This window comes from Delphinus delphis, chromosome 7, assembly GCF_949987515.2.
Source record: "Delphinus delphis chromosome 7, mDelDel1.2, whole genome shotgun sequence".
Classification (NCBI taxonomy): domain Eukaryota; kingdom Metazoa; phylum Chordata; class Mammalia; order Artiodactyla; family Delphinidae; genus Delphinus; species Delphinus delphis.
In genome coordinates, this window is record NC_082689.1 from 93,103,257 (window position 1) to 93,229,087 (window position 125,831).

Consider the following 125,831-nt stretch of genomic DNA (forward strand, 5'->3'; position numbering starts at 1 on the left):
AGGGAAACTTGGGGGTGAGTGGCAACAGCAGAAGTGGTGACTGGCAGCACACGATGTGGTGAGGGGTGATGCCTTGACTGTCACACCCCACCATGTCAGGCACCTTCTTTGCCACACCTTTATCTGGGATCTATCAAAGGGATAGGCAGATTTGGTTTACTGGTTTTAAAATGATTACAGGCCTGACATAAAATAAGATTGGTTATTTGGACCTGTGAGCAGATTTCTCCAAGTACAATCCTTGTGCTGCCCACACTGAAATCATTGGGAGGCACTTGCTGAAGTTGTAGCTTCCTGGACCCCACCCCGAACCTACTGAATCAGCATTTCTGAGGGTAGGAGGTCCAGGAACCTTCACATTAAACAAGTCTCTCAGGTGGCTCTGATACAGGAGGGCCTCAAGAGCTGAATTTCACAGAGCTGCCCAAACATAATTTTGTTGATTTGAAATTTGAAGTTACTTAACATTCAATGATGACTCTATGCGAGGAACTGCAGAAGATACAGAAATGTCTTAAGGTACAGTCCCTTACAAAGAGGAATTAACCACAAGAGTAGTAGTGGTAATAGTGGTAGCAGTAGCAGTGGCAGTAGTAGTGATAGATAAACAAATACACATTAAATTGTAACAGGGTAGAATGAGGTAGGGAAAGTGCCAAGGAAGGCCTGTGAGCATTCAAATTAGAAAGATTAAAACTCAGAGTTCAGGAAAGGCTTTGGGAAGGAGGTGGCATTTCAGATTTGAATAACTTTTTTTCCTAAAATAGGAATACATGTCCAACGGTAGGCTGTGTTAACTTGTAGACGTCTGAGATCATTCTCGGGAAAATGGGGAGGATTTCAACAGGAAGGGGAAAGATAGGGATTCCAGGTAAAGGGAACAGCATAAGCAGTGCTGTGCATTGACCAATATTTTTGCCTTCTCTGAATTTGCTCCTAATAAGAATCCTCAAGGGCCTTGGAGTTAAGAAGCTGGGTTCCCTTTCAGGCTAGCTGATGCTAATTTACATTTATTGTGTCCAGTGATTTTTTTGGTAAATTTTTCTGGTTCCATAATGTGTATAAAATTGGGGTATCAAATAGTTAAACAAATAATGATAAAGCATAATGCTAATTTAAGGGAAGAGTATAGCTGTCTGCAGTTGACTTTAAAATGCATCCAAAAAATAAGGTAGAATGATAGAGGGATGGATAGATGAAGAGATACATGATAAACAAGCTTAATAAAATGGTAAAGGTAGAATCTAGGTAACGGGTATATGGGTATTCCCTGTAAAAATTCTTCCAACTTTGCTGTGTGTTTGAAATTTTTCATAACAAAACTTGGGGCGGAGGGGTTGGGGTGGGGATGTTCTGCTTCCACAGGTCGTGTGACCTTGAGCTAGTTTCTACTTCACTGTCTTGGCTTCACTTTGCTCAGCTATCAAGGGGGTAGAACTACTTAATCTCCAAGTTCCCTTCTGGTTCCCAAATTCTCTCATTCCCTCTGCCCTTCTGGCAGGGAATAGAAGAGTTACTACCACAGAGAGGCAGTCATCTAACCTACCATGACTCAGCTCAACTAACAAAGGTAGTTAATCTTCCTCCTAGCATGGCAGGGCTGACTAACTCAGACCCAGACAGAGTTACACCGCCGTCTGTGGTTCTAGAGCAGGTGCCGAGAGAGTCGGACCTTGAAATGTGTTTTGAAACCGACCACCTGTTACTGTGATTGTGTGGCTGTTTTCCTGGCTTATGGGATTTTACTTCAGCTGTTGTTCTCAGGCGAGAGTTTATTTCCTCTAGGAATCACCTCGTTCACTGGCCCTAAACTTAGCATTTGTGCGCAGGGATCTTCCGGAGACTGATTCAACTCTGCAACACTGAGTATTCTGCCAAAGGTCCCGAAGTTACTTGCAGACTTGAGTAACAGATTTCTCAGCTTGGGGTGGTGGTGGTGGGGGGGTGTTGAAAGAATTCACTTTCAAGTCTTTTGTCACAGATAATCATATTTTTGAATTTTGCTTCGGGGAGAAGCATTGAAAGGAGATTTATAGTAGCTCCTGACTTTTTTTCTTCCTGCTAACAGACGGCATTGTGCTGAGTCAGTACTTCCCTGGCCTTCATTGCTTTGCTGAAAATTCTTATGCCTATAAAATTTTACAGCAAGTTAAAAACTTGTCAGATGAAGATTCGATTGTTCTCTGACAGACTGAAGGGAATGATACAGTTTTGGAACTAGAATGGACTTTAGTGATTAACTAGTCCAACCCTTCATTTTAGAACTGAGGCACGTGAAGCTCTGTGACATTACTATAAAGAGACTTGCTCAAGGTCAAAAACCTTGTTAAGAACTGACCTAGAAATCTACTTATATTACAGAGTGTAGTCTATAAAGGAAAAATAACAACAACAAAAAAAGCTTAAAAAGCTGTGCTTATAAATATTAAGTTATTTTCTTTAAAAAAAAAAAAGGTCATGGTGCTCTAGTTTCCTATCGCTGCCTAACAAACCACCACAAAACTGAGTGGCTTCAAAGAACAATGTACTATTATCTGTCATGGTTCCGTGAGAGAGAACAACGCTTGGCTCCTCTAGGCAGTTCCCACTTGGGGTGTTTGGTGCTGTTGCCATCAGATGGTGACCGGGGCCGGACACCTAAGAAGGCTTCCTTACTCACACGTCTGGTACCTGAACTGAGATGGCAGGGAAAGCTGGGGCTGGTCAAACATCTCTTTCTCTCCATGAGGACAGGCTGGGCTTCTCACAACCTGGTGGTTCCAGGGAGTCAGATCTCTTACATGGCAGCTGGCTACCCCCCGGAACAAATATTTCAGGTGGACATTGTGAGGCTTCTTATGAACCAACTTCTGCTACATGTTACTGGCTACATAGGACCAGCCTAGATACATGGGAGGTGGATTATAAAAGGGCATGAATACCAGGAGGCAGGGCTCATTGGGGACCATCTTTGGAGACTACCTACCACACATGATATCACCACTACTCTTCAGAGATAAATGTTTTAATATTTTGCAAACAAAGAGTGAGAAGTCATTCTAAAACCTATGGCTTATGCTAGTGTAACTCTAGGGACCACATGGGATAGGTAGAAGAACATAGAGTTTGGAGTTAGAAAAGCCTGAATTCAACTCCAAGCACTATCATTTACTGAGACCTCAAGCAAGTAATTTAATTTCTTAGAGACTTGAGTTTCAACATGTACATAATTAGAATAACATTTACTTCAAAGTATTATCTTTAAAAACTAGATAAATAATGGGTGTTAAAAGCTCTTTACACATACTAGTTGCTCAATACATTTCAGTTCCTCTTACCCTCAGCCATGTTTGGAATCCAGAAATCTAGCCAGGTATTCATTGAACGTATTGTTTGTTTGTCTGACTGACCAGGTTCTGTGCCACAAGGTGGTGATTCAAATGTTAATAAGACATGTTCCCTTCCTTCAAGGAGGATCCAGAGGCAATGCTTAGATTTTTGGCTGGGACATAGACTGTGTCCAGGAGGAAGAATGGGTGACGTGGTAATGAATTTGGTTTTGGACACTCCAAGTCTGAGGAGTCTGCAGGACATTCAGAACAGAATTATTCCACAGGCAGTTGAATTTAGGAGTCTGGAGTTTGTGGAGTTGGTTGGGCAGGAGAGAAAGATTTGGGAGTTACCTGACAATTTGGAGAAGTTCATCTTTTCTAGGCTAGCCAGGTAAATAAATGATGTCTGAGGTTGAAAAAGATTGCTTAAACAGCTGTAGCTTTGGGCTTGAAAATTGTTCTTTTTCTAAAATTTTCTTCTTAATTAGAAGATGTAAGGAAAGGAAAGGAAGCAGAGCAGTTGGTAAAGGACTGCAGGAGTACACCAAATAGGTCATATACCTTACAACACCCTCAGCAGAAAAGAATTATTTTTTAATTCCTGAATCTCAAAGTAAAAAAACCCACCAAACCTTAATTGATGGTCCATTTAGCTAATTCCATAATAATCACAACTAAATCATATACCAAAAACAGCCCATTGTCATTGGATTTGATTCTCCCTAGCTTATAAGGGTAGCAAATAGAGTTAGGGTCTAATAAAAGTGACATAATTATTGAGACTTTGGTTTAACTATTTTCACTAAAGACTAACCATTTGCAATTACTCTTCTCAAGACTCTATAACAGCAGCACATTAGAAATGAGGGGCTATGTATTCTAACTCCCATTCCTCTATTCTCTAGCATAATCGGTTATCAAACTATTCGGAGTTTCAGATTCTCCTAGGAAGTTTTTTTCTTTTTTTAATTCGGGATTTCAGAGCTTCAGCCCCAGTGATTCTCATTCAGTAGGTCTGGGGTAGAGCCCAGGTATCTGCAATTTTAACAAGTTCCCCAGATGATTCTGATAAAACCACAGGCAAACAGAATCATTTCTTAGGGCTCAGTTTCCTCACCTATAAAATCTATAAAATGGCAATGACACCTGCCTTGTCTACTTCTCAGGGCTTTATTGAAGTCCAGAAATATGGTGATATATGTGAAAGGGCTTTGAACATTGCAGGTTCTCTATACAGGTAAGATGTTGGTATTTTCTGGGGCGGTGCATCAGAATCACCTGGAGGCCTTGTTAAGACAGATTGCTGGATTTAACAATTTAATTATAAGTTGCTGAATCAGGGTTTCTGATTCAGTATGTCTGGGGTGGGGCCTTAGAATCTGTCTTTCTATCAAGTTCCCAGGGGGATGCTGATACTGCTGGTACGGGGACCAGATTTGAGAACCAGTGATCTGGAACTCAAAAACATAGCTGTTGAGTTGGTTCGGAGGCTTCCTCCTATTACCTTAGAATTGTCTGGGCATAGGTGCTCACTGTTCATGATCCCCAAAACTTTATTCATTAATAAATATTTAGGGGAATTCCCTGGCAGTCCAGTGGTTAGGACTAGGCACTTCCACTGCCAGGGCCCAGGTTTGATCCCTGGTCGGGAAAGTAAGATCCTGCAAGCCATGTGGCACAGCCAAAAAATAAGATTTTAAAAAAATAAATTAAAACAAAATAAGTAAATATTTACTGAACACCTTTGATGTGCCAGGCGTTGTTTTGGCGCTGAAAATACAACCCTCAACAAAACAGACCCAAACATGAATTAATAAAATGATTCCAGATAACAATAAGTGCCAATAAAAATGTAAAACAGGGTAATGGGATAGAGAGTGGCTGGGTTGAGGGTGGTACTTCATATAGAGTAGCTGGGGAAGCCTCCTCTAAGGAAGTAACATTTAAGCTGACACAGCAATGAAATAAAGGAGTTAACCACATACTAAGAGGGGGCAAGAGCACTCCAGGCAGAGGGGACAGTGGGTGCCAAAGCTCAGAGGCCAGATCTAGTGAATGATCAGTAAAGTGGGAGGAGACTGGAGGAGCAGGCGGGCTAGAGAATGTAGGATCCTTCAGGCCTTGGTGGCATGAATTAAGTCAGGTCTGTAGTGTGATACAGACCAGCCCTTCCCAAATTTTAATTTGCATGCAAATCACTGAAGATCCCCTTAAATGCAGACTCTGACTCAGTAGTCATAGGGTAGGGCCTAAGAGTCTGCATTTCTACCAAGCTAGCTGCTGCTGTTACTGCTGCTGGAATCCAGACCGCACCTTGCATAGCAAGAGCACAGAAGAAAATGTTATGAAGTAAATAGGTTCTGTCACCCTTCATTGAGGGAGAAGTGGTATTTTCCCTGGGAGTATGGATGAAAGTTAAAGGGAATGGTAGGAGATGGGGAACTGAGGAAAAATCATGATGTTGGGGAATTCCAGACACTAAAAATTATTCAGAAGGATCTACTGTGTACAGATAAAAAGTGTAAAAGACTGTCACCAAAATAAAGAATCTAGATAAAATACGAATTCTCTTGGTAGTTTATTTAGAAGCAGCTAGAATAGATTTCCAGAATGAGTTTGCCCAAGCTGCGTGCTGCTGCTCCATCCTAGGCCCCCAACAGCCCTGCTATCCCCCTGCTTGCAAAAGTAGTGACGGTTTCCACTGCCTCTGCAATGTTCTGCGGCTCCCCGTGACTACCGCCCACAGCCAGAGCTCACAGCTGCCTGCCACATTCTCTCCAACCCTGCTAACCAGTGTTGCCAGCCCTTCTTCCTCCATCCGCTTGGAAAGGACCCAGGACTTGGCTGGGGTGAGAGGGGAAGCAGAGGACTAAGGACAGCAGGGAGAAGAGGGTACTGAAGATGCCTGTTGCCTCTACAGGACTGCCTGCTGTGTAGCCTTGGAAATAACAGTCAGAATCTGCTTCCCCTCTTCCCCACCGCTCCCGCTCTCCCGCAGGGGCGGGAACTGAGTAGTTTTATGTTATAAGCCATATGGCTTTTTCTTTTAAGGAATAATCTTCCTCGAATGCATACAGAAGTACAGCACAGTAAAAAAAAAAAAAAAAAAAACTTAAATAAAATCGGATGCCTCTTTGCGTAAACTTCTATACCATACGATAGATCTCTTGTTATCATAAGCACGTGTTTCCCCCAAATTTCCTGTTTTTTAGATGATTTGTGAATTGAAAATGTTGTCCATGGAAGGAAAGCCACATTATTGAAGCTGTAAACAATAGAATGACTATGGCTTTAATCCTTTGAATAAGGCTTTGTTTCCCATTGACCGAAAACTTCCTAAAGGAAGGAAAGCTAGGAACATTCAGGAAGGATTTGTATTTTATTCTACAACAGCTTTGTGAAAGGGGAAAATCATTTGGAAACCTTAGATTCCCTTTCCTGGTTGATGGGCATCAGAACACACAGCCGTACTGGGCTCTGGTTGCAGACGGTAGCTCCCTGCCCACCAAAGACTTCCTGACCCCAGTGCCAGCTTTGTTTTGTTATTGTCACACTGACACCAACAGACATTCATCCTGTGCCAGAGTTTCATATATTCCCCGGACACACTAGGAACAGGTGCACCCACTATTTATCTCAACTTATTTACACAGATCAAAAAATGCTTCCCTAACATAGTCTGTTGCATACTCCATAATTCATGGATTATCTGTTAATTAAAGAGATGTAATAATAACAGTTGCAAAATTAGTCATCATCCATTGAACTCTTAAATTACTTTAAATCCCCTCCCCCAGGACTGTATTTTCATTTACTTTATACACCAACACTCATTTTCTTTAAAAACTAAAGTAGAATCAGGGAACTATACTCAATATCTTGTAATAACCTCTAGTAGAAAAGAATCTGAAAAAGAATATATATATTCAGCCATATATATATACATATATATATATATAACTGAATCATTTTGCTGTACACCTGAAACTAACACAACATTGTAAGTCAACTCCAATAAAATTTTTTTTGAAAATTAGGACATATTACAAGAAACGAGCAAACATTAAACTTAATAGTAAAATGTTGACGCTTTCTGTATTAAAAAAATAGTGTTATCAATGAGCAGAATCCTCCTTACAGTTTAGGGGGGAGGGTCTGCAGATAAGAGAAGCTGGCCTTAAATCCCCAAATGCTGATGTGGCCATCTCTGCATTGTGTGGATTCTGTGCCGGAGGCATAAATTACAGAGCCCAGCGCACGAGCTGTCAGGCCTCATTGCAGAAGCCAAAAGGGCCTCTTGGACACCTGCCCCTTCTGAGATTCTGAGTGATATCGGGGATTTATTAATCCCCACTGAGTGAAGAATGCCACACACACCCCTTGTGGGCATCAGCCCTTAGGGCTTTGCGTCAGGTATGTGTCTGGGGACGTAATTTAGATATTCGTCATCTTGAGAATTACATTGCAGGTAGCAAATCCTCATTATAGGTCTACTCCATAAGTGACTTCCCAGGGACAGAAGGTGCAGCTGAGGTTAGCCTTTGGTCTTTGTCAGCTCTAATTAGAGAAGGCAACACCTCTTCATCCACATGGTCCTGTCTTTACGGCATTACCTGTGGCAGCGGGAGCAGCCAGCCTCCCACTCTGTTAGGGACACACTGGGGAAAAGAGACTGGCTGAAAGACGGGATCCATTTCCAGTGCTTTCCAGAGCTGTGCCTGCTTTGTCTTAAGTCAGGGAAGGCCTCCAAGTTACTTTCAGTAGAAGAAAAGATTTAAAAGCCTGTTTCTATATTAGAGTTTTTTAGTCTTTTGTCTAAGCATGGACCCTTCTGAGAGTCTGTTGATAATTATGAATCATTTCCCCCCCAGAAGTGCACATACGTGTAGACACACAAAATGTTGCATACCATTTCAAGGGGGTCATGGACTCTTGGAGACCAGGAAACCTTAGATTAAGAACATGTGATCGAGACTGAGATACTTTTTAAACTTATAGAAGTTAGTTTCATAACCATACATTTCATAACCACTTTTCTAAAATAAATTGTGGCAGTTGTCTTTTTCCTGAGTGAACACTGTATAGCAGAGCATGAAACACCAGCTCCAATCTTTGCAGCTTATACTCCATTCTAAGGTCGCATGGTAGTTCATGGTTATCCAGATGTCTGTATATACGGTGTATGGAAATAATAGGTACCCTGATGGTTGCTTGGTATACATGAAGCCAAGAACTTTGCCTACGGGACTTATTTATTCCTCACAACAACCACACAAGGTGAATATCACTAATCCATTCTACAGCTAAGGACATTGATGCTCAGAGAAGAAAGCAAACTTTCCCAAAGCCACACAGCAATTAAGCAGCAGAGACGAGGCTCTGGCTCCAGAAACTGTGTCTCCAAAGGCCTTCCTCTGAATATGGCATGAGATCACAGGCCTACCCAATTTTATAATTAGCTTTTTTATTTCCCTCAGAGTTCTTGAGGCAGTTATCAGGCAGACAGGGAGGAGAAGGACTTTAAGGCTACTTGAAGCAAAACCACACCCCTTCCTTGCAGTGCCATCTCTAGAATGGCTGCCTAGGAAGAACCTGAAGGCGGTCGTCCAGTTGGAAAGTGGCACTGGGACCTCATCCTAAGGCTGCAGTCACATAAGAAACTCAGAAGCTTCTTCCCACTTTAAGTCTGGCTGGCACGGCTTTGGCTGCCCCTGGCCTCTGTTATAAGAAGAAGTAGCTGTTCCCTCCTTCACTCTGAAGGGTGCTGAAGGACTCTGTGCTGCACTCCCATGCGGCTCTCCCCATCCGACTGTAAAGAGCTCCGCCCCACGCCGGCACCGCCTAGGTCCTCCCTGCCAGCTCTGCTTCTCTGCCATCTCCTCAGGGTCGCTGCTGCCTGCCTGTCACTCTGCTGCCCTCTCTGGTGGCCACATGGGGATGAGGAACCTGTGAAAACTGAGCAAATAGGCTATCCTACCCTGAATTGCGAATGTAGAAATAGTCAAGCATTTAGACTTTTCTAACACTACACTTTTCCAAGTGTAAGTGGCAGCATGGGGCACAGCCCAGAGTCTATTATAAGTGAGTGAGGCAATCAAAGCCTGAATGGATTTTCTTAATTAAAGTACAAGGATCAAGTAACATAAGTGAAAGAAACTTCACTCACCTAAGTCACTTTAGGGATAACCTGATGAGCTTGAGGCATCATTTGTGGGAGGCAGTATATCACAGTGGCTAAGTATGTGGCTCTGGAATCTGATGCTTGGGTTCTGCTGGTGATTCCATCACTTGCTGTTGGACTTTGTACAACTTACTTCACCTCTCTGTGTCTTGCTTTTCCTATCTGTAAAATGGAGATAATAATAGCACCCGGATCAAAAAGTTTTCTGGAGGTTAAATATATTAATAAATATATTATACTTAAGACAGTTCCTGGTACATGATAAGTATTCAAAAAGTGCTATGACTATTATGATTATCATTTGGCCATTTTCGTAATCAATGAGGGTGAACTATTTTGTCCATAGAGCCAAAAGGAGATTGTGAAGACCCAGAAAGTAAGTTATACTTCTTGCAAAGGTCTGAAGGTGGTGAGGTAAGCAAATGAACTTGGTGCAAGGCCTTAAAACAAGGTGGTTAGAGCCCCAGTGGTCCAGTTAGGTACTGCTGCATTACAAACCACCCAAAAATACAGTGGTTTAAAAAAGGAACAATTTATTATTTCTCATGTTTCTATGGGTTGATCAGGCAGTTCTAGTTCAGAGTGTTGGCTAGGGTCCTGAGATGTCTGGAATGTCCAAAATGGCCTCATTCACATCCCAACTGGTAACTCAGCAAGGGTTTTTGGTCAATGTCTTTGGTTTTCCTCCAGGAAGCCTCTTCTCATGGCTTCTTGGGCTTCCTCACAGCATGGCAGCTGGTTCCAAGAATGAACATTCCAAGCCATGAAGGTAGAACCTGCAGATTTCTTAAGGCCCAGCCTTGGAGGTTGCACAGCATCATTTCTGCTGTATCCTATTGGTCAGAATAAATCACTGGCCAGTCTAGATTCACAGGGAGTGAAAATAACCTCTACTCCTTCATAAGGGAGTAAGTAGCACAGTCATACTGCAAAAGAACATATGGGATGAGAGATATTGTTGCTGCTATCTTCAGAAACAGGACCTACCACAGCTCAGGGAATAGCAACTAGATTTTCTTAACAACGTTTGGACTGAGTGACTCAATTAGGAAGACCAGTCTGAGTTTGGATCAGAGTTACCCATTGAAAGGAGAAGTAAATGGAATTAAGTGTTTTAATTTAGTGTAACTTGTTTATAAGCTACTTAAAGTTCCTTTGGGTCTAAAGTCATATTCAGAAACATTAATGAGAATAGATAAAGGACATTAGGCTAGAAAACATAATTATCAGTGAAGAACATTTTTAAAAGAAAAAATATTTTACTTAAAGAAGAGGTAGATGATAAAACCACATGCTCCCTGAATAGTGACAATAGTGAACTTATAGTGAAAAACTGTATTATGTTAAAGTGAACAAAGCAGAAAGCAAGGGCACCTGAATAATGAACAGGAACAAAGAGCAAGAGGCCCACGAGAATTCTATAATTGCTATTACTGAGAATTTGATTGTTTCTCTACCTCCTACCTCATGTACAGTTCTTTTAAAAGTGTAGTATACTTTATATTTGCTTTGTATTTTACATTTCACTTTATTGCAGGGAGGGAGTTTAAGGCCTTTATAGAATTTCTGGATATTGCTACAGTCAAACATGGAATTACAAAATAGATTGGAGATAATCTAGCCAAATGAATTATTATTTACCCTGAACTCTCCAGTTCCCCACAATTGTACAAAGTCTGGTCTTTGAGATAATTTGATAATGGATAATGTGGAAAAGGCAACAGCAGAAAGATTTTGGTAGATTTTTCAGTGTTGGGGAGAAGAGAAAACAATAAGGAATGGCACCAAGATTTGGGGCCCAGACAATAAATGAATGGCTATGTTTCCTAGAGTGATTAAAAAGGAAAATAGAAGGGAAAGTGGATTGTGTATTGCAGGGGAAGATTACAAAAATAAGTTTGCGGGGCTTCCCTGGTGGCGCAGTGGTTGAGAGAACGCCTGCCGATGCAGGGGACACGGTTTGTGCCCCGGTCTGGGAAGATCCCACATGCCGCGGAGCGGCTGGACCCGTGAGCCGTGGCCGCTAAGCCTGCATGTCCAGAGCCTGTGCTCCGCAATGGGAGAGGCCACAACAGTGAGAGGCCCGCATACAGAAAAAAAAAAAAAAAGTTTGCGACTGAAAGAATATTTTAAGGCAAAGTAGCAGCTAGGCAGCATTTTCAGAACATACTGATATCCCTGGCTTACTTCTATTTGGGAAAGGGCTCCCACTCATTCTCTTTATATGGGACTATAACTTTTTATTATTCATTTTACTGTTTGTCATTTATTGAGTTGTTTCTATGCAATGTATTTACAACTCACATAAAATATAGAAGACAATGAAATATACAGAAACAAGGTGGGGAAATGCAATTCACCCAGTGAAAATATCATTAGTATCTAGTGACAGCTGCACACTGTAAAACAATTGGAATCATCTCAGAAGACAAATGAAAAACAAGGGAAATGTGTATCTAGATGCCTCAATGGAAAAAAAAAATTGTTTTTAATAGAAGGTAGTTTTAAATGGGCCGTCAGGGAAAAGGGATAAGTTGTCTAAGTGAGAAACTAGACAATCCATCAAGAACAGAATGCAAAGAAGAGAAAAAGGTAAAGTTCTCATGGGAACAGGATATAAAATTGATGACAGTGGGCCTTCATAGAGAATGAAGAGAAACATAACAATGTGTGCTATGTATTATTTGCATAAACTCCAAAGAACTTGGCACCATCTATGTTTTTCACATCATAATCATAAACCAGTAAGTAAGAAAAAAAGGGTTTCAAGCAGCCAAACTGGGGGTGGGAGTATTCAACTTTACTCAAGGGAGTCCTCAGGTCCTCACTATACAAATAATTCCAATAAGCTTGGCTAGCATCTTTTTCCAAACCCAACCATTTAAAATGAGATTCAGGGCTTCCCTGGTGGCGCAGTGGTTGAGAATCTGCCTGCTAATGCAGGGGACACGGGTTCGAGCCCTGGCCTGGGAAGATCCCACATGCCGCGGAGCAACTAGGCCCGTGAGCCACAACTACTGAGCCTGCGCGTCTGGAGCCTGTGCTCCGCAACAAGAGAGGCTGCGATAGTGAGAGGCCCATGCACTGTGATGCAGAGTGGCCCCTGCTTGCCACAACTAGAGAAAGCCCTTGCACAGAAACAAAGACCCAACACAGCAAAAATTAATTAATTAATTAATAAACTCCTACCCCCAACATCTAAAAAAAAAAAAAACACAGAGTGCTGACCTCCACCCTCAGAGTTTCTGATGTTAGAAGGTCTGAGACAGGGCCAGAGACTACATATCTAACAAGTTCCCAGGTATATTAGTTAGCTTGGGCTGACAAAACAAAGTACCACAAACTGGGTGGCTTAAAAAACAAAACTTTAGAAGACAGCGGACTAGGAGGACATGGAACTCGTGTCTCCGCACAACTAGGGCACCTACCAGGCACCAGGCACCGGTAGGGGACCACAGACACCTAAGAGGACGGGAGGAATCCCCAGCGACTGGCTTGCAGGATCTTGGTTCCCAGGCCAGAGGTTGGGCCTGAGCTCCTGTGGTGGGAGCTCTAAGTCCCAACCACTGGACTAGCAGAGAACCTCAGACACCAGGGAATATTAATCGGACTGAGGCCTCCCAGAGGTCCTAATTTCAGCACTAAGACCTGGCTCTAACCAACTGCCTGCAAACTCCAGTGCTGGACGCCTCAAGCCAAACAACCAGTAAGACAGGAATACAGCCCCACCCATCCAAAAAAAAAAGAACAATGAAACGAAAAAAAAATATGTTACAGAGGAAGGAGCAAGGTAAAAACCTTCAAGACCAAAATAAATGAAGATGAAATAGGCAAACTACCTGAAAAAGAATTCAGAGTAATCATAGTAAAGATGATCCAAAATCTCAGAAACAGAATGGAGAAAATACAAGAAACATTTAACAAGGATCTAACAGAACTAAAGAGCAAACAAACAGTGATGAACAACACAATACCTGAAATTAAAATACTCTAGAAGGAATCAATAGCAGAATAACTGAGGCAGAAGAAAGGATAAGTGAGCTGGAAGATAAAATGGTTGAAATAACTGCCAGGGAGCAGAATGAAGAAAAAAGAATGAAAAGAACTGAGGACAGAGTCAGAGACCTCTGGGACAACATTAAACACACCAACATTCAAATTATAGGGGTCCCAGAAGAAGAAGAGTAAAAGAAAGGGCCTGAGAAAATATGTGAAGAGATTATAGTCAAAAACTTCCCTAACATGCGAATGGAAATAGTCAATCAAGTCCAGGAAGCACAGAGAGTCCCATACAGGATAAACTCAAAGAGAAACACGCCGAGACACATATTAATCAAACTATCAAAAATTAAATACAAAGAAAAAATACTAAAAGCAGCAAGGGAAAAGCAACAAATAACATAAAGGGAATCCTCATAAGGTTAACAGCTGATCTTTCAGCAGAAACTATGCAAGCCAGAAGGGAGTGGCAGGACGTATTTAAAGTGATAAAAGGGAAAAACCTAGAACCAGGATTACTCTACCCAGCAAGGATCTCATTCAGATTTGACAGAGAAATTAAAATTTTTACAGACAAGCAAAAGTTAAGAGAATTCAGCACCACCAAACCAGCTTTACAACAAACGCTAAAGGAACTTCTCTAGGCAGGAAACACGAGAGAAGGAAAAGACCTACAAAAACACACCCAAAACAATTAAGAAAATGGTAACAGGAACACACATATCAATAATTACCTTAATGTAAATGGATTAAATGCTCCAACCAAAAGACACAGACTGGCTGAATAGACACAAAAACAAGACCTGTATATATGCTGTCTACAAGAGACCCACTTCAGACCTAGGGACACATACAGACTGAAAGTGAGGGGATGGAAAAAGATATTCCATGCAAATGGAAATCAAAAGAAAGCTGGAGTAGCAATTCTCATATCAGACAAAATAGACTTCAAAATAAAGACTATTACAAGAGACAAAGAAGAACACTACATAATGATCAAGGGATCAATCCAAGAAGAAGATATAACAACTGTAAATATTTATGCACCCAGCATAGGAGCACCTCAATGCATAAGGCAAATGCTAACAGCCATAGAAGGGGAAATCGACAGCAACACAATAATAGTAGGGAACTTTAACACTCCACTTTCACTAATGGACAGATCATCCAAAATGAAAATAAATAAGGAAACACAAGCTTTAAATGACACATTAAACAAGATGTACTTAATTGACATTTATAGGACATTCCGTCCAAAAACAACAGAATACACTTTCTTCTCAAGTGCTAATGGAACATTCTCCAGGATAGACCATATCTTGGGTCACAAATCAAGCCTTGGTAAATTTAAGAAAATTGAAATCATATTAAGTATCTTTTCTAACTACAATGCTATGAGACTAGATATCAATTACAGGAAAAAAACTGTAAAAAATACAAACACACGAAGGCTAAATAATACATTACTAAATAACCAAGAGATCACTGAATAAATCAAAGAGGAAATCAAAAAATACCTAAAAACAAATGACAATGAAAACATTGTCAAAACCAATGGGATGAAGCAAAAGCAGTTCTAAGAGGGAAGTTTATAGCAATACAATCCTACCTCAAGAAACAAGAAACATCTCAAATAAACGACTTAACCTTAAACCTAAAGCAAATAAGAAGGAAGAACAAAAATACCCAAAGTCAGTAAAAGGAAAGAAATCATAAAAAGCAGATCAGAATTAAATGAAAAAGAAATGAAGGAAACAATAGCAAAGATCAATAAAACTAAAAGCTGGTTCTTTAAGAAGATAAACAAAATTGATAAACCATTAGCCAGACTCATCAAGAAAAAAAGGGGGGCTTCTCTGGTGGCACAGCGGTTGAGAGTCCGCCTGCCGATGCAGGGGACGTGGGTTTGAGCCCCAGTCCAGGAAGATCCCACATGCCACGGAGCGGCTGGGCCTGTGAGCCATGGCCACTGGGCCTGCGTGTCTGGAGCCTGTGCTCCGCAACGGGAGAGGCCACAACAGTGAGAAGCCCACGTACCGCAAAAAAAAAAAAAAAAAAAAAGAAAAAAAGAAAAAAGGGAGAAGACTCAAATCAATAGAATTAGAAATGAAAAAGAAGTAACAACTGACTGACACTTCAGAAATACAAAGGATCATGAGAGATTACTACAAGCAAATATATGCCAATAAAATGGACAACCTGGAAGAAATGGACAAATTCTTAGAAAAGCACAACCTTCCAGGACTGAACCAGGAAGAAATAGAAAATATGAACAGACCAATCACAAGCACTGAAATTGAAACTGTGATTAAAAATCTTCCAACAAACGAAAGCCCAGGACCAGATGGCTTCACAGGCAAATTCTATCAAACATTTACAGAAGAGCTAACACCTATCCTTTTCAAACTCTTCCAAAATATAGCAGAGGGAGGAACACTCCCAAACTCATTCTATAAGGCCACCATCACCCTGATACCAAAACCAGACAAAGATGTCACAAAGAAAGAAAACTACAGGCCAATATCACTGATGAACATAGATGCAAAAATCCTCAACAAAATACTAGCAAATAGAATCCAACAGCACATTAAAAGGATCATACACCATGATCAAGTGGGGTTTACCCCAGGAATGCAAGGATTCTTCAATATATGCAAATCAATCAATGTGATACACCATATTAACAAATTGAAGGGTAAAAACCATATGATAATCTCAATAGATGCAGAAAAAGCTTTTGACAAAATTCAACACCCATTTATGATAAAAGCTCTCCAGAAAGTAGGCATAGAGGGAACCTACCTCAACATAATAAAAGCCATATATGACAAACCCACAGCCAACATCGTTCTCAATGGTGAAAAACTGAAACCATTTCCTCTCAGATCAGGAACAAGACAAGGATGTCCATTCTCGCCACTATTATTCAACATAGCTTTGGAAGTCCTAGCCACGGCAATCAGAGAACAAAAAGAAATAAAAGGAATACAAATTGGAAAAGAAGAAGTAAAACCTCATGTGAGAGAAACACCATTATCCTCATTTTCTGGAGAAAACTGAGAATTAGAGATGTTAAATGACTTTCCTCAAATCACACAGCTGGTGTAGTGGACACTATTGCCTGTACTATTACTACTATGATCTGTTCCTACTCACAACACTTCTGACACCAAATGTAGAGGTTTGCCATACCAAGCAACTTCCTGAAGACATCAGTTGGGTGTCCTGCAATTCAATTCAATTCTGACACTATCTGGAGTTAGCACAAGTTAAGGGCTCAGTTCCACAAGGCTGCCCCCTACTTCAGATACCAGTTGTAAGTAGTGGGTTCCCAGGTTACCCACACTTCTGTCTCACGGCTACAAATCAGTGGTTCCTATGACCCCCCTCTTCAGTTTTTGTTTTTGAAATTACCCTTCACATTTTATATATTTTTAAGTTTATTATTATTTTGGCTGCATTGGTCTTCGTTGCTGCATGCAGGCTTTTTTTTTTTTTTACCTCTAGTTGCGGTGAGCAGGGGCTACTCTTCGTTGCGGTGCGTGGGCTTCTCACTGCGGTGGCTTCTCTTGTTGTGGAGCACGGGCTCTAGGCATGTGGGCTTCAGTAGTTGTGGCACGTGAACTCAGTAGTTGTGCCTCTCGGGCTCTAGAGCGCAGGCTCAGTACCTGTGGTGCACAGGCTTAGCTGCTCTGCAGCATGTGGGATCTTCCCAGACCAGGGCTTGAACCCATGTCCCCTGCACTGGCAGGCGAATTCCTAACCACTGCGCCACCAGGGAAGCCCACCTCCTCCCCAGTTCTGATAATTTGCTGTAATGGCTCACAGAACTCAGGGAAGCATTTTACTTACTATTACTGTTTTATTGCAGAGGATATTATAAAGGATCCAATTGAACAGAACCGGATGAAGCAGTCCAGAGGGCAAGGTCCAGAAGGATCCTGAGCACAGGTGCTTCTGTCCCCATGGAGTTCCACCCTCCTGGCACATGGATGTGTTCACCAACCCTGAAGCTATCCAGACCCCTTCATTTAGGATTTTTATGGAGGTTCCATTAGTAGGCATGATTGATTAAATCACTGGCAGTTTGTGATTAACTCAATCCCCAGACCCTCTCCCCTCCCCAGAGGTCCGGGATGGGGGGTGAAAGTGAGGCTGGAAGTTCCAACCCTCTAATCATCTTGTTGGTTCCCCTGGCAACCAGCCCCCATCCTGGAACTACCTAGGGGCTTTCAGCCACCAATCACCTCATTAACATACACTCAGGTGTGGTTGAAAGGGGCTTGCTATGAATAACAAAAGACACTCCTATCACCTCTATCACTGAGGAAATTCCAAGGATATTAGTAGTTCTGTGCCAGGAACCAAAGATGAAGATCAAATACATATTTCTTACTCTGTCACAATATGACAGCTGTCTACTCAGCATGCATTCTCCATTTCCTCCTTTCTAACAGAATCTGATTTTGTTTAGTATCCATCTCTCTCCCATCTATCCATGTGCTTCCACGGAGGCAACACTCCCAATCCAACCCAGTAACTGTTTCAGGCATGTAATCTAATTTTGGCCAATTAGATGTGAAGGAAAGTTTCATGCAGGGATTTTGAGGAAAGGTTTCCGTGTTTAAGAGAGTACGAAATCTGATGCTGTCATGACTGGATGTGATGCCTGAATTAGCTGCAGCCATCCTGCCACCAGGCTAAGGATGAGACCTGCAGAACTGAGAAAAAGAAAGAACTGCTCAGTCCTTGATGACATTGCTGAGTGGCTGGATCAACCAAACCTGAGCTCTCCCTTCCTCTAAACTCTGTACTATATGAGCAATATGTTCCTTACCGTTGGAAACAGCCTGAGTCAGGTTTCTCTTCCTTGCAGCTAAAGGCATCTTATCTGATTCAGGTGGGAAAGAGGGGTGCTAAGATTTGAATTACATGTAGTCATGAGAGAAGTAATAGCAGAAAGAAGGACAGCAAGGCTGGAGCCAGAATAAATTTGCAATACAAGAACTCAAAAAGCTTGGCAATTCACAAAAGGACAAATATTGCATGATTCCACTTATATGAAACACCTAAAATATTAATAGTTAAAATCATGAAAACAGAGACTAGCAAGATGGTTTCCAGGGAATTGGGGAAGGGGAAATGGTGAGTTGTTTGCTGATGAGCATAGAGTTTCAGTTTTACAAGATGAAAAAGTTCTACAGATCCATTATGCAACAATGTGAATATAGTTAACACTACTGAACAGTACACTTTCAAAAGGTTTAGAGGGTAAATTTTACATTATGTGGTTTTTTAATCACAATTTTTAAAAACAGCTTAGCAAACTGGAGTCATTTAGGCCACACTTCAGAGGCCCTGAAGACATTACTCTGTTGTATAGAACACTGGCATTGTTCCTCTTTCCTTAAATCCCACTGGCTGTTTCCATGCCTAGAATGCTCTTTCCCCAGATAATGTTCATGGCCACATCTCTCATTGCCTTCAAATCTTTAAATGTCACTTTCTCAATGAAGCCTACCATGACCACCATATTTAATATTGCAACCCACCGCATCCTCCCACCCCTCAGCACTCCCATTTCCCTTACCTTCTCTACTTTTTCTTTCTTTTTTTAAAAAAATTTATTATTTATTTATTTATTTTTGGCTGTGTTAGGTCTTCATTGCTGCACACAGGCTTTCTCTAGTTGCGGCGAGCGGGGGCTACTCTTCGTTGTGGTGCGTGGGCTTCTCATTGCAGTGGCTTCTCATTGTGGAGTATGGGTTCTAGGTGCACGGGTTTCAGTAGTTGTGGCATGCAGGCTCAGTAGTTGTGGCTCGTGGGCTCTAGGCTCAGTAGTTGTGGCACACAGGCTTAGTTGCTCTGCAGCATGTGGTATCTTCCTGGGTCAGGGCTCAAACCCATGTTCACTGCATAGGCAGGGAGATTCTTAACCACTGTGCCACCAGGGAAGCTCCTCCTTCTTTCTTATTATCACTTTCTAACATGTTATAGAACTTACTTTTTATAATTATTTTTTATTGTCTGCCTCTCTCCTCTAAAAGGTAAGATCTACAAAACCTGGGATCTTTATATTACTTTGTTCCCTGATGTATCCCAAATGCCTAGACTAATGCCTAGCACATAGTTGGCACTCAACAACTATTTGTTGAGAGAACGAATGAACACTAGTCATCGGCTAAAAGTGTTATATGCATTGAGTTTATAAAATAAAATGTGAAAAATGACTTCTGTGCTAAGATGGCAGATCCAGTTCTGCTCCTGCCCCTAGTCCTACAGAAACTAGAATCAAAAGGATGGGAAGACAGAAGGGGAAACCATGCCCCCAGAATTCAGGAAGCTGGAGAGCAGACAGAGCAGTGGTAACCAACTTTGCAGATGTGAAAAGCTGAATCCTAAGGTAGTAGTCAGGATAGCTGAGAATCAACCTAATTTATATCAAAGAAACCTCAGAAGACTCAGGACAAGCAGCACCAACTACCTCTGCAAATGTAGGTGGGGAGGAGAAGTTACAATAAGGAAAACTACATGAGAAGTATGATTCCTATATCCCTCCTAACTCCACTCTTTTGGCAACAGTTCTCTTCCACTCTGACATGATGTATTCTCTAGAGAGGGTGAAAGAGTAGGTCCTTGGACTTTAGGAACTGGGTGCTGCATCAAAACTAGGGGGATTCAGTGACCACATGCATGTCGAATGCTGAATATTCCCAGAACATTGGCAGACCTTTACTCTTCAGGCAGGAGATTAGAAGAGTTTTATCCTGAACAATCTGACCAGAGAGGGGGAAAGATCTAAAGATACTGACACCTAGGGTCACCGATTAAATGGCCCAACCAGATCATTACACAGTAAAACCTGAAAATGGCAAACCCCAGTCAAATGCTCAGAGCTTCTAATTAGCTTTTTAGTCCCCACTTTTAACATGAACTGACAATCAAAGATTCACCCATAAACAAATGAGTGAATGAATGGACGGATGTTACAACATCACAATATACAGGACATACAAATTAAAATAAATAAGGATTCACCAGACAGCTAACGTGGGTCTCTAACATGGAAGATAGAGACCAAAAACAAACAAAAAGCAATTTGTAAGACATGGGCTATGCAGAGAGAATACTTTAAAACTTACCCCCCAAAATCACCTTATTAATATGCTCAGAAAGATGAGATATTGCATTCAGGTAAAAAGATCAGGATTCTATTCTTTTAAAACAATTTCAGAGAACAAAATGGTACTTGGGGAAATTATATACATGATGGCAGAAACGAGAAAATCTCAACTGAAAGATTAGAAGATAAAGCTGAAGAAAGCTCCCCAAAAGCAGTTCAAAAAGGCAAGGAGATGGAAAATGGAGAAAAATGATAAGAAAATAAGATGACCAGCTCAAAAAGGTCAATATTTGAATAATAAGAAGTCAAGAAAGAGAGCAGAGAGGAAATGAAAGGGAGAGAATCATCAAAGAAAATTTTCAAGAAAATGCCCCAGAACTAAGTAAGTGACTGTTCAGATTGAAAAGCCTGCTGAGTGTCCAGCACAATGTTGAACTTAGACCCACAGGATGGTACACATTGTGAAATTCCAGAGAATTAGGAACAAAGCAAAGGACCAGTGGTAATTTACATAGCAGATATCCTGCAAACTTCTTTTTCCCAGGGGAAAAAGCATCACATACAAAGGATTAGGAATCACAGTGGTGCTTGAAACCTTTTAACAGCAACACCTAGAATGGGTCCATGGGTCCCATGGTCATTTTCCTGGTCCCTAAGTGCATAGTTTGGAATGGACACATTTGGTAGCTGGCAGAAGCCCACACTGGTTCCTGACAACACAGGAACACACAAGACAAGCAAGGCCAAGTTCAAACCCTGACGGATTTGCTCAGTAAAGGTATGACAACCACTTTTATATTTAAACAGTTTGCTACTTACTTACAGTAAAAAGAATAGCCAAAGGTGCCACCCCAGCTTGGTCCTTGTCCTACACACCAAAAAAGGATAACACTGAAACAAAAGGGACCAGATGATTGCAACGTGACTCATGGGACACCCTGTTGCTGAGGAGGCTGGACTTCAGCTATGGAGTTTTACACTGTGTAGCTCCACTGGTGAGAGGCGGGTGGCTGAAAGTCCCATACTTGATCAGACAGCCTCCCAGAGGAGACAGGGAAGCCGGTGGGAGACGGCTTCTCATCCCCTTGTTATAGGAGGATCACAAGGTGTTTTTCCAAGACAGATTAGCTGCACTTCAAGTCAGCCCTTGCCTATGTGGCTTATTTGGATACCTGCAAGGAGGTCAGGTGACAAGGCAGAACTGTTCCCTTACACCTCCTTGGCCTGTGGGTTAAGGGTATCATATTGCAGAAAGCTAATAGGAAAACTCTTCAGTCTGCTTCCCCTGTCCCCAGCCAGGACAGTAAATCATAGAGTATCACATCCCCAGGGGGAATGGCAGTCTCTGAGTGCAACCCTTGAAGACCTGATAGCTGATAGTCCCCATCATATTCCTGTTTTCACCAGTCTGGCTCTGGCAAAAAGCAGACCAATCCAGGAGGTTGACAGTTGACTACTGCAAATTCAACCAAGTCGCAGCTTTAGTTGCAGTTGTATCTTCACTAGAGCAGATTCACAAGACCTTATGATATGTGGCCACTGATCTGGCAAATTTTTTGCTCCCATCACTATCAGGAAGGAGAGCGAGAAGCAAGAGTATTGCCCCAGGGCTATGTCCTAAATAAGAATAATCTATCAAGGTAAGGGGATCAAGGTAAGGAAGAAATTCACATAGAGGCTTCACGGGCAATGGAAAGATGGAAAGTTAAGATTCCTACCCTAGCTAAGGGACACTATATGGGAGTTTTACTCAAATTTCTGACCATCAGTTCATATATTAGGACTATACCTAATGGAGGGAATAAAAGCTTTAAAAAAAATCCTAAAATGGAACAGTTTCATAGACCTCCTTCTATGTTGGAATCTCATGAGTATGATAGAATGTTTCCTTGATCACAAAGGTTCAGTGCTGCTCCCTGAGGAGTGAGTAAATTATCCTGCCCTGTTGAACTCAAGAATGGCCATGTGACTTGTGTGGCCAATGAAATAGAAGTAGAATGTGAAATATGTCACCTTCAGGCAGCCACTTTAAGAGCTAGGTTCTCTTTCACCTGTCTCTGTGATCACGGAAGCATGTGTCAAGACGGAGCATCTATCAACCTAGATCCCTAAGTGACTACAGGAGCACAGCCCCTTTGCTAACCTACTACAGACATAACATGAGCAATAAATAGGTTTTGTTTTAAGTTGCTGAGATTTGGGCGTCAGTCTGTTAGTAACTAACACAGCATGTCTAAGCAATCCTGACCAGATAAGAGGAGGCTCTCCCTTAGAGTCTGCTTATCTGCCCAAAGCCCAGATCTTCTTGGCCTTTGCAGTGGACATTTGTAGTTGCCTTTCCAGGAATCCATTTCCCTGTCCCATAGCTTCTGACAGTGGTTTCCACATGATTCCAGTAAAGCTAACTCTGTCCCAAGCTCCAGGGGAAATTCTACCTAGGCTAAACCAATCAGAACATTCCATTTCCCTGACCATAAGGATTAGGTCAGTAGTGGACACGTGCCCTTAACTGGCCCATTCAAAGTGAGTCTTAGGGCTCTTTCTGGGAATGCACATACTTACCAATATTACAACGATTTTCACATTTCTTTATCATTAGTTACACACTGTCTAAGTGGAATATGTATTATTGAGAACCAGGATCCTAATTTATCTTTTTATTGCCAGAACCTGGCATAATGGTTGGCACAAAGTAGATGCTTATAAATAATCATTGATCAATTAAAAGGGGAATAAAATTTACTCCTTTTCTTTAAACTTCACTCCTCAAATTTCAGGGCCACCTATCTATCTGCATAGCCACATTCAACTATTTGCATCTCTGTCCTTTCCTCCATCCTGATTTAAGAATAAATGATATGCCCAATGTTGGCCTTTCAAAAACCTACTGGTAAAAATTTCCTTCTCATTTGCCTGGGATATGTATGGCATTTGTATGGCAGATCTCTTCTGGGCTCCCTTCTGCTGAGCAGTGTGAGCACCAAAATCCCCACACTGACTGAAGTAACTGTCTGCCTCTTTGTGACTGTACCATACAGGCCACGTGCTACTGCAGAAGTCTCAGTTCCATTACCAGTTCATGGGTTCTTCCTAAATGGGTCCTTAAAATGCCCAGAAATAATACCAAATACCAAACAACCTCCAGGACAATTCTAACCTTTCCCGCTCTCCTCAAATCACCGATCTTCCTTTTCTCCCTCCCCTCGAACCCCTAACCCCAACATTCATAACTTAGCCTCCTCCAGGGAAAACAGAAGTCATCACATGGGAGTTCTCTCATATTCCTAAAAACAAGTATCTACAATATCCTATCCTCACCTCCAGTTGTGATAGAGGAAGCGTCCCTCCTCCCCTTGTCCCACCTCCTGTTTTGAATCCTAACTCTCCCTTATAAAAAAAAACTTACACCATCTCTCAATCCTTCTCTCTCGCATATTCATCTACTTTTTCATGAATCCTTCCCATTAGTTTTTTTTTTAAGATTTTTTTGATGTGGACCATTTTTAAAGTCTTTATTGAATTTGTTACGATATTGCTTCTGTTTTACGTTTTGTTTTTTGTTTTTGTTTTTGTTTTTTTGGCCCCGAGGCATGTGGGATCCTAGCTCCCTGACCAGGGATTGAACCCACACCCCCTGCATTGGAAGGCGAGGTCTTAACCACTGCACCTCCAGGGAAGTTCCCCCATTAGTTGTTTTGTTTTGTTTTGTTTTGTGCGGTACGCAGGCCTCTCACTGTTGTGGCCTCTCCCGTTGCGGAGCACAGGCTCCGGACGCGCAGGCTCAGTGGCCATGGCTCACGGGCCCAGCCGCTCCGCGGCATGTGGGATCTTCCCGGACCGGGACACGAAGCTGTGTCCCCTGCTTTGGGAGGCGGACTCTCAACCACTGCGCCACCAGGGAAGCCCCGCCCCCCCCATTAATTTTAAATGCACTCAAGTCTTCTCTTACAAAAAGCTTCACTTGACTTATTCCCCATTAGCTACAACCTATATTATTCCTTCCCCTCTCATCCAATCTTCTCATTATCTCCTGAAGAGAGGAAAAGCATTGAGGTATAGTGGTTAAGAACATGGATCCTGGCACCACACTACTTGATCTGAAACACATTGTTTAATGGCTCTGCGACCATGGGCAAGTTACTTCACCTCCCTCTGCCTCAATTTCCCCATATGCAAAAAGATTATAATATCATCTCTCTGGTGTAAGCATTAAATGAATTAGTATTGATATATGTGAAACACCGACAACAGTGCTTGGCACAGTAAGCACTATATAAAGGTTTGCTATATTCCTTTTACTTTTATTTCTTCACTTTCACTCACTTTTCAGCCCATTCTGATCCCATCACTTCACCATGAAGTGTTTACTAAGAACACCAATGACGTCTATGTTGCTAAATCCAACTATTTTTCAGTCATCATCTTACTTAAGGTCTAGGCAGCAGTTGACAATGTTAACACTCTCTTCTTAGAACATTCTCTTTCCTAGTCCAGGGCTTCAACTACCACCTACCCGCCAGTGTCTTGCCCATCTTTATCTGGAACCCAGACCTCTCTTCTATGCTCCAGATCCCACAAAGCCAGAGGTCACCTGGATATTCTCCCCTTGAAGGTCTCAAGGGCATCTCATATGCACTACATCCAAAACTGAGCCATGGCCTTTCTCTCCCTAACTCCCTCTGGCTTAAATATTCTTTAGGCCCCTCTTCATTTGGCTGACCCCTACTCCTACTTTAGAGTTTAGATGAAGCATCACTTCCTCAGAGAAGCCTGAGGTGAATGCCCTAAAAGAAACTTTCATAGCACTTGGTACCTCTACTTCATACCTGCAATTAGATGATAAGCTACACAAGTACAGGGACCATGCCTGTCTTCTCACTATTCTATCCCAGGACCTGAATGCAGTAGCCTCCAGAGCCCTTTCATTTGCACTAGGCTCTATCTGCACTCCTGAACAAGTATAAAGTGTGCCACTTTGTGCCAGGCTAAGACTACTAGTATAGTTAAAACTTGACAAAGTGCAAAGAAGCATAGCAGAGGAAATAGTATTTAACCAAGCCCCCAAATTACTTTTAGTTGCAATAAGAGGCTCATGGATGGCAATTTTTTTTTAAGCCTAACTTGGGGAGATTCATCCATTGGACAACCAACATTTTGCATCGCCTCTAACTGTGCAACAGGTCCAGGCAATCAGAGCAATTATGTGTGGGTTTCCGCCATTGTGTTTACACCTATCACTTGGGTACCAGTACCCAAACCTACCTTAGCAAGCCAACTGCCTATAACTCAGCACTCCTGTGTCCCAGTACATAGCAGCTTTTTGCGACGAGGTCTGCCATGAGTCCAGGCAGCTACACTGTCACTGGGGAGTCTTGAAGGCGGAGAAGTTCAAGGGAGGAAAAGTCAAGTTCTGAGCATGGGTGGATGTTTTAGTGAACAAGCCGCTCTTAAAGCACGGAAAAGTAAATAATAGGGCTGAAAGACAACACAGTAGACTTCGCAGGTATGACAGGGCTGAAAAGTGAAGGCTTACAAGGGCGCGCCTCCTGGTACCGTGGGACCCGTTGCCTCAGAGTCAATCCCGCGAGAATATAATTCCCGGGGATTCCCTCTTAACTCCAGGCAATCACCCGTAGGGGCGGGGAAAGAAGAGAGACGTCGGCGCGCAGCCGTCCGCTTTACAGCACTCCGGGATCTCGAGAGAACTGCGGTTCTCGCGATCTTTCCGGAGCCGACCCTCCACAAGGATTCCGAGTGCGTGTGCCGAAACGGGAGGGCAGGGAGGGTTCTGACTCTGCGGGAGGGAGAATCCCCTTTGGCCTGCTCTACGGAAGCCTGCGAGGGAGGGCGGCGTTCGCTGCGTAGTCCAGTTGCCCAGATGCCCAGCGCCAGCGCCTGCCGCAAGAGTCAGGAGAAGCCGCGGGAGATCATGGACGCGGCGGAAGTGGGTTTCCTCCTTCCTTGGGCCTGGGAGGACAGACCCCTGGGCCAGACCGCGCTGAGGGAGGGAGTATGGTGAGCGGGGCCCTAGCCTCTGGATCCCTGTCAGCACTTTGCGTGCAGGCCGCGAGCCTGGGATCCGGGCGCCCAGAGCCCTCACCGGGCCTCCAGGGCCCTTGTCCGAGCAGCGTGGCCAGACCCACTCCGGATCGCATTTCTCACTGGGGCCCCTGGGAGACCTGGCCTGCAGGAAGCGTGTCCCGGGACTGGGGGATGGCGGCGGGGGGGCGCCGTAAAGTACCAACTGCCCCGGAAGTAGGAGCGGCGGGGTGACATTTAACCTCCCTGAGTTAGGCACGTCCTTCGAGTAATCCATCTGTTCCCCGGAAATTTTTAATGTCCACTAGTAATCGATTTTTGCTCTGCCCTCGTGTTGCTAATGTTTTTCAAGTAATGACAGTACTTCGTAAAACGATCTGCCAGCATGTTTTAATGACCATTTTCCATGTGACAGCTTTAAAGAACACTTGTCATTTTTATTTTCTTTCTTCCCCTAAGTAACCCAAGTAAGGTAGGTGGGAAGTTTGCAGAGAATGCGTTTGAAGTCTTTGAGATGATGTGACCCAAAATCATCTATGTAATTCATAATACCCTGCGGTCCTTCAGTGCTTTTCGGAAGTGAAAGTTTGAAACCATTCTACAAGTTATGTGTGCTCTTAGTGAAATTGGGATCCCTACCTGGCTCCTTATTTTTCTTTTGAGGAAATATGAATTTGTGATAAACTGCGTAAGGCCATTTTAAGAACATTAGATGGAATAAGGGATGCTGAAATATGAACAGTACTAATAAGCGACCCCCTTTTTTCTGTTCACCTGCTGTAACCTATTTATGCTGCCCTCCTGCTACATTGTGTGACTGTATTTTTCTGTTAGGGCTGGAGTTATCTTCGTCTTTAAGGTGTATTTTTTTTATTTCGCAAAAAAATGAAAAAACTTCATTAAACACCTTAACATGTTGTCTGGTTTGTTTTGGTATAAACACAAAATCTAATATCTTCCAAATCTAAAGGAGAGGATTCCAACAAATAGCTGTAGTGACAGAAACTAATTGTTTCATCCACATCCTAAGTTACCTTGTAAATTTTAAGGAAACCATTTTTGTGTATTCTTGATCTGATTAGTTATATAAACCACCTTTGCAGATAGTGTAGGTCTATGTATAAGGTAGACATTGTGGCAGAGTTATATAACTTTATAGCTAGAAGGATCTTAAGAGATCATTTTCTAGATAAAGTAAGATTAAAATAAAAGGCCACTTACCAATTTAATAAGTATAGTTTGTTAATAACAATCTGGACTCTAGGTCTCCTTTCTCCTGTTCCTGACTTAAAATCTGTAACAAGAATTTTGGTGTCATACTGTCAGTGTTGAACCACTTAAACCTGAAATCATGAAGATGGTTTTTAGAAACAGGAAGCTGGTGAATTTTTTTGATGATGTTTTACAAAAGGAAAGTTGTAGTTAGCTTATATCCAGCATCTCTGATTTCTAAAAACTGGACATCTGGTACTCAGAAAGCCTACCCCTAAATGTTTGTTCTCTTTGAACATCTCTTCCTGTAATAGGAAGTTAATAAAACTGTGGTACCTCATCCTTCTCCCTTCACAGAGGAAATTTATAACTCTGCTTTGAAGTAGTTTATAATCTCCTTTTTGAAGAAAGTAGTTAAGATGTGTTGTACATGTGTGTAAATTTTATTTGAGAGTGCTATTTTGTATGGTATATCGATCCAGGAGTGGTGATCTCCAAAACAAATTAACCAGAAGCTGGGTCTGTGGAGTGCATATGTAAATGATATGACAGATTTCCACACTTTAAAACTACTACTCTGAATTGATAAAATGGTCCTGAAAGTTTAAATGAATTCATCTATTTCTGTTATTTGTATTTCTGTGTTTACTATGCTATTAGTGTTTAAATAAAAAGTCATAATGTAAAAATGTTTTTTGTAGGATTATGCAAAAGAAAGATATGGAGTATCTTCAATGATACAATCACAAGAAAAACCAGGTTAGTAGTTACGTGATAAAAAAAGTTTTTTTTTCTTTTTAATTCCAGGAAAGTTCTTTATGAAGTTTTAAGTAAGGTTGACATAACTGAAGGCATAGTTCTGAAAAGCTTAAATGCCAAGCATATGCCATAACCCTGCACAGACATTGTCAATTTAGGGTCCCTAATCTCGATAAGGAAGAAAATATGTTAAATCAGTATATTTTATTTTATTTTATTTATTTATTTTTAGTATATTTTAAATGGTAAATTATATTACAAAGGTATTCCTAGGTAGTCATGTAAAAGATTTGACTCTGGCCTAGGAGATAAAAGATAGATAGTAGCTGCCTTCATCATATGCAACCTTTTTTGCACGCTTTGTGAAGCTACCTCCTTTACTTTCCTCCTTGACTTTATTATATTTCTTTGAAATTGACTTGTTAATTGTTTCTCTCAGACCTGTAGGTTTTCTATTTGTAAACATTTGTCTTCCTTTTGTTTCTATTTTATATATGCGATTTCAACAAAGTTATCCTACTCAACTATTTAACGATCATTTTTCTTTTGTTAGACACCCCAAATTATGTCTTTCAAACTTTGGTACAACTGCAGACCTTTAAGCTCTGGCCCATTGGAAGCACTAAGTACTTCTAATTTAGATGCCTGCCTGTGAATTTGATGCTTTGAAAATAATATACCCCAAGTCAAATTTAATTGTTATTTTTGGATTTAATTTATTGCGTGATCACAAAACCACTTTTCCTTCCCAACTTTGTTGGAAAAGTGTGCAGTGAAAGGGCAAAATAGGTTGCTAAGAATAAACCATTTCGAAAGATAAAGATAGTGAAGTAAAGTAATTGAGTATAAAATGGGATACAAGCAATATAGTATAGGAGAGGACTACCCCTGCCAGAACAAGCAGGAGGGGTCATATGAGACTCTTTTTCGGCTTAACTGTCTTCCTGAACTGGACTTCCTTGATCTCTAATGCAAAAAAATCTTATTGGAATTTGTCTCTTACATAAGCCCCAGTCACCCTTTGCCATGATTACTATTCCTATTTAGCTAGCAAATCCAGACTACTTAGAGTCTTCCAGTTACAAGCTCTCCCCACCAAAAGGAGGATAAACTACCTACGTAATCTGATTACATTAACTAACAGTAAAATTCTGTGCTTAGTTTTACCTCTGTTAAAATCATAATACATTGTTCAACATAAAGTTTTCTTTCCTGTCTGCTTCCATTTCTCCACATTCTTTCATTCTAATACCAGTGACTTAACCATGGAGGAGGTAGTAGTTTTTCAAACTGAAACCCTACTGTCACTGATCTTTGCCTCGGCCAGTCATACTGGTGGGAGTGTGACATGCGCCTCAGGTATGTGTGGATATGTTAAAGATTGAGAACCCCTATGCTAATTAATTGGAATGACACATGAAAGAAGGGCCATTACTCTTTCTTTTCCAAAGTACTATTAAAATTACCATAATCATGCCACTTATTTATAAGTCTATTCTTTTAGACTTATGTTTTTCTGTTTTGTTTGGTTTTGAGTTTTGATTGCCTAGTAAGTCGTTTGCTTTTTCAATCTTGGCATTTTCAGATCTGTCTTTTAAAATTGCTTTGTCTGTCTTTTCTCTTTCACACTTGGTTTTGTCTGAGTTTACACAGCAGACATGGAAGTTGGCTTAACTCATAAGGTCCATGGACAGAGTTTTGCAGAAATCCTCTTGTGATGCCTAATGCTTCAAAATTTCTCATTCACTCTCTTTGCTTTTGGTGATGAAATCTATGGTATTCTCCTGTAAATCAGGGTCTCTCTAAGCTACATCTTTACTTCAAGAGACAAATTATAAATACATTTAGACAAAGTAGGTAAAATATATTTATAATTTGATTTCATTATAATATCCCCCACAAAGGTATTTTTAGTATTATAGTAACTAGGATTTACTACATGTCATACTGACAAATTTGGTTACAATTAGGCACCATAACCCTTGAGAATAGTGGTCTTTTATCATTCATGATGTTGTAGTATCATTTCTATTAAAATATTTAAAATTAATACTTATATCTTTTTCTTTAATATTCAAATTATTGCATATTTAGAACAATAATAGAATAATTTCTGGATCATTTTGGGATCATGATTGCCTTGTATCACTATCTTCACATCGTAGTTTTTCACAGTTTTCCTGTTTGGGGGATGCTAGATAGATGTAGTACTTTGTTATTAGCATTGGGGGGCATAATTGTTGGGGTTCACCGATAGCCAGAAGGGGAATTTATTGGTTCACATACCTGTAGGAAACAAAGTGTGAGATGGCATAAGGCATGATAGGATTTAGAGGTTTGAGCATTATCTGTGGGGCTTTCTGTCTACTTCTTGGCTTTGCATCCATTAGGCTGTTGACCTCATTCTCTCATCCTGCAAATTCAGGTAGTAGGAAAGATGGTGGCTGCAGCCCTGGGCTTACACCATCTCAGCTCAGCGACCCCAGGGAAGACAGGTTCATTCCCATTATCTGTATATTAAGTACCAGAGAAGGACTTTGATTAGCTCAGTTTGAGTAACATGCCCTTCTCTGGATGAGTCAGTGTGTCCTGGGGAACGAGGTACTGTGACTGTCCAGGCCTGGCAGAGAATTCCCCCATGTGGCTAGCTGACTTACATACTATGGCAGGCAAGCAAAAATACCATGTCCACTTAGGCACAGGCAGTTCAACACAGGCTGTATTTGGCTTTATAAGTCATTGAAGTGTTCAGGAGATTTGCATTTTGAAATTATCTCTTTGACTCCAATGTAGACTGAATTAGGGGGTCAGGGGATTGCCAGTTAGAAGGCTTTTGCTAATTTGAAAATATATGTGCACCCTTATGTTCACTGCAGCATGATTTACAATAGCCAAAATATGAAAACAACCTAGGTGCCTATCAACAGATTAATAGATATAGAAGATGTGGTCTATATATTTAATGGGTACTACTCAGCCATAAAAAAAAAGATGAAATCTTGCCATTCGCAACAACATGGATGGACCTTAAGGGTATAATGCTAAGTGAAATAAGTCAGACAGAGAAAGACAAATACTGTATGATTTCACTCATATTTGGAATGTAAAAGTAAGTAAATAAATAAATGAACAAACTAAACCAAACAACAAACACATAGATAAAGAGAAGAGTAGTGGTTACCAGAGGGGAAGGAGCATGGGGGGAGGGTGAAATGGGTAACAGGGTCAACTGTATTGTAATGGATGGAAAGTAAACTTTTGGTGGTGAGCATGCTGTCATGTGTATAGATGTTGAAATACAATGTTATAAACATGAAACTTACGTGATGTTATAAACCAATGTTATAAACCAATTAAAAAGAAAAGCAAAAGAAAGAAGTGTTGCTAGATATTGAGAATCATTTAAGATAATACCAAGTACTATGCTAGCTATCAAATCAAAATAATTTTGATCTTGATCTCTTTGTAAATTCTGAATTACAAGATTGTTTCATTTATTTGCTGCAGATCGAGTTTTGGTTCGAATTAGTGACTTGACAGTACAAAAAGCTGATGAAGTTGTTTGGGTGCGTGCAAGGGTTCATACAAGCAGAGCTAAAGGTAAGATTGATTAAATGATTACAGCTTTTTTGGTAATCATTGAATTTTTTGTTTTGCAGATTTCTCACAGATCAAAGTAAATCTTTAAAAACAAAACAAAAACAACTGTTTTCCTTCTTAAATCACTATAAACTATTAGTCCATGGTTAGTTAATTTTAGGTTCTTATAAGACATCCTTAAAAACAATTTAGCCTTAAAACTCAGATGAAATCTAAGACTCTAAGGTACTTTTCTAGCACCTCTCAAAAGTTTAATTTTTTGAAGTAAAGAGTGTTTTTTCAGAAGTTTTTCATTTGTTAATATTCTTACATTTGTAATATTTAGATAGGGAGAGAGTTAGGAGAAAGATAAGGCTAAGACTGGGTTGTCTAGTACTCACTGGCTACATTTAGCTATTTAAATTAAAATTAAAATTCTATATCTCAGTCACCAGCTGTATTTTGAGTGCTGGTGGCTCCTGTATTGGACAGAAAGGACAAATACAACATTTTTTTTTTTTTTTTTTTTTTTGGCGGTATGCGGGCCTCTCACTGCTGTGGCCTCTCCCATTGCGGAGGCTCCGGACGCGCAGGCCCAGCGGCCATGGCTTACAGGCCCAGCCGCTCCGCAGCATGTGGGATCCTCCCGGACCAGGGCACGAACCCATGTCCCCTGCACCAGCAGGCGGACCCTCAACCACTGCGCCACCAGGGAAGCCCACAAAATATTTTTATCATTGTAGAAAGTTCTCTTGGACAGTACTAAGAATTTAGCATTAACAACAAAGGAGAAATATTAGGGGAGTTTAGACAAACCTCAGTTCCTTATGGAAAATTGTCCTAGCCTAGTGTTCCAAATTGTCTGAAAGTATTAGTGACACTTATATTGGTTTATAACTTTATACTTTTCACACAGTTTTTCACACTCGATCATCCCCACAAATTTGTGAAGTAGGCAGAATAGGCACTGTTATTCCACTTTATAAATGAGGAGACTAAGGCTCAGAATGATAAAGCTCCTTGCCCAAACTCCTATAGTAATTGGTGGAATATGAAAAGAATTCAGAAGCTTTTTAGGACACCTTCTGTCTCCCAGCAGAGTTAATTACTTCTGTACTATTTACTGCATTCTGTGGTACAGCATTTCTTACTCTGTGTTTTAAAATATTTATTATAGAATTAATACAGGCCCATTATTTTTTAAATTCCAACATTTTATACATATATATCTTACTCTCTCAGGATCACTACTATTAAGAGTTTATCGGGAATTCCCTGGCAGTCCAGTGGTTAGGACTCTGCACGTTCCTTTTTCTTCTTTCTTTTTCTTTTTCTTTTTCTTTTTCTTCTTCTTCCCTTCCTTCCTTCCTTCCTCCCTCCCTCCCTCCCTCCCTCCCTCCCTCCCTTCCTTCCTTTCTTTTCTTTCTTTCTTTCACGCATGCTATGCCAGTTCTTAGTTGCAGCACGTGGGATCTTTGTTGCCGTGCGGGATCTTTTAGTTGCAGCATGTGGGATCTAGTTCCCTGACCAGGGATTGAACCTGGGCCCTCTGCATTGGGAGTGCAGAGTCTTAACCACTGGACCACTGGGGAAGTCCCAGGACTCTGCACTTTCACTGCCAAGGGCCCAGGTTCAATCCCTGGTCAGGGAACTAAAATCCCACAAGCCACATGGCGTGGCAAAAAAAAAAAAAAGAGTTTATCTATTCTTCCAGTATCCTCCCCCAAATAGATGAATACTGTTGGACTTTGAGAAGAATGCTAGTTGATTTGCCTTCCTGAAAGGTTGGGCCATTTATTTGACCAATAGATAATCACATTGTACTGTAATCCTTCATTTACTTGTCTTTCTCCCATTGGATTAGGAACCTTTGTTCTCCAAACTGGCACCTTGTTTCCTAAACATAGTTATTTAGCAAATTAAAAGATAGAATGCTCTCCAAACTGGCACCTTGTTTCCTAAACATAATTATTTAGCAAATTAAAAGATAGAATGCACGCTACATGTAAGCCTGAACCAAAAATACTTCCCTTCATACTCATCCAAAAAATGGAACAGTTTGAATATGAGTAAGGACAACTGCAGTGAGTTGAGACACATCAGATATGTTTAAATCCCTAAGTTTATAATAATGCTAAGGCAAACAAACAGAAAACCTAGTTGGTCATCAATGGAACAAGCTCATTATTTTCAAATCTGGTAAATACTAAAGTGGAAGTATCATTTCTGTATGAATTGTATATCACTGGCTAACCAAATGGTAGATACGGGGAAGTGTCTCTTTAGAGAAGTGTCCAGCTAATAAAATGAAGAATATTGGAACATCATCATTTTGCCCCCAGTGAATTATCTAGACATTGATCATCAGTGATTGCTAACGACATAATAGAGAGACAACCAGAAATATTTTATGTCTATTTATGAAAGAACACAATACCACCCAATGAAGTAGTCTTGCCCAAAGAATTGTTCCTGAATCTCATTAAGACTTTAGCAATAACCAGCAATTTACAAGACAAAGGAACATGTTAAATGACAATGGAGGTGCAATCAGCACAGTCTAGTAGTAAACTACTAGGCAAAAACGACCTGGTCTCTTCAAGAAATAAATTGAAAGGGAAGGGGGTACCTATGGATTAAAACAGATTTAAGATGTCTCTCAACCAATCACTTATTTGGATCCTAATTTAAATCTACAGTAAAAAAAAAAGACACTGAGACTTGGATATTTGAACATTGACTGGATATTTGGTGTTAAAAAATTTTTTTTTCAGTTGAAATAATAGTACTGTTGTAACATTATTTTTAAAAAGATCTTCTCTCTTAGGGATCCTTACTGAATTATGTATGGATGAAATAATAGAGGGTTTGCAGGGGTTTGCTTCAAAATAGTACAGGAATTGAGGGATAAGTGGATTGGGGCAGAAGTTGAGGAATGAGTGGATTGGAGCAAAGCTGAAACAAGAATGGCCATGAATTGATAACTGTTGAGGTACGTGAGGATTGTAGGTAGGTGTTGATATCATTTACAAATAACGATCATTTTGTCCTTTTCTTTCAAATGTTTATCTTATTTCTTGTTTCTCTGCAATAATCAGTGGATTCTCCAGTATTGCAGGGATTCTCACAATGAGGAATTTTTTAAACAGTGGAGATATAAATTCCTGCTGAGTTATTTCATGACTTTAGGTGTTCTGCATAAAATGTCATTACAAAACAATGCCAAAGTTTAAAAAGTAGGTCAAAAGAAGTTTTCTTCTAGTCCAAGTTTTCTGTTATCAGAAGCAGGTATTAAATTTTATCAGACCTTTTCCAGAAATTATTTCCCTCAAAATATCATGCTGGAAAAAAAAAATCATGCTGAATATATTTATACAGAGATTCATTATACGATTCTCTTTGCTTTTGTGTTTGTTTGAAATTTTCCACATAATAAAAAATTTAAAATACAGTTGATCTTCATTATTCACGGATTGTATATTTGCAAATTCACCTACTTGCTAACATGTATTTGTAACCCCAAAATCAGTACTTGCAGTGATTTCACTGTCATTCACAGACATGCCAGACATTCGCATGAGCAGAGTGGTAAGAAATTTGAGTCTCCCAGTGCACACATTTTCAGCTGAGATTAAAAACAGTGAAGCTCTGCCTTGTATCAGCTCTCATAAACAAGTGTCCTTTTCACAGTCTATTTAATGCCACGTTCTTCACAGCCTTGTGCTTTTTGTTGGTGATTTGACTGTTTAAAATGGCCCCCAAGCATAGTGCTGAAGTGTTTTCTAGTGTTTCTAGATGCAAGAGAGTCATAATATGCATTATGGAGAAAATACTAGTTGTTAGCTAAGTTTTGTCCAAGCATGAGTTATAGTGCTGTTGGCTGTGAGTTCTATGTTAATGAATCAACTATATATATTTTAAATAAGGTGTCTTTAAACAGAAATACATACAGAACAAATTTGTGTATTGATGGACTGATGAAAATATTATAACCAGACATTCACAGAAACCTCACCCTATATTTCCCCTAGGAGCAATGGCTCAATATTTGCTAATTTATTGTTCTGGTGACTTTATAAAACATAACTACCACAAATAGCAAGAATCAACTGTATGTAATTCTAGTGATTTACAATAATGGATTTCTTAACATTGAACCATTTTTGGATTCTTGGAATAAACTGAATTTGGTAAAGGTGTGGGTAGTATTCTTTTAGCTAAGTTTCAATAATATGTTTTTTTTTGGAATTTTGCATTAATCTGGTTTTCATAATTTTTACTTGGAAAATTCTACTTTGTTTTTAAGTTTGTATGTATGTGTATGTGTGTTTAAGTTGTAAGTTACCCAAGTAATACAAAGTATTTTCACATGAATTTTTCAGAGTACAGAAATTATATTCCTTTTTCTTCTCTACTGCCTATCTTTGTCCCAGCCTTTTCTATTAATTCTTAATAATTTGTTCGTTGTCCTTCCAAAAATCTTTCTTTTTAATGCACATATGTGCACGCGCGCACACACACACACACACACACACAAATACATAAAGGTTCTTTGTTTTGTGTGTGTTTTGTCTTATTTTATGTAGATGATACCGTATTTTTACATGTTACTCTGCAACTTTTTTTATTTTCAATTAACAGTGTTTCTTGGAGATACTTCCATGATATTAGTTATAGATCTACGTAAGGCAGTGTTTCTGTAGGATAGATATCTAGAAGTGAAATTGCTGGGTTGAAGGGTGGGCATATGCATATTAAAATTTTCCAATACCAGATTACCCTCCAAAAAAGCTATACTCAATGATACTCCCACAAGTATGTGACAGTACCACTTTCTCCACATTCTTGCCAGTAATGATTGTCAATGTTTTTTATTTCTGCCAAAGAAGATTATCTGAAAAAATGAATAAAATCTTTGAGTTTGCAGAACACTGATTGCTGCTACTCCCTTCTTCCTTACATGGGAAAAATTATACCAATAAATATGACTTATTTGGAATCATTCATGTGTTCTAACTCCAGAAGTAGTATCACATTAAAATTGGACTTGGACAGACAACCTATGCTGGCAATTTCAAGTAAAGCAAAGTTCTGAAAAAACCATGAATAAGGAAATGAAAGTGTCAAAATCATAGTGTCAAAAGTATGACAACTAGAATCCTGTTAAGCAAAAAAAACAAAACCTAGTCTGTTTATATAACAAATATCTGTATATTTCTCCTCAAATTAAGGGCAGTGTTTTACACATTTTTAAAGATTAAAAATCAGATTTCTTACAATAGGTTTATGCTTCACACCCATAAAATCAAGAGTTTTATATAGGAGCAAGGAGAAATTTTTAACTCTTAATGATACCTTAACATTAGTTTCTTTCGATTGTGAAAGCTTATGAGCATATTGAAAAAGTAATTGAAATATCTACGGTTCCTTTCAAATTTTATACATACTACATGGAAGTCATTGGCACAAGATAATTCTATTTCAATACTATTCTTCCTAAAAACTTAACATATACTTCCAAAATAGCTACTTTATTTAGGTAGTCAGATAGTTTAGGATTTTTAATACCAAAGGTCAGAACATCAACTTATAGCCATACAAGAATATTTCAGGGAAAATAACAAATGGAAACTACTTTAAAACATTTAGGTCTTTGCTGTTTATTCCATAACTGATTAACATAAGCGATGAAGGAAAATGTTAATCTTGGTTATTAGGAAGTGAAGGTACATTATCTAAATAATAAATTCAGGAGCTTGGCAAGCTAAAAGACAGTAGGAAGAGATGAAAACATAAGATTGCCTCACATCTTTGATAACTAGTTCTCCCACCAAGGCTTACTTCCTTACTGAGCCATCACCAAAATGGAGATGAGAGTAAACTTTTTTGTTCTGGCAACCTACCATGTTTGTTCTTCAGCTTAGAAATAAAGATTGCACCTGGTGCTGTAAAGGAAGGTTTCCAACTTTACATTTTTCTAAAACAGACCTCTTGCGTAAATTTAAGAAATAAACTGCCTCTTTAAAAACGACTCAAAATGCAACACAAATTTTTAACTGCTAAGGATTTAAATTTAAGATACCTAAAAGCAGTGAATTCATTCAGCTGTTTTGAACATTGAGTTTCATTTCTTTTCTATAAACTCTCTCCTGATTGGGGAGTTCCATGAAGAAAGATGAATAATACGTAGCAGATGATTAACATGTCTTATAAAGTTCCTTTACTAACTTAAGCAGTGAGAACTCTTTGCTAAACTGAGAAATTACATAATTGCTTCTTAGAATAAAAAACAATATATGGCTATAGTAAAAATTAACTTCCTATATATAGAAAGATATAAAATGAAAAATAGAGCTACATTATGATCCAGCAATCCCACTCCTGGACATATATCCAGAAAAGATGAAAACTAATTCGCAAAGATACATGCACCCCGATGTTCATAGCAGTACTGTTTACAGTAGCCAAGACATGGAAGCAACGTAAGTGTCCATTAGCAGATGAATGGATAAAGAAGATGTGCCAATACATATATATATATCAATACACACACACACACACACACACACACACACACACACACACACACACACAATGAAATAGTACTCAGCCATAAAAAAAGAATAAAGTATTGCCATTTGCAGCAACATGGATGGGCCTAGAGGTTATCATACTAAGTGAAGTCAGACAGAGAAAGGCAAATATTATATCACTTATATGTGGAATCTAAAAAAAATACAAATGAATTTATTTACAAAACAGAAACAGACTCACAGACATAGAAGACAAACTTAACAGTTACTAAAGGGGAAATGAGAGGAGGGATAAATTAGGAGCATGGGATTAACAGATACACACTACTATATATAAAATAAACAACAACAATTTACTGTATAGCACAGGAAACAATAGTCAATATCTTATATATAACCTATAATGGAAAATAATCTGAAAATACATACATATAACTGAATCAGTTTGCTGTACACCTGAAATTAATACAGTGTTGTAAATCAACTATGCTTCAATTTAAAAAAAAAGAGGACAAATGGAAGTCTCACAAATCTAGCTCCTCTGTCAGATCACAATCTGTTTCCCCCCAAAATAGCCACTGTTGTTTCTTGTGTATTCTTTTAGGAAAAAGTGCATTTACAAATATGAGCATATCCTTTGTTTTTTAAATTTACATAAAAGGGATCTCTCTCTCTCTCTCTCTCTCTCTCTCTCACTCTCACACACACACACACACACACACACACACACATTGCCCCTTGTTATCACTCACCAATGTCTGTAAGAAAATGCCTTGCAAGACATTGAATTGCAGTGTATCACTGACCAGAGACAAAGAACAATTTTGTTTACTAACACCTTTCAAGAACTTGGTGTCAAAAATACTTGATAAGAGGTAGTCTGAGTGGACAGCTCTGTTTACCAGGAAACCAGTACTAATTTTTTAAGTCTTTTAAAAGTCTTTCTGAGTGTACCATCGAGGTTCTAGTATTTATTTATTTATTTATTCTTAATAAATTTATTTATTTTTGGCTGCGTTGGATCTTCATTGCTGCGCACAGGCTTTCTCTAGTTGTGGTGAGTGGGGGCTACTCACTGCGGTGGCTTCTCTTGTTACGGAGCACCGGCTCTAGGTGCACGGGCTCTAGAGCACAGGTTCAGTAGTTGTGGCATACGGGCTTAGTTGCTCCACGGTATTTTCCCGGACCAGGGCTCGAACCCATGTCCCCTGCATTGGCAGGCGGATTCTTAATCACTGTGCCACCAGGGAAATCTCAAGGTTCTAGTATTTAGAAGTGCTTTGAACACGGAAAACTTGGGACCATAGCACTAGAGTTCACATCTGTTGCAGTACTGAAGACTACATAAATAGAGAGTAATAATAGAACCTCAGTTCTTTTATTTAAATAGTTCTTTTATGAACATCTTTGTCACTAAGACTTTCCATACTTAATTTCCTTAACATATATTCTAAGAAATGTATTTCTTGAATCAGAGAACATTTTAAGCCCATTTTTAATGCCCACTGCCAAATTGATCTCTGAAAGCATTGTACAAGTTTACCTTGTTATCAACAAGTTATGAAGGAACGGTTTTCACTTAATTCTTCCAAGCATTGTATGATATTGTATATTTTTAAATCTTTACTAGTATGAGCGGTATAATGTGTCATCATCATTGTTTGCTTCAACTTGCATTACTTTGGTTTCCAGTAATATTTTTCTCCTTATGTTTACTTACTAGGTTTTTTTCTTTTAGAGTATTTGTTCTAGTCCATTACGCATTTATCTATTGGGATCTCAGTGTTCTTTACTCATACATCTTTAAGATCTTTATGTATTAAAGATATTAACTCATATAGGTTATGTGTCATTCAGCAATTATATATATTTTTCCCAGAGTGGTTTTTTTGCTCTACTTAGAAAGTCCTCCCCTTTTCTATTGTACAGTTTGATATTCAGTTCCAGTTTTTACTCAGTTTTTTAGTTTATCTCCTGAATGCCATCTAGAATTAGAATCTCTTTGCTCTAATAGGGTCTGTTCTCACTTCTTATGCTGCATTAATCTGGCTGTTTCTGTACATTTTTACTTACTGTAGGTTTATAATATAATATGCTGAGGTCTCACCTCTCCACCCTTTTCCTCCCATCTATTGGCTTTTTTAAAAAATAAGGTTTAATTTTTAGAATTACATACAATAAACATATTAAACATTAAAAGAGAACAGTGAACATTCTTTACTTTACCCATAACCATTGATTTCATGATTTCTTTTCCCTAGCAGGCATGTCAGGTCTTAGGAGTGCATTTGCTTCTATGTTTAGCCTCTTGAACTTCCCAGGTTCTACTCACTGCTTGTGTTGAATCTGGAACATGGCCACGATTTTCCTTCAACCCTTACGTTTCTTTTGTACCTACCTCTTTATATTGTTCTCTTAAAAAATAGTTTTTCTGATTTGGAAAGTAGTACATGGTTATTGTAGAATGTTCAGAAAATATGAAGAACAGAATAATTCCCTGTGATTTCCCCATCCATTAGTAGCCACATTTTGGTGTTTTTCTTCCTATACCATCAACTTCACATTTTGATGGTTTTTTCTTACACAGTCAATTTTAATATCTTTCTTATAAAAAGTTATGATTGTACTCTTTGTATGGCTTTATCACTATTTTCACATAATAGTCTATCATGAGTGTCACAAATATTTACTTTGTGTTCCCAGGACCCACCATAGTTTTTGGACATAGTAATTCAGCTGTGAAACAGAAATGGTCATCAGTCTTCAGATAAGTAGGTGGCAGTGGCAGTGGTCCTATTAGTAATAGTAATAACGATTAATATTAATTAATAACATTAATTCACAGTTAACATTAATTGGGTATCTGTCACAACTCTAAACTTATTACTTATATAATCTTCAAGATTATAAATGAAAACTCAAGAAAACTCCATGAGTAATATACTGTTATTTTCTCCCATTTTGCAGATGAAGAACTGAGACATAATTAGTTTAATATTTTCCAGTAGGCCCCTTCATAGGAAATGATAGGATATGATCCTATGTCTTTTGATTAAAAAGATTTTACTCTTTACCAAACCCTTACACTAAATGTCACCCCTTAGTGCTGACCTAAAGATATTTTCCTGTGATCACCCTTTATAAGTACTATAGAGCCCTCCATTCTCTCTCAAGTTCTTTGTGTAGCACTGGAGTTCATCACAAGATTGCTTTGTAGTGCAGCCAGGTCAGTGCTTCCTCTGTCTGCACTATTAGAGCAGCTAAAGTACTTACTAAATCATGCACGTTACCTTCCATTTCATGCTAACATTCTGTTCTAAGTGGGCTAATATCTGGCTGTGGTTTCAGTAGTTCTTGGGATAATGTCATTTGATTCATTTGCAGATTTCTCTATCCATTCAGCATCTTAAAATCCCTTTGAACTTGTTCAGTTCATGTAACTTTCTTTTTTAAGATTTTACTTAGCGACTGGATCATACTCCAAAGGAAAGGGAAAATAAAATCTATTTAGTGGTAAAAATATGTCAATCATATATGACTTGGAAGTCCATAGATTGTGTCTGTCTTGGCACTCTGTTTGCAACCTTTTTTTAACCTCACAGTTGCTCTCAGATTTGCATTTCAAAACTGTATGTTGAAAGTATTAACTATAAGTTTGCTTACGTTTTTGCTTTTTTTTGGTGGGACCAGGGGAGGCAAAGCTAATTCTCAGTGTAAAAATAATTCTCAGTTTAAACAACAAAACCTTTTGACGTTTTGAAAGACAATCTGATGAAAAAAGTGGTCTGGAAAAGATTTAACGTGTTTTATGAGGAAGTAGTTTCCTAAAACTTGATCAGAGACTTTTAAAAAGGATATACTTTGGAGAAAAGACCTGTCACAAAGATGGTGAGTGACTGGATCTGTTATGAATATTATTTTTCAAAAGGTTAAGAATAAGGAATGACAGTTGCTTATGAAAGGGGGGGAGTCAAGAGGCCCAGTATTATGTAGAAATTAAACTAGTTATAGGGCATAAAGAGAATGATCTTTTATAGACAAAGTAAACTACTTGGAGTAGGGCTTCCCTGGTGGTGCAGTGGTTAAGAATCCGCCTGCCAGTGTAGGGGACACGGGTTCGAGCCCTGATCTGGGAAGATCCCACATGCTGCGGAGCAGCTAAGCCTGTGTGCCACAACTACTGAGCCTGCACTCTAGAGCCCACAAGCCACAACTACTGAGCCCGTGTGCCACAACTACTGAAGTCCGCGTGCCTAGAGCCCATGCTGCACAACAAGAGAAGCCACTAAAATGAGAAGGCCGTGCACCGCAACAAAGAGTAGTCCCCGCTTGCTGCAACTAGAGAAAGCCCCTGCGCAGCAACGAAGACCCAACATAGCCAAAAACATAAAAATTTTTTTTAAATTAAAAAAAAAAACCTACTTGGAGTAAAAAAAAAAAAGTGGAACTATTATAAAGGATGAAGAATTAGGAAGACGATAAAGGAAAAATGAGAAAAATAGAACAGGAAATAAGCTAGCCTGTTATTCTAAATGCTCTTTGAAATGTACTTTGGTAGGAAATAAAATGAACCACCCCCGTAGAATGTTTATGTTCTTGTGACTAAGCACTTTATTACTACTTTTATGGTTGCATCATTGAGGCTCTTATGATGGTTAGCATAGTACCTTTGCCTGTAGAGTATACTAGCTATTGAATGAATGTTGAAAGTGATCTGAAGTTACTTGAAATTTGTTTAATAAGTCCCTACAATGACAAAATAATTTTCTTGGTTGATAATATTTTTTGAAATTGGTGCTTTGCCTACACCCTCATAACAAGCATTTTAAAAGCGTAGGAGAAACTTGGGTTTCTTTAAAGCTTGTTAACTGAGTATGGGAATTTTGGCTGTCAAAGCCAGATACCTATGTGTATGTCCCTGTTGGGGATGTAGATTTGGGCCCAATTATAAAGTAGAGAAGCATTTTTCTTCTTTGTAAAACCTGAAGTAGCATGTCCTTAATACCCTTATGTACTTTCTGTCTTCTTCAGGGAAGCAGTGCTTCTTAGTCCTACGTCAGCAGCAGTTTAATGTCCAGGCTCTTGCAGCCGTGGGAGACCACGCAAGCAAGCAGATGGTTAAATTTGCTGCCAAGTAAGTAAGCAATTATATCCTGTTGTCAGAATAAACAGTGGTGGGAACCGGGGCTCCCAGGGCTTTGGACCATTTTCATGCATTAACATCAACGCTTCCTTTGTTTAAAAATGTAGTTATTTAAATTGTCAGTTCAGTGTTGCTGAATACATTAAAGTTATAAAAGAGAAAATATGGAGCACAGACTTGAAATTCATTTGGAACTGCTGAAGCAGCACTCTATACAGACAAGTCACATTTACTTTCAAGTAGAGTTACAAAAAGCCTGGCAGCGTCAACACTGCAAAGCAACTTTATTTTGTTGTGTGTGTTGAGCTTCATTTCCTCCCTCCCTCCCCTAGTTTGAGATTTGCATGTTAAGCAACAAGTTTTCTAACTAAATAATAGAAGTGTTTAAAATAAAAGAATGTGATTTTGCAAATGATTCCATCCTGAAGAAGTAAAACAAATGCGCTAACATGTTACAGCTTTTAACTTTGACACCAAAAAGGTTTAAAAAAAAAAAAAAGTAAAGTTTGCTTTTTTCCCCCCATAAAAGTATTATTGTCTGGCTCAGGGTTCCTATAGAAGCTTATTGTTTTGTTCAATTTACAAGAGGCAGGATACAGAGATAGTGTAGTGGTTGTGCCTGCTGGAGCTCTAAAGTTATAAGAGTTGGTGATGTGGCTAGTTTTATTTGCATGTTTTTCTCAATTTAATTGAAATTTTATTTCCATGATGATCAAAGAAGACTCAGAAAAATGGAAAATTTTAAGTAGTAGAGTACTTCATAGGCATAAATATTTTTTAAAAGAAATTCAGTTGAGTAAATGTTACATTTTTTCTATTGATTTTTTTTAACATCTTTATTGGAGTATAATTGCTTTACAATGATGTGTTAGTTTCATGCTGTATCACAAAGTGAATCAGCTATACATATACATATATCCCTGTATCTCCTCCCTCTTGCATCTCCCTCCCACCCTCCCTATTTTCTATTGATTTTTATCTCTGTTATTTATATATATATATGCTTTCAAAGATGAGTTAATATAGATAGAATTATCAATTTTAGAACTAGAAGGAGAGTAAAAACTCATCTAATTTAATATCTTAATTTATGGTTGGGCCTTCCCTGACTCCCTCAGCACAGTGGTTTACATATAATGGATGCTTAGCAACTGGTTTTGGTTAACAGATTTATTTATCCAATTTAGTTTTATTGTATCATAGCAATACCTGCCCTCTGGTTTAAAGACTCCAGTGCCATGAATTACATCAATTTACTGATGTGCTCAGAGGTCTCGGTACCATTAGCCCTACCTCTCCCTATCTCCCAGTCCTGCTGCCCAGAGACGGTCACTTTCATTTCTTCTACCTGTATCATTTGGTGATTAGGTTTGCTGTTTTAATACCTAGTCCTTAAGGGTATATGCTTGTGGGGTGCATTTGTCACCTAGCCTTTTCAGGTCAATCTGTATCCTATGAAGTGGGACATAGTAAATGTGGTCCCTAGAAATAAACTTTGTCTACACAGAGAGCCCCTGAAAACCACAGACATATATGCTAAATTATATTCAATATACTGGAAAATACTGAGGAAAAGTCAACTTCGAGTCAACAAACTTTATGGCTTCTGTCTTTTATATATTAAATTGGTTCTGAAAACTAATATATGAAGCTGATAGTTCATATAGAATATATTTTTTTGTTCAACTGCATTATAACCTCCGTATTACATTCTTAAAGGATTATCGTCTGAAAGTCTTTTGGAAATCCCATTTACCCTTAATCACTAAGAGGCATTCTACTATCAAGAGAACAGTCAATTCATTTGATATCTCTAGAGGCAGACACGTTAAAGTAGTCCACAAATAGTTATTTCTTATTTTGGATCTTCTCAGAAACTCCTGGGACTTGACTGACAGCAGTTGACCATATCAGATGTCAACCAAAGGTTACCAGCTGGAAAAGATACTTGCGCACAGAACTTAGTTCACTAATGCCCTTATAATATATGTTAAAGAATGGCTTTTATCTAAAAGGGATAGTGTATGCATGATCTTTTTTTTAGAATAAGGGAAGAATTTAGATAATTTAACCTGGATTTCATAATCTTGAAGTGGATGGAACTCAATCAAGATCTAGATCTGATTTTAATCTCTTTGTTTTGTTTTTGTTTTTGGCTGCGTCACTTGGCGTGTGGGATCTTAGCTCCCCAACGAGGGATTGAACCCAGGCCCCGGCAGTGAAAGAGCCAATTCCTAACCACTGGACTGCCAGGGGATTCCTGAGATCTGATTTTAATCTTAATTCAGGTTTAACAATTAAGTTGTGACTTTGATTTCTTTTTTAAAGCAAAGAACAATGTAGCTATTTTCAGTTCATTTAAAAAACTGGACTTTATATAATTAGTAATGTGTGGGAAAAGATGGTTTCATAATAGAGCTGTTGCATATTATAAAGCCTTTGACTGGTTATATACAGGCGAATGGACCCAGTGTGTGTGTGTGGCGGGTGGGGGGGGGGTACGCGGGCCTCTCACTGTTGTGGCCTCTCCCGTTGCAGAGCACAGGCTCCGGACGCGCAGGCTCAGCGGCCATGGCTCACGGGCCCAGCTGCTCCGCGGCATGTGGGATCCTCCCGGACCGGGGCACAAACCCGTGTCCCCTGCATCGGCAGGCGGACTCTGAACCACTGCGCCACCAAGGAAGCCCCCAAAATGGACCCAATTTTATACAATAGGTTTAACATGTAGAACTTAAGTTACAATTATTTAACTTTTGGCACTACTCATATGTTAAGGTATCTGTCCTGAGTTATTAACAATAAATGTATAATAGTTTTTGCTACCTTGTGAAAAAGGAAAATTCTCATGACTCCCTATGGTGAAAAATGATGAGTTTTTAATTTTTGTGGCTGGTTGATAAGATAATTTTCTTAGGAACATGATTTGTTGCTCCTGGTATGTCAGTCAGCTTGTCTTTATGTGATTTTGCTCTACTTCTGTGTAGTTCAGAAATCCTGATCTTCCTTGGTAACAAGTCTAAAGCACATGTCCTTTCTGTTAGAAAGGCAGTAGTATGATCTTATATTCAAAGTACCAATTTTTAAAGAAGAAAATCAAGAGCAGAAAAATTTTACTTTGAAAATTACCTGCTCTATTTATAAATAATAATAAATCAAGTGAAATTGTAGTATAAATTCTAAAGAACTTTCAGAACTTTTAGGAAAAAGATGTGTTGGTTTTTTTCTTCATCCTTCAAAATCCTTTTCTTAAAAAGTCCATACTTGGGCTTCCCTGGTGGCGCAGTGGTTGAGAGTCCACCTGCTGATGCAGGGGACACAGGTTCGGGACACGGGTTCATACCCCGGTCTGGGAAGATCCCACATGCCGTGGAGCGGCTGGGCCCGTGAGCCATGGCCGCTGAGCCTGTGCGTCCAGAGCCTGTGCTCTGCAATGGGAGAGGCCACGACAGTGAGAGGCCCGCGTACCGCAAAAAAAAAAAAAAAAAAAGTCCATACTTGCCAGAAGTTTCTTTCTAAGTGCTATTTTTATCTAAAATCTTTAATGGCTTCCTATTTCCAACCATGTTCAATATTAATTCTACCTGCTGGTTCCCCCTGTTATTTCCCACTATTTCTCAATATACATGCTTCAGAGTGGACAATCTCTCCATGTCTACAATGACCTCTTTTCTAATTTTACTTCTTATTTTAAAGGCTTTAGTTTTACTCATTAAATCCTCATTCTTTGTCACTTAGCTTATTATTAAGCCCATGTTCTTCATGATCCTCACTGATTGGTTTCTCTTTTCATTTCTCTGGGGTCCACAAATGTGTTCTTGGGAGATTGGAAGTTTTCTATATTTTTTTAAATTTTAGTGTACATTTTGGTGATTATCTTAAAGTTCCATAAGGATACTATGCCATATCATTTTATAGGCTAACTTACAGCAGAGAACTGCTGTGTAAATTGTGTTCATGCCAACTGAAGCCGATGATATCCATGTTCTGTACAAATGAAGATTTCACTGTAGTTTGAATAGTGACATGCTGACAAGTTGGGTTACTAGGTGGTACTTGGTAGTTAAGAAGTATTATGAACTTTAAAAGCCTGTGCCGCTCAAGCACATTTATTGAATCCTATTTTCATCTATATAGGGGCAGCATATAACTAATAGTACAATAGTTTCCATATAAGGAAAAATGTTTCTATTTCCAGTTCTAGTATTTATCAGATTAGATACCCATTTGATTCAAATTTCAATTAACAATACTACATTATTAACTTTCACTGGAATAAGATAGTTTTATAAAATTATCAGCTGATATTTTATTTAAATTGTCATTCTTGGTTGCTCTTTGCAGAACTTTGGTTAATTATGAGGCCAAATTATCCTGAGTCAACTTCAAAGTTAATGTTTTATGGAATTATGAGCAAGCATTCTTCATATTACTAGTATTAAAATAAAAATACAGAAAATTAAATCTAGAACTGGATATGAGGCTACAGCTTTATACAGTAAACCAAATGTCAGCAATTTAGTTTTAACAAACCTTAAATTAATATTGTTGATTTGAATTTTGTTGTTTTTAATATTTGTTTCAATTTTCTTTAAAAATTCGCTTTGAGGAGAGTTCCCTGGCTGTCCATAGGTTAGGACTCCACACTTTTACTGCCGTGAGCCCGGGTTCTATCCCTGGTCTGGGAACTAAGATCCCACAAGGTGAGCAGCATGGCCCAGGAAAAAAAAAAAGACTGTAAAAATTCGCTTTGATTTCAAGTTAAGGGCTATAACCATAAGGCATTTATTTCTACTAGTTTTACACTTGTAGGTATTTAAGTAACATGATAAAACTAATTTAAGTGTTTACTGAGGGTCCCTGATATTGCCAAGAGAGGCCACTGATCTATGCCATATTTAGTTGTGCTTAATTCTTACCAAGCTTATTTTGAACTTAAAATTCTTGGGGTTTTGGTGAAGAAAACCGGGTTCACAAAATAAGCCATCATAGAACTACTAGGATGATTTAAACCTTTAACTTCTACAACGTGCCAATGGGCAATGGAATGTAAGAGTGGCCCAGAGACTCAGCTCCTCACTGACTAGGCACATGACTTCATAAATTGTTTACTGTATGTTAGTCTTTCTTCATTCTTTACAGCTAAGACCCTTCTTTGAACATTTTTATTTCTACTCGCCTGGGAAATATTAAAGCCTGAGATTAGGTGTGGCACTAATTCACTGTAATTGAAAGAAGTTACTTGACATATAAACCAAGTTTGTGCCTGTCTCGGAATTGGAATACAGATTTTTATTGTGAAAAGGTGGTTTATTATTTCAAAAAATATTTACACAATTGATGTTTTACGGGTGCTGTTTTGATTTAACTGGCAAATATATGGTTTCTCATGTTTGGGCATTTTGAGTTCTTTGCCTCAATGAATTGTTAGTTTATATCATCAAAGCATTTTATGTTGGTACGTTACTTGAAAAACTAGTATGTAGCAACTTTATAGCCTGTCCTCTTTTCAACTAATCTTTTATTATACCTTGCCCAGGATTTTAAAATTATTAATTTGAATATGGGTAGCTATGTAGATCTGTGGAGCTCATTTCTCATTGAGTACAGTAATATTCAACAGATTATTTCTGACAACCAGAAACCTAATAAATTTGTTGCCAGTTTTGCTGAAAACTTTTAATACTCAAGTTTCTGTGTTTAAATTTTAATAGTTTTTGTTGCTATTAGAATATGTAAATATGAGAAAGAAAAGCTTAGAATATGTCTTTTTCACCATTATTCATTTTTGAGGGGGAGAGGAGAAGGGGGTAAATAAGAATCAAATGGAAATCATTTTGAAATATATGAGCTATTGACTGCCTAAAATTATAATTTTGGTCATCACCTAGCTTTCACCAACTCTCAAGTTTATCTGTACTATTAATAATAACAGTCAGCATATATCAATATAGAATAGGATTTCTTACATATTTTAGGCCTTTATTGTGACAATCTAGTATAAAAAAGCACTTTGAGGGGCTTAAAACTGTGGTGCCTAAAACAATGTAAAATAAAAGGTAAAAACACTATTCATACAAAGCGTATGCTGCTAACCTCCCATCATTATCTTGTGTATATTGAGTAGATTATATAAATTATGATGGGGTACTCTTCAGTGACCTTATATTTTTTAAATGAAAGGCCATGGAAAAAAGCTCCCCCATACACACCTACACTTGGACTTTTATTGCATGTGAAATAATTATTTTTAATATTTAAGAAACTTAATCTACAATTAAAATTTAGTATGATGATTGCCCTTACTTTATCTTGCCAAGCTTTCCAGTATCTACCATGAATTTTTATATTTATGGGGTGCACCCCAGTAAAGGTTCAGTGCAGTGGTCACCAGTAGCTTCCCTATCTCATGTACAGGGGAAATAACAGATTTGATTGTAACAGTAGCAGCAATAATAGCTAACTATTACTGTATACTAAGTATGGAGCTGCAGAGTGCCATACTTGCATTTTCCCCCTTGGTCCTCATAGCAGTACTGTGAGGTGTGGATACCATTTTGTCTTTTTTTTTTCTTGTCTATTCATTTTTTACAGATAAGAACGTTGATACTTAAAATACTAAGGTCTCTTTGACTCTAGGCTCATGCTTCTGTGTCATCCTGCCTCTCTAAGATTACATAAGGATATTAGTTCAAAGCCCTCCACATTATATGTAGCTCACTTAGAATACAACCTTAATGTCATTGAAATACGTTGGTGACTGGAAAAGGGAAACCCTGTTGCTTTTTGCCTCAAAAATATCTTTTCTAGAGTGTGCAGTTTATTCTGGTATATATACTCAAGGAGTAGATAGCTATTTTTTTTCTTGAGGGTGATAATGACTTTTAAATACTGTCCCCAAGTTTTTGAGAACGAAAACTGGTGAAAAATAATAATTCTGGTTTTAAAAAGTATAGCTGATAATAAAGTAATAAAAAAAGATTTTTGTGTTGTCATAAATTGATGCTAAAAACAGTTCCAAAGAAGGAATGAAATGTTTTTCTAACCATGAGTAATGCTAATGAGCTTGTCTCCTCTAGCATAAAGCAGTAGTTGCCTTCCTAAGGAATCACCCCATTGTTAAAAAGCATGCAATAAAAACAGTGGGGTGGGGGGAAGGTAGTTAGAAAGTAGAGTTTCATGTTTGCAAAGACAGTTATTTTTCTTGAATAATTTTAATATAAAAATATTTGATAGCTATAATTATAAATATGAAACCTAAAGCTCACTAGGCAAGTTTACATCTTCTTTTGCTTAATCTGTTGCCTTTTCCTTATCATCATCAGCACTGCCACACAGTGCATCTTATACATATTCTTATCGCTCTTGCTGTGAGAAGTAAAACACAAAGTCACTCAACAAAGCAGCTGTGTGGTGTATGCAAGTGATGTGGAAATAAGACCACACTCAGAATTTAAAATAGGAATTTATCCTTTACCAAGATTCTGGACTCAGGAAGGAAATGAAAGAGCTTGGCTGTATGGATAACTGATACTGTTCCTTAACATATCACGCTCTTTGTAACACACTTGTACAAACTAAACTTCTGTCTGCTAGAATTGCTCTGTTGTCAGCAAAGGAGGAGATCTTAGACATTGAGGTATGGGTGCCCTTTTGGGTTAACTTTTTGTAGAGGTGCTAATATTCAGTCAGTTCTGTTATTGTAATAAATGCATTCCTAAAAAAATACTGTGCTATGCAAAAGTATGAAATAAAAACCTTAAGGTTAGTGCAGAAAATAGGTAAATAGCACAACAGTCAAAAAGTTCAGGGACTTACCTGGCGGTCCAGTGGTTAAGACTCTGCACTCCCAATTCAGGTGACATGGGTTTGATCCCTGGTCGGGGAACTAAGACCCCACGTGCCACACTGTGCAGCCAAAAACAAAAACAACCTTCATCAGTGACATAGTTTTATAAAAAGAACCTAATTTTATTAAAAACATAGAATAGTTTTATACATATTGAATGGTGGAGAAATACATGAATACAATAAATCTCTCACTATCTTTACAAAGACATACTGTTTCTGAGTGGAAGTGGGTATCAGAAGAGTTGCAGCTTGGAAATTATTATCAAGTGCTACAAGGAAGGCTGTCTGAAATTGGAAGGAAAGTTGGACCACCAGATGGGGATGGGTGTGGCTTGTAACGCAGGTAGATGTTTGAGGGGTGTGTGTTTTATGTATTCCTGTGTGGCTAAGTTCACCTGAGTACAGTTGTCTGCATTGACCTAGTGTTTCTCACAGGTGAAATCTGGTATAGGCAAACACAAAATTCTCATTATGCTCAGATTGATACCTAATATATCAATTGTGTTGGGATTAATTCACATTTTCAAAACAAGTGTTAAAGCAAAACTATACTCTTAAAAGAGATAATGATGCTTGTGCAGTGAGTGGGTCCAAATATAAGAGTCTTATCTGTTTGCTGACTGCTTATGTGTGGAGGTGAGGAAAAGAAAGAGGTGGAAAATGACTTCAGAGTTTCTAGTTCGAGAAACTCTGTGGAAAAGATACCATCAATCTGGAGTAAATTCCCAGGATGGGCTGGGACTAAACACAATTCACTCTCTGGAGCTGGATGGGCTCAGCTTCCCTTAGAGCACTTGGCCAGGGAAAGTGTGGATACTGAACAGGGGTGGGGTTCTGTTAGCAATGAAGAAGGGGAGAGGGATTTGGATAGACAGCTGTAGTATCTCCTAAACTTGCTTACTATTTTGAGTAAATTGGAGAGAAGTTCCAACCTTTTGAGTTCATGAAAAGCCCAAAGATTGAAATAGGTTGTTTTACTGAAACCATTTTATTTTTCTGGCTGATAGGATTCTGCTCCTCCTCTTCCGAGTCATCCTCTCATTCTAAATGTTCTCAAGTGACTATATGGAACAAGTTGGCCTTAAAATTCCTTACTTTTCCTCCCCTGTCTTCACCATTGCTTCACTTTGACAGCTCACTCCTGTGGCCACAGCTTGGATTTTGCCCCTTAGAATTTCATTTTAAACTCCAGTAGCCATTCTCTCTAACCATAATTTCCACCTTTCTACCTCTAATGCCTCCTAATCTTCTGTTGGACCTCATCAAGGCTTGTATTTTTTTTATCAACCTCCCCATTTTCTCCTAGTTTTGTCTGTCCCCTTTTGACCTCACACAACACCAGTTCCATTCCTACAACTACTCTCACTGCATCCTTATCCACTGTTCTCTGTCTCTTTGTTTCTTTTGCCCTGCAAATGCCCTACTAACTCCCTGCCCCATATACTCTTGATCCCATAATCTAACACCAAGCTTAAAGAGTGTATTGTGTATTTGTGGCAGAACAGTTGATTTTTATTCCTCAGCTGGGACCAGTAGAATATATTCCACTTTTGTAATGAAAATAGAGGTTTATAGGCCACCTCTTTTCATTGTTTCACTGAACTCTTCAGGATCTCATTCCTCTTTATCCCTTAGTTTCTGAGTATAATTATAATAAGAAAATAAAAATTTGGAAAATTCTGTGAGTTTCATTGCTTAATATATTATCAGCCTTCTATTATGATTAAAAGCAGCATATGGGGGCTTCCCTGGTGGCGCAGTGGTTGAGAGTCCGCCTGCCGTTGCAGGGGACACGGGTTCGTGCCCCGGTCCGGGAGGATCCCACATGCCGCGGAGCAGCTGGGCCTGTGAGCCATGGCCCCTGAGCCTGCGCGTCTGGAGCCTGTGCTCCGCAATGGGAGAGGCCACAACAGTGAGAGGCCCACGTACAGCAAAAACAAAACAAAAAAAACCCAGCATATGAACAGCAACATATAAATGCTAGTGGCTTCTATTACTTATTAAATAAAGCAAAAATTCTTACTTATAGATGTTTTTAGCTTACTTTAGAAATTTGAGGATCAGTGAAACATGAGATAATTCAAATGAATATTTAGTAACACATTCACTTTGGGAGGCTAGCAGTTTAGTTAGTAAGCCAACTAACCATTCTGCTAGAATCTTTGGTTTAGGAAACAGCATAGCTAGAAATACGTTCATGAGGAAAAGGCCATTTCTAAATCCTCATTTAATTTTCATACTGTCTTAGATCTTTTTTTATATTAAATGCTTGTCATTATCTTTAGTGCTAGGGGAGTGCCTAAGGACTGTTTATTTATTCTCAAGGTATTTCCGTCTTGAAGGGCAACCCAAAAAGGCTGGACATTTAAAACATGTGAACTCCTACACAAAAAAGTGGGAGAAATAATGGTATTTATATGTTAATTCCACGAGGCCCTACATTTAACTCTATTCCCTCTGGCCATATACCAGGTGGAAAAAAGCAAGGACTCCACTATTAAAAATATCAAATCAGATAGTTCCAGCTGGGGTTTCCTAATCATTTAAGAGGCAAACTATGAGGTCACTTTTAATATCTTAAATAGATAACTATCTTAGCATTTACTTTAGATATTAAATCTGAGGTGTTTATCTTTCCCTTACTGACTAGATTGTACCACTAGCAGTTTCTAGCTTTTTAGTATTTTCCTTAAGAGCTACATTAAAGGTTAATATGGGGTCAGTTTTCCCAAAATTATCTTTCCTAGGAAAAACCAATTCATCAAAATACTAATCCGAAAAGTTGACTCACTAATTGGATTTAAGTGCCACAGAACTCTTCAACACATTATTTTAATCAGTTTGTTGGAAAGATCAATTTTCTTACGGTTAAATGCATACAGAAATGAAACAACTAAATGAGTTACATGGGAAGGTTGGCACATCTCATTCCCTAGAGATCTTTAAGACCGGATTCTTAATTGTATTCTCTGAAATGGTTTGAGGTCTTTAAATGAAATTTGTCTGGAAGCAGGAAGATGGGATACCTATCCAGGCCAGTGTTTGTGGATCCCCATCTTTTGTTGACATTAATGTTCTAATGTTTAGTAGCTGGTGTTTGAGCTGAGGCAAGAAGTCATCCCTTTTTTCCTTTTAAAATTATTGTTTATTTAGTGCCATTTAAAAATAATGAGCAGAGTAGTTTGTGTTAGTTATGGTTGAGCCTTGAAAAGACAAGTGTTTTTTTTTTTTTGCAGTACACGGGCCTCTAACTGTTGTGGCCTCTCCCATTATGGAGCACAGGCTCCGGACGCACAAGCTCAGCATCCATGGCTCACGGGCCTACTCGCTCCACGGCATGTGGGATCTTCCCGGACCCGGGCACGAACCCGTGTCCCCTGCCTCGGCAGGCGGACTCTCAACCACTGCGCCACCAGGGAAGCCCAAGACAAGTTTTTTTAAAGGTGGCCCTGTAGGCCTTTTTGTATTGACTGCTATTAAGGACTATAGTGAATGTAAACTGTATTCACTATAGTGAATGTAAACGCAGGTTTTTAAGTTTAAAATTAAAGTGTTGTAAAAGGCTACAGTTCGTTTGAAGTGCAGGTGTTAAAAACTGAATTTTGCTATTCGTGCTTATGTAACATCTCCCACCCCTAGCATAGCGATGTTCGGATTCTGAATTAAAGGCTTACTCAGGCTGTAATATTTGTATATGTATGTATTTTATTTTCTTTTTCTTCATATTAGTCATTGTGGTTAGGTTATTTATTGGTCCTTGTGAGTCACAAGTATGTTTCTCATTCTCTAATGAGTCACCTAGCTACATACAAGTTTATTTTCTTTCCTTTCTAGATCTTTCACCTGAAAATAACTATTTTACTTACTTGGTAGGTTAAATTTTCAGTTTATACGTTAATTTTTAGAACTGTAAATATCAAAATAATACTCAGAAGAAGGTTCATTGATTTAGAAAACTTTTATTAGCACCTGCTCCAGTCTAGACACTCTGCTAGGCTCGGGTATTCAGTGACTCTGTATATCACATAAGGAACTTAATTTGGGGACAGGACAAAAATAAACAACTGCATGCAGAGGCATGTTACAGGTCCTATGATGGAAGTATATGTATATATCATCCACAATTGAGGCCCAGAGGGTGGTGGGCATTTGGGTACCCCTTGAGCATCATGTGGATAAGTTGGTGAACATAGGCGAGGTTATTATATTGTTCTGGATTGCAGCTCTTTGAACAACTGTACCTAGATAGTTTATACCTCTTTGTTGGAATGAGGTACTTATCTATTGGATCAGAAACAGAACTATATTGGCCCTGTCCAGTTCAACATTTGTATTGAAAACTTTGATAAATATGTGCTTTAAAAGTAGGTCTTGGGGGCTTCTCTGGTGGCACAGTGGTTGAGAGTCCGCCTGCCGATGCAGGGGACACGGGTTCGTGCCCCGGTCCGGGAAGATCCCACATGCCGCGGAGCGGCTGGGCCCGTGAGCCATGGCCGCTGAGCCTGCGCGTCCGGAGCCTGTGCTCTGCAACGGGAGAGGCCACAAGAGTGAGAGGCCCGTGTACCGCAAAAAAAAAGTAGGTCTAAAATCTGGTGTCAAAAGTTCCTAGTTTATGGGATTAATTCTTCTAAGCTAAATATAACTTTAAGTAATAACTTTATTCTCTTTTATGCAAAGATTCTGATGTATATATGTTGAGGCTGGCAACAACAGAACATCAAGATACATCAGCGTTACCAGAGAAGGCAGTATGATTCTTGGGCATTTTGAAAACTATTTGTGAAGGGCCTGTTATTTTCAGTTTCTTTCACATAAGCTATAAAGGAATCTGGCAGCTCATGAGCTTCTAAAAATGAGAATGCATTATTTCAAAGTGAGCTGATGTTGCATTCTGGAGTATTTAAAATTTGGTGCTAATTTGTGAGTCTGTAACAGAACTGTCGAGTGCAGTAATCAGTACATGATCTTACTAGCTGTGTGATCTTGGGCTAATTACTTGACCTTTCAGAGTCTCAGTTTTTTCAACTATAAATTGTTAGTAGCACCTACCTTCACACAGGAACTGGAACATAAAAGGAAATTGCCAAAGTGACATGGGAATAATAATACTTTAGGTATTTGTATCTATTAAGATCAATTTCGTTTGAGCTGTAAAAATAAAACTGCTTCTTCAACCTTAAATACGGAGAACATGAACAAAACTAATGTAGAAGAATGACACAAAATTTATGATGCATTCCATATTTTTTGCAAATGAGAAAAAATGTGGAGGAGTATGGTAAACAGTGATTATAGGAAGAGGGGGTTGGGTATATGATGGGGAACTTAAAATTTTAAATTTACACGTTATTTAACATTGGAATTGTTAACAATAAAAAAGTATATTCTTTTACAATAAAAAATAAGTTTTTGAAATAAAGTTTAGAAAACACTGTTTAAAAAATAACTTAAAAATATAAGAACAAACCTTGCCATTTTCCATCCCTCACTGGTGAGGGGTAGTGTGAATTGGGGATGATTATTCTTTGTTCTCCAAGAGGACTTGTCAGAGTCAGAACCTCCCACTGGGACCCAGTGACAAAAAAATAGATGAAGTACTTCTTTCCCAGATCTGTTTCTCCACCATTTGTATGCAAGATGGTGACCGCTTTGACTAGAGTCCCATACTGTTAAATTCCTTTTCACCTATAAATCAGCTACCCGCACCAACGGCCTTTTCTCAGTCATTGTGATTCTTATGCCCTATCCCAGTGTTCTCCAAAGTGTGATTTGCTCAAGATTACCCACTGAAGGAAAGAAAATAATTAAACTTGTTTCTTTCCTTCCTTTCTTTTTGATCTAAAAGTGTAAGCAAAAATTTGAGTTTTTCTAATAGTTAATTTATAGATAAACACTGGGCCTATCACTTGGATTGCATCTCAGAAGGTCACATGTCACCTATAGCATGTGAGGCCTCTGAAGGAAGACTGCAGGATTCCAGTAACACAAAGGAGCTAACACTGGTACCCCAACTCTCTGGTTCACTTTCAGCATATTGTAGCCAATTGAAGTTTACCGTGCCTGGCTAACTGGTTTGGGGGGATTATATTTATTAAAATAACAGACTGACCCTCAGAAAATGGACAAAGGATTTCTATCAGGAGACTATAGAATGAAGATAAAACTTAAGACATACGCACAACAAGAAAATGTTAACACTGACACTTACAGTGTGGGATCTTTGTATCAGCCATATTATGAAGTGGTGGTGGTGGTGGTGTTTTAATGATAATCCAATCAGATCTGACAAGATTTCAGTACTCCCCTAGCTAGATAGAAATTATCAGGAAAACTGTATGAAGTATGGATTTGCTATTGCTAATTATGGATCATTATTGCTAATTATGAATCTCTCCCCAAGTTTATATTTGCCTAAAGCTAATATTTACATGTATATAATTTTAAAATAAATAAAATATATACATATTGAGGTGCATACTCCCCATTTTTTTTTACTGGTAAAGTAAATCAAATTATCAAAAATGTTTATATGGCTTCCCTGGTGGTGCAGTGGTTGAGAGTCCGCCTGCCGATGCAGGGGACATGGGTTCGTGCCCCGGTCCGGGAAGATCCCACATGCCACGGAGCGGCTGGGCCCGTGAGCCATGGCCACTGAGCCTGTGCGTCCGGAGCCTGTGCTCCGCAACGGGAGAGGCCATAACACTGAGAGGCCCGCGTACCGCAAAAAAAAAAAAAAAAAAAAAAAAAAATGTTTGTGGATAGCTGCTCAACCCTATAGTTGATATATTAACTATCTATAGCTGTCATTATTAAGTGTATATATGAGGTTAATGTCTGTCTATTAACCCTATAGTTTATATATTTAAGTATTCTCTCCTTTTTGAAACATGTTACTTCCTTGAACCTCTAATGCCATTCATTTAGTTTTTTGGTTTTTTTTTTTAAGTCTCTTCTTCTCTCCCACCTAGAGTTCTGTCATGATCTTCAGCATTTCTGAAGGATAGTAAACAATAGGTATAAGTGAGATTTGCCCCCCAAAAACTGATTTGTGTGACAAAACCAAGAAGTAATTCCAGATAAGTTGTTTTAAGATTGTTTTAGGCAGTGCTGATTTTGAAATGTGTTTATAACCCCTGTGTCCTTACCTTGAGTAGTCAATTTGAAGAGGCCAGTATTGGATAAATTCTGCTGTATTTGATAAGAAATGGATAAATTCTGCTGTATTTGATAAGAAATCAACCCTAATGTTTCATAGTCAAATTTTGTGTATCTGTTTTTTTTAAATCTCTTTACAATGCATAATACCCACTGTAGGTTTGCAGTGTGTATGTGATGATATACCACATTAAAGAATAAGGCAGTATGCAGTAGTGCATTATTTTAGACTGTGAAGCTTACTTCCTTCAAGTACTGAAACTATTTTGACAACTTTAACAGAATCTTTGAAGCCTGTTTTTTTACATTCTTCCTTTTTCTTAATGGCACAAGGCCACTATTGTGAACGTCTATTACTGTGCTAGATTATAATGTGTTGTTTGCCACTTTCATGTTTTTGTTTGTTTTGCTTTGTTTTTTAATATATATTCTTCAGCCGTCAGCTGTTACTTAATATAACAGTTGTGCCTACTTCTAATAGTTCCAACAAACTTTTGTTTAGTTTGTCGCTTCTTATGTAATATAGACATGAAAACTTACAATCAAGATTGATAGAACTACAGATAACAGAAGTATCCCTGTGGTTATTAGGGAGCCCCTAAATAGTAAACCGTATGGCACTCATGTTGGAAAGATGGTATTTTATTCCTTCAGATAACTGAGTACTGTTTGTTTTTTTCCCCAAGTGGCGTGGGGTTTTTTGTTGTTTTTTTAAAATTTATTTTATTTATTTTGGGCTGTGTTGGGTCTTCATTTCTGTGCGAGGGCTTTCTCTAGTTGCGGCGAGCGGGGGCCACTCTTCATTGCCATGCGCGGGCCTCTCACTGTCGCGACCTCTCTTGTTACGGAGCACAGGCTCCAGACGCGCAGGCTCAGTAGTTGTGGCTCACGGGCCTAGTTGCTCCGTGGCATGTGGGATCTTCCCAGACCAGGGCTCGAACCCATGTTCCCTGCATTTGCAGGCATATTCTCAACCACTGCGCCACCAGGGAAGCCCCAAGTTGTGTGTTTTATAATTGCTTCAGTAATTCATACATTATATCATTTGTTTAAAAATTGAAAAAGCCCACAAACTTGATAGCCCACTCAAAATATTTTTATAATATACTTTATATAAAGAATGGTGATTTTTACATTTTTTTTCCTAAAGGCAGTTTACGTTCAAAGTAAACAAATGAAATTGAACGGTTGACAGTTCCTAATAGATGACATAAAATCTTTTGTGCTTATTAAGGCATTTTTTATATCAAGGCTCTACTAATTTTATTTGTAGAGTGGTTCCTTATATGCAGGGGGTAAAAGGGTGTTTGGAAAATGAAAGAGGTATAAAAAAACGCTGTGACAGTGTGTTTTGGGAGGTGTTGGTAATAATAAAAATAGCTGACTCAGCTCTTGAAAAGATATGTTTAATTTACTTCATCCATTTCTCCTACTATAAAGTAGTTCCCAGGAAGCTCCCAGGAGCTTCCACCATGGATTTTTTTTTTTCCTGCCATATGGTCTATAAAAACCGAAGGCTTTTAGTTGCCTGTTATACATAACAAGACATAGTGACATATTTGTTTCAAAATGTAAAACAGACTTTAATAGGATCTTTTTATGGCAGCAGTCAAGCTGTAGTCTATACACAATATAGTATTAAGCCATCTTAACACACAGTGTCAGTTAAAATCATGTTAGACTTTTTCTACAACGTGGAATTTTATCCTTCTATTGGCAGTTAGCTTATTCAAGTATTCCAGTACCTCTTGTATTGAATCTAATTATACACACACGTATACACATAAAAACCGCATAATCTTTTACTAGTTTTAACTAACAAGTTCTAGTCTGACCCTTTTTCATAAATTTGACTCTTTTTAATTTTGTCTTAACGTTTTTTCCTCTGAATTCATTCATATCAATAGGGATAGATAGATATAGATGAGGATATAGAGATAGAGATATTAGAACTAAATGATTTTACCAAGATCTAAGTCTGCTATTCTATTAATAGTATATAGCTGCTAGAAATAATATGGAAAAATACTGAGATTGGAAGGGCAAAAAAATTAATTATAGGAATCTTCTATATCTAGTTAAAGCCTACCTTCTTTCTGATTTATGCAGTAGAGCAATTTGTGATAGCAGAAGTTTAGCTTTGGCCCTAGCTTAGAAATATGTCAGGTTTTCAGAAGTTCTTTTGTCAGTTGTTTAGTACTGGAAACAATGTTTAAACTAGTGGTAGTTTTCTAGTCTAGCTGATGAAGTATTTTAGCACATAATATTGAATTAATGAACTAAAGGTAGTCTTAGTTTCAAGTTTCAGGTTCTGGATAAAAGGCGTCATCTGGTTACTTTTGAGAGAGGAAGAAAAGAAAATTTTGTTTTCTTTGATTGGACTGTTAGCTAGCCTTGGGCAATGTATTTGACCACATTCCAGCTTCTTTTTGGAAGGACACTCGCTTAGTGCTCAATCCTTAAGAGTAGATGTGTTTAACATGAAGTTGACTTGAAGAAAACTTCCTGATAATGGAAGGCCTCTTACTAGCGAGTCCAAGGGGGTGAGATAAGAGAACCAAGTGAGTCAGGGACATAGCTGGACTGTCTCAGGGTGGGGCTCTAGTAGGGGCAGGTCAGATTACTCCATGAAGCAATACACTGATCAGTAAGGAAGAGAAAACCTTCCTCATAGAAACATGTGAGATAAGTAGCAGAATTCTCACAAGATCTGAATTATATACTCAGGTATTAAGCTTACCCATGCAAACAGATGAAGCAATGGTAGGTGGCAGGCATACTGAAGAAAGATTCCCAGTATTAGAAGGCCCTTTTATCAATAAACTGAAGCAATGGTAGGTGGCAGTCATACTGAAGAAAGATTCAGCGACCCCAGATTCCCAGTATTAGAAGGCCCTTTTATCAATAAACTGAAGCCTCTTGATCCCCTCATGTCTCAGAGGAGTCTTATTTTAGTTCACCAACCACCTCTTTTACCATAATAAATTTTGAGTTTCTTCAGTACACAAGATTTTTAGCTAGATATTAGGTGATAGGTTTACTGCAGAAGATTTATGAGAGTGCAAGAGGTATGTGTACTGTTGTTTTTTTTTTTAAGGTAGTTGGTAACAGACATTATAGAACTCCAGGCAGTGTAGCAAAGTGAAAATTTTTCTGTCTTAGTTTACCATTTTTCACCTATTATCTTCATTATGATCCTTTTCCAACCCAAAGGTTTGTTGAAATGGATTGTAGTGTTCTCCTGTGTAAAATAAGTATTGTTAGATTTCTGGAATCTTGTCAAATCGCACCACAACTACTAAGGACCCAGTTCCTTTTCAGAATGAATAGACTTTTTCTTAGGAAAGTTATATCTTGTTGTTGCTTTGCTTTGTTTAGATTCTGGTCATCCATCTTGCAGGATTTTAAGTAGGGACTTGAGCCATGAGACCATAACACAAAAGTTAACTGGGCCTTATGACAGCAGGTAAACAGGGAGTCCAGGACAGATTTTCCTAATCCATTTTTGCCCTTTCTGTTACGTCAGCTGCCGCAGGAAGTCCACTCTCTCCCAGTTGTCACTTTAGCATTTTTCTTCCTTCCTTCTCTTTTCAACTCACTTCTACAGCTCCAGTTACCACCTGAGAGGTTTTTTTTTTTTTTAGTAAATTTATTTATTTATTTGTTTATTTATGGCTGCGTTGGGTCTTCGTTGTGGTGTGCGGGCTTCTCATTGCGGTGGCTTCTCTTGTTGCAGAGCCCAGGCTCTAGGCGCATGAGCTTCATTAGTCGTGGCACGCAGGCTCAGTATTTGTGGCACATGGGCTTAGTTGCTCTGTGGCATGTGGGACTTCCCAGACCCGGGCTCCAACCCGTGTCCCCTGCATTGGCAGGCGGATTCTTAACCACTGTGCCACCAGGGAAGCCCCTGCGAGTTTTAATTAATAGTTTTACATGGGGAATTGCCTTTGGCCTATTGAGCTGCCATCATACCGACATCACTCTCCAAGATCTGAAAGTTAAATCTTATCCTTTTCCACAAATGTACTATGACACAAATAATAAATTATCTCAGAATTTGAGTGTCTGGTGTTCAAAATTCAAGTTTGTTATAGAATTAAACTGGTCAGGAGATGCATTTATTTTATTCTTAGTATATATTAAGCTTCATATAGATATTCTTAACTAGAATTACACAATCCAATAGGCTATCTGTCACAAATCCAATGACGGTGTGTACTCAGAAACTACAGGCAATGAGGATTTAATCGCAGCACCCTAATGTCCTCTTATTACCTTGAAATCTTTTCAGTTGACCTTCTTATTATTTAATTCCATTACATACCAGTAATTGCATTTACTGAAGCCAGTGTTTCTCCTTATAGGAAATGCTGATCTTAGTAAATTTCAACTATAGGCAGGGAAATGTTCTTTAATAAATAATTGAGGACTTCCCTGGTTGTCCAGCAGTTAAGACTCCAACCTCCCAATGCAGGGGGCCTGGGCTCGTTCCCTGGTCAGGGAACTAGATCCCGCATGCATGCCGCCACTAAGAGTCTACATGCCACAACTAAGATCCCACACATGGCAACGAAGGTCCTGCGTGCTGCAACTAAGACCCGGTGCAGCCAAATAAAATAAATAAATATTAAAATTAAAATAAAATAAAATAAATAATTGAAAGACTTTTTCACAGTTCAGTGCTGGTCCTGTTACCTCTGATGTCTAGAGTATTTTATACATGGTAACTAAATTATGGAATCTGGAAAATCATCTCCTCAAGAAATCTCACAAGGTGTGCTACATAGTAGCTTATTGTAAATAGGTTAAAGAGACTGGCTTTATCTCAGGTGGCTTACTATGTTAAAGAAGAGTTTAATATATTCAGCTTCACTGTTGCAACACCAAATGAATTCTGACACCTCTGATGAGATGATTAAAGTTGGACATTTTTTTCTTTCGACAGCATTAACAAAGAGAGCATCATAGATGTGGAAGGTGTTGTGAGAAAAGTGAATCAGAAAATTGGAAGCTGTACGCAGCAAGATGTAGAGTTACATGTTCAAAAGGTAATTTTTTTCAAAATATAAAATTGTGTACAGAAATAGATGAACTAGTTCTTATCACTAGTCACATCAAGTCTATATGTTCTTTTTTTTAAATTAATTTTTGGCTGCATTGGGTCTTTGTTGCTGTGCGCAGGCTTTCTCTAGTTGCGGTGAGCAGGGGCTATTCTTCGTTGTGGTACACGGGCTTCTCATTGCGGGGGCTTCTCTTGTTGTGGAACATGGGCTCTAGTCTAGGTGTGCAGGCTTCAGTAGTTGTGGCACGTGGGCTCAGTAGTTGTGGTTTGCGGGCTCTAGAGCGCAGGCTCAGTAGTTGTGGCACATGGGCTTAGTTGCTCCGCGGCATGTGGGATCTTCTGGGATCAGGGCTCGAACCCGTGTCCCCTGCATTGGCAGGAGGATTCTTAATCACTGTACCACCAGGGAAATCCCTATATGTTCTTAATAATTAGAGTTGATGTAAAATATTGAGATTTATAAATTGCTTACTGACTCAGTTAGCTTTTGTTATATAACAAACCACCTCAATACTTAACGACTTAAAACAACAAAAACATTTATTTACTCATGATTCTGTGCAATTTGGGAATGAGGGTCAGCCTATCTGGGATGGCTCATCTGCACCACATGACATTGCCTGGGGTCACTGATATTTCTGGGACATCTCCCCGTGGCCTCTCCTCATCCAGAAGGCTTGCCCAGGCTTGTTGACATGGTACATCTACCATAGTCACATACGGAAAAGTATAAAACACATCTAAAAAGCTTTATTCACTATTATGAACCTATTTTGCTGTGAACTTTCTTTTAATGATGTACTTCTGAAGGTTGATTAGTTATACTAACTCTTAATCATTATATTTCCTTATAATCATTGTATTTCTAATATTTTATAGTATAAAGAAGTCAAGAGACAATACTATATTGGACTTACATTCCAGCAATAACTTTTTCATACAAGATTTATCCCACATCATTTTCTTAGACATAGAAACTAAAAATGCTCACCATCATTGACCTTTAAAATCTTATAAGTGAACTCACATGTATTTAATACTGTTGAAATAATCCTGCAATTTTGAACCTGCAGTCTCAGATCCAGGTCTAGTTTATATCTACAATATTCATCATTGAATTTCTCTTACAGAGTAGTCCTTTCCCACCCTTACCCCTGTGTGTGTGTGTGTGTGTGTGTGTGTGTTTAGGCACACGCGTGAGCGAGCACACATATATGGGATAGAACAGACAGACAGATGCAGAAAGACAGATTCATCCATACACAGTAATTTGGGAGTAAGGTTGTATTTAATTGAAATTGACTGTCTTGGAACTCTTCAAGACTTAGAAAATCTTGTATTTTTTACCGACCTAACTTGCCAAATTACTTTGTTCTCTTTGTGTAAGTCTTATTTCAAACTAACCCCACCATGAAGTCTGCAACGTAGTAAAGGCAAACTGACCTAAAGGTGTGCTGACCAAAAAAACAAACCCTATCTTCGAATAACATGTTTTTCAACACTTGAATAAATAAGATTTTAGTGAGTAGAGCAAGTAAATGTTTTTTTTTTTTAGATGTTAGGGGTAGGAGTTTATTAATTAATTAATTTATTTTTGCTGTGTTGGGTCTTCATTTCTGTGCAAGGGCTTTCTCTAGTTGTGGCAAGCGGGGGCCACTCTTCATCGCGGTGCGCGGGCCTCTCACTATCGCGGCCTCTCTTGTTATGGAGCACAGGCTCCAGACGCAAAGGCTCAGTAGTTGTGGCTCACGGGCCTAGTTGCTCCGCGGCATGTGGGATCTTCCCAGACCAGGGCTCGAACCCGTGTCCCCTGCATTAGCAGGCAGATTCTCAACCACTGCGCCACCAGGGAAGCCCAAGTAAATGTATTTTTAAAATATTCTAATTATCTAGTGTTTGGTTCAACCTTAATAAATGTTAAATATAAAGCCTAAAGAGCTTACCCACAAATTTTGCCTGAATAAAAATAATTATAAAGTATCTCACAAAGCATAAAATATTATATACTAAATAGAATTTTATAATAAGCAGTGACTCTCTTTTATCATTTATTCAGCCAGCAGTTACTGAGTGTATACTTTGTGCCAAGCACTATGTGAAGTTCTGGGGATGAAAGCGCTCACGACCTAATGAAGGAGATGATGAATTTCCAGTAGTTAGAAAAATGAAAGAGGTAGCTGTCCAGTTCTCCAGCTTTGCATTGGAGATCAAGTTTCTGTTAACTCGTCAAAGGGAAGCATGACAACTTAGGTATAGGGGGTGGTGACAAATAATTCTATTTTAATGCTATGAAGAGGACTGGAGTATCCTTCTGACACCTTTTCTTCAAGTGTCTGAGCTGAATGCTAAATGTGATTTACCAACTGGAAGAATATAATTTCCTTTCTGGAATTAACTAAATAAGGTCTCTTTCCCTCTTGTGCTTTAGCAGGTTTTCCAGGCATAGTTGGGAATAACTAATAGGGTAACATGTTTTTTTAAGAGTGGCTAAAAAAAACCCAAGCTCATTCTTTATGACCTAACTGATTTTTTTTTTTTTTTTTTTTGCGGTACGCGGGCCTCTCACTGTTGTGGCCTCTCCCGTTGCGGAGCACAGGCTCCGGACACGCAGGCTCAGCGGCCATGGCTCACGGGCCCAGCCGCTTCGCGGCATGTGGGATCCTCCCGAACCGGGGCACGAACCCGTGTCCCCTGCATCGGCAGGCGGACTCTCAACCACTGCGCCACCAGGGAAGCCCCCTAACTGCTTTTTAGCACTAAAACGTGCAGTTAGTGTGAGTTAGGGATTTTAACACCATAAAGGAACACTTTCTACAGCAGCTCCCAGCCAGGAGAGCAGCAGGAAATGAGCTATAACATACTTGATGAAAGAAAGCATTGAGGGATATTTAGAAAACGAATGAGGAAAGGAAAGAGAGGTACAGCAGAATTGAGCTGACTTTGGTCCTAGTGGTAGAAATGGCCAGATGCTGTTAACAATTATAATAACTTATTTGTTAATGGCTCTTTCAAACGAGCAAAGTGTTTTTTTATTCATTATTCCATTTGATTCTTACCGCAGACCTTATTTTACAGAAGACTGTTGAAGCGCTAGGTAAAGTGATTTGCCTAACAGCAGCTTTTATGTGACAAAGAGAGGCCTTAAGCCAGAGCCCTCGACTCCAGTTATTACTTATTTAAGACATTGGTGTGCACCTTAGAGTTTACAAAGTATTTGTACCTATGTTATCTCATTTGACTATTCCAGCAACCCAGGGATGTACACAGAAATATTATCCCCATTTTATAGGTGAAAAAACACGTACCATCTTTGATTTCAGCAAGTAGTTTCAGTTAAAGATGTATGCAAACATTGTTTCTCATGTTAAGTCAACTGTAGATTTTTTTTAAACACAAGATAACAGGTTTTGTGTGTTTTTTGATATTTTTGGTAATCTCTCACTTTCAGATTTATGTGATCAGTTCAGCTGAACCCCGCCTGCCCCTGCAGCTGGACGATGCCGTTCGTCCTGAGGTGGAAGGAGAAGAGGTGAAAATTACACTTTTGAAATAATGTGTTTCCTCTGTATGTTTAGTTTGCAAAACATTGAAAACTTGATGTGCTACTTTTGTAGGAAGTGTACCTATGAATTGATTTGAGCTTCATTTTTATTTAAACGTACTCTTACATTAACAATTCTCAAACTTTTTGGTCTCAGGATTCCTTTACATTCGTAAAAATAATTGACCCCACAAGCTTTTGTTTTTATAGGTATACCTATCAATATTTACAGTATTAGAAGTTAAAACAAAATTTTTAATATTTATGACATTATTAAAAATAATATAATTAGATTATGTGTCTGTGTATTCCTATATAAATAATAAAAACAGCAGTAACATTTTATGAAAAGTATTTTCAAAAACAAAAAATAATTTAGTGTCAAGAGTGACATTGTGTCACATGTCTACATTGTTGGTAATATCTGGCTCAATACACAACAATTAGATTTTCATATCTGCCTCTACATTCATTCTGTTGTGATGGCCACATCATGAAGCCTTTGGAAAATTTCTCAGTATAGTCAGGAAAAAATGAGAGTGAAAAGGTATTATTATGAAAAATAAGTGTGACTTAACAGACTCCCTGAAAGTGCATGGGGTACCTTCACTGGTGCCCTGAACATACTATGTCAGCTTTTATCTGTTCCTTCACTCTTCAACTAGCAGGTAAAATCCAGGGATCAATGAAGGTGCCGGTTGTTAATTATTCTGATATCCCAATAATGAGTCAAGGGGTTTGGGGGCAGGAGGTGGAAAAAAAGCATTAACCTCAATTCATTCTCATTTCTCTTCTTTCCAGCTCTTCCTTTTAAAAATAACTTCTCTCTAGCTCTACTTCTTGTATCTTGGATCTTTGATTTGGGGGTATAACATGAACACACGTGAACACACCTATTCTTACTTAAAAATTAACATGGCTTCTGCAAGTGTTGTTTGTGTCCTTAAAAAAATTAGTAAAATCTGTTTTTTCATCTTTTTTTTAGGAAGGAAGAGCTACTGTTAACCAAGATACAAGATTAGACAACAGAGTCATTGATCTTAGGGTATGCCTCATTTGTTTATTTAGTGACATGATTGTGCTGACATCAAGGTGGGCAAGGATACCATACCTGACTCAGGTTTATAGAAAAAATCGGCATTTGCCTGTATGTAATATGATAATACAAGAAGTAATTTACCTTTCTGACTGACTCTTCCCCTAAAAAGAATTGTAGGCAACAAGGAGAGTTGAGTAATAGTTCACAAGATACTGACTTGCTTCATGTTAAAATGACAAAGGAACATGAAGCTAATAAATGGTCTTGCTTCCAGGTAGTACCTGTTTCAAACAAGGTAGTCAGCAAGTGAAAACATAACCATTAATACCACTACAAAATTGTGAAGTTATGTGTACATTTTAGAACGACCAGGTGGAGATTAGTAGTTAATGCCTCAACTCTTTGAATTTGATCTGAGCACAGAGTTAATAATAATAACAAAGAAGTAGTTGGCCCTGGTGGTTTATATAGTAATCTCATAGGTCTTCTGTTTCCCTTTCTGGTTTGGTAACAAGTGAAAGAGTTCAGTGGTTTCATCATTGTAGTAAAACCAATATCATCTCTCTTTCTTAATGTTTGACCATATCATCTCCTTTACTTAAATAATCTACCTAAAACTTAAATGCTTTGTCACATTGAGTTCTTTCCAACCTTTCTGCCCTTATTGTACGCTCAATGTTTCACCTGATTATTTGCTTTTTGTCTGCTTTTACCTTTTCCATTTTAATTTATAGTATATAGAAAAGGCTAGCAATAATCAAGTCCTTTTGGTACTGCCTAGAAACCTCAGGTTTTTCATAATTTTGGCCACAGTACTTAGACGTCCTACTGTATTTGCTATTTGCTCACACAAGTTATTGGTTGTGCCTCTAGAATTTGGCCTGAAGAGTATTTTTCTTTGACCCACATTTTTTTTTAAATTTAAATTCATTGTCATCATTGAAAAACGGAGGGTTTTCGCATTAAATCTAGATGGCTTTTCTCAAAAAGTTGGAGGTGAACCCATCAATACTGGACCCATGTAGCAAAATTAGCTAGTACTCTATATTGAGCATTCTGTTCTCTACTGTGCTCTGCACCACCCAGGAAGTACCATTCATTCATTCCATTTGTTATTTGTCTGGCCCTTGTAAGCATTCACCTTTTTAACCCCTACTTTGACTTTACATTTTGGGAAGCCTTCTATACATAAGTAGCTTGAAATCTTTTACACACCTTAGATTATGTCTAAACTACTATCTAATTTAACTCCAAACCAGTTTTTTTTAATAGACTCTCAGTTTAGCAAAGTCAAGAGTTGGAGAGGTTGGAAATAAAGGGCAAAATTTACATTCTCCTTCTATAATACGAAAAATTCCAAGATATATCCTTATATTGATTGTCATGTAACCTAACTTTTCTCTCATATAGTGAATTGTTTTCTCTCTGAACTTTCCAGGCAGGTGACCTGATTAGAAAATGCTCCATCTCAGTTAATGTGTCAAATTGATTTAATTAGGTTTTTTTATTGTCTTATAGACATCAACTAGTCAGGCAGTCTTCCGTTTCCAGTCTGGCATCTGCCATCTTTTCCGAGAAACTTTAATTAACAAGGGTTTTGTGGAGATCCAAACTCCTAAAATCATCTCAGGTATGCTTTAAGATATTTCTCTTAGTTTTTTAAAATAAATTGCTTTCCCCCAAGTTGATTCATATTAGGTTTTGGTTTTGGTTTTTTAATTTGAGACTCCCAAGTGTCCCTTGAGGTTTATCGCCATGAGACTATTTTGAAGACTATGCTATATAGCAGCAATCACACATCACTAACACCAGTAATACTAAATCCCCTTATTTCAGGAGTCATTATGTGATAATGATTATAAAATGAGGCAATAACACATGAAGCAGTATTTTTATTAATGTAAGGTACACCAGAAACTACTTCCCTTATGTAGGTTTCTTTCTAATTGGTATTGCAGTTGTTTTTTGTATAAACTACATTGTAAAATTACTAAATACTACAGATGGGAAAATCTCATTAATTCTCATTCTTACATGAGAAACTTATATTAATCATTCTTAATCATTTAACCTTTTTAGAGTTACTTAAATAACAAGAAAAAGTATGTTATAATTTAATTATAAATTAAAAACTGAACATTGCATTATTGATAATTAGAAAATTATTAAGAATATCATATCTTTTTTTGTTTAAAAAAATTTTTTTACAACTCCAGATTAGCTTTAATAGATTTGAAATTGATGCAGAAAGAGAGCATATATATCCAAAGAAGTAAAATGGAGATATAGCCAAAGAAGTAAGTCTGTCCTAAATATAAACTGTTTAGAATCAGGTATAAGACATATATAGATTATGGTTTCTCTGCAATTCTTGATTTTCCAGTTTTTTTGTTTTGTTTTGTTTTAGTGAAGTACTTGAATCAGAAGTATAAACTTTTTACTGGAAGTTTGCGTTGATAAGCTTACGGTTAATTATAACGTGTTTGCATTTCAGCTGCCAGTGAAGGAGGAGCCAATGTATTTACTGTGTCATATTTTAAAAATAATGCATACCTGGCTCAGTCTCCACAGCTGTACAAGCAAATGTGTATTTGTGCTGATTTTGAGAAGGTTTTCTGTATTGGACCAGGTAAGGTTTTTGGCAGTTACGGTTTTCTCAAAATTCATTAATTGTACCATAGTAATGGTTTTAGAAACACATTTTACATAAAAACATTTTGAAAGCTTAAATCCTTTTATATGCTGACTACATAAACACTAGACTTTGAGGTAAAAATGACAAGGTACTTAGGTAGACATTCTAAATAATATATTTTGTTGTCCTTGATAGCTCCTTTACTACTGTTGTAAGTTTACAAATGTGCCACTGTTTATTTCACTACCAATTTTATTGCAAAGCTGTTCTGTTTTACTATTACCGTTTATACTGTTCTTAGTATTGATAATATGCTAAAGTCCATTAGAAATTACTACAAATGTCTGATATTTAATAGATTATATTAACATGTTTTTTAAGATATAGTTGTTACAAGTCAAACATGGACACATAATCATGTGGCAGATTCTTTTTTTTAATTAATTAATTTATTTATTGGCTGCATTGGGTCTTTGTTGCTACGTGCGGGCTTTCTCTAGTTGCGGCAAAGGGGGGCTACTCTTCATTGAAGTGCGTGGGCTTCTCATTGCAGTGGCTTCTTTTGTTGTAGAGCACAGGCTGTAGGTGTGTGGGCTTCAGTAGTTGTGGCTCGTGGGCTCTAGAACGCAGGCTCAGTAGTTGTGGCACATGGGCTTAGCTGCTCCGCGGCATGTGGGACTTTCCCAGACTAGGGCTTGAACTCGTGTCCCTTGTATTGGCAGGCAGATTCGTAACCACTGTGCCACCAGGGAAGTCCGGCAAACTCTTTTATGAAGCTAATTATAAGCAAAAACTAGCTTTACCTCATTCTTTAAAACTTACCAAATTACTTTATATATGTAAGTTTTTTGATAGCTTAATAAAAATTAAATACCTGCTAATAGAGAAACTGAGATCATTAAGTTTCTTAATTTTCTGAATTCATTAAACAATTATATGTTGAACACCTGCTGCATATACAGCCTTGCTCTAGGTTCCATGTACATAAGAGAAGAATCAACCAGCACTTCTCAAATGTTAATGTGCACATGAATCACCTGGGGACCTTGTTAAAATGCAGATTCTGACCAGTAGGTCTGTGGTGAGGTTTGAGATTCTGCATTTCTCACAAGCTTCCAGGTACTGCTGATGCTGCTGATTTGCAGAGAGACCATGCTTTGAGTGACAAGGGAATAAACATTGTCCCTGCTTCCAAGACAGAATGAGACATGCATACATAGAGCACTCACAGGGAGTAATCAAGTGATTTTCACAGCAAAAAATCAGATTGTGCTGTACAATCAGCAGATTGGCGTTAATTATATAGTGTAGATAGTGTAAAAAAAGGGAGAAGATGGAATTTGCTAGAGTCACCATAAAAGAGAATTCATACTGAAGTAGGTTCTAAGGACTGAGTGGGAGATATAGACAATGGAGATGACATTCTAGTCAGAGGAAGCAGGATGAGTAAAGTGCATGGGAGAAAATAAAAATAAGACTAGTTAATATTAAGAAATGGGAAATACAGGGTAGGACTAAATTATGAAAGCATAAAGGTTTTAGACATTTTGTCATTTTATGTCTTATTACAGTAGTCATTTGGGAACCATTTGTTAAGTTACTGAGGAAGGATGTGTTATAGGAATATCAGTCTTGCAGTGGTAAGAAAAATGGAGCAGAGCTAGAGTCAGGAAGACTGGAAAGGAGGAAAGTGCAGTGAGGATAATAAGAACTGGACTGAGGTAATGGCTAGAGTGTGTATAATGTTACTTCATTTGCACAGATTTCATTTAGCTTGAGTCCAGTTTTAATAACATTGAGAACTCACTATATTGAATCTATTTTAATTATTGAGAAGGCACTTCAGGACCTTGCATTCCCTTGGGATTTTCACTAGCCTCATTTATTAATTTACATTTGTTACAGCTTTTACGTGACTGTAGGAATTTGTAATGATCTTGCCGTCCATGAGAATGCTGAAACAGATGTCTTATCAAAGATTTTTCCAACCCTATAATGATAATGAAAATAGTGCCATTGGAGTACTAGTAAATAGGATTTGATATTTGAATCCCAATTTCTCCAAAATTTTAAACAACATGTACTATGCATTTCTTTTATTAATGTTACAGTATTCAGAGCTGAAGACTCTAATACCCACAGACATCTAACTGAATTTGTTGGCTTGGATATTGAAATGGCTTTTAATTACCATTACCATGAAGTTGTGGAAGAAATTGCTGACACTTTAGTACAAATATTCAAAGGACTTCAAGAAAGGTAAAAAATATATATTTTATAACCTTAGATGGGTATAATTTTCAAATTAGTTTAAGTTCTTCAAAATAAAGCAATTCTGAAATATGTAAACTAAGTTTTTATTGGGAACAGGAAAAAAAAGACTTGCCAGTTGGTTGATCAGTTGATTAGTGGAAAAATCCACACTCGAAATAGTAACTTCTGAATCCTAGCCAATTGGGACTACAGCTAGTTAACCTAATCTTCGTGGAGAAGTTTACCAGATCGTGAATTGCCTAACTATATTTGTTTTTTCCTCTATATTGACATCCTGAATTTCTCAGAAATAGAGCATATGTTACTTTTATAGCAGTTTATTATTTGGGAGGTAGTGTGGGGTTCAGAGCTTGGATTCAGCTAGATCCAGGTTGTGGGATCAAATCCCAACTCTGCTATTATCTGTGTGGGCATTGTGCAAGTTAACTCTGTGCCTCAGTTTCCTCTGCTGTTTTAAGTGACGATAATATTACTACTTAACTCAGAGGCCAAGAGTCCCTTTAGTCTTTCAGTTTCTGATCTTTACTGAATCTGTGTAAATTAAGCCTGTGTCAGGAATGTTAATTCTTAGATCAATTAATATTTACAATGAGTGCTCAGTAGAGATTAGAAACTAGTATACTGAAGGGACTTTCAGCTTATTTGGGCCTGGTGAATTGACATATTTATAGAAAATTATTAGGCATGTTCTGGGTGTTCAGAAAATTGAATTGTGTAAAATGTTCACTTCAGGTACACCCTCTAAACTGGCAGAATAGTTTCTCGCTCAAAAGGACATTGAAAGTTGTTTACTTGTGATGTTTACAATAGAGAAAATAAGAAGATGGAAAGCAAGTTAACTGGGATCAAGAGAGTCTTTTCTTTTTTTTTTTTCTTTTTGCCATACTTGTGACAGTACTGCCAGTATTAAGTTGGATATAACAGATTTATCTAGCACTTTGATAGCTGACAAAGGACTATATTTGAAATTTCTATTTGAAGGCCATTGATTTAACTATTAGTTGATGTATTTGGATATGCTTCATTAATACTTAAAGAGTTCAAAAATATTTTGAAACTTTTTTACACCATTGCAAGTCTAATGAGTAATTTCAAGAACATAGAAATTAATCATTGATCTTATAAAAATACTGTAGCATAGCACCAGTATTTTCCAGGCATTCTATTCATTGCGTTGTACCTTTGATGAATAGTTAATTGTAGACAGCCTTTTTTTTTCCCTAATGACATTTATTGTTTTCTTCCTGATTTTATTAATACAAGCAATACATATTTATTGCAGACAGCTAGAAATAAAGGCATAAAGTAAAGATTAACAGTCACCCATAATCCCACCCCCCAGAGATAACCAGCATTAACATTTTGATGCATTTTTAAAAATTGAGGTGTAATTGACCTACATCACTGTGTTAGTTCCAGTGCACAACACAGTGATTCTATATTTCTGTACATTACAAAATGATCACCATGATATGTCTAGTTACTATCTGTCACCATACAAAGCTTTTACAATATAATTGACTATATTCCTCATGCTGTAGATTTTATCCCCATGACTTTTTTTTTGGAACTGGAAGTTTATTCTTCTTAATCCCCCTTACCTATTCCAGTCATCCCCCAAACCCCCTTCTTCCACTGTGGTCTGCTAGTTCTCTGTGGTGTCTGTTTCTATTTTGTTATGTTTCTTAATTTCTTTTGTTTTTTAGATTCCCCTTATAAATGAAATCATTTGGTATTTGTCTTTGTCTGACTTACTTCGTTTAGCATAATACCGTCTAGATTCATCCATGTTGTCACAGATGACAAGATTTCCTTCCTTTTATGGCTAAGTAATATCCCACTGTGTATATATACACTACATCTTCTTTATTCATCTGTCAGTGGACACTTAGGTTGCTTCCATATCTTGGCTATTGTAATCATAATGCTGGAGTAAACATAGGGGTGTATATATATTTTTGAATTGGTGTTTTTATTTCTTCAGAAAAATATCCAGAATTGGAACTGCTGGATCGTACCTATTTCTGATTTTTTGAGTAACCTCTGTACTGTTCTCTATAATGGCTGTATCAATTTACATTCCTACCAACAGTACACAAGGGTTCCCTTTCTTCGACATTCTCACCAAAACTTATTATTTGTTGTCTTTTTGATAATAGTCATTCTGACAGGTGTGAGGTGATATCTCGTTGCGGTTTCGATTTGTATTTCCCTGATGATTAGCAACATTGAGCATCTTTCCATGTGTCTGTTGCCCATCTGTGTGTCTTCTTTGGAAAAATGTCTACTCAGATACTCTGCCCATGTTTAAATTGGGTTTTTTGGTTTTTGATGTTGAGTTGTATGAGTAATTTGTATATTTTGGATATCAACCCCTTATCAGATATATCATTTGCAAATATCTTCTCCCATTCAGTGGGCAGCATTTCCATTTTGTTAATAGTTTCCTTCACTGTGCAAAAGCTTTTTAGTTTTATGTAGTCCCATTTGTTTATTTTTGCTTTTGTTTCCCTTGCCTGAGGAGACAGATCCAAAAAAATATTGCTAAGGCCAATGTCATTGAACGTACTGCCTATGTTTTCTTCTAGGACTTTTATGGCTTCAGGTCTTACATTTAGGTCTTCAATGCATTTTGAGTTTATTTTTGTATATGGTGTGAGAAAGTCCAGTTTAATTCTTTGACAAGTAGGTATCCAGTTTTCCCACCACAATTTATTGAAGAGGCTGTCTTTTCCCCATTGTATATGCTTGCCTCCTTTGTTGTAGATTAATTGACCATATAAGTGTGGGTTAATTTCTGAGCTCTCTGTTGTCTTCCATTGGTCTGTCTGTTTTTGTACCAGTACCATACTGTTTTGATGATGGTAGCTTTGTAGTATAGTTTGAGTCAGGAAGCATGATACCTCCAGCTTTGTTCTTCATTCAAGGTTGTTTTGGCTGTTCAGGTCTTTTCAGTTTCCATGCAACTTTTAGAGTTATTTGTTCTAGTTCTGTGGAAAAAATGCCACTTTTATTTTGCTACGGATTGCATTGAATCTGTAGATTGCCTAGAGTAGTATGGTCATTTTAACAATATCAATTCCTCCAATCCATGAACATGGTATATATTTCCATTTGTTTGTATCATCTTCACTTTCTCTCATCAGCGTCTTATAATGTTCTGAGTACAGGTCTTTTACCTCCTTGGTTAGATTTATTCCTAGATATTTTAATCTTTGTAATGTAATTGTAAATGGGATTGTTTTCTTAATTCCTCTTTCTGATAGTTAAATATTATTGTATAGAAACACAACAGATTTCTGTATATTAATTTTGTACCCTGCAACTTTACTGAATTCATTGGTGAGTTCTAATAGTTTTCTGGAGGCGTCTTTAGGATTTTCTATGTACAGTATCATGTCATCTGAACCGGTGACAGTTTTACTTCTGTCTTTCCAATTTGGATTCCTTTCATACCTTTTTCTTGTCTGATTGCTGTGGCTAGGACTTCCAATTCTGTGTTGAATTAAAGTGGCGAGAGTGGGCACCTTTATCTTGTTCCTGATCTTGGAGAAAATACTTTTAGCTTTTCACCATTGAATATGATATTAGCTTTGGGCTTGTCATTATGGCCTTATGTTGAGGTATGTTCCCTCTGTACACACTTTGTTGAGAGTTTTTATCATAAATGGATATTGAATTTTGTCAGAAGGTTTTCTGTATCTGTTGAGATGATAATATGATTTTTATTCCTGAATTTGTTGGTGTGGTGTATCACATTGATTGATTTGTGGATGTTGAACCATCTTTGCATTCCTGGGATAAATCCCACTTGATCGTGATGTATGATCCTTTTCATGTATTGTTGGCTTCAGTTTGCTAGTTTTTAAGGATTTTTGCATCTATGTTTATCAGGGATATGGGCGTATGATTTTCTTTTTTTGTCTGGTTTTGGTGTCAGTGTGATGCTTGTCTTATATAATGAGTTCGGAAGTGTTTCTTCCTCTGGAATTTTTTATGAATAGGTTGAGAAATATATGTGTTAATTCTTCTTTAAATGTTTGATAGAATTCACCTGTGAAGCCATCTGGTCTTGGACTTTTGTTTGTTGGGAGTTTTTTTTATTACTGATTCAATATCATCATAGTCAGTTGGTCCATTCATGTTTTATGTTTCTTCCTGATTCAGTCTTGGGAGATTTTATAGGAGATTTTATAGGATCTCTAGGAGTTTGTCCATTTCTTCTAGGTTGTTCATTTTATTGGCATATAGCTATTCATAGTAATCTCTTACGATCCTTTGTATTTCTGTGGTGTCGATTGTAACTTCTTTTTCATTTCTGATGATATTGATTTGGGTTCTCTTTTTTTCTTGATGAGTCTGGCTAAAGTTTTAGCAATTTTATCTTTTCAAAGAACCGTCTCTTAATTTCATTGATCTTTCCTTTTTTTTTTAAGTCTCTAATTCATTTATTTTTCACTCTGATCATTATTACTTTTTTCCATATAGTAACCTTGGGTTTTGCTTGTTTCTAATTTCTTCATGTGTAAGTTTAGCTTGTTTGAGATTTTTCTTATTTCCTGAGGTAGGCTTGTATCGCTATAAACTTCCCTCTTAGAACTACTTTGGCTGCATTCTGTAGATTTTGGATTGATGTGTTTTCATTTTCATTTGTCTCCAGGTATTTTTTTATTTCCTCTTTCATATCTTCTGTAACCCATTGGTTGTTGAGAACCATATTGTTTAGCCTCTATGTATTAGTGGGTTTTGCAGGTTTTTTTCTTGTAGTTGATTTCTAGTCTCATTGCATGTGATCGGAAAAAATGCTTGATAGGAATTTAATCTTAAATTTACTGAGACTTGTTTTGTGGCCTACCATGTGATCTATCCTGGAGAATGTTCCATGTGTACTTGAAAATAATGTGCATTCTGCTACTTTTGGATGGAATGTTCTATATATATATACATCTGTTATCAAGTCCATTTGGTCTAATGTGTCATTTTAAAGCCAGTGTTTCCTTACTGATTTTCTGTCTGGGTGATCTGTCTAGTGATGTAAGTGGGGTGTTAAAGTCCCCTACTGTTTTGTGTTATTGTCAATTTCTCCCTCATGTTTGTTAATACTTGCTTTATGTATTTAGGTGCTCCTATGTTGGATGCATATATATTTATAATTGTTAGATCTTCTTGTTGGATTGATCCCTTTATCATTATGTAATATCCTTCTCATTTCCATTTGCATGGAATACTTTTTTCCATCCCCTCACTTTCAGTCTGAGTGTATCTTTAGATGTGAAGTGAGTCTTGGAAGCAGCATATTTGTGGGTCTTGTTTTTTTATCCACTCAGCCACTCTGTGTCTTTCGATTGGAGCATTTAGTCCATTTACATTCAAAGTAATTATTGATAGGTATGTTCTTACTGCCTTTTTGTGACTTGCTTTCGGGTTGTTTTTGTATTTCTATTTTGTTCTTTCTTCTTTTTGCTTTCTTCTTCCCTGTGATTTGATGACTATCTTTAGTGTTAATATGAATTCCTTTCTCTTTTGTGTGTGTGTATCTGTTATAGATTTTTGGCTTATCGTTACCATGAGGTTTATATATAGCAACCTATGTACATACATTATTATTTTAAGTTGATGATCTCTCAAGTTCAAATGCATTTCAACAACCCTGTGTTTTTACTCTCCTCCCCCACATTTAATGTTTTTGACATATTTTATGTCTTTTTATTTTGTGTATTTCATAACTACTTATTGTGGATATAGATGATTTTACTACTTTTGTCTTTTAACCTTCCTGCTAGCCTTATATGTGGTTGATCTACTACCTCTACCATATATTTGCCTTTACCAATGAGAATTTTTCTTTGTAATTTTCCTATTTCTAGTTGTGGCCTTTTGATTGTTTGTTTTTGGCTGCTCTGCGCAGCTTGCAGTACCTTACTTCCGTGACCAGGGATTGAACCCGGGCTCCCACAGTGGAAGTGTGGAGTCTTAACCATTGGACCGCCAGAGAATTCCCTAGTTGTGGCCTTTCTTTCCCCATTTGAGAAGTCCCTTTAACATTTCTTACAAAGCCAGTTTCGTGGTGCTGAACTCTTAGCTTTTGCTTGTCTGTAAAACACTTTATCTTTCCTTTAAATTTGAATGATAGCCTCCCTTGCCAGATAGAGTATTCTTGATTGTAGGTTTATTAACTTCAATTACTTTAAATATATGGTTCCATTCCCTTCTGGCCTACAAAGTTTCTGCTAAAAAGTCAGCTGACAGTTTTATAGGAGTTCCTTTGTATGTATCTAGTTACTTTTCCCTTGATGCTTTTAATATTCTCTATCTTTAATTTTTGCCTAATTACACTGTGACTTGGTGTGGACCTCTTTGGGTTGATCTTATTTGGGACTCTCTGTACTTCGTGGACCTGGATATCTGTTTCCTTTCCAAGGTTACGGAAGTTTTCTGCTATTGTGTCTTCAAATGCATTCTCTGCCACTTTTTTCTCCTTCTGGGACCCCTATAATGTGAATGTTAGTCTGCTTGATGTTGTCCCAGAGGTCACTTAAACTGTCCTCATTTTTTTTTAATTCTTTCTTTTTTTCTGTTCAACTTGAGTGGTTTAGACTACTTTGTGTCCCAGTTCACTAAATTGTTCCTCTGTATCAACTAATCTACTGTTGATTCCTTCTAGTGTATTTATTTGTTACTATATTCTTCATCTCTGTTTGGTTCTTCTTTATATTTAATAACTGTTAAACTTCTCATTGTGTTTATCCATTCTTCTCTCAAGTGAATTGAGCATCTTTATGACCATTACCTTGATTTTTTTTTTTTTTTTTTGTCACGCTGCATGGCTTATGAGATCTTAGCTCCCCAACCAGGGATTGAACCCAGGCCCCTGCAGTCAAAGCACCAAGTCCTAACCATTGGACCACCACCAGGGAATTCCCTACCTTGAACTCTTTATTGGGTAAATTGCTTATCTCCACTTCACTTAGCTCTTCTTCTGGGGTTTTATCTTGTTCCTTTGTTTTGAAAATATTCCAGTGTCACCTTATTTTGCTTGATTCTCTGTTTTTATTTCTATGTATTAGGTAGGTGGATTATGTTTCCTGATCTTGGAGAAGTGGCCCTATGTAGGAGACATCGTATAGGGCCCAGCAACACACTCACCTCTGTTCACCAGAGCAATACGCTCTAGGGGGTGCCTGCGGTATGAGCTGTGTAGGCCCTTCTGTTATGGCAGGGCTGACTTCTGTGGGCATGCTGGTAGGCTTGGCTGGCCCCCAGCCCAGTTGGTTGCCAAGCGCTACCTAGTGCAGAGCCTGCTGGTTACTGGTGGGCAGCACAGGTCCCAGGACTGGTGCTGGCCCACTATTTGGCAGGGCCCAATCCTGGGCCCTCTTGTGGGCAGGGCCAGATCCTAGGGTGGCTGGGGGCTTGGGAGGAAAGGGGTCTACAGCTACTACTGGCCTGCTGGTAGATGGGGCTTTATCCTTGTGTGGTTGGCTGCTTGGCCTGGGGCTTCCCAGGACTAGTGCTGACTGGCTGGTGGCCGGGCCTGGTCCATGTGCTAACAGGCTAGAGGGAGGATTCCAAAATGGCGCTTGCCAGCACCAGTGTCCTCACGATAGAATGAGCTCCCAAAAAAGGCTGCTGCTAACATCTGTGTCCCCAGGGTGAGTCCCAGTTGCCTTCTGCTTGTTTAGGAGGCTCTCCAAGATCAGCAAGTGGGTCTGACCCTGTCTCCTTTCAGATTACCACTTCTGCCCCAGGTCTCAGAGCATGTGAGATTTTACATGCACCCTTTAAGTGGATTTTCTGTTTCCCGTGGGGGCTTCAGTTCTCCCAAATGCAAGCCCCACTGGCCTTCAAAGCCAGACATTCTAGCGGGCTTGTCTTCCTGGTGCAGGATCCCCAGCCTGGGGAACCCGATATAGGACTCAGACCTCTCACTCCTTGGGGGGAATTTCTGCAGTTGTGATTATCCTCCTATTTGTTGGTTGCCTACGTTGGGGGTATGGTTGTGGACTATGCCACATCTCTGCCCTTCCTACCCGTCTCTTTGTGGTTCCTTCTTTATATCTTTGGTTGTAGAAGATCTCTTCTGCTAGTCTTCTGGTTGTTCTCATCAGTAGTCGCTCTGTAAATAGTTATTTTGGTGTGCCCATGGGAGGAGGTGAATTCAAGGTCTTCCTACTCTACGATCTTGGCCAGTCCTCCCAGCCTTTTCTTTTAACCTTTGTTCTCTGAAACATTTCAATAGAGTTTATTTTAAGCAACTTTTCATTCAGATAGTCAACAGAACGACAGATGTTTCCCTATAAAACAAAGTATCTTTTGAAACTATAATGAAGGAATAGAGCTTTTCTCATTTTCTTTTTACATTTATAATTCAAGGAGGTTTGTGAAACTCATTTATTTTAGGTATTGACATCTTCGCTACTTAATATTGGAATATGAAATTTCCACTTTGGTTTTTGTAACAACAGACCAAGCATGAATTGGGCCCTTGGGATTAAAATCAAATCTCTACTTACAAATTAGAGATTCAGACACCATTATCACTGGGCTTTCTCAGTAGACTTAACATGGCAACTTGGAAATAAAAGTCTTCTTTCTGTCTTCTATATAGCATTTAGGAATTTTAAGTTTCTATGTCAGTTGTAAACTGGGTTATCTGGCTTTTGTCCTATCCCTCTCCTGTTTATCATTAGTACTTATCTCTCACAGAAGAATATACAAATGTATTTTAACACATCGTTGACTCGGGGATTGTTGCAGAAACCAGCGCCTGTGGCCAGCGATTTGTTATGTAAGTGAATATTGAAACACCCACGTTTGAGTAAATATCAACTTTTTTTGCACTTAATGTATTTTTTTAATAAATTTATTTATTTATTTGTTTATTTTTGGCTGAGTTGGGTCTTTGTTGCTGCACGCGGGCTTCCTCTAGTTGCAGCAAGCGGGGGCTACTCCTCGTTGTGGTGCACAGGCTTCTCACTGCAGTGGCTTCTCTTGTTGCGGAACGTAGGCTCTAGGCGTGCGGGCTTCAGTAGCTGTGGCTTGCAGGCTCAGTAGTTGTGGCACACGGGCTTAGTTGCTCCACAGCGTGTGGGATCTTCCCGGACCAGGGTTCAAACCCGTGTCCCCTGCATTGGCAGGCAGATTGTTAACCACTCTACCACCAGGGAAGCCCTGCACTTAGTGTATTTATTTGAAACTTTGTACATGTCTTACTAAAGCATTCTAATATTTCATTAGAGTGTGATAGGCAGTATAGCAGTCAACTCTGTGCAGGGGAACAGAACATCTATTACAAATATACTGTGTTTCACTGCGCTTTCCCCTGGAAGAGCAGTCTCTACACTTTCTGGCGGCATTTTTTTTTTTTAGTCCTGTGGGTATTATTTCCTCTAGAATATGTGCTTTTACCTGATAGTCAACAAGGTGGATCTTTGTGGGGGGCTCTTTTAGAAATGCCACAGAAAGACCAGGTACAGGACTACCACTATATTCACCAGAATGGTCACTTACCCATTCTCTAGCTACTGCTAACAAAAATTGCTTGTAAGTCATTTTATTCTGTGCATTAATGCTACAGTTAATTTTAAATGCATTGAATAAACCACAATTACTCAAATAGAAACCCACTTTCTTATACCATTTTTGAGTTTTCCAGAGGATATTGAAGTTTGCCAGATACTGACCAGATTGATCAACTCCTTTAATATATTTATTATGCTCTAATATTCAGGTGGGCTTAGTTATCTAATGGCCAGTCCTCCTGTCTTCCTTTCCTGTAGATGCTGTGTAGGCATCATGAATAGTTGTCACTGTGTGGACTAGCCTCTTGTCTTTCCGTAAGAAGAATCACTTCTCCCGTCCGTAAGAATGTCATTTCTCCCCCTGTAGATTTTTAGATTTCTCCTTTAATTGGTGTGGTAGACCACGATTCTCTCTTATAATCCCACAAACTCTGGTTTTATTTTTCAACAATATTTCAGATGTGGACACACTGTTTTAATAATTGTCTTGGTAAACATGGTGCCATGAACCAAGGTGATTGTAGGACCGATAATAGTTTCTTGCAGTTTCTTTCCTTCACCCATGTAAATCCAAGGTTGCATATATATCCAGTTTCACTTTTGCTAACCATCCTGACCAAAGTTCCATATTTTGTTAAGTTTTCCGTGATGATAGGTTTTGAATCTGAGTCGTCCTATCCACTTTATCATTGCCTCCTCAAGTGATAGCTCTTGTTTGGGTATATAGATCAATTGAAATTTTGGTAGAAAATAATCCAAAAAAGTTTTAACTTTTGAAATTCTGTCTGCAGGAAGTAGAGTTTCTGAGTTATTGTTAAAGTGAAGAAATGTCATTATTTGTTCGAACCTTCTTCTTGTCATAATCTTTGGAAAGATAGGTGTTTCAAGTAAGGGATCAGTCGACCAATATTCTTTCCAGTGTGACTTTCTTATTTGTCCCATCAAAATTATTAATCCAAGAAACTTCATCATGTCACTATTGGTTACATCTGTCCATTTTAAAGCCTTATCATACTTTTTATATGATTTTTCATTCTGTGTACGATACAAGTTTGTTTGAGAAGCAACCAGCTTGAAAAAGTTGTTACCAAAAATTAATTCTGTTATTTCACTAACACTTTGTATGTTGTTACATTAATAGTTACATCTAACACATCTGTAAAATGTTATAATTTTCGTGAAATGTTGTCTTCAATCCACTCTTCTGTAGAAGCAAAGGAGCATTCTCTAGCACCTTGAGTTTCATTTTCACTTTCCTTATTAGGATCAATCACTAAGGTTTTTTGTCTTTTTGTTGGTCTGATATTCACGTCGTCTAAATCAGAACTACATTCTGAAGAACTGTCGTCTTCTGAGACACTAGTATATATGTCGCTCGGACAGTCAGAAAAAGTATCTGTATAAAATTCACTGAAAAATTCTTCTTCACTCAAAATTTTGTGATGTATCATTTTTGAAAATTTTATGGTAATAAACTTGCATTTATAATATACACAAGGTTGGAACAAAAACCTAATGGAGCAAAATGTGAATGATAATGACAATCATAAGCTGTCCTTGATCAATTTTAAGCTCTAACAACTTCGCACGGTGATGTTAATTGTATCACTCTCTAAAAACATATTGATACGTCTCTGGTCAATGACATATGGGTAACAAAAGATGTATTAATACATCTCCGGTCAATAATGTGTTAAAATATTGATATTCATATTTTTGTATTACCATTGATTAACATGAATAGGGGTTAATATCCAAAGCAAAGCAATTTAAAAATTAATTATTGGGGTCATCTTAACCCTACTTACATCAAGATTTGAATAAATCAATGGCTAAAGTTTATTACTTCCATTAAAATTTTAAGACTAATCAGGAAGTAGCAGTGTTTTTATTTCTACTGTTTTCATAGAATGTAAACATACTTTTTTCAATTCTGTTAATCATGGAAAATTCTAGATCTCTTACAAAAGTAGATAGACTAGCCTAATGAAACCCCATATACTCATCACCCAATTCAACCATTGTCAGTCCATGGCCAATTTTGTTTTACCCATTTCCCCCCTGCCCTCTTATTTTGAAGCAAACCTCAGCTATCATTTCATCCATAAATACTTTAGTAAAAATATACCTTTTCAATCTTAGCATCTTCCACAGCAGCAGTTTAGTGCAGTAAACATTTGTCTTGTGCCTCTTGTTTAGAAGGTAGACAATAAACATACTATAGTGATTATTAAAATGAGAAAGAAATAGGCACTCTCCTAAACAAACTTATGGTATAGTGGGAATGGGGGAAGATAAGTGTTCATTAATTTGGTCTTCCTTGATGATAACAAGTGTTATTAAAGTATTAAAAAGTCAGATTTTTTAATGCCTCATAAAATGGGTATTTTATGTTTCTAACAATGTGAGCTGATATGAATTATAAAAGTTTTTTATCCTTTAATGCCACTGTGATGACAAATGAGATTGAGAAATGGTGCTAAATATTTTTTAAGTATTTAAATTTCCTTATTTAACTTAATTTCTTGATAACAGTTTTTTTCTGGTACATACACTGTTTCAAAGCATGATTTTATGTGACATGAACAGATATTCAATACCTATCAGATATTTTTTCTTAGCTGCTGTTTCTACTACTGAAGAGCCTAAAAGTCCCTGAGGCAATTTCTATACTGAGGCTGATTTTACATGAAAGAGCTTTGCTCTAAAAGCATTTCCTTGTGAGCTGTCTCTGAATTCAAAATTGTTATCAGTGGAACCGTGGAACTAATAGTATATAGGCTCTTGGGTCCATGTCACCTGCCCGCTTGAGTATAGGCTCCCGGGACAGCTAGGAGATCTGTGGCAATGAGCAGGTTCAGCTGGAAAGGGCATGTTTCTACCCCAGAACCTGTTCAAGTTGTCCTTTCCTTATCACTGCACATATAATAACTCCCATGAAATGTTAAAAATGTTGCTTCTTTGTTTAAGAAAAAAATGTGTATTGAGTGTGTGGAAGAAGAAAAGCTGTATGTTCCTTATTTCACCAGTATTGGTTAAAAAATTTTTTTACATTTATGTATTGCCACAGTGACCTCATGTGGGGAAAACATTTATTTCACACATTTTTATTAACTCTTAATCATTGTACAAATAGGTTTCAAACTGAAATTCAGACGGTGAATAAACAGTTCCCATGTGAGCCATTCAAATTTTTGGAGCCAACTTTAAGACTGGAGTATTGTGAAGCATTAGCTATGCTTAGGGAAGCTGGAATTGAAATGGGAGATGAAGAAGATCTAAGGTTTGTTTGTCTTTGTGATTTTTAAAACTTTAGTAATTAGATTTAAGATACAAAAGAATAAATATATTGATGAATGATGGTTTTTTCACCCAGTTGATAAACTTCATTTTTATTAATTTTGGTATATAGTATCATGCTTGTTTTGTTCAATGTGTGATCTGAAATAAAATGTTATGTTTAGGGCTTCCTTGGTGGCGCAGTGGTTGAGAGTCCACCTGCCGATGCAGGGGACACGGGTTCGTGCCCCAGTCCGGGAAGATCCCACATGCCATGGAGCAGCTGGGCCTGTGAGCCATGGCCACTGAGCCTGCGCGTCCGCAGCCTGTGCTCCGCAATGGGAGAGGCCACAACAGTGAGAGGCCCGCGTACAGCAAAAAAAAAAAAAAAAAAAAAAATGTTATGTTTAATGTGGTTTGCCTAAGCTTCAGTATTTTTGTTTATAAACACCATTTTTGTGCATTTTTCCCCCTGCTTCATATTTGTAATGCTTTAAAGAAAATATAGGGCCTTTCGCCTGTGATTTTATCATCTAATATGTGAACTCTCTTTTGAAATCAGTGGTGTTAGAGGGTATAGACAACAGCCTAAATCTGTCCCCATACAGGATTAGCGTATGAAACTTTTAAAGATCTCTAAAAGTTATACAAGTCACTGATCTTTGATATAACTGTATTATATTATCTAAATTCAGATCAAACAATTTATAATTTTGAAATTAATTATATAGTTTAATAAAGATTAGAGATTTCTGTCTACTTATCTTTTATTCAAGGGTTCTTAAGTTAAAATATTTAAGCCAACACAATAATTCATATCAATATAGGAAGGGAGGGTTTTTTTTTTTAGGGTTTTTTTAAAAACATATTTCGCCCAAAACCCTTCATTTACCTTTATTTGTTTAACAAATATATATGTGTTTGTGTGTACACATATGTATATATATTGTTTTAATCATCCTGTACATTGCTAGATGACATTTTAAGGAAAACCATAAATCCTATAATTACTTTAAGTTGGATAATATTTTTGTAAGTATTTTGGAAATTTTACTTAAATAGGATAGAACTTAAAGTAGCAAAGTCCTGGCTATAGAAATGTAATTGGTTTATATATATACACTGTTACATTTTACTTGGAAGTACTGACTTTTGTTTTGTAAATCTTTGATAAAGAGTAAAAAAGGAGAGACCATTTTGGAGTAGAACCATTTAATGGCAAGAGAAGCCTATGTTGGTATGGTAAACTTTCATTATCTGTAATTGTAGGAAACTACTTCATCCATGCTATTTGTGAATCAGTGAATTGCTAAATTCTATTTATTTAAATATTATTGAGCAGCACCTACTAACTGTACCAGGTGCACTCATAACTGGTTTCCAGTAGTAGTTGCCTTTTTAAAAAGGAGCAGAATAGACAACTATGTATTTTGGCTAAATTTTTTATCCTTTGAGAACTTCAAATAGAAGAGGTTCCTTATTAACTTACAACTCTTTTAAGTTGCTGTTTGATCTTCAGACATCTGATTTCCTGTTTCTTTTTCAGTACACCAAATGAAAAACTGTTGGGTCGTTTGGTAAAGGAAAAGGTAAGGACTCTTGTACATGCTGGATTTCTTTTTATAAATTTGAAACATACCCTGGAACTAGAGAACAGTTGCAAGGGGGGCTAATCTTCCTAGAATGGTAATATTCCAGAATAAATAAAAACCAAGGGGGATAATATATTTTTTTTAATTCTTAGGAAAATAAAAAGTACTCAGACAGGCTTTGCCCAAATGGTATGATTAGCTCAGTATTTGATTTTTGTATAAGTTGTACTGAGGTACCTCTAAAGTGATGTCTAGGTCTGATTGTCAGATTAGTTAGAGAGAACCTCAAGATGATTTTAAATTATTTAGAAATGGTCTTCCCTCACTACCCTTGCTAATTCATGGGACTAGAGGGTGAATGAATTTCCTTTATGCCTCTTACATGAAAGCTACTTTCCTATCTCATTTTCTAAAATTCCAAAGAGGAGAAAAAACTAAACTTAGTGTGATCTTTAAAGAAATTAAGAAAATTGTGTAATTGAATAAAAACAGTCCTTGAGCTCCTCCTGCTGGTTGCACTCAAAACTGTTCAACTGACTGGGGAACTAGCCTGTTTGTGAAACTGCATAGTACTGAGTTTATACCTTTAAAATGATGTTTCAGTAGGGCCATTTCTAATTTGTCAGCTCTGTCGACATTCTCTCTATGCTCCAGTTTTAGGAAAAATGTTTAACATCAAAACAGTTGAAACGTGACTGGTTTCTTTTTAACTAAATGTAGGTCACATATTCTTTCTAACAAAAGTGTCATAATTTCATGTTAATGTTATTTATTTCAACTGTAGTTTTCATCTAAGAAAACTACCAAATTAGTATCTAAAATATTAGATATCTAAGTGAAAATTTAAATTACTGGGGGGAATAATCAAGGTTTTTTTAAGATGAATATAGTAAAAGACGTCAGTTTTTCCCAAAATAATTTATAGATTTAATGTAGTTTTTGTAAAACCCAATGAGATTTGGGATAATTTAACAAAAATAGTTATAAAATGCATCTGAAAAACTAAATGAGCTAGAATTGCAATGCAAAAAAATGAAAATCAAAGAAGTTTATCACAGCATAATTTTCAATGGAGGAGAAATTGTAAAGATATTACATGTCCAAAAAAAGAAAACGAAAAATGCATATTTGAACTATGATCGAATAGTCAACAACTCCTAAAAATTAAGTATATTGGAAGAATTTATAACATGGCAAAAGACTGTAGGATACAGGTGTTACTTGAAAGAAGCAGAATAGTTACTGTATATAGAGTGTAATTACAGTAATTTTGAAGAGCAAAACATGTATAAAAAAAGACAGTTAATTGAAATGGTAGCCTTCTTTTTACTTTAATTAAACTTCTTAAAAATCTGTTTTAATCATATTTATTCTTTTTATAGTATGATACAGATTTTTATATTCTTGATAAATATCCATTGGCTGTAAGACCTTTCTATACCATGCCTGACCCAAGAAATCCTGTAAGTAATTTGATTTTAAATAACCTGTTTGGGGGAAGAGGGAAAACTTTATTGTCACTGTGTCAAGTTGTACGATGGGAATAATGGTTTTCATTAGTAACTTGCAGTTTTGATGGACACGTTTTTATATGTATTGCTACTAGTTTCTGTCAGTCAGGTCAAAATGATACTGTGAAATTTGAATATTCTAGAAAATTAGTCTGCAGAACCTGTATTAAAAATAATTTTCATGTGTTTCTTTTTTTAATTTATTATTATTATTTTTGTGGGGGGCTGTGTTGGGTCTTCTTTGCTGTGTGCGGGCTTTTCTCTAGTTGCAGCGAGCAGGGGTTACTCTTTGTGGCACTGCGTGGGCTTCTCATTGTGGTGGCTCCTCTTGTTGCGGAACATGGGCTCTAGGTGCGTGGGCTTCAGTAGTTGTGGCGCAGGTGCTCAGTAGTTGTGGCACACAGGCTTAGTTGCTCCGCGGCACGTGGGATATTCCCGGACCAGGGCTCGAACCCGTGTCCCCTGCATTGACAGGCGGATTCTTAACCACTGCGCCACCAGGGAAGTTCCTCATGTCGTTTTTAAAGATATATGAGGAAGCAACACTATATAAACAACAAATACTATTAATAGATTTGAAGACTTTACCAAATCATTTTATTATTGACCTTGAACTAAGAATTCACATTCTATCCTGGTAGTTAATCTAAATAATGTCTTGTGGCATTTCATTGTTTTTCCTCTGCACTGGTTCCCCAACTTTAGTGGGCATCAGAATCACTTGGAGGGCTTTTAAACCACAGATTCGTGGGCCCCATCACCAGACTTTCTGATTAGTTGGTCTGGGGTGGGGCTTGATAACTGGTATTTCTGATAAGGTAATACTGAAGCTACCAGTCCAGGAATCACACTTTGAGAACCATTGGTTTATTGAAAGACAAGGAAAGAAGTTAAAACCTGATAAGGAATAGTTTGAGCTATGGTAAATTGATGTTCAATTTACTTTCCTTAAAATAATGGCGTTTTAAAAGTTAAAAGGACTAACACCTGTTGATAATTTGAAGTTCCAAAAGTGATCTCAAAATCATAGCACACTTAAAAAATTTCAGATGGTAAAGTGAAATAAGAATCAGCACTACTTCTTGAAAGAAGATATAATGTTCTGATTTGTTGTTGGAAGGTGTGGGAGAAGGGGAACATAAAATCTGATAGAGGCAAGGAAGAACTTATTATTCAACCGTCACTAGTTTAATCCTGTTTTAGAGAAACAAATCATGTGTATTGGAGCAGGTTCCATCATTAATTGTAGGAAAAAATGGACTTGCTCTTCATGCAACAAAGGGTGTTTTTCCACATATGTGTGATAGGGTGATAGCCACTTGAGTGGTATTTTTTTGTTTGTTTTTCCTGCAGAAACTGTCCAACTCTTATGATATGTTCATGAGAGGAGAAGAAATACTGTCAGGAGCTCAAAGAATACATGATCCTCAGCTGCTAACAGAGAGAGCCTTACATCATGGAATTGGTAAACAACTTAAATATATTGAGGAGGGCCGTGTATATTCTGAAAACAATAAATTTTAAAACCCTTTAAAGAATTTTCAGAAACAGTCATTTGTTTTAATCTTCATTGTACAGTAATTGCTTTTGCAATTTTTTAAAGCTAAATAAGATGATAAATTATGTGGGGGTTTTTTTATGTTTGTTTTGTAGATTTGGAGAAAATTAAGGCATACATTGATTCCTTCCGCTTTGGAGCCCCTCCTCATGCTGGTGGAGGCATTGGTAATATTTCTTTGTATTATGACAATATTTCCAACCCAGATTTCATTTGTCAAAGTGTTCATTCAGTTCTAACGAAATTTCTTCAGCATTAGACTCCAAAAAGTAAATTCTGTATATTGTTATTGCCTACAAATAAGTTCACAAGTGCTAAGTGTAATACAAATTTGAATTATAAGAATTTTTTAAGTGAGTTACGACTAAATGAAAATTTGATTTTGAGTATCCTCTTTTCTTTCTGTACCCATGAGTTCATTCAGGTTAGCCCAGATTAAAGCTCTCCCTCAGGTTAGTTCAGATTGCTACTAAATGTTTTTGTTGAAATGTAACATTTCATTGGCTTTTAGAACCACTTCTAGAGTATATGTAAGATGCTGCTCTGTGATTGAAAATGAGTAAATATTTAACTTACTCAACTTTTGGATGTCCGTATCAAAAACTCTTAAGTTTTCTATTGTTTGTTTTGGGGTTTTTGGTAAACAGGTAATATACTTACAAAAATTTCAAATTCAAAGCATATAGAAGAATGTACATTCACCTCCCTACAGAAAACTATTGTTTCTAGTTTCCTCTTTGCCTTTGCAAAGATAATCTTTAATATGCAAAGCTACATGCACTTTTTAAAATACATTTTTTATACAAATTATAGTATACTATATAAACCATTCAATACCTTGTATTTTTCACTTACTATATTTTGTAAGTTGTTCCTTATCAATACTTGAGCTTTTTCATTCATTTTTAATCACTACATAGAATCCATTGAAAGGATGCATGGTAATCTTGTTAACCAGCTTCCTATTGATAGAAATGTAGGGTATTACCAGCCTTTTGTTATTACAAACAATGCTACATTGAATATATACATAGTTTAAATTTCAGTGGGAAATTTATGGCTATTTTCTCTTAGAATATTGAATGATGCGCATTTTGCATGATATTTTACAGACTTTTGTAACTATGTAAATTTTCATCGTGCTTGTGAAGAAAGACACTTGAATGGTTATCAAAATACTACCTATTTTTGTTAATTAATATTTGAGTGGAAGATGGGATATGGTGATTTCTTTTTTTTGATTAGTGTTAGGTTACTATAATACAAGGTTCAAATTTACATCTGCAGATGTTTTTGAGTAAGGAATAGAAATATAAGTATTAATTATTTTATTTATATTACTTTTAGATGTTAAATGTATTAAACTTAAAAGTTGTTGATATATAAAAGTATTCTTTGACGTTGCCTTCTTTGTGGGATGTATTAGCCTGCTACAATTCAGTGAACTAGATATATCATATTGCACACAAAAAGTTTCATTTGCTAGTTTTGCTGTGTTTCCCAGGTGATACTTGATCTTAATTCTTGTCAGTAATATAGTATTTAAGTCACATGTCAAAATCAGACTCTTCTACATTCAAAACATTTAGTACAATAATGTATTATAGAGTCTTTTATGCTAGGAACCATCATGTTTCATGTGTATTGAATTATAATAAATTTCTGGTAACTTCTGTTAAATCAAATTTCCGTGAACAAGTTTATGACTTTCATCTTACACTGATGGCCTGGACTACATAATTAAAATCTGGTCTCATTTGAAAACATAATAATAGGCTTATAAAATATTTTTTGTTTGTTTAGATCATAAATTTTGGATATTTACATAGATTTTTGTAGTTCACATTTCACGGAATCCATACAGCTTAAGAATATCTCATTTAGTCCTTCCCACATACAGCATCATGTGTTTCTGAATCAGACCCAAAATATTCCATTTTAAACTCAAAATAATAGAAGTCATTTTTCTTCCTAACAAGGAAAAGCATTTTGTTGATCAGTGATATTATTTTGGTAGTTTTCAATAGGTAAGACCCTGGGAGATTTTCAGAAAATGAATTAATGATTATTTTGTTTTCTCCAGGGTTGGAACGAGTGACTATGCTGTTTTTGGGCTTGCACAATGTTCGTCAGACCTCAATGTTTCCCCGTGACCCCAAACGACTTACTCCTTAAGGAAACTGTTGCTTTTTATTCTTTCCAGTACCTGCTATTAATCAGGCTGTACCTTAGGTACTTAAAATATGCAATAAAATAAATGTCTTATCCAAAGTGCCATAATTACTTTTGGACTAATTCAGTATAGGTTACTTTAAAAGAGAAGATTTTTATAACTTTGGACATGCTTCAGTAGGAAATGGTTGAACATTTTAATGAAAAATTCATATTGTTATGTTAAACGTTCATATATTGCATTACTACAATAAATGTTAACAGCAGTTTTAAACAGTTAATATTGTGTAAATTTTCTTTTCTATATTGCAGTGGCTACAATATTAATGTCTTACATTTTCAATATTTGGTCTTATTTTTTTAAATTCTGATGTTGAGGTAAGAATTTTAGGGGAGTATCTGAGATTTTAATGAATGTATAATTGGCATATCATGGAAAATTAGGCAGAAAATATCAATTCTTAAAAATTGTGCTCAGAAATGTAAAGCAGGTGAGAATACTGGTTAGAAAATATACAATATAATACATTGTTAAATAATCTAAACCTGAATTTCAATAAAATTTTAAAGCTAATTATAGTTGTTTCTGTGTAACTTCATGGCAATGTGATTTTATAACTGGTTCTTGGCATTTATAATTTGGGAGAAGAAAAAAAATAGACATCCCGTTTATGTAAATGATTAAAAGCAAATGAAAACTGATATATGCATAACATGTATTAATCAAGAGGTAAATTCAGATGGGTGTAAGGATACAGTTCTTAAAGCTGAAAGCTTGGGTTGCTTTAATAGTTTATTTCACATAGATTAAAAAATACTGCAGAGGGGCTTCCCTGGTGGCGCAGTGGTTGATAGTCCGCCTGCCAATGCAGGGGACACGGGTTGGTGCCCCGGTCCGGGAAGATCCCACATGCTGCGGAGCGGCTAGGCCCGTGAGCCGTGGCCGCTGAGCCTGCGTGTCCGGAGCCTGTGCTCCGCAACGGGAGAGGCCACAACAGTGAGAGGCCTGCATACCGCAAAAAAAAATTTTTTTTTTTTAAATATTGCAGAATTTTCTGTTTTTGTTTTTAACTGGTACTGGCATTTCGTGAATGTCACTAAAATGCACTCCCACTTCCCTCCCAAAATGAAATTTCTGTTTAAGAATTACAGTTAGAAACACTTTTCCTCTCGAGTTTTAAATATGTTGATGCTGATGTTAATTTTATGGTGAACCACGCATAATGGTGAGGCACAAAATAATGTAATGCAGATATTTCCTACAGGAAAAGGAAAAATAATACAGAAAAAAGTAAGAGGTTCAGAAAGGTAGAACATTACCCTTGGATCATAAATATCTGCCCATTATTTTTTTTATTTTTTAAATTTATTTATTTATTTATTTATTTATGGCTGTGTTGGGTCTTCGTTTCTGTGCGAGGGCTTTCTCTAGTTGCGGCAAGCGGGGGCCACTCTTCATCGCAGTGCGCGGGCCTCTCACTATCGCGGCCTTTCTTGTTGCGGAGCACAGGCTCCAGACGTGCAGGCTCAGTAATTGTGGCTCACGGGCCTAGTTGCTCTGCGGCATGTGGGATCTTCCCAGACCAGGGCTCGAACCCATGTCCCCTGCATTGGCAGGCAGACTGTCAACCACTGTGCTACCAGGGCAGCTGCCCATTATTTTTTTAAAGTTAATTTATTTCACCATCTAGATTATGAGCTCTTTGAGAGTAGAGACTCAATTTTTATATCTTTCTTTCATAACCTACCAAAGTATCTTGAGTTTGGTAGGCACCCCAGAAGTGTTTAATACATTTAAGCTACACCAAGAATAAAATGAACTATACCTATTTTTTTCTGTATTGCATAATCCCCAAGCCCCAAAATAGTATAATAATAACAGCCCTAGAGCTATTCTTCTCAAGTTCATAGAATTATAGCTTCTTTCAAAATAAATGGTTTATAACATCTTAGAATGATGTAATCTTTGTATGTAATTTTTTTTATAAAGCATTTCAAACATGTCAACCAGATTAGAGCATGATAAAAAGGACACCCCTATACTTGCCACCAGGCTTTATCAAATCTTAACATTGTCATATTTGCTTCAGATATTTTATTTTCTTTTTTAGAGAAAAAGTAGTGGATACAGTTAAGGTTTCCCATTTACCCACCCTGATCCTATTCCTTCCTACCTAGTGTAACTACTATATCAATTCAGTGGGTTTTTTAAAACTCTTTTCCATGTTTTTATATTTTAACTAAATATTTGTTTCTATAAACATTGTCTAGTATTTTGCAGATTTATTTGATATGTGTATTCTGGGATTTTGATGGAGTTACCTTGAATTTATAAATAATTTGAAAAGACTTGGAATTTTCATCTATTCAGTCTACTAATGAGTGAACATGGTATATTCCTTCCTTTTTTGTTATTTTTTCTTTAATTGTGATGTTCTTTAATATCTTTCAAAATTACTTTTTAATTGGGAATTCCCTGGCAGTCCAGTGGTTAGGACTCCATGCTCTCACTGCCCAGGGCCCGGATTCGATCCCTGGTCAGGGAAGTAAAATCCCACAAGCTGCGCTGCACAGCCAAAAATAAATTACTTAATTAAATTAAATAAATTACTTTTTAATTTTTCGTTTATGCTAGAAAACCTTACCATTTTTTTTTCTATTGGAAATGGGACCTTGTTTTTCTCTTTTTTAAATTGTTAGGCATAAGAACACTATCGGTTATCAGTTTTTATTTACTTTTTTTATGCAGCAACATTCCTGAACTCTTATTAGTGCTATAGTTTCTATTGAGTGTCTTGTATTTTCAAAGTAGACAACCAGATGTGAGGAAGGATAGCATAGTAGTAAAAAGTATGGATTCTGTGGCTATACTACTTGGATTAGGGTTAGGGTTAAGATCCTGATTTTACTGTTTACTAGCTATGTAACCTTGGGTAACTTGCTTATCCTCAACTTTCCTTATTTTCATAATCCTATCTCATGGGACTACTGTGGGAATTAAAAAGCATGAAACTCTTAGAACACCACCTGGCACATAGAATAGTGTCTGGCAAATAAAGACAGTTTTAGCTCTTCCTGTCTAATTCTTGTGTCGTATTTATTTATTGTATTAGTTAAGCCCTTCAGTAGAATGTTGAATAAAAGCAGTGATGTGGGTGTGCTTTTCTTGTTTCTGAATTTTTTTTTTTTAAGTTGAAGCTGGGATCCATGTTCTTTTATTAATTTATTTTTTTTCTTTGGCTGTGTTGGGTCTTGTTGCTGCACATGGGCTTTCTCTAGTTGCAGCAAGCGGGGGCTACTCTTCATTGCAGTGTATGGTGCCCTTTATCAGGTTAATGAGTTTCTGTTAAGAATGAGTCCTGAGGGCTTCCCTGGTGGCGCAGTGGTTGAGAGTCCGCCTGCCGATGCAGGGAATGCGGGTTTGTGCCCCAGTCCGGGAGGATCCCACATGCCGTGGAGTGGCTGGGCCCGTGAGCCGTGGCCGCTGGGCCTGCACGTCCGGGGCCTGTGCTCTGCAACAGGAGAGGCCACAGCAGTGAGAGGCCTGCGTACCGCAAAAAAAAAAAAAAGAATGAGTCTTGAGTTTGTCAAATACTTTTTCTGTATTTGCTGCAATTTTTTTCCTTTAGTTTTGAATATGACAGATGATAGTAATACAAATTCCTGATATTTTTCTGGAATAAATACTACTTGATTATGATGTCTTATTTTGTGTCTGTACTACTGAATTAGACTTGCTAGTATATACAACAAAATTCATTCATCTTAAGTGTGTAGTTTGATGTATTTTGGTAATTTTATATAGTCAGGTAACCTCCACCTTAATCAAACTACAGAACATTTCCATTGCCCTAGAAAGCTCCACAGTGCATCTTTATAGTTGCCACCTCTGGCAACAAAGATCTTTTCTAGAGTTTCATATAAATGGAACAATATATAGTCTTTTGTGTTAGACTTCTTTCTTTAAGCATGATGTTTTTGAGATCCATCCATGTTGTTGCATATATTAATAGTGTACTTCTTTTTATTGATCAATAGTATTCCATAGGATTGATATGCCATAATTTGCTTATCTGTTTACCAGTTGATATACGTATAAGTAGCATCCAGTTTTTAATCTGTAGTGAATAATGGTGGTATGAACATTTGCTTGCAAGTCTGTGCAGGCCTGTTTTCATTTCTATTAAGTAAATACCTAGGAGTGAAATTTCTGCGAACTATAAGAAGGTATATTTAGCTTTATAAGATACTGCCATACATTTTCCAAAGTAGCTGTAGCATCTTACATTTCTGCCAGTAGTGAATGAGAGTTTAAGCTGCTCCACATCATCAGCAACACTTAGAAATGTCAGTCTTTTTTTTTTTTTGGCTGCATTGGGTCTTCACTGCTGTGAGCGGGCTCTCTCTAGTTGTGGCGAGCAGGGGCTACTCTTTGTTGTGGTGTACAGTCTTCTCATTGTGGTGGCTTTTCTTGTTGTGCAGCACGGGCTCTAGGCACGCAGGCTTCAGTAGTTGCAGCATGCGGGCGCTAGATCGCGCAAGCTTCAGTAGCGCCATGCAGGCTCAGTAGTTGTGGCTCGCAGGCTCAGTAGTTGTGGCACAGGGGCTTAGTTGCTCCGTGGCATGTGGGATCTTCCTGGACCAGGGATCAAACCCATGTCCCTGCATTGGCAGGTGGATTCTTAACCACTGCGCCATGAGGGAAGTCCCAGAAATGTCAGTCTTTTTAACTTAAGCTATTTTAGTGGTTGTATAGTAGTATCTCATTGTGGCTTTAATTTTCATTTCCCCTGTGATTAATGATGTTGAGCATCTTTTCATGTCCTTATTGGCCATTTGTATATCTTCTTTGGTGAACTGTCTTCATATCTTTTGCTCGTTTCTTTTATTGGGTTGATTGTCTTCTACTTGATAAGGGCTCTTTATATATTCTGAATATAAGTGTTTTGTCAAATATGTTTGGCAACTAGCTTCTCCCAGTCTGAAGCTTGCCTTTTCTTTTTTTCCTTAGTTTCCTTTCAAAGAGCAGAAGTTTTTGATTTTATAGTTGTGCTCCTGTGGTCTATTTAAGAAATCTCTAACTAACCCAATGTCACGTGTATTTTTTGTTATGTTTTCTTCTGTAATTTTAGTAATTTGAGCTGTAACGTTTACATCTGTTTTCCATTTCGAGTTAATTTTTGTCTACGGTATTTGTAAGGGTTAAGGATCTTACCCCCCACCCCTTCATGTAGATATTTAGTTGATCCAGACCATTTGTTGTAAAGACTATCCTTTCCCTGTTTAATTAACTTGGCACCTTTGTGGAAAAGAGTTAACCACATAAATATGGGTCTATTTCTAAACTCTGTTCTATTCCATTGATCTGTGTGTCTGTGCTTGCACCAAAACCACAGTGTCTTGATTTTTGCGGTTTTAAATAAATCTTGAAATCAGAGAGTTTAAGTCCACCAGCCTTGTTTCTTTTTCAGGATTATTTTAACACTTCTAAGTCCTGTGCCTTTCTATTTATATTTTTATATCATCAATTTCTTCAGAGAAGCCTGCTGAGGTTTTGATTTGGATGGCACTGACTGTATAGATCAGTTCGGGGAAAATTGCCATCTTAACAGTATTGAGTCTTCCAATCCATGAATATAAAACATTCCATTTTTTTTTAGGTCTTCTTTAATTTCCTTTTGTAATTTTTTTTTTAGTTTTCAGTGTACTAGTTCTGTGTACTAGTTCATCATACCTCTTTGTAAATCTAACCATGTGCTTTTGGAAAGAATGTGTATTCTGTCCTTGTTGAGTGTAGTGATAGAGTGTTTATAAAAAGTATTACTGGGTTTTTTGTCTAGTTCTTTCAATTGCTGAAATCAGACATGATTTTGGAATTGTCTTATTTCTCCCTGTAACTCTGTAAATGTTTGATTCATGTATTTTGAAGCTTTTTTATTAGGAATATACACTTATATGATTGTTATGTCTTCCTGATTAATTGGCCGTTTTATCTAATGAAATGCCACTTTATAACTCGAGTAATGCTCTCTCGTGAAATCTGTGTTATCTGATAGTAATATAGCCATTCCCATCTTCCTGTGGTTATTGTTTACATGGTACATCTTTTTCCATAATTTACCTTCAGCCCACCTCTGTCTTTATATTTAATGAGTTTCTTATAGACAACATATAGTTGGATCTTGTTTATCCATTCTAACAATCTACATTTTAATTGGAGAGTTTATCCCAAAAGGTTTAATGTAGTTATTTATATGGTTAGATTTGTATCTACCATTTTTTGTTTCCTCCTTGCCTCTTGTTTTTTTTTTTTTATCTATTTTTCCTTTCCTGTCTTTTTTTAAATGACTATTTCAATAGTTTTTAGAATTTCACTTTAGTTTTCCTGTTGGCATTTTAAGTAAACTTATTTCTATTTTTTTTTTAGTGACTGCTCTAATAATTATAATATACATTCTTAACATTTACAGTCCACTTAATAGTTGCTAATTTTATATTTAAAGATTTTATATCTATGTTTATATCTGTGTTCTTTTTCATGTTGTTCTCTTTCAATTTGGATATCTATGGCATATCAGTCTCTGATTTTTGAAATAGTTTGTTTAAGAGAGAGTTGTTTTTGTTTTGTTTTGTTTTTTGGCCAGGCCACATGGCTTGCAGGATCTTAGTTCTCCCAACCAGGAATCGAACCCAGGCCCCCTGCAGTGGAAGCACAGAGCCCTAACCACTTGACTGCCAGGGAATTCCCAAGAGAGAGTTTTATATTTAATGGAATAATGTTCATAGTATTCTCATGGTTTTTAAAAAAATTAATCTTATCTTTTTGTGCCTTTTCTCTCTAACTTTTTAAAATTATTGTCTTATTAGACATTTATCTATTGTTAAAATCTCTTCAGCTGACATTTTAAACTTTTGATTCTATTAATCCTCTCTATTTTTTGTATTTTAGTTCATTAATTTCTGCTCTTGTATCATTTTTCTTCTTTCTGCTTTCTTTAATTTTTTTTTTTTTTACACCATTAAATCCTCTTGTTGCCTACAAACAGTTTGCTGTCAGTACCGTATAGTTGTTTTTCCTTTGTAGATAATCTGGCCTCTTTCCTTGGTAGCATCTAACTTGCCTCTTTATCTTTGATATTCTACTACTTCCTTATGATCTGTTTGACAGTTATTCATCTTGTTCAGTATTCAGTGTGCCTTTTGTCTAGGACCCATATCTGTTTTCAATTACGGAAAATTCTCAGCAAGTCTCTCTTCAAATACTGCTTCTTCACCACTTTCTCCATTTTTTTTTTTTTTTTTTGGAAACTCTAAACAGCTAAATTTGGGCCTCTAACCATTCTATTGTCTCGTATTTTTCATGTTTGTCTCTATTCTGTGTATGGATGAATTCCTTGGTCCTGTCTTCTGATGTATTTAATTATTCTTCAAATATGCCTTGTCTAAAATTAACCTCATTTGTTGTATTTTTTTATTTCAATGACTATATTTTTCATGTCTAAAATTTTTAATTAGTTTTTATCTCATTTATGTCTATTTTTGTTCATACATTCTTTGGTGACAATTATGCCATCATTTGTGTCTTTCAGTTTTTTATTACATTGTACTACAAAATATTTTTGCCTGTGTCTAATTTTGTTTTTGTCTCTTCTTGACACATGTTTACATAGAAGGGGTTATCACATGTAAACTCATTGGACCATCTTGAGGAAGGTGACTATAATATGAAAGAAGAAAATAATGCTTAAACAATGAGTAGATGCTATCTCCTAGCACAGTAGTTTTTGTACTAAGTTGTTACCAGTTGACATTTGCAGTGGCTGAGTGTAGCAGGCTCCACAGGAAGTTCTGTCTAGCTGTTGCATGGAGCACAAAGCATTCTGCTAGAGTAGAGTCAAATTTGTAATGAGGCTCTTGTCATAGACCCATCTCTTGTATTGCATGACTTCCTGCATTTCAGATTTCTTTTTCTCCTTAACTTATAGTAACAGTACTTTCTGAAGTCAAACTTTGTTAACTCAAGCTGAAACATGTTTAAGACTTTTAAAAAATATTTTTCCTTTAAGTGACTGTTATATACAGTACATTACTGTATAGATGGATCAGATAGGAATATATTTTTCAGCACAGAAGCTCCTGTAAGCTCTGGAAGGTTTGGGGTTTTTTGTTTGTTTTCATTTTTTACCAGCTTTATTGAGATATAATTGACATATCTGGAAGTATTTAGACCATTACAGTTGTCTTGCCCATGGGTCAGCCTTCTTTTTTTTTTTTTTTTTTTTTTGCGGTACGTGGGCCTCTCACTGTTGTGGCCTCTCCCGTTGTGGAGCACAGGCTCCAGACACGATGGCTCAGCAGCCATGGCCCACGGGCCCAGCCGCTCCGTGGCATGTGGGACCCTCCCGGACCGGGGCACGAACCTGTGTCCCCTGCATCGGCAGGCGGACTCTCAACCACTGCGCCACCAGGGAAGCCCCAGCCTTCTTTTTTAATTAAAATTTTAATTAACTTTTTAATTAATAATTGACTTATAATACTAGATTCAGGTGTACAATGTACTGACTTTATATTTTTATACATTACAAAATGATCACCAAGATAAGTCTAGTTACCGTCTGTCACCATAAAAAGTTATTATAATATTATTGACTATATCCCAATGCTGTACATTTCATCCCCATGACTTACTTTACAACTGGAAGTTTGTACCTCTTAATCTCCCTCACCTGTTTCACTCATCTCCCCACCCTCTTCCCTCTGGCAACCACCAGTTTGTTCTATCTATGAGTCTGTTTCTGTTTTGTTTGTTCACTTGTTTTGCTTTTTAGATTCCACATATAAGTGAAATCATATGGTATTTGTCTTTCTCTCTTTCACTTATTTCACTTAGCGTAATATCTTCTAGGTACTCATCACGAAGGGCAAGATTTTATTCCGTTTTCTGGCTGAGTATTCCATTTTGTATATATACCAAATATATATACTGGAGGATAAAGAGGTTATACATATATATAATGGATAAAGAGAATATATATATATCCTCTTTATCCATTCATCTATTGATGGATGCAGGTTGCTTCCATATCTTATTATAAATAATGCTGCAGTGAACAAAGAGGTGCATATATCTCTTCAAATTGGTGTTTTTATTTTCTTTGGAAAAATACTCAGGAGTAAAATTGTTGGATCATGTGGTAGTTCTATTTTTAATTTTTTAAGGAATTTCCATACTTTCTATAGTGGCTATATTAGTTTACATTCCTACCAACAGTACACAAGGGTTCCCTTTCCTCCACATCCTCACCAACACTTGTTATTTGTTGTCTTTTTAATAGTAGTCATCTGACAGGTATGAGGTGATATCTCATTGTGGTTTTGATTTGTATTTCCCTGATGATTAGCGATGTTGAGCATCTTTCCATGTGTCTGTTGGCCATCTGTATAACTTTCTTAGAAAAATGTCTATTCAGATCCTCTGCCCATTTTTTAATTGGGTTTCTTTTTTTGATATTGAGTTGTATGAGTTCTTGGTATATTTTAGATATTAACCCCTTATCAGATAAATTGTTTGCAAATATCTTCTCCCATTCAGTAGATGGCATTTCCATTTTGTTAATAGTTTCCTATTCTGTGCAACACTTTTTAGTTTGATGTAGTCCCATCTGTTTATTTTTCTTTCCCTTGCCTGAGGAGACATATCAAAAAAATATTGCTAAGGTCAATGTAAAAGAGCAGACTGCCTATGTTTTCTTCTAGGAGTTATGGATTCAGATCTTGCATTTAAGTCTTTAATCCATTTTGAGTTTATTTTTGCATATGGTGTGAGAAAGTAGTCCAGTTTGATTCTTCTGGATGTAGCTGTCTAGTTTTCCGACCACCATTTATTGAAGAGGCTGTCTTTTCCCCATTGTATATTCTGGCCTCCTTTGTTATAAATTAATTGACCATGTAAGTGTGGATTTATTTCTGAATTCTCTGTTCATTCCATTGATCTACGTATCTGTTTTTGTGCCACTGCCATACTGTTTTGATGATGTAGCTTTGTAGTAGTTTGAAATCAGGATGCATGATAACTCCACCTCTTAAGATTCTTTTGGCTATTCAGGTCTTTTGTGTTTCTATACACATTTTTAGAATTATTTGTTCTAGTTCTGTGAAAAATGCCATTGGTCTTTTGCTAGGGATTGCATTGATTCTGTGGATTTCCTTGAGAAGTATGGTCATTTTAACAATATTAATTCTTCCAATCCATGAGCACAGTATATTTTTCCGTTTGTGTAATCTTCAGTTTCTATCATCAGTTTCTTATAGTGTTCTGAGTACAGGTCTTTTACCTCCTTGGTTAGATTTATTCCTGGGTATTCTATTCTTTTTTTATGCAATTATAGGTAGAATTGTTTTCTTAATTTCTCTTTCTTATAGTTAATTGTTAGCATGTAAAAATACAACAGATATCGGTATATTAATTTTGTATTCCGCAGCTTTACTGAATTCAATTCTAATAGTTTTTTTTGGTGGTGTCTTTAGGATTTTCTGTATATAATATCGTGTCATCTGCACACAGTGACAGTTTTACTTCTGTCCTTCTAATTTGAATTCCTTTTATTTCTTTTTCTTATCTGATTGCTATGGCTAGGGCTTCCAGTACTATGTTGAATAAAATTGGTGAAAGTGGGCAACCTTGGCTTGTTCCTGATCTTAGAGGAAATGCTTTTTTCACCATTGAATATAATGTTGGCTGTAAGTTTGTCATATATAGCATTATGTTGAGATATATTCCCTCTACCCACTTCATTAAGTGTTTTTATCATAAATGGATGTTGGATTTTGTCAAAAGCTTTTTTTTTTTTCTGCTGTTGTAGTCCTGTTTTACCATGTTGTTGTTTCATTCATATTTTTTATTTTTTCTACTAAATCTTTAAAATTTCTCTAATTTTATTTTATTTTTTATTCTTAGTTATTGTTCTGCACGCCCCCCCCCCCTTTTCTTTCCACGCCACATGGCTTGCAGGATATTCACTCCCAGGCCAGGAGTCAGGCCTGGGCTCCTATGGTGGGAGCGCCAAGTCCAAGCCACTGGACTCAGAGAACTTCAGGCCCCAGGGAATATTAATAGGAGTGAGTTCTCCCAGAGGTCCTCTTCTCAGCACCAAGACCTGGTTCCACCCAACTGCATGCTAATTCCAGTGCTGGACATCTCAGGCCAAACAACCAGCGAGACAGGAGCCCAGCCCCACCCATCAAAAAAAAATGAGACAACAAAAAAATATGTTACAGATGACAGAGCAAGGTAAAAACCTACAAGACCAAATAAATGAAGAGGAAATAGGCAACCTACCTGAAACAGAATTCAGAGTAATGAGAGTAAAGATGATCTAACATCTCAGAAATAGAATGGAGGCATGGATCAAGAAAATACAAGAAATGTTTAACAAGGACCTAGAAGAACTAAAGAACAAACAAATAGTGATGACCAACACAATATCTGAAATGAAAAATACACTAGAAGGAATCAATAGCAGAATAACTGAGAGAAGAAAGAATAAGTGAGCTGGAAGATAGAATGGTAGAAATAACTGCCAAGGAGCAGAATAAAGAAAAAAAGAAAGAAACAGTCTCAGAGACTTCTGGGACAACACTAAACACACCAACACTCAAATGATAGGATCCCAGAAGAAAAAGAGAAAGAGAAAGGGTCTGAGAAAATATTTGAAGAGATTATAGTCAAAACTTCCCTAACATGGGAAAGGAAATAGCCACCCAAGTCCAGGAAGCACAGAGTCCCATACAGGATAAACCCAAGAAGGAACATGCCAAGACATATTAATTAAAGTAACAAAAATTAAATTCAAAGAAAAATATTAAAAGCAGCAAGGGAAAAGCAAAAAAACAACATACAAGGGAATCCACATGAGATTATCAGCTGATTTTTCAGCAGAAACTCTGCAGGCCAGAAGGGAGTGGAAGGATATATTTAAAGTGTTGAAAGGGAAAAACCTATAACCAAGATTAATCTACCCAGCAAGGATCTCATTCAGATTCGATGGAGAAATCAAAAGCTTTACTGACAAGCAAAAGTTAAGAGAATTCAGCACCACCAAACCAGCTTTACAATAAATGTTAAGGAACTTCTCTAGGCGGGAAACGCAAGAGAAGAAAAAGACCTACAACAACAAGCCCAAAACAATTAAGAAAATGGTAACAGGAACATGCATATCAATAATTACCTTAAGTGTGAATGGATTAAATGCTCCAACCAAAAAAACACCAACCAAAAATACACAGACTGGCTGAATGGATACAAAAACAAGACCTGTATATATGCTGTCTATAAGAGACCAACTTCAGACCTACAGAAACAAACCTAAAACAATTAAGAAAATGGTAATAGGAACATGCATATCAATAAGTACCTTAAATGTGAATGGATTAAATGCTCCAACCAAAAAGACACAGACTGGCTGAATGGATACAAAAACAAGACCCATATATATGCTGTCTATAAGAGACCCACTTCAGACCTAGGGACACATACAGACTGAAAGTGAGGGGATGGAAAAAGATATTCCATGCAAATGGAAATCAAAAGAAATCTTGAGTAGCAATACTCATTATCAAATGAAATAGACTTAAAATAAAGACTGTTATAATAGACAAGGAAGGACACTACATAATGATCAAGGGATCAATCCAAGAAGATATAAGAATTGTAAATATTTATGCATCCAACATAGGAACACTTCAATATATAAGGCAAATGCTAACAGCCATAAAAGGGGAAACCAACAGTAACACACTAATATTAGGGGACTTTTAACACCCCACTTACACCAAAGGACAGATCATCTAGACAGAAAATTAATAAGGAAACACAAGCTTTAAATGACACAATAGACCAGATAGACTTAATTGATAATTACAGGACATTCCATCCGAAAGCAGAAGAATACACTTTCTTCTCAAGTGCACACGGAACATTCTCCAAGATAGATCACATCTTGTGTCACAAATCAAGCCTCAGTAAATTTAAGAAAATTGAAATCTCATCAAGCATCTTTTCTGACCACAATGCTATGAGATTAGAAATCAGTTACAGGAAAAAAACTGTAAAAAACACAAATAGATGGAGGGTAAACATGGCACTGCTAAATAACCAAGAGATCACTGAAGAAATCAAAGAGGAAATTAAAAAATACATAGAAACAAGTGACAATGAAATCATGACGACCCAAAACCTATGGGACACAGCAAAAGCAGTTCTAAGAGGGAAGTTTATAGCAATTCAGTCTCACCTCAAGAAAAAAGAAAAATCTCAAATAAACAATCTAACCTTACACCTAAAGCAACTAGATAAAGAAGAACAAAGAAAACCCAAATTTAGTAGAAGGAAAGAAATCATAAATATCAGAGCAGAAATAAATGAAAAAGAAATGAAAGAAACAATAGCAAAGATCAATAAAACTAAAAGTTGGTTCTTTGAGAACATAGACAAAATTGATAAACCATTAGCCAGACTCATAAGAAAAAAAGGGAAAGAACTCAAATCAATACAATTAGAAATGAAAAAGGAGAAATTACAACTGACACCACAGAATTACAGAGGATGATGAGAGACTACTACAAGCAACTATATGCCAATAAAATGGACAACCTGGAAGAACAAATTCTTGGAAAGGTACAAACTTCCAAGACTGAACCAGGAAGGAAATACAAAATGTAAACAAATCGATCACAAGTAATGAAATTGAAACTGTAATTAAAAACCTTCCAACAAATGTCCAGGACCAGATGGCTTCACAGGTGAATTCTATCAAACATTTAGAGAAGAGCTAACACCTATCTTTCTCAAACTCTTCCAAAAAATTGCAGACAGAGGAACTCTCCCAAACTCGCTCTACAAGACCACCATCACCCTGATACCAAAACCTGGCAAAGATATCACACAAAAAAGAAAATTACAGCCCAATATCACTGATGAACATAGATGCAAAAATCCTCTATAAAATACTAGCAAACAGTACCCAACAGCACATTAAAAGGATCACACACCATGATCAAGTGGGATTTACCCCAGGGATGCAAGGATTCTTCAATATATGCAAATCAATCAATGTGATACACCATATTAACAAGATGAAGAATAAGCCACATGATCACCTCAATAGAGGCAGAAAAATCTTTTGAAAAAATTCAACACCCATTTATGATTAAAAAACTCCAGAAATTGGGCATAGAGGGAAACTACCTCAACATAATAAAGGCCATATACAACAGACCCACAGCTAACATCATTCTCAGTAGTGAAAAACTGAAAGCATTTCCTCTAAGATCAGGAATAAGACAAGGATGTCCACTTTCGCCACTCTTATTTAACATAGTTTTGGAAGTCCTAGCCATGGCAATCAGAGAAGAAAAAGAAATAAAAGGAATACAAATTGGAAAAGAAGAAGTAAAACTGTCACTGTTTGCAGATGACATGATACTATATATAGAAAATCCTAAAGATGCCACCAGAAAATTACTGGAACTAATCAATGAATTTGGTAAACTTGCAGGATACAAAATTAATGCACAGAAATCTCTTGCATTTCTATATACTAATAACAAAAGATCAGAAAGAGAAATTAAGGAAACAATCCCAATTACCATTCCAACAAAATGAATAAAATACCTAGGAACAAACCTACCTAAGGAGGCAAAAGACCTGTACTCAGAAAACTATAAGATACTGATGAAAGAAATCAAAGATGACACAAACAGATGGAGAGATATACCATGTTTTTGGATTGGAAGAATATTGTGAAAATGACTATACTACCCAAAGCAATCTACAGATTCAATGCAATCCCTGTCAAATTACCAATGGCATTTTTCACAGAATTAGAACAAAAAGTTTTACAATTTGTATGGAAACACAAAAGACTCCGAATAGCCAAAGCAAACTTGAGAAAGAAAAATGGAGCTGGAGGGATCAGGCTCCCTGACTTCATATTATACTACAAAGCTACAGTAATCAAGACAGTATGGTACTGGCACAAAGACAGAAATATAGATCAATGGTACAGGACAGAAAGCCCAGAGATAAACCCATGCACCTATGGTCACCTAATCTATGACAAAGGAGGCAAGAATATACAATGGAGAAAAGACAGCCTCTTCGATAAATGGTACTGGAAAAACTGGACAGCAACATGTAAAAGAATGAAATTAGAACACTCCCTAACCACATACACAGAAATAAACTCAAAATGGATGAAAGACCTAAATGTAAGACCAGACACTATAAAACTCTTAGAGGAAAACATAGGCAGAACACTCTTTGACATAAATCACAGCAAGTTCTTTTTTGATCCACCTCCTAGAGTAATGAAAATAAAACCAAAAATAAACAAATGGGACCTAATTAAACTTAAAAGCTTCTGCACAGCAAAGGAAACCATAAACAACAGGAAAAGACAACCCTCAGAATGGGAGAAAATATTTGCAAATGAAGCAACTGACAAAGGATTAATCTCCAAAATATACAAATATCTCATGTAGCTCAATATCAAAAAGCTAACCACCCAATCAAAAAATGGGCAGAAGACCTAAGTAGACATTTTTCCAAAGAAGACATACAGATGGCCAAGAGGCACATGAAAAGATGCTCAACATCACTAATTATTAGCAAATGCAAATCAAAACTACAATGAGGTATCACCTCACACGGGTCAGAGTGACCATCACCAAAAAATCTACAAAAAATAAATGCTGGAGAGGGTGTGGAGAAAAGGGAACCCTCTTGCACTGTTGGTGGGAACGTAAATTGATACAGCCACTATGGAGAACAGTATGGAAGTTCCTTAAAAAACTAAAAATAGAACTACCATATGACCCAGCAATCCCACTACTGGGCATATACCCTGAGAAAACCATAATTCAAAAAGACCTGTACCCCAATTTTCATTGCAGCAGTATTTGCCATAGCCAGGAATAGCAACAACCTAAATGTCCATCAACAGATGAATGGATAAAGAAGGTGTGGTACATATACACAATGGAATATTACTCAGCCATAAAAAGGAACGAAATTAGGTCATTTGTAGAGACGTGGATGGACCTAGAGACTGTCATACAGAGTGAAGTAAGTCAGAAAGAGAAAAACAAATATATATTAACACACATATGTGGAATGCAGAAAAATGGTACAGATGAACCTATTTGCAAAGCAGAAATAGAGACAGACATAGAGAACAAACATATGGACACCAAGGGGGGAAAGGGGGGTGGGATGAATTGGGAGATTGGGATTGACATATATACACTACTGTGTATAAAATAGATAAAATAGATAATAGATAATGAGAATCTGCTGTATAGCACAGAGAACTCTACTCAATGCTCTGTGGTGACCTAAATAGGAAGGAAATCCAAAAAAAGAAGGGATATATGTATACATGTAGCTGATTCACTACATTGTACAGCAGAAGCTAATACAACATGGCAAAGCAACTATACCCCAATAAAAAATAATAATAATAATAAACATTGATCTATCAGGAATTCCCTGGTGGTCCAGTGGTTAGGACTCTACTCTTCCACTGCAGGGGTCACAGGTTCAATCCCTGGTCAGGGAACTAAGATCCAGCATGCTGTGTGGTTCGGCCAATAAATAGATAGATAGATAGATAGATGTTTCGGCCAATAAATAAATAAATAGGTAGGTAGATAAATAAATAAATATTGATCTAGGCAATTGACTATACTGCAGGGTATTCAACCCAAAGAAAACTATATTTTCTTACTATCAAGACCACATGGATTTGCACTTAATTTTTCTCTAAAATTCCTGTTACTCTTCATTCCTGCTGTTTCTTCAACTGGATTTTTTAAACAATTTGGTGTAGCAATGTGGAGTCAAAAAATGGCTGGAAAATAATTCTCAGTCTCAGATCTCCTCATCTGAACAGTGGAGTTAATGCCTACCTTGCAGAATTGTGAGGATTAAATGAGACACATAGGTAAAAGTTCTTTTACAGGTCCAAGACATAAATTGTATTCACTAAACAGGTGTTGTTAATGCTAAGGGCAGGCACCTGGTCTTAACCTTTCTGTAGCCCCATATTCAGAGCTTGGTTCTTTGGGACACTAGTCCACCATCTTCTCCGTCTGCTGGCTTTCCAAATAAAATCGCTATTTCTTGCTAGAACAACTTGTCTCTCAATTTATTGGCCTGTCATGCAGTGAGCAGTGCAAGCTTGGACTCAGCTCCCAGGTCAGCCAGGAGGCTGGCTGCTCATTGCCAGCCAGCCCTGGCTGGGGAACTTTGGGGGTAAAGTGCTAGCAGCTGCCAGGACCACTTGTCCTGAGGATCTTTCCTTCAAAATTCCCCGAAGTGACACCAGTAGCCCCAGTGTTTAGTAGTTGGAGCAAGGAATAGACCAACAGGCTTATTACAGTATGGTCTGCCTATATCCAATTGAAGTAGCCTTACATCCTTTCCAACCCAGAGACCAAGTCCTCCTTAAAACCAGGAGAGAACAAGGGCCTGAACTTCAGCTGACTGAAAGAGGGACACATAATGTTACTTACCATGCACTCATCTGTCACGTTAGCTGGGCTCACAGGAAACATACTCACCAGGCTCGCCTGTGAATGGCTGCAGGAAGGAAGAAATTAGCATATCCCCTCCAGGACTTTACCACCTCCCCTTTTAGTATAAAAAAAGCCTGAATTCTAACTCAGGGAAGATGGTTCTTTGAGACACTAGTCCACCATCTTCTCAGTCTGCTGAGAAGACTTTCCAAATAAAGTCACTATTCCTTGCCCTACCCCTGCCCCCCAAAATGACATGTGCCTGATATTAGTTATAAATTGGCTGGTTAATTTTGACAGTTCAGGAAAGAAGATGTTAATAATTAACCCAGGATAAAGAGGAGTTTTACACAGAAATTTTACTTTTATATTCACCTCTGACAGTGTATTGTATTCATTTAAATGTGAAAATGTATAATATATTTATTTAAAACACCAAAGTGTGACCCAAAGGCCTTCTTTAAAAATAAGCCATCTATAACAGGGAGCAAGAAAATGGGGACCTTACTCCTATAACCACAAGGAAGTGATTTCTTCCAGAAACCTGGGGAAGCTTCAAGGTAGATGCCTCTCCAAGGGTTTTCAGAGAAGAGGCCAGCTTGGTTGGTATCTTGATTTCAGCCTTATGAGACACTAAGCAGAGCATCCATCCAAGCCCCCCAGATTTATGATCTACAGAATGGTGAGCTAACAAGTGGATGTTGTTTTAAGTCCCTAAATTTGTCATAATTTGTTATGTAATAGAAGAAAACTAATACACTAGCTGACTTGGATTCAAATCTTAGCTTTGTCCTTTCTTCAATTTGTGATTGTGGACAAGTTACTTTATCTCTTTGTTTTCCCATCTGTAAATGGAGATAATAACGCACAGCCCAGAAAGTTGGTGGGAGGACTGGATTAGCTGCACTCGTGCTGGCACCTAGAAGCTGACACCTGCTACTTGTGAGGAAGAATCAGAATACCCGAAAGAGTCCCCCAAACTGGCCACCAGGTGGTGCCAAACAGGAACAGCTGAGTTTTCATTCTGAACGCCAAGCTGGACTAGGAAAGGGAAGCAGTGGGACAATGGGAGTGAGGCTGGCTCTTTATACCTATGACTGTTTACAACTCAGGTGTACAGAATCAAGAGAATTACAAAGGTAAACTGCAGAGAGATGCTATGCAATATGTGCAGAAGTTATAAAATGTAATGATTTACTTAAAACCTATGTCATTCCAAATGTATTTGAGGTAGTTTACAAAATAAAGCCATATATCAAAATAATAATAAGTAAGAAAATTGGTGAAAAGAAAAGAAAGGAAAACCAGGGATATACAAACTGTGTGGTATTAAGATCTTTTACCCATGCTAAGGATGGTTTTTGACCTTCCCAGTAATCACTGAAAGCAAGGACACAAGGACAGTATACAATTCACAGAGAAATTTGCTCAGAAAAAGCAGAGACCTGGGAGAGAGTCCTCACGTGGATCCTTACAAACCAGACGCCACATCATATTGGGAAAGATTTCTTGGAAAATACACCACAGACATTTATAGTTCCTTCTTGATGTTTCTTTGTGTGTCTTTTGCATATTTTAAATTCAAATTTTAGTATTTTTCTTCATGATTTTTATGGGTTTGTTATATGATAAGAATAGCGTTTTGTCATATTTGTTGTCTATCATATTGCAACAAAAACACCGAAGAGTTAATATCACAAATGTATTTATTTAATTTTGTTTATATTTTGACATGAGTTTTAAATTTTTAGGTAGTCTAATATATAGATATATATTTTCTTATTTATATATGTGTGTAAGGAATAGGTATACATATGTACACATATATTATACAATCTCCTATTACTTTATAGCTAGAATGCATTTTTCCACCTAGAGACCAGTTAAATTGCCTTTATTTTCTTCCAGTTTGTAATGGCTTAATTTAAAAAATTTCTGTTGCCTAAAGACTACTGAATTTCAAAACGCATCTGAGGTTCAGGCCAGCGTTCATAAGAACTGGAATGGGTAGTATTACTTAAGCAAATAAAAGGAAACCTTTTCTAAGAAAAAAAAATTTTAATAAAAAATAAATTAAAAAAATTAAAACAAGCCATCTAGGTAAGAGTGGTAGCCACCAGTTTGTGAAGTCTTGCCATTTTTTTAATATACTCTCTCTTCAAATCATTGTTTGTATGTACCTTGCTTAATTAAAATGAGCCAGACTCTTAATTGCTGCCCAGAAGGTTGGAGTAGTGGCTGCCGCTGTTTTTCATAGATTAAGATGTCATTATGGAAGGAAGAGATATGGGAACATATGTATATGTATAACTGATTCACTTTGTTATAAAACAGAAACTAACACACCACTGTAAAGCAATTATAAGCCAATAAAGATGTTAAAAAATAAATAAATTTTTTTAAAAAAAGATGTCATTATGTCCCTAGAGGAAGTAAATGCTCTATTTTCAATGTAGTCTTTAGGGAACTCTTTTTCCAGATAACTTTTTAAAACCTTATCTCTTAAAGATGTTCAACTTCCCTGGCAATCAAATTGAAACACCAGTGAGATATCAAACTGGCAGTGATGATAAGACATGCTTATTGTTTGCAACAGGATGGAGAATTGGGAACTTAGAGGCATTGTTGGTGGAGTGTAAACTGGCCCTCAGCCTGCCTTTCCGGAAGGCAGTTCAGCCGTATGTATCAAAATGTGAATGTGCACTGTCTTTGACCCTGTAAACATTCACTCTTAGAATTTATCCTAAGAGTACAGGTACTCAAAAAAGATGTTATAAGAATACTTACTGCAGCATTGTTTATACCAGTGGGAAAAAAATTGTTATCAACCTAAATTTCCATTAATAGGTCATTAAATAATGTTTTATTCATATTATAGAATGTTAATCAGTCATTGAAAAGCACAATACAGGCAGTCCTTGCTTTGCATAGTTGTGCAGGACCCTAAAAATGAACATACAAACCCAAACTGTGCAAAGCAATGTCAAAAATCAAAGGGGGAAAATATGATTGTTCTGTGACCTTAAAAATCTGTCAAGTATTAAAAATTCTCTTAGTGTTAGTTACAAGTGTATAGGGAAATTTAAAAATAGTAAAATTAATATTTACTTAATTGTACATTATAATTTAAAATATTAGAAACATTAAGAATTATAATTTTAGTCCTTTGTAAAAAAATCTATTAAGAGTAATTTGGACAGTGTTTCCCGTCTTCTTGTTTAGTATGGAGTGGCCACCTCTCCTATGTTTTGGTGAATTTTCATACTACTTCTTAAATTCAGATAAGCTTCTGACACTTTGCCCTTTGTACTTTCAATGTCATGAAATATCTCCAAGAGTTGTTTTACTGTGAAGTTTTTTGCTGTTATCACTTCATGTGAAATATCTTCATCCTCTCCAACACAGCCACTTTCTTTATTTATGTCAAGAAGTTCATCTAGCTTCATATCTGGAGTTTCTCAAATGGTGGCAGTGTCAACACTCCCATGTTCTCATTTCCTCTATAAAGCCATTTATGTTTGATTCAAATTTTACTCTGTTTCTTTGCTACACTTTTATTTTTGTTAGACAATTCCCACTTTCAATTATCTATTTTTGCAAAATATCACATGGGTTCATCAGTAGGAGACAACATAACTACCATGCTTTGCTCTCTGTATGAACTGAATAACGTGCAGTGATCAGTCACTGACAAGCTTTGAAAGAAGTGACATGATTGGTCACAGATCATGACAAACATCTGTTATTTACGGAGTGATATGTGGACTAAAGAGCTAGTAATCATGTTTGTATTTTAAGGTAACTGAAATTTGAACCATGTTGTTAGGGGACTGGTGTGATTTAACAAGACGGTTGAAACTGAAAATCGTACTTATCAGAAACATGCAAAACTAGGACTACATATATGTGTATTCATTGTCATTGAAAACTCTTCTTGTGAGCTGGACATTATTTGCCCCTTCTCCTCTCTGCTGTGTGCCCAGGGAAGCCAACTTCTATGGACTACATCAACCAGGTAACCTTCCCAATGTCTTCTAATTGGGTTTGGTCATTGGAAGCCACCAACAGGAGATCAGGTGGAGGGAGAAGAGAAAGATCAGGATATTTATTTTTCTTCTCTGCTGGGCTACATTTTGGCCTTGGCTGTTCTCCTCTCCTGAAGGCTACAGCTTCCATGGAGCAGAAGGTCACAGCTTCCTCCCTACAACCACAGCTTCTTCTCAGGTCCCATTGCTGCTCCCTCTCTTTGCCCCTTCAGGCCTAAAGTGGGTAATAGCTTCCTATGGTTGCTGGCTCTTGGATGCTTCACTATCCCTTCCTGGTTTCCTTTAAAGCTTCCCAAACCTTTGTTTATGGCCTCTTCACAAAACGCTCTTCAAGCATACTCCTCCTGAGTGTGCCATGTTTCCCACCAGGACCCTAGCCTAGATACCACGTCACACTGTTTATGGAAAACTATATGTACATATCCAAATATGTATATGCACTCCAAGAGAGGTCTGAAAGGATATAAACATAACATTGTATTTAGCCCTTTGCCTTTTTCCTGTCTGCTTTTAAAAATAAGTGGATTACATGTATTAATGGATTATTTGATCTTCAAAATAGTTATTCATTTCTCTAATTTAGTCAAATCTTTATACAAGTTTCCAAATTAACCACTCTACTTTTCTAACATACTCAGCCAGACATATCTTTGTATGAGTATTCTTTAAAGCTGTTCTAACAAAGAAGAGCTGATCGTGCAGCAATTCATATTAAGAAATTGCTGAACAGAGACAAGTTTTAGGAATTAAATGAGATTAGTTGTCGGTTTTCTTAAATAGGGTAACTCAGAACATGCTTTATGCCCTTACAGACTCCTGCACCTGGGCTGTGACTGGATCTAATTTGGGATAGCTAACATGTTCCAATTTGCAGGAAAACCGTAGACATGCACACATAGATTTATTGCTGCTCTGACTGGTTATTAGCCACAGCCTCCATATATCCAACTTAATATTTCCTTCAGAACCAGACGTAATTGTATTTTCCACCTGTGAGAAGCATTAAAATGCTAATTCCAAAGTTCTTTTGTTTTCTTATTACTCACTCGAATATTTAAAAAGGCAAAGCAGACATGCTGGGGCTAAACATATACACAAAATGGATTTTGAAAATGCCTGTGTGACTTTATCATTCGAAATGCTGAAGGTTCTGTGTGTTTGGGTCTTTTTTTAATTTTTATTTTAGGCGATGAGAAAGTAAAACATTTCTTGAATGTTTTTAAAGAAACCTATCATAGGGACTTCCCTGGTGGTCCAGCGGTTAAGAACCTGCCTGCCAGTGCAAGGGACACAGGTTCGATCCCTGATCCAGGAAGATCCCACATGCCATGGAGCAACTAAGCCTGTGAGCCACAACTACTGAGCCCACATGCCACAACTACTGAAGCCCACACGCCTAGAGCCCACGCTCACGCAACAAGAGAAGCCACCACAATGAGAAGCCCCTGCACCGCAACAGAGAGTAGCCCCTGCTCACCACAACTAGAGAAAGTCCACGCGCAGCAACAAAGACCCAGTGCAGCAAAAAAAAAAAAAGAGAAAGAAAGAAACCTATCATAGAAGAGCATCCTAAAAGAAGATCTGTTCCCTGGAATTCCTTCCCTTTGCCCTGACAGTTTACACAGCAGTACTTGCAGAATGCACCGTGCTGGTTTTATGATTGTGGATTAAAGAGATATTTCCTCCATAACATTTTTATGTTTGCCCCATTTTTTATAAGACATTCAAAAAGTGTAATAATAACAATAATATCCTAATTTATTTTTACTTTCTAAGTCTAGTATACATGGAACTAATAACTGTTGAACAGAATACTTCACACTTCGCTCTGACCCATCTATATGGAATGCTATCAGGTTTGAGTGGTGCCTAGAACAGGAGAGGGCTCTTAAGCAGGTCCAGGCTGTGGTTCAAGTAGTAGAACCTGCAGTTGTAATAGTATCAGTGGTGAGAAAAGGTACCATGTGGAGTTTATAGGAGGCCTGAATAGGAGAATCACAACATAGACCCGTTAGCTTTTGAAGCAAGGCTATGTCGTCTTCAGCAGAGAACTATACACCATTCAGTAAACAGCCCCTGGCTTGCTACAGGGCCCTGGTGGAGATAGAGCATGTGACTATAGGACATCAAGTGATCATGCAGCCGGACCTTCCCATTATGTGTTCTATCAGATCCACCAAATTATAAGGGTCAAGGCAATCCATCATAAGATAGTGGTTGGTATGTCTGAGACTGGGCATGAATAGAAAAGGGCCCAAGTAAGCCGGATAGGCAGGACTCCCAGAGTCCCTTGTCATCACCACTGTTGCTTCAGTGCTTCTCCTTGCTGAAACTTATGGCCGTGCATGGGGGACAAGGAGACTTCCTTAAGACCAGCTGGCAGAGGAGGAAAGGGGCCATGTTTGGCTCATGGCTGGGCTGACTCGGCAAGTAGCTGCTGCTGCTGCACTACTACCACTCAAGGGTGGCCTTGAAAGGCTTGAAACCTGCCCAGTACAGTGCCTCTGGCTGTCTGTTTTGTATGGAAAGAGAAGTGGTCCAATGTAAGACCATACATAACCTTTGTGGGCATCAGTGAATGGCTAGGCTGATTAGTCAGAGGCCAGGAAAAAGACTGGAAATTTGACAATAAGGAGGCTTATAGAAAAAGCATATGGATAGATCTATGGGCATAGGCACAAAATGTAAAGATCTTAGTAACACATGTTAATGCCCACTAGAGAATATCCACCACACAAGAGGCACTAGTAGACAGAATGTCTTGGCCAGTTGATGTCAGCCAGCCTCTGTTGTCAGCCATTGCAAGCCTGGCACAATAGCCTCGTGAAAGAGTAACCAGGTGGCAGAGAGAGGCTTTGAGCCCAGCATTAGTTTCCACTCACCAAGGCTGAGCTAATTACTCCCACTGCTAAATGTCCTTTAGGCCAGCACAGAAATCAATGCTGAGCCACAGTACGGCACCATATCTTGAGGAAACCAACCTTTTACTTTTAGTAAGTTGAATACATTTGGAACTTTCCACCCTGGAGAGAACAGCAATTCACCTTAAGTTGACTCAATGCATACATCAGGTTATGAGTTTTCCTTTCCTGCCCACATGGCATCTAGTAGCAGTCCAGGGGCTTACCAAATTTGATCCACCAACATGGAATCCCACACTAAAACTCAGACTGAGTCCCACTTTATAACAAAGCATTAGGCACCATACCATGGGATTTACTGATTGAGGAGTCTGGCTTCTGGTTAAAAACCTACGGGTGATTTTTCAGACCCAGTTACAAAAGCTCTACCTGACAGAGAAAGCTGCCCTCCCCGCACCAGAGTTGGTGCACGGTGAATGCACTGCAGTCTCTGAAGGGAGATGCAGTCAAGGATGCAGACCCCTTTGGCTGGTCATACTCCACATATTTACATCCCTAGCCCAGGCACCTTCATTCCTAAGTCTCTTTATCTGAGGCCTTGGGCAGAAGTCTTCTTTAGGCAGCTTTGCTGAGACCTCCTAATAGAAGATGGGTTGAGGGGGAAGTGGCAGGCTGGGGGTAAGGAGGGTGGACCTTGAAGATGTCTTTTCCCATTCCAACTCAGTACCCAGGACTTTTTCCCTCCGAGCCCTTCCCTCTGACCCCACCCTCCACCTCAGGATCCTAAAACTATCATAGCCTTTTGTTCAAGGCTTCCTCAACAATGAGATGACCCCCACATCTGCACGGATCCACCACTCATCATTCCGTGGGGGAAAAGGAACAGAGGAATCTGCTTTCTCTGGGTTTAGCCTCTTGCTTACACCATTACAATAAGCGCTTAAAAGTTTAGCTCTTTCATTTTTGGCTTATTTCATTATTCAGCTACTCAGACACTTGACAGTTTAGCTCTTTCCCAACTCAGCTGAGCTCCCAACACTGATCTATTACATACTGCACGCCCCCAGAAGCTTCAAGTCTTACAGAAGGACAGAGGGACCTTTTGAATGCTCGACCAAGGTGCCAGTGTGGAGATATTGTACAAGGAGGGGGTACCACCTCCAGCACATGTTATACACCTTAAGTCAACAACCACTGCAAGATGCACAGTGCCCATTAGGTAGAATACAAGGGTCCGGGATACAAGAGGTGAAAGGAGTGGCCCTGCTCACCATCTCTTCCAGTGGTCCACCTGGGAAATTAGTGCTCTCTTCCCCACAGAATGAGACTGTGTGGATCTAGAGGTCCTGGATTCTAGAGAGTTAGCAGTTCCACCAGGAGACACAATAGAGCCCCATAAACTAGAAACTGTAACTGCTGTTTGGCCATTTCAGGTTCCTCATGCCAGAAAGCAGGAGACAAGGAAGAGACACGATATTGGCAGGTTTATTTGATCTGATTGGCAGGAGGAAGGGCAGCTGGGACAGAAGAAAACGTTTGACATCAGATAATCCAGTAGGGCTTCTCCTCGTACATCTGCTAACCAGTTTTAGCCATGACCTGAGAAAGGTATGGTGACCAAAAGCTTAGGTCCCTCAAGTACAAAGTTCTCTGTCACTGCACCAGGTAAGCCACCTACAGCAAAGGTGCTGGCTGAGAGTCAGGGGAATCAAGAATGAGTGGTAGGGCTTCCCTGGTGGCGCAGTGGTTGAGAGTCCGCCTGCCGATGCAGGGTACACGGGTTCGTGCCCTGGTCCGGGAAGATCCCACATGCCGCCGAGCGGCTGGGCCCGAGAGCCATGGCCGCTGAGCCTGCGCGTCCGGAGCCTGTGCTCCGCAACGGGAGACGCCACAACAGTGAGAGGCCCGCGTACCGCAAAAAAAAAAAAAAAAAAAAAGATAAGAATGAGTGGTAGAGGAGGAGTCATGATGAGTACCAGTTGTAGCCTCAAGATCAGCTTCAGCTGCAAGGGCCGTCTTTCATCCTACTAACCTTCCTCTTGTAAGTTTCTCCAGGAAAAGAGCCAACCAGGATCCTGGAGATGCTGTTCCCAGATGCAGAGTTACTTACCATATGAAGCAAGTGGATCTGAGAGGTGCAAGCGTGGGCTGTAGTGGATTCTGTGATGTGCCACCCAGACACCCTCTTCAGGACCTCATTCACCACCAGCCACAGGAGTGCTGGCTGTTGAAAACTCACAGCCATATCCCTTTCTAGGAATTGCCCTTGACCGAAGGAAGGTGCTCCACCTAAAGTTACACTTCCTCCCCAAGGGCAGCCAGCATCCAATGACTGCTTGATGCTGGGGTCAAAGGCCCAGTCCCCTGCCTCTATGTGGGACAGCTCTGAGGGGCCATCTGACCTCCAGGGCTATCTGTGGGATCAGCTGAGGTCTCTGTTGCAACTGCATCGCAGTTCAATTTCTCCCTCTACCCGGTTGTGCTTTCCCTAACTCCACTAGGTATTGATCCCAAGAGCACTCCCCCATAAATCTCCTGCACAGAAATCTCTGTCTCAGAATCCATTTCTAAGGACTAAGACAATGAGGAAGATGTAGTCTCAGAGTTTCACCCTCTGTGTGAAATGCAACAGGAGAGCATACCCTTGTGTAAGCCACAATGGAACAATCAAAGAAATCCAGATTTAGTGCAGTCCATTGAACTGTATTTATTGAAAGCTGGTGAGGTTCCCCAGAAAATCGTTAGAATACATGTAAAAACTAAATGTGGTCTCATTTTTTCTTCTTAAATTGGCAAGGAGGGAAAAAATGGCAATGGTACTACCACAATGCTGGAGAGTGTATCATTTTTCTGGAGGACAGTTTGAAAACACATATCAAGAGTATTAAAATGCTTTCCCCTTTGACTCATTAATTCCTCAAAAAATCTAAAGATTTAAATTAAATTTGTAAAAATATACTACATGGGTGGACTTTATAGTAATCTAGATAGCCATTAAAATAATACTGAAATATATTGGGTTGGCCAAAAAGTGCCTTTGGTTTTTAAGTAAAAATAAAAGACACATTTTTCATTTTCACCAAGAACTTTATTGAACAATGTATTCACCCTTTTGTTCCACTACCTTCTGCCATTTTTCAGGCAACTTCATAATTCCATCTTCCCAAAACTTTTTATCTTTTTGAGCAAAGAACTGTTCCAGGTGCCTTTTACAGTCTTCTACAGAATTGAAATTTTTTCCATTAATAGAATTTTGTAAAGACCTAAATAAATGGAAATCCGAAGGTGCAATGTCTGGTGAATACGGTGGATGAAGCAGAATTTCCCAGCTAAGCTGTAACAGTTTTTGCCTGGTCATCAAAGAAACATGCGGTCTTGCATTATCCTGATGGAAGATTATGTGTTTTCTGTTAACTAATTCTGGATGCTTTTAGTCAAGTGCTGCTTTCAGTTGGTCTAACTGGGAGCAGAACTTGTTGGAATTAATCGTTTGGTTTTCCAGAAGGAGCTCATAATAGAGGACTCCCTTCCAATCCCATCATATACACAACATCTCCTTCTTTGGATGAAGACCGGCCTTTGGCGTGGTTGGTGGTGGTTCATTGCACTTGCCCCACGATCTCTTCCATTCCACATTGTTGTACAGTATCCACTTTTCATAGCTCGTCACAATTTGTTTTAAAAATGGAAATTTTTCATTACATTTAAGTAGAGAATCGCATGCAGAAATACAGACAAGAAGGTTTTTTTCGCTTAACTTGAATGGAACCCAAACATCAAAGCAATTCACATAACCAAGCTGGTGCAAATGATTTTCAACACTTGATTTGCATATTCTGAGTATGTCAGCTATCTCCCGAGTGGTATAACATAAATTGTTCTCAATTAATGTCTCGATTTGAGTGCTATCAACTTCAACTGGTCTACCCAACCGTGGCGCATCGTCCAGCGAGAAATCTCCAGCAAGAAACTTCGCAAACCACTTTTGACATGTTCGATCAGTCACAACACCTTCTCCATATACTGTACAAATCTTTTTTTTGCGTTTCAGTTGCGTTTTTACCTTTCTTGAAATAATAAAGCATAATATGCCAAAAATGTTGCTTTTTTTCTTCCATCTTCAATATTAAAATGGCTACACAAAAATTCACCAATTGTGAGGACTTCTCTGGTAGCGCAGTGGTTAAGAATCCACCTGCCAATGCAGGGGACACAGGTTTGAGCCCTGGTCCAGGAAGATCCCACATGCCGCGGAGCAACTAAGCCCATGCACCACAACTACTGAGCCTGTGCTCTAGAGCCCGTGCTCCGCAACAAGAGAAGCCACCGCAATGAGAAGCCCACGCACCGCAATGAAGAGTAGCCCCAGCTCGCTGCAACTAGAGAAAGCCCGTGCGCAGCAACGAAGACCCAACGTAGCCAAAAAAAAAAAAAAAATTCACCAATTCTGATAAGTCTTTTTTTAAATGCACGCTGATATGACAGCTGTCACATACAATCTAACAAAATTGTTTCGAATGAAGTTAAAGACACCTAAGTGCTACTAGAGCCATCTCACAGAAAAAAACGAATGAACCTTTTGGCCCACCCAATATTTATCAAAATATTAACCAATAATATTTCTGTGTGATACAATTTGGGGTGGCTTTTATTGTCTTTTATCTGTATCTCTCTGCCTTTATTTATCTGTACCCCTCTGAATATGTATTACTTGCAATTGTTAAAATTATAATTTATTATAAAATAAGGAATGAAAGATTTTTTTTTGCCTCCCCATAGGTTATCTCAATTTACAGAAAATATCCTAATTAGAATCCTCCATTTCAACTTTCTACTTTCATATCACTTTATATTTTATGTATTTTGGTATACTTGCATTTTTCTGCAATTTTTAGTTGTATTTATATCCTGCCTCCATCATTAGGTTGTAAGTTTCTAAGAGCCCTATCTACAGAAATGTCTGCCCATTGAAGGATACCCCAACACACTGATGACTGAAGGACAGGATTCATACACTGAGCTGTAGCACAGAAAGAACCAGTAGCAGCACGAAGCACTACAGCCCTTTGTTCCTGTTAATTAAAAATATAACAACAAAACCCACACATGCCACACACTCTCAGATATTCTAGTTGAAGCCATGCTAGGAATCAGACTAGCTGTCCTTATTGCCTCCCATATAACTGTGCAATGCAATGCTTTCTAAACATCGCTATCAGTCATACAACCCTCTATAACCGCGGAAAGGAGCACGGGTTCTTTTTGGTTTTGTGTTTCTTTTTTGTTTCCTTTCACTTAATTATTCACAATAACCTGGTGGACTTGCATTCAGATCAGAAAAATGTTTCGTTTGGTTGTATGTGAGCTGCTTGTAAGTGCCTCTTTTTCTGAGCTGCCTGTCAACCCACCAGTCTTATAGGCCCAGAATGAGTCTCCTGGGGCTGATAAAAGATGGATGATTAGCCCCTGATGCCGGCACAGCCTGCCACAACTGCACGTGAAAAGTATGCATCTCTTTTTGTCTTGAAGAATGGGTTGTAAAATTTCCTTTTTCAATTTCAAGCCAAGAAGATGGGTTTTATCTCTTTATAAAACACTGGGTCATTATTGGGCTAACTGTAACAGAAACAATTTACCTGGTTGAGGCTCAACAGCAAGAAGGAATGAATTCTATCCAAGTTTTCAGTGTGCTCCATTTCAGCCTGGCCCCCTAGAATATAAGCTACACAACAGACAGGCACTGCAGTATCAGTAGTACCTTGGTACTGATGCATAGTAGGTACTCATTAAATATTTGTTGCATGATTGAATAAATGAATGAATGGAGCAAAGTTTGGGGATTGCTGAGACTTTGGGGTACCAGGTAGCTTCTATTACCCAAATAATCATTTCTCACGGACAGACCGCCACCTGTAATTCTAAGCTCAGAATTTAACCCATTTGGCTTAAGGTTCTTATTTCACTTAAAATGAAAATGCCCTGTGCATTGGTAAGAGAATAAATTGGTACAACCTTATTGAAAACCAATTTGGCAGTTTAGGCAAATCGAAAATATTAATTCCCTTTCACCTAGGACCAGCCCTTCCAGAAATTTATCCTCCAGAAATATGCACATACAAAGAGGTTTATTGCACTGTTGTTTCTAATGGGGGGCAAGGGGAAGAAGGGAGGGGGAAAAACCCTAACGTAACCTACATACCCACATGTAAGGGATTGGTTAGGGGAAAGCAATTTAACCACTGACTCTCCTCTCCCATTGATCAAAGATTCTGTGTGACCTTGACTCCCTCTCTCCTCCAGGGTGCTTCTAAGAGGCATGAGCCAGTTCCTCTGTGGTGACAACAGGGAAACCTGAGAGGCACAGAGGGCAGGAGATACCATCAAGTGGCTCAGAGCGCTCATGGAACTGGAACAAGAGACACGTGAGGACCTGAAGGGGTACATAAGAGCATCTGATATAGTGGCTGTATGTTTTTTTACAGGAATGCTTGTCTTTTACAGATTCATACTGGATTGTTTACAAAAGAAATTATACAACGTCAGAAATTTCCCAAATAATTTAATGTCAGGAGAAGATGGTGGGGTTATAGATCCAATAAGATTGAACTAGGTGATAGATACATAGGGGTGCATAATTCTATTCTACTTTTTAATATATTTGAAATTTTATATAATAAAAATTTTTCTTAAGAAAACGTGCCCTTTGGTTTCTTAGAGATGTTAAGTCTTCCCAAGTTCCCAGTTTTAATCAGTCAATAAAAATGTTTGATATCAAGCCAAAAGATAACAGCCTGAAAAGAAAACCAACCTAATCACGCAGAAAACTACGTGTGCCAACTGGGAGATGGAATGTTTCCAGAGTTCAGAGAAAGGAGAGAGAACTGTAGGCTGGGAGGTCAGAAAGTCTCACGGTGGAGGTGAGACAGTAAGGAGACAGGTCTAATCATAATGGACACATATCCCATGTTGCCAAGGGGTCTCTGGGTCCCTGCAAATGGGAATGCCAGCCATATCAGCCCTACTTGGGTCCTCATAGCACAGTCCTTAGGGAAATGTATTCCTGGAACACTGGCATTTGCTCTTGGATCTCCTCAAGAACTCTGAAGTTAAGACATGCCTTGGGCCAAAGTTTCTCCCAGGCACATGTCATATCATTCTTGGTCTTTCCTCCCAAGTGGCAGTGATGTTTATGAAGCCCTTCATAACATCCATCTTCCACCCATCTCCAGCTGGTAGTCCTAATACGGTGAGTTGCAGAACACACTCACTTCGGCAGATGGCGATGTGCAGTTCTGCGGTGTGGTGGGCTAACCAACCTTTACTGGTACAGAGTACACAGTACAGCAGGCTACAGTGGTTCTCTTTGGCTGAGCACTCATAGGAGCACTCAAAGGAAGGTTACACACACCACACACACACACACACACACACACACACACACAACACACACAGCACACACATGCTATACCGTAGTGTATTTATGTCATCAAGTATATATATATATATATATATATATATGTCACCAAGTATACATATATATATACACATATATATATATATATATATATATTTTTTTTTTTTTTTGGTCTGGCCACACCACGTGGCATGCGGGATCTTAGTTCCCCAACTAGGGATCGAACCCATGCCCCCTGCAGTGCAAGCACGGAATCTTAACCACTGGACCACCAGGGAATTCCCCTACAAATATATTTTTATGGAAAATATTTTAGAGATAAATAGCGTTATAATGAATCAGTACTGAGGAGGGCTAAATAGAATATGAGTATGATATCTAATATGTGCCAGGCATATTTGCACATATTATGAAGCACTTTATACATATTATCTCTTTTAATCCTTACAATGACAGCCCTATTAGCAGGTTCTATTATTACCCCTCAGATAAAAACTCATTATACATATTATCTTATTTACCCTTTATAACGATAGTGCTGTTAATGGTTTCTATTATTGTCCCACAGATGGCAAACCTCTTGCACAGAGAGGTTAAGTAACTTACCCAAGATCACTTAAGTATTGGAGCCAGGACTCACATCCAGAGCCCATGTGCTTAACTGTTGAAGCTATGCCAATTACTCCGCATACAAAACGTCCTTCCAGGTACAACTGGATTCTGGTGCAAGGTTCTGAGTGAGTACTCCTTTATTGTACATACTTTTGTAGAGTAAAAGACTTCCCCATATTTGCCTTTTGGGGATGACAAGTAGGATTAGCTAAGGCCAATTTTCTTGGAGAAGGGCTATGTGCAGGGAAACTGCTAGCC

The 125,831-nt window shown here is 37.9% G+C and overlaps 1 protein-coding gene across 2 annotated transcripts; it reads left to right on the forward strand.

Annotated features, from left to right (window-relative positions):
* Positions 1–26,271: 26,271 nt before the first annotated feature.
* DARS1 (aspartyl-tRNA synthetase 1) lies at positions 26,272–93,659 on the forward strand. Of its 2 annotated transcripts, none has more exons than XM_060016873.1 (16): positions 26,272–26,368; positions 28,567–28,624; positions 32,132–32,224; positions 43,768–43,870; positions 63,828–63,930; positions 67,393–67,473; positions 68,471–68,530; positions 70,043–70,154; positions 71,019–71,153; positions 73,271–73,418; positions 86,091–86,237; positions 87,780–87,822; positions 89,208–89,288; positions 90,690–90,801; positions 90,990–91,061; positions 92,978–93,659. In XM_060016873.1, the coding sequence occupies exons 2-16, from the start codon at positions 28,600–28,602 to the stop codon at positions 93,067–93,069; spliced, it is 1,407 nt and encodes a 468-aa protein (XP_059872856.1). In that variant the 5' UTR covers positions 26,272–26,368; positions 28,567–28,599; the 3' UTR covers positions 93,070–93,659. The 2 variants fall into 2 exon arrangements, with proteins under 2 accessions (XP_059872856.1, XP_059872855.1); XM_060016872.1 differs by lacking the exon at positions 26,272–26,368 and adding an exon at positions 26,377–26,558 and having other exon boundaries at positions 92,978–93,658.
* The last annotated feature ends 32,172 nt before the right edge of the window (positions 93,660–125,831 follow it).

Excerpts from the sequence above, each read along its gene's own strand:
- DARS1 (XM_060016872.1), top strand. The coding sequence starts at position 26,493 with ATGCCCAGCGCCAGCGCCTGCCGCAAGAGTCAGGAGAAGCCGCGGGAG. Across the intron at positions 87,823-89,207 it reads GTCGTTTGGTAAAGGAAAAG|TATGATACAGATTTTTATAT; the intron begins GTAAGGACTCTT and ends TTCTTTTTATAG. Across the intron at positions 89,289-90,689 it reads TGCCTGACCCAAGAAATCCT|AAACTGTCCAACTCTTATGA; the intron begins GTAAGTAATTTG and ends TTTTTCCTGCAG.